Source organism: Eleginops maclovinus, chromosome 24 (assembly GCF_036324505.1).
Source record: "Eleginops maclovinus isolate JMC-PN-2008 ecotype Puerto Natales chromosome 24, JC_Emac_rtc_rv5, whole genome shotgun sequence".
Classification (NCBI taxonomy): domain Eukaryota; kingdom Metazoa; phylum Chordata; class Actinopteri; order Perciformes; family Eleginopidae; genus Eleginops; species Eleginops maclovinus.
Window position 1 is genome coordinate 5,114,099 of NC_086372.1, and position 134,414 is coordinate 5,248,512.

General features: G+C 42.1%; 4 protein-coding genes and 2 long non-coding RNA genes across 10 annotated transcripts; 3 read left to right on the forward strand and 3 right to left on the reverse strand.

The window, feature by feature from the left end:
- The first annotated feature begins 26,159 nt into the window (after positions 1-26,159).
- Positions 26,160-27,919, forward strand: LOC134860793 (uncharacterized). The gene is made up of 3 exons (XR_010165317.1): positions 26,160-26,264; positions 27,600-27,656; positions 27,857-27,919. It is a non-coding gene; the product is annotated as an uncharacterized LOC134860793 (long non-coding RNA).
- A 1,828-nt stretch (positions 27,920-29,747) lies between these two features.
- Positions 29,748-34,896, forward strand: LOC134860722 (uncharacterized). Its single transcript, XR_010165298.1, has 4 exons — positions 29,748-29,842; positions 30,195-30,303; positions 32,558-32,625; positions 34,827-34,896. It is a non-coding gene; the product is annotated as an uncharacterized LOC134860722 (long non-coding RNA).
- Positions 34,897-37,675: 2,779 nt separating this feature from the next.
- pudp (pseudouridine 5'-phosphatase) lies at positions 37,676-103,823 on the reverse strand. Of its 4 annotated transcripts, XR_010165310.1 has the most exons (10): positions 102,221-103,823; positions 100,995-101,142; positions 96,276-96,348; positions 95,258-95,396; positions 89,470-89,563; positions 83,086-83,194; positions 71,693-71,911; positions 69,703-69,932; positions 40,604-40,918; positions 37,676-37,896 (listed from the first exon to the last, which is right to left on the reverse strand). XR_010165310.1 is itself a non-coding variant. In XM_063877556.1 (9 exons), exons 5-9 carry the CDS (start codon positions 89,482-89,484, stop codon positions 57,718-57,720), a joined length of 750 nt encoding a protein of 249 aa, XP_063733626.1. In that variant the 5' UTR covers positions 89,485-89,563; positions 95,258-95,396; positions 96,276-96,348; positions 100,995-101,142; positions 102,221-103,823; the 3' UTR covers positions 53,277-57,717. The 4 variants fall into 4 exon arrangements, 3 of the variants coding, with proteins under 3 accessions (XP_063733626.1, XP_063733627.1, XP_063733628.1); XM_063877556.1 differs by lacking the exons at positions 37,676-37,896; positions 40,604-40,918 and adding an exon at positions 53,277-57,894; XM_063877557.1 differs by lacking the exons at positions 37,676-37,896; positions 40,604-40,918; positions 95,258-95,396; positions 96,276-96,348 and adding an exon at positions 53,277-57,894.
- Positions 101,590-104,045, forward strand: pnpla4 (patatin-like phospholipase domain containing 4). Its single transcript, XM_063877555.1, has 7 exons — positions 101,590-101,731; positions 102,257-102,445; positions 102,565-102,659; positions 102,799-102,934; positions 103,292-103,357; positions 103,464-103,616; positions 103,783-104,045. Exons 2-7 carry the CDS (start codon positions 102,266-102,268, stop codon positions 103,912-103,914), a joined length of 762 nt encoding a protein of 253 aa, XP_063733625.1. The 5' UTR covers positions 101,590-101,731; positions 102,257-102,265; the 3' UTR covers positions 103,915-104,045.
- On the reverse strand, positions 103,968-110,095 carry sts (steroid sulfatase (microsomal), isozyme S). Its single transcript, XM_063877554.1, has 10 exons — positions 109,956-110,095; positions 109,420-109,592; positions 109,129-109,250; positions 108,837-108,959; positions 108,291-108,702; positions 107,889-108,025; positions 107,273-107,410; positions 106,684-106,843; positions 106,388-106,509; positions 103,968-106,300 (listed from the first exon to the last, which is right to left on the reverse strand). The coding sequence occupies exons 2-10, from the start codon at positions 109,572-109,574 to the stop codon at positions 105,948-105,950; spliced, it is 1,722 nt and encodes a 573-aa protein (XP_063733624.1). The 5' UTR covers positions 109,575-109,592; positions 109,956-110,095; the 3' UTR covers positions 103,968-105,947.
- Positions 110,096-110,652: 557 nt separating this feature from the next.
- anos1a (anosmin 1a) lies at positions 110,653-117,218 on the reverse strand. 2 transcript variants are annotated; one of them, XM_063877937.1, is made up of 14 exons: positions 116,988-117,218; positions 115,826-115,873; positions 114,280-114,345; positions 113,920-114,142; positions 113,658-113,842; positions 113,432-113,561; positions 113,095-113,300; positions 112,805-112,931; positions 112,549-112,656; positions 112,317-112,405; positions 111,975-112,146; positions 111,561-111,784; positions 111,331-111,472; positions 110,653-111,243 (listed from the first exon to the last, which is right to left on the reverse strand). In XM_063877937.1, the coding sequence occupies exons 1-14, from the start codon at positions 117,165-117,167 to the stop codon at positions 111,191-111,193; spliced, it is 1,953 nt and encodes a 650-aa protein (XP_063734007.1). In that variant the 5' UTR covers positions 117,168-117,218; the 3' UTR covers positions 110,653-111,190. The 2 variants fall into 2 exon arrangements, with proteins under 2 accessions (XP_063734007.1, XP_063734006.1); XM_063877936.1 differs by having other exon boundaries at positions 111,561-111,787.
- Positions 117,219-134,414: the final 17,196 nt, after the last annotated feature.

Here is a 134,414-nt window from a genome sequence, read left to right on the forward strand (position 1 = left end):
CGCTGACCCAATTTTGGACTCAACCAGTAGTTGAGGACTGGCTGATTGGAAGCGACTGCTGTACATGGTGCCTTGTCTGTTCCATTCCCCTGTCTTCAGCACCCTCCGTAGAGTCTTGTCGCCCCACAGTGACGCTCCCTATTCTCCCGCTCCTCTCCTCCCCGTCTTGCCCGGTGGCTACAAACAGAGACGCAGCTCTATTTCAGTCTGGGCACATGCAAAAGGGAGCGAGCGAGGCTAAAACCGAGTGAGTATGAGCGATGTGACATGGGGAGCTCGGCGAACAAAGCTGACTGGTGACGGAGACGTGCCTTGAAGGGAAGCACATGCCGCTGCTGCTTGAGGTAAAGTGCTGAGTGATGATGCATTTGAAAAGTATCCACAGTAGCAGCAACAGTGCAGTCACACAGTTGGAGTTGAGACACTGCCTGGAATGTATTCTCTGAGAGAGATTGAGCCCCCTCAGCAGGACAAAAACACACCCATGTCCACTGTCTTCTCAGTGAGTCAAAATTAATATGGCAATAAATGATTGATGACGGAAGCTAAAAGTAGCTGCCTCAAATGTCCTTGACTTTTGGAATAGCGTGAGTCCTGGCATGGGTTCACAGATCGGAGCTGGGTCCAGGAAGTTGAGACAGGGACAGGAGAGCCTCCTCTGGGCTAAAAGGTTTTGGAAATGAGCCATCTCTCTTTAGTGCATTTGAAGGAAAGCAATATGCAAATGTCTTAGCGCTAATGTGCTCCGAGGCCGGGCATTACTGGGTCTTAATTTTCACATTTCTCCAACTCCCTCATGCCTTTGCCCTAGCCATCCACCCACTGGGCAAGTGGCAATTCTCACTTATTTGTGGGCCTCCAAACCACCCAGTGGACCATGAAATGAGTTCATTTCTCCACAGTGAGATGCAAATGACTGACGCTACAATAATAACACAGGCTGTCATAATCACTTATGCATTTTCAAAAGGGAGGATGTGCGTCGCTGGGTTTCCTTTCTTGGGGTTGTCTCCCGTTTGAAAGGGCTGTCTTAATGAATGCATGAAAAGGTTCGGAGGCATAAACATATATTGTCCTAAGTTCTTCCTCACTGACTTTACAAGGATTTACATTTAGCTATTATGTGCTCTTGTGTAATGGCTACCCAGCGCATGTGACTCTAATTTCCTCTGTTCTCGGCTGTTCCATTTGACCGGCTCTTAAATTCATTTGTATGAAATCCTCATTGACCCTCAGTCAGACAGCCCATCATGTTAAAATCAGTCAGTGTTTACTGGGCCTGTTAATCAGGAAATAACGCTTACAGATTTCCATATGCCAATAAAAGATCCACTCATTACAGGCTGGAACTGTGCGCTCTGCAGGGACGCTACAGCATTAAGGTGTGTGTGAATTCTACCATGTGTTTGGACTCTGTGTTTCCTGTTTAATTTTGAAAAGCGTTTCACCCCCTGTGTTGTGTCTGTTGTAACTTCCTGTCTTTGTGTTCTCCTCCCAGATTCCCCTCACCTTGTGCCCTGCCTTAAAACCTTAAATAAAGGTAAGCCTTTTTATATTCTGCATTTGGGTCAACCCTGCTCTGCTTTCCTTAAAAAGGTATATATGTAAAACCCCGTTGAGGGCTCGTAAATACTGAAAAGGCACCATTTGTATTACCTTCAAATTGAGGTTATATACATTATAGAGTATTTTGCTCGCTGACCGGCACCAGGGGAGGAATTTAGAGTAACCTACCAAAGAGAAACAACTTAACTTCAATGAATTAACCACAATCATTATTTCTTTTTGCATAATTGAACTTGTGGTGATTCATGGAATGGTGCCACTTACCAACTTAGTAAATGACGACTCCGAGGGGCAAAGTAAAAAGAGGATTGTTCTGCCAGTAAACCTAAAAATACAGCATAAGACCATGTGGTGAAATGCATCCAAATAGCACAGCCAAGCAAAAAGTGCCTTGTACTCGTGTAACTGTATTCAAATGAGGTGATTTGCTTCCCTTATGCAAATGACCCTTTCTGCAAAAACAATCTAATTAAGAGAGATTAGTGCTAATGGCCGCACGCAGCTACAGTGAAGTTATTAGCGTCTTCAGGGAGTTAAAAGTAACTTAAGCAGGTTAAAAAGGTGGGTCCTGTGTGTTGAAAAATAAACATACACAATTATTACACCATTTCTTTCCAATCAGGGTTTAAATTTCCCCCTTCCCGACCTCTTGATTAGCCTCAGGAGGTTTGGATAAAAGTGGCACTCCAGTTAAGGCAGTGAGTCACATGTATCATTGCAATCAGACACCAACAATTCTGCATCAACATGTGCCTGCCTCTTCATCTAATTAGTTACTCTGCTTGTTTTTATGAATGTGTTGCAAGCAGGACTTTGGCACGATATGACACGAGTTGTAAAATATTAACTAAGCACGGTAACTCTAATCATCCGGCTCTTATCATGGCTGCCACTTCTTCTGGGTCATGTAAAAAATGACCTATATATTCAACCACAACCTGAATGATCCTCGGAGAAGTCCTGTGTCAGCACAGTTGAATCACTTCTGTTGGAAACACAAGTTATTAGGCCGCCTGCCTATAAATAGAAGATGGCACATTTTCACCGCCTGCATTATCATTCGCCAACAGATGCACCGGGGAGAGGGGAAACGCACTATAACAGTCCATTTAGCGGCGAGGAATAAAACTCTATTTGTTTGAATCACTAAACAAGGGGCGAGTTATTGAATATGTGCGGCGCTATAACGTGATGCTCAATAGCTCGGCTGCACTGTGATGGATTTTCAAACAGCCAGAGGTCACACAGAGGCCAGTAACAACGGATGTGTAGCTATGCATGGAAATGTGCGGGGGTGGAAATGAACGCACGCTCATTATAGCTCCTTGTTTTCTGCATTTTCATCTCCGCAATCGAGGGAGAAAAGCAGACACACATTACAGTAGAGCAGAGGGAGCAGCCCTGTGATTGGCTGCTCAGACGGGGTGAAGAAACTTTAGCAGAAGGTGGTATCATATTCCAAAGCTACTGTTGTGCAGCTGTGTTATCCTTACAAAGCCCCCCCACCACCACCACCCGTCGCCTCAGGTCTGCTGACGCTAACCCACTGCAGCCCATCAGAACCAAGCTCCGGACCTGGGGCGACAGGGCCTCCCCCCCCTCCCTCTGTAACTCCCTCCCCGGTGACATCCAATCTGCCAACACTCTCACGTCACTCGAAAAAGCCCTCAAAACTCACCTTTTCACTCTTGCCTTCAACTCCTAATCCTCTAACTTGAAAATGTGCCTGAAACCCCTCAATTGAACTCCTTTGTTTACTTTTGGAACATAGTGACATCACCATGCAACACTTCTAACTTGTTCAATCACAAACTCATTGAACAAGGTAAGTTAAAATCCCCCCTTGGTTTTCATACAGATAAACACATACATTTAATTGCGATATGATGTCAGTTATATGCTGATGTACAATATCTGCTTTTTAAAACCTTTATCCGCAGCTTTCATATTTTACAAAACATGTGACTGAAGCTTTTCGTCAAAGTGAAATATTGTAGACTATTACTGTTGGTCTTCCAGTTTTGACTTGCTTTTTAAATCAGATTGCAGATTAAAAAGGCCATTGGATGTTACTGCATGAATGTACATAAAGTTATTCAGCAGCAAACGGCTCCCCCCCCCCCTCCCCTGATAATAATGTGCGTCTCCTGTGAGGAGCGGGATTAAAGAGAGTGAGGATATCAAGGCGTCCGCAAATGACTCACCGCTTCATTTCCTGACCAGAATCAATCTTTATGCTAAGTTTTCCCTGTACTGATCCTGAAAATGACAGCCATTATCCAGATTTACATTTGATCTGCTGCTAAAATAATGACAATAAATCATCATCGGGGGTGTCGCGCTGTCGATAATTACACGGGCAGCGGACGGAGAGGAGTTAGTCTGTGAGGAAGGAGCGGAGGGTGACAGTGAAAAATGAGTCTGCTTGGTGTACATGGATGAGCAAACGGACCATGCATCATAAAAAAGTGATTTTTGTTTGCACTTATGTTGCCTCTGTGTCCTCACTCCCGGCGGATTTGCGTTTTAGTGCATACAAACCTGCTTCTCCCTGGGTACGGCAGGCTGCAGGAGAGAAATACTCCTCAAACTGAGCCTTTATTTACTCTTTATGTGACCATTTGTGGTGGCGTTTCAATAAAATGTAATTTCCCTAGTTGCTCTAGGGTCAGGGTTGGGGTTAGGGCACTGAACTTGATCCACGTTCCTCCATCCTGACACACATTCATAACAGGAAGTGCATCTGTCCCGGAGCCGCTCTCTAGTAACTGCATTAAGCACATTTATTGAAGTGCTATCCTTAGGCTGCACTTTGGAGGAGAATGGATGCTCACTTATAAGCCTATACAATATAAGTATTTTTGGTTTAACAGTAAAAGAAATGCCAATAAAATGGCCCCAAATGTCCTTGCATGTTGCAGATGCACCTCAGCTATGAAGTGTGTGTGTGTCACAGTCTATGACTCTGGGAGGCAGTGTTCATCTGGCTCATTCTGGAGCTCATCACACACATTTACACAGGCTGCTGTTTAAAAGAGTGACTGATTCTCAGGAGAGCAGCTGCCAAGGTCAAACGCCGTCCAGCCAGCTCATTCTATTTCTGCTCCCGCACACACTAAACACACTCCCCACACCCCCTACCCTCCTTTGCTCCCAGGTGAGTGTCAGACTCGGCTAGCATGTCATGAGAAGCGACATAAATCAGCCCGGCCTCATAGCTCATCAGTCCTTGGTCTATATTAGCAGGGGCAGCCAGGCAAGCAGTTTCGGCTCTGGGATGTGAATAGAAAAGGCTAAAACTAGGACAGTGTTTAACTCCATTTACCTGGTTGAGTTTACAAAGCAAATCTTAAAAGCAGCAGCTTAACAATCATGGCAGCAGAAGCAGGATCATAGTACAGCCTGATTTCAGGACCACGGACAGCGCTCCTGTGTAAAAGCTGCGTGAGATGAAGAACTGAAACAAAGGCCATTGATGCACACTTTCTGGTGTGTGCACTCGGTTACACTAAGCCTAATGGTTACATTTAGTCATTTTATTTCACTTAAAATGATCATTGCCTCAAAACTACCCAATTTTCATTCACACGTACAATGCATAGGCCCCCAACGTCCATCATTTGTCTTGAAATAATGCATTCTGGCCTTCTGTGCTCTGGTTTATTAGGCATGCAGTTGACAAAGCAGTCTTAAAACTCATATAAAACAGTTGTAGTTTTAGCAGAATTCTGTTATAGGAATATCATTTCCCATTTAAACTGTACTCCACACATTTTGGCTCAGTGTCAACATCCTCCTTCCCCCACTGCCTGCAGTCAGGTTCAAGCTCATGCCATGAGGTGTTGTGTTATTTATGTGGCCTCTAGTGAACCTGGTCTGCAGGAGGCCTCTTTCTCCGTCAGTGAAACCTTGGCTCAAAGATCACTGTACTAATGATCTGGAGCTCGCCACATAAAGAAGGCTACAGGGGGAGGACTGACTGCAAACAGGAAGAGTTCAGGAACAAATAAACAACACGAGAAATAGGAAAGCGTTCCGGCATGTGCAGCCAGTCCAGATGTAACGAAGAATCCATGTGGGAATGTGGGCTGATGATAGCTACGGGCCTGCGGTGCATTGTTTGTCATTGGTACTGTTTCAGGACCACGGACGCGCTCCTGTTAAGGCTGCATGTGTGCATCAATAAGGGCCATATACGGACCGGTTCTGGTGTGACCACCCCCGCAAAGTTTTTCACAGCCTAAAAACTCAATTGTCATACCTCAGTACCAAAGGCTTTTGTCTTTTCCGAAGCATAGGCCCCCAAATCACCATTGTTTGTCTTAAAATGATGCATTCTGGCCTGCTGTGCTGGCATGCAGTTGACACACCAGTGGCCAGTTGTTTCTTTTATTCAAGGAACTAGGGCATTTGCTCCTGGAGTTCTTTACCGCTGTTTTGGAAAAAGGAAACACCAGGAGTAACAAGCCAACGCGCTTTGAACATGGCGTGTTTTCTTTTGAAATAAGTGCTGCTCTTTCTATCTATGTCTGCAGGAAAGGCCTCTATATTTAATCATCTACTTATTTGTCTCACAAGCAGCCCAAGAATAATTCATGTAATCATATCTTTCATGTATCAGGAAGTGAGAAGATGAAAAACCCTTTATTTTGAAGTTTGTAGAAGTAGCAGCAAAGAGCTTTGGTTTAGCATCTGGAGAATTAAAAGCAAACGGCATACTCGCTCTGCTTTTGATTTGATGTCCTTGTTTGCTGGTCATGCAGGTGCAGTTAAAACCTGGCATAGCATTAATGGTGAAAGTAGGAGCAGGCTGCGGGTGAGTGCTCGAGGCAAATTGCAGGATAATACAGCAAAACACCATAAGTGATTAAACTGAGTGAGGCACTTCAATCCGCACCCATTCATGACATCTCACATTTTCAGCTTCCAGTAACCAGCAGTGCATGCCTCCTCTTCACCTCCAACACCACTTCCCAAAGGTGTCCGTCATACAGAGAGGCTTTCCAAGAGCTACATCCCACAGATCTGCTCATTAACAAACCCAGGAACCCGTCACGCGTTGTTCAGGGTGCCGAAACACAACCATCTGCACCCTCTGAAACCAAATGGTGAATTTTTGATTTGAGCTTTTTCTCTTACACGGCTGTTTCGGAAGGAGGAAAGTTGATGTTTGTTTGAGAGACGCTGAGGCGGCAAGATGGCCGCCTCGTCAGCAGTTTGCCAAGATTTAAAAAGAAAAGGAAATTGTTCTTACTATCTTCTCACAATGGCAGAGCTTGGGATTCATTGAAACGCTATAAGAATTTAAGGAGCTTAGCGAGGCAGATGCTAAATAATTGTGGAATTCTAATTGCTGTTTTTCTCCAACACAGTTTTACACGCTGTCCTAAGATATGCACTGCTGCTGTTCAATGTTTATTAATGATACACAGGTATTGATCGAAGAACTCCCACAGTTAGGCAGGATGAATAATGTTCTAGGAGTCAGAAATGAGATTACAACCAGGGTAAACTGAAAAATCCAAAATGTCTTACTCAGAAAAATATACAGTGATGTATGAAAGGCTGCTTTGTTATCAGGACCTCAATATTCCATGTCTAAGCAACCAAAGACAGGGCGGATGTGCACAGCTTTGGGGCCACAGGCATTACCAAGCTGTCAGTCCCTATTGACCCCGTTCTTCTTCAGGGTCAGTTTCAGATTGCATAATGTAAAGTCTGGAGTGACAATCTAAGAGAGTGGAGTTAGGGCTTCTTTCTGCGTCAGGCGCGAGACCCTGGGACAAGTTTATCCCGAAATCTCTGCCATGGAAGTGTGAAGTTAGCCATGATAGCGATATTTATGGGACATGTTGGAATAAATTAGGTTAGATAGTTCGCTTCGGATAGGAAGACCACTTTGACCTGGTCAACCCACGTGGCCTCGTTTGTTTCCAATTTGTTGACCAATCCCTCTTATCCCTCCCATTGATCCAACCCTCCCTACATTTCTCCCTTCCTTTGTTTCTCCATCCATAACTTCCTCCATCACTACAGCCCTGAAGCCGTTCAGGATGTTAACATTGGAACCAAACCCCCAAACCAATCCCAATCTAGGTTCACTGTCGCCTCTCTCTTTCACATCCATCCCTTCCGCTTCTCTGGCTGGACCAGTGTTCTGTGGCTGTGAATTGTTTACCAATGGACCAGATGGAGTCTAGACCAAGTTTCCTGTCGGTGATTATTGTATGTTAGTTTCAGCACCACGGACAGCTCTCTGTGTGTGTGTGTGTGTGTGTGTGTGTGTGTGTGTGTGTGTGTGTGTGTGTGTGTGTGTGTGTGTGTGTGTGTGTGTGTGTGTGTGTGTGTGTGTGTGTGTGTGTGTGTGTGTGTGTGTGTGTGTGTGTGTGTGTGTGTGTGTGTGTGTGTGTGTGTGATGTAGCGCTCCAATATTCTTTGATTGAGTTGTTTTACCGACACATCTTCTTCCACGTGGCCATGCATGTGACACTAATACCAGGGTTGTGTTTAAATCATAGGAGTCATAACACATATATCTTCATCTTTTCAACTGAAACTTTAATCTCCTGTTTAGACAAACCGCTGATTGCTCTCGGGACAGCATTAATCATGCATTAATGTCATTTACTGTCTAGCCCCATCAGGTGCCTCAGGACTAAAGCCTCTTCCATGTTCAACCGCATCCATAATCAACGACTCATGAATACTCATGGAGCATTCTGATTATACCTCTGAAGATGTAAACAAGTATAATTAACGCTGTGATTATCAACTTTAAAGGAATTAATCACTTTTGATGTGTGAACATCTCAAGGAGCTCCCCTCGGTTTAAGAGTGTGTGAAGGAACGGAATGAAGCTGTGTGTCACATCTCTGTGCAGCTTCCTGTTACACTGGAGGACGCTCTGCTGGCACCAAACGCAACAATAGATACTGGCTTTAATTATCGGAGTGGGTGTTTGCCAATAATGGCTTTCATTAAAAATCAGATCAGTCTGTCACCGTTATTGATCCGTACTAAGCTACTTGTCTGGAGGAATGCAACACTTTGTCTAAAAGACTGCAAGTTTCAATCTTTGTTTAGAGGCATTTCTAGCCTCACTCTGTATAGATTATTTATTGTGGACTGTTATGGGCACTATTGGACGATATAGCAACGTGTTTTTAAGGTAACAGATTGTGTAAAACGCATCATAAATCAGTCCACAGTGTGAATAAAGCCCTATTGTAATGATTGGATAACACAGCTAGCTGGCTAACAGCGGGGATTGTCACAATGTGCAAGTGTCCCTGTGAACAACATGGCATTGCACTGGGAATACTCCGAAATGAGACACAGCATTAGCTTTAAAAGAACTGTATCTGTATTCAGAGATCTGTACATGTAGGAGTTCAATCCCTGGTCATGGTTCTTGAGTTGCTTAGAAGAAGTTTTATTAAACCTGGCAATACAAATAAGAGATATTTGTCCATACCATTTCTCTTTGCAATAACTCTCGAACAGTACCATCCACAGGTGAGCCGCTCCTCCCTCACATCAGGACTAAGTTGAAACTCTGAAGGCCTTCACCGCTGAGGATAAACTTCTTTGCAGTTTTGAGACGTTCAATCACTTGAGCGCGAGGACTCGTTCGAGGCAAACAAAGCTGATTTCGTGGTAAAACCTCAAGTGGCTCCTTGAAGGTTACTGCTAATTGGGACTATTTATCAACACACTCCAGCCAGTAGTGACAAGTACATGCTCTTTTCCCTGTTTCTCATTACCACTATCTGTAATGAGGGGAGAATGTATCTTTGAATTTACATACAAGGGCAGTCTGGGAGAGAGGAAACTTGGAGTTTGGGGAGTTGTCAGTAATGGAAAGAATAATTTGCAACTCTTTGTCGAATTTCTCCACGCAGGACTTAAGGTGGATTAAGGTGATAGAGAGTCCTGCCAAACAAATTGCTGCTGTCAATAGGCCAATCCTCCCTGCTGTCCACAAAATAAAGTGTTTGCTTCCTTTCTTTAAATATTACAACCACCATGTTGAAGGTGTGGAATAATTGCTTTTAGACCAAATGATCAATATCACATAAATAGATGACATTTGAATAAATAGGCTGTGGTGTTACATTACTTCCTCTACTGGCTTTAGAATAGAATAGAATATATCTAAATTGTCATCGCACAAAGTATAACAACATTTCTTTGGCATCTCTCACTGCAATCATAGGAATAGACATACATTAATAAATAAAAGCAGTAGTAAAAGCAGAGGTAGCAGCGATGCAATAAAATCCATGTCAATGTCTGTGATAGAGAGCATGTTTTGTAAAAAAATAAAGGGTGCATTATGAAGTAAAAAAGTGTTTGTAATTAACAAAAATCTGCTCTAGTGAAATTAAAGTTAGCTTCTATTCATGCAAACAAGATGACACAATATTCCCTGTTGATATTGTTCGTTTTTTCTCAAAATATTTCCGTCATTTATTCAACATTGAACAGTTTTGCTCTCCAAACAAATGTGTTATAAATAATTGTGAATTATTTAGAGCTGAGCCAGGGGTGTAACCCATCAAACTACGAATTTAAAATACTTTCTTATCTATTTAAAACATGGGACTTTCTAATTTTAATTAAAGTATATTTGTATTTTGAATATATTTCATGAATTATAGCAACTATGTATTTCAATTGACTTCATAGGGCATGAGAGATCCTCTGTAAATGTTCATACGTTTTTACAAAAGTAAATATGTTAGCTGCTATAAAAACAGTACATTGAGATGACTACAAATAAGAGCCTTTATAAAACAATTCCCAAGCAAACGTTCACTGTGATATTACAATCGACACCGCAGCGGTTTTTACTTCGCATTAATATTTGGATTGCCGTTTTACAAGAACCTCAAAGCAATATCGTAAACTTTGAATGAAATCTTCTCACTACAGATGTGTTTTTGTACCGACAGCTTGTGCAGGTCTGTCTATGATAGGGTTTTGAGTGTGTTGACCTTGCGTTGCTCTACAATAACGGTCCTTTGTCAGTGATAGCGAAGGATTTATGCAGAAAACAGAGCTTCTTATCTGGTAATTATGGCTGGAATACTGTCACATTTCATCCCATTTGCTACCTGCTATCAGAGCCGCGGCAAATAAGAGCTGAATCTTGTCTTGAATCCAAATGTGACATACAGTATGCATCACAGAAGAAAAGTGTGTGTGTGTGTGTGTGTGTGTGTGTGTGTGTGTGTGTTGGGGGGGGGGGTCTCTGCTCAGGAGTATTCCAGCTTTCTCTTTGCTCGGAGATTACTGGGTGCCAGGTAGATTTAATCACCCACATTAACGGGAACTAATTAAAATGTATGCGCCCATTTTGCCGGAAAAGGCCTTCACAATAGAATTACCTTGATTCTCTGTTTGTCCCCCCCCCCCTCCCCCTCCCCCCCCCCGCCTCAGGACATTGGTATGCAGGGACCGTGCTGCTTCTCAGAGCCTGACAAGCCTTATCTCCAGCGGTCGTCCACAGGTGTTATCTGTCACCGGAGTGTGATCAAAATGCTGTGCAGGGACTGGGCCGCAGCCAAACGCTGTGTACCCAGCCGCTTACAGGCAGGTGGCTGCGTCCCTGCAAGTAGAGCATCTCCACATGCATCTTCACTCTTAATAATGGTAAGAGCCAACAGCAGCTACAACCCGCAAAACAAGCTATTTCCATTGTAACAGCTTTAAGACTCGGCAGTACAACAATTTACTTTGGAAAGAACATGGGCAAATTGGATGGCTCTAAAAATCCAGAGGGTGTGTAGTAGTGATGAGTGGGGTATAGCAACTTTATGTCACATTATCCAGAGCCCTTAAAGGCTCCCTCGACAAGAAGCAATGGATATTTTTCATTAGGTTTTGGACTTTCGTAATTGTTGAAACATTAAAGCAATCGACAGAAGTAAAAAAAACGTCACCACCGCTAAAGCTAATGGTGGCTAATGTTCGTCGTTGAGCAGTCTAAATCTCTTCAGCTTGCCTTAACCACAGATCCTATTTCAGGCCTCAAACCAAAAACACATAACAAAAACTATTGACGTTGAGCCGAAGGAGCCTAATGCTGCTAAAATGCAAACTCATTCAGGGTTTAGAAATCCTCCCTGGAAATATAAAGGCTGTAGATTTAATAGGAAAGTGCTTTTTGGTTGATCTGCTTCCTGTTTTATTTTGAAAAATACTCCCAGCTTGTGTGTTTTACTTTTTTTTTTGCCTGTTCAGCTTTTGCCCATCAATGCAACTGCTCTGCAACAGCCTCAGTGGTCTTCCCAGCCAATCAGCTCTTGCCCTGTTCCCGCCTCTTTTGGATTGTCTGTCCTGGCCTGATAAGTCTCACCTGTTCCTCGTTAGCCGTCCCCTCATCAGATCCGTTTGCATTTAAGTCCTGATTGTCTGTTCAGTCCTTGTTTGATCCCTGCTTGTGCTGCTATATGAAGTTTTGCTTTGTGTAGTTTTTTAATAGTTCCTGTTGCCTCCTGAATTTGGGTCCACCCAGCTCCAGTAAAAACTCCCAGTTCCACAGCAGAAGTTGCATATTAAAGCAAATGCATCACCATGTTTCTAATTCCCTCCAAGCACTTTGCAAAGGAAGTTATTTCCTCCACCTCTCGATGTGAAGCATTTCCAGAAATTCTAGCTGAAGAAGTTGCTCTTTCCGCATCAGTGGCGTGCTTTGGCAGATTGACGTGGCTCTTCTCTGGATGTCTCTGCTCTGCTAAATGTGACTTGACAGAGGAAATCTGCTTTTGGGGACTGTTCTGTTGTTTGAGACTGCAATGCAATGTCAGTATCTCAGCGTTCAGATTCCATATCAAACTCTAAAGGAAATCACAGTTTGACAAATGAAGCTTTGATGTTGTATTCCAAACTACATTGTCCGGATACTGAGAGGACTGCGGGACAATAAACGATGTTGACATGCTACCATTTTCATATTTTACCAACCACTTTTCCAAGCCAGTTTTTTAAATGCTGGTATCTCAATAAATTCTAAAATAGCCCTCTTTCTATAAAGCAGAGCATTTCTCACAGAGTAATAAAGCCCTGTGAATTAAATATCCTCTTTATTGTTGAAATGATTTGAAAAACCACACAAGAAAAAGAAGTGAAAAATGAATTTGCCTTCAATGATTCAAGACTTCCCTCAGTGTTTTAGACGTCTCACCACGGGATGCTTTTCTCAGAATGGTGCAGTGATTCATGCTCTCTCAAACCATAGATACCATTCACACCCTGCAACTGCTTTAGGGCAAATGTTTTTCGGCTGGGTTGAGTTTGAAGTTTGAGAAGAATGAGTGTTGTTTTTCTAAAACAACTTTAAGTTATTCCGCTTGTCGGGCGTTCGGCTGAGTGCTGGAGAAAGCTGTCGTGATCCGGCAGCCAGCTGGTAGACACTGACAAAGCGCTGATGGAGCTGATTACCTTCACGTCTGAATCAGAGAGAATATATTTTTTTTAAGCTAAGTCAGAATTAGCTGAAGATTTGTTTACGGAGTGAGAAACCAACTTTGAGCTCAGCTGTGTTTATCTGTGAAGTTGACAGATTAGCAGCTTTTTTTTTCTTCAATCAAAGGCATATGGCCCCTGAGGTCCTTGGGAGATTTTTGTATTATCTCTGATTAAGGTGTGATATGCTTCCGGCTGACTGTGTGCCAGAGATAGAAAATAAAACAGAAAAAAGGTTTAACAGGCAATTTTTCATTGCTTTCTTGATGTGTCCTTGTAAAGAGACTATTAAGTTGTCTTCAGAGACAAATTACAATGCTGATAAACCGAGCCGGTTTGTGGAGCTCGCTGATCTCCCTGAGCAATAGAGGAAGCCAGAAGGCATACAGTTTCTCTGTAATAGCCAAACAAGCGTTAGATAACATCACACAACGACAGGAAGGTAGACAGATCCATCAGTGGGTGCATTCTGTTCCACATTAGCAGCGTGCCTCGCCGTCACCGAGTCTGCTAGTGATGGTAGGCCTGTTTCGGATACGGTCTGCCATAGAAAAACAGAAAGAAATAAGAGCTTCAGAACAAATGTACTTATGGGGACAACTAAGTATATCATATATAAAGAAACCCCATCAACTTAAACAGTTCTGAAAGCTGCATTAGAATACATACACTTAGATACTGGGCTGAATACAGGAAACAATTGCTTTTCATAAACACTCCTCAGCTGGGTGCCACTCAAAGCAACGTGTGACACGAAACCACTCACACAAGAGCTGTCAACATGTCACCATCCCAGGGTTAGGGAAGGAACTGTGGGTTACTGTATCATTACTTCAGAATACATGCTGTACCCATGATATCTCAATGCCACTGCGGGCCTGCATGCAGAGAAAGCGAGAGAGGGAAAAGTGATATTTCACACGCCCTGTCTCGGGAGTGTATTTGATGTGAGGATGTATGCCTTCAGTGGAATATCCATCTGTAAGCTAATTTGTAATTCAGCGTGCTTGTGTTTAATGTAAGGACCGTCGGTGGTGACGGAGCCCCGAGGCAGCCGGCCATGAGAGGGCATCAGATTGTGGGATTACTTCTGACATTTTGAGGCTATTGTTTTCACAGCTCATAAGGTACCTAAATCAAGTTTCGACATTTCGCACCTGTAGCAGGAGTCTTATGCGTGCCCTCGTTGCAATTTGTTTGCGAGTACAAGTCACCGAGGAGAGCGTGTGTGTACCGGAGCAAAGAGAAGACAGAGAGGCAGAGATTAAACACGGTATATAAAGTGAATTTTCCCTTAAAACGCTGGATCAGGAAGGAATGATAATGTGTTTAGGAGCGGTTTACAGTGCTGCTGATTCAGAGGTCAGCGTGAGGAAAAGTTCTGCATAGTTATCCAAACTGCACACCATGAAATGTGAGCGGACAGTCTGCTGGAATAGGCAAATCATCTATTGGCAATTCAGCTATAAGTGTGATTTCCAATTGTTTTGAATAGAACACTTTGGTTTTGTAGCTCCATTATAAATGAATAGGTGGGAGTCCATTGGACGTAACAGCTGAGAGGCAGATGAAAGCCTTAAGTCTGTAAGTACAGTAAATATATCTCAGGGACACTGAAATAGAAGCAAATATCTCATCTGCAAAGACATGTGTTCAAGACAGAGGAGGGGGAACCAGCCCTTAGCTATTCCTTTAATTGGTCGCAATGCTGCTCTGTTGATCACAAGACAGATTGCAAAGACATGACCGTTATTGCTTCCTAATGATGATTCGGGGGATCCTGATGTCTTGACCTTTCATTTAGCACCCATTCATTTCAGAACGTATCATGAAGTTAATTATTAATCATCAGGCCTCTAAGGAATCATGGCCTGATTTCCGTGGCATTTGCTCTAAATGCATGATCTTATGGATCCTGATCAGACGATGAATGCCTTTTTCTCAGATCACCCCTACATGCTCTCCATAAAGGCAGGCATTGTTCTTAACGAATAGGAGCCATGATTTACATTCTGTCATGTTTTTGTTGTGACATTTCTTCACCAACATGTAGACGTTTGTTAAATGATGTATCACTGGCTTTTAATCCGGTCCTGATGGGAAAAAAAAAGAGGCTGTAATCATTTGTTGTAAAAGCGATGATTAAATGAGCTAACTGAAACCAGGAGTAATGAACTGGATCCCATTTGGAAACACCTTAAAAAGATTAAAGTTACAAACTAGCTAATCCATGTGGTACAAATGATACATCTAGTCCTGCAGCCTGCAAATGTTGCTTCTACGTACCCTTCATTCATTCAGCAACACAAATACTCTCACATCGCTTTGAAGTTATTGCTTCAAACTGAATATTTGTTTGACTGTGTAAATAAAGGGATTGGATTACATTCAATTACTTTGAATCAACATGATCATGCATCTAGCTAGACATCAACTCATTGTGTGTCTTCTCCTGGCTCTGTAATGTCACAATTTCTTTCCAAAAACATCGTACGCTTGTTTTATGAAGACAGCTGTGATATCAGCGTCCTGCCTTTGAATATGTAACTTGTACTTTGCCCGTCGCAGAGTGTAAAGCTACCGGTTGAGACTCACCTGCGACAAAGATAGGGATGTCTACCACCAGCCAAAGAGAAATCACACACAACACATTCAACTGCCAAACGCTGACGCCTGGAGGGACGTCCCTGACATGAATGCATCATTTAAATTCACTTATTAAAGAAAGCACCAGAGCACCTGCAGTCATTATCAGTCCGCCTCAATCTTGTGCTACAATCAGGTCCTGTCCTTGGTGGCCGTCCGCAGAAACAGGTTCTTCATGTGACAGGAAAACACAATGTGGACGTGGCATTAAGTGGCGTTAGCAGCAGTGCATTACGCAGTGCCCGTCTCTGGGAACAACCGAGAGGCTGTAGTTGAACATGTGTTGTTGTGGTACGTGAACTACCTTCTGCGGCATTCATACCAGCCACTTACTGAGAGCTCATATGTTCCTGTGGAGCAGTAAAAGTACTTTTCTTGAGTATTTCCTTGTAGCAGAGTATTCCAAAACTGGTAACGATACACAGTTAGAAACAGAGACATGCAGTTTGACTTTCAGATCAAACATCATAGACCTGAAGTCAGTGGGTGGTCTGAGAAAGATCAATGTCACACACACAGTAGACTAGTCGTCTTACTGCTCTTTACTTAACCAACACATGTCACTGCAAAGGAAACATGTCTTATAATCTAAAAGATAGCCAAATCTTTATCAATTAAATACCTGAAATTTTCTTCATGACACGTGTTGACAGAAAGAGAGATGTTTCCGGCCTTGATGTTTAAGTGATGCAGATGAAATCTTTAATGTTACCAACAGCACTTCAGTCTCAGGCAGCAGAATGTGAAGCGGCTAAACTGCCCCCCATAGCAACGCAATTAGATGTGACCGCTGTCAACCAGCATGGATGGCTGTCGGCCAAAGAGGCTCAATAGCCTCTCAGCACCTTGACTTCTGTCCATGCTCATGATAGCATAACTGAGCAGCCTTTTATTTACGCATCATGTGACCCGTGAGGTCCCCGCCCGGAGGCCCTGCTAGTGAAGGCGGCTCCAGCACATCCAGACGGAACTTGGCACGACAGCACGGCACATCTCGTTCTGTAGAAAAACAACAATCTGCATCAGGGACGGGCGCCTGGAGGCCTGGGGTATTGTCATAATGATGAAGCAAAAAGCAAATGAAAAATGAAATGCACCTTCCTCTGTATTTCTTCGCTCACACAGGCCGACACACGAATGGCTCACCGGGGTGAATGATCCGCTCAGACACTGAAACGCCACACGTTTTGCATTTGTATTGCGTCGCTACACACTGCTTGAGAGGTGTATTTTCTCGTCCTGAAATAGAAGAGATGAAGACCGGCAGTGTTTGCCGTCCTGGAAATGCATTCCCCTCGGAAATCCCCGACATGAGAGAAACAAACATCCTCCCCGCGATACATTAGCTATTCATTCACATTTGCATGGTTATGTCGGATGCTGCCAAGACTCACTCTCTGTGCAATGCTAATCAATTCCTGCAGCGGCTGGATAAGACCAGTGCACCCTCCCTTTGAGCGCGAGCCACACTAATATGAATGACTCATTTGCAATGTAAAACAAGATCAATTAGTAATCCAGCATGGAGGGTGCATGCAAACCACCCCTTAACCTAAAATATAAAAAAAACTGTTTCTTGAAATGGCAGGCTGTCGTGGTGTTTTGTGTGTAACAGGATTACACAGTTCTGCATGGGCTACAGTGAACTGTGGTGCTGTAAAGGAATCTGTTTCCTCATAGCTAAAGAAATGTAGCACAATTTTGAAACCCGTGCAAACCTGGACCCTTTATTGAGGGTGCTGCGATTGTGTTCGATTAACATGAATGCACCTCCAATGGAAACGAGACATCAACCTGCCCTTCTGTATCTCCTTCCTCTCCACTCTCTATTTCGAGCAGCGCCACCAAACAAGCAGCAGAAGATTACCGTACAATTTAAGATGAAGGGGTTGAGGACCTCATTTGGGGGATATTGCATCTCTTATCCCATACCGCAGCTGAGCACGGAGCCTTCTCCTTTACCCCCTGCTGTGGCGCTTACCGGAAAGAAAACACTGTTCCCACTCTTGAGTGTCAGCACCATTTGTTAAGGCACAAAAAGGATTTTGGTGTCCCAGGATCAAAGAGTATCATTGGTGGGATTCGGAGTCATATCTGTAAGCTCTGCAGATGCTCCGAAGCGGGGGCCGGACTAAGACTTTAATGGGAGTGCTGCTAAGCAGAGGGTGACATGGGGGTGACTCTTCCTGATTCAATTCCTCCGATTCCCACCTGGCCCACTAGCTTTAACAGTCTTTCACTTTTGATCTTGTTTCAATCCTGATGAATTATTTCCTGGAGTGAAACAGCTGCAGCACACACTGATGTAAGTTAGTCAGGGGGAATCTGTACCATTGCCATGTATAATACAATAACATAGGGTACCATTTTAAACAATGCTCATCATTTTAAGCCACTAATAATCAAATAAATGCCTTCTGAATTCAGGTCCTGGTTTTGTTAGGATGCCTCACGCTGACACTGTTGTGGGTGACAGGGACAGTTTGTAACAGAGCCTCTTTTTCTCAAGATTTTGTTTTTTATTTCCTCTTTTATTTTGTAAAACAATGCCCTGGGTCATGTCTGCTTTTACTTCCTGTCTGTTCCAACCACCTAGCCCTAATAACCCTAACCCATATTAGTGTTGCTTGTATTTAAGTCCTGGTATTTAGTTAGTCTTGGTTGGTTTCTTGTTTGTCATGCATCTTTTTTGCCTTGCCATGCCGTGACACCTTTAGGGTTAATATTACCACCTGGGAGAAAACAGTCAAATACATCCGGATTGTTCTGTCCGCCCAACTGGTCATTCACAAAAGCAGCAAATCATCACCGACTACAACACTTTTCTGCATTTCTGTAAAAATGGAATGACTCGTGATTCCTCAAAGTAGTCGCAGAGTAATTTCTAGAGTCACCGATGGAGGGATGAGGGCAGCTCGGGGGATTATCTTTCAATCAGGAAAGACAACACACAAGATAATGAGAACGCAGAGGCTTTATTAGCTCAAGAGTTTGATGTTCATAAGATAGACCTATAGAGATAAAGCCCTGGGAACACAGTGATCCTGTGTCATCTCAGAAAATCTGTCTTGTGTTAGTCCACACTAAATAACGTCATGATTGTGTTGTTGTGTTACAGTACATGTTTGTTAGCACAGAAATGTTATTGGGTTGTGTTCATCACGGCTACAATGCTTACTGATGCACAATGGAAAAGGGATGTCTATTTGCGTCTTCAAGGCTCATCTGCTTTCTTATTATCTCATGGTTTAGTCTGCTAACGAATCCATTAGCCTGCCTGTATCAAATGGTAGTTATGCAGAAAATGTACCATATGCCAATTCTAATTTATTCCAAGTTTTGCTCAGTTTATACCCAAAAAGGCACAAGAACATTTCACACTGACTTTATATTTGCATCTCCGGTTCTTCTTGTCATAACTGGATTATGGCGCCACTCGCCTCCCAGGAGCTCTCTTTAGGAAAGCTGACTCGGCATGTGTCTGCCGAACACAAAAAAGGAGGAAGCCCTGCTTGTCTGCTTACCGGCTAACCAAACGCTGCTTCCTACGAAATCCTCCAGGACATGCATTGTTGAGAAGCATGAGCTCTCGATATGCACCAGTCTCTTTATAAGGTGCTCCAGCAGTGAAAAGCTTAGTTTTAACCTCCCCAGTTTGTTGTAATGCATACATTCCTTTGTGTGCAGCAAAAAAGGCACAGTCATTGTACCGGTGCCATGTGGGCGAGTTTCTGTTGCAAAGAAAGACAACCGAACAATGACACTGGAGATGATACATGAAGGGTTATACAGATGTGCTGAGGGACATTAATTCATAGTGACTGCTTTCCTCGTGGGATGCATCCATATGTTTGCACAGCAACGGAGATGTGTGAGGACCCTGCTAAAGACTAAAGCTGCAGTATATCCGAGGTGTGAAGCTGTGCGTCCTAACATGCTCCGGTGAGCGTGTGATAGAGCGGTAACCCTCCGTGAAGACTCTCACCGCCGCTCTGTTGAACAAGAAATGAAAATGCAGTGCCATGCGGCCGAGGTGCATTGGAAGGGAAGGCAGTGCAATCTTTGCATCAGCACTGTATCACATTATGGATTTCAAAGCACCGCGGGCAGCGTTTTGTTCCCAGCACGGCAATGACTATGGATTTGGGTCCATCTTCTTTTATTGAGCTATTTGCGCTGGAAGCTCATCGCTGAAAGCACTTGATCATGTCTGGTTGATACGTTTTCGGAATAAAGAGATCGTTTTGCATGGCTGTTTGCATTCCGGGAAATCATAAGCTCACTTTAGTCTGAGAGAGCAGTGTTGTGATGGTGGACCTGAAGAGATGATGTGAAGAGTGACAGTTTGTATGTGTCTCTATAACTTTTAGGGTTAGGGTGACGCTCACACATCACCATTTCTATCATTTTAAGTGCATTGGAAGTAGGGCAAAATGCACTTTGAGCATTAAATAAGGTTATTTTCTGGCAAGTGTAGCCATTTTGGAGTAATCGGGTCATTTTTGTATATTAGATCAATTTATTTTTAAATAAGGTGATGTTAAATGTGGTTGTTTTCGACTAAGTCACCTTTAATAAATGAGTTGATTTCTCTTGTTATGTTCAATCACTAATCCCAGATTGTTATTTGTGGACACCTTACATGGAGCAGGCCTTCAAGTGAGAGAGGGGCATCAGGGATGAAGAGAAACAGGGGAATCAGCCATCAAAGGCTCACCGTGGCCCCTCACTTCCCTTTGAGGAACAGCTTCTGAGCTCTTCCCCATTGATGCGGAGCGAAACCCAGCTGCGGAGCTATCACACAGGTGTCACAGACACCAACACGGACGGATCAGCCGCACCTCGGCACAATGAAGAGAGGTTCAAAAGCTGCTTCACATCCCCGGCAACTCGGAGGCACTGAACCTATCTATCCCCCTTTCAAGGAAGGCAAATATGATAAGTGCTGTTTGATCTTTTCCTCTCAAAAGCCAGCCGAGCACATGTGGCAGGAAGTGGAGGATATGCTACAATCAGAGGTGTTCATATATGGAAATGTGCTCGCGGGACGCACATTTTTCTACATTTGTTTTCTAAAGCTGAGTAAATTAAGTAGATTGTTATTATTACCGGATGGAAATGTACATTTAATCTAAATTTGAACAAAATGTAATAAAAAAGAATAAATATTGTTCTGAACATATTTTATTCTTTTTATTATATTTGTTTGAAAAAGTCAGACCCTCTCTCACAGGCACTTAGTCAGTATTAAGCTGATTCAGTGTTCTGAAGGTTAGGAAATATATTTAAATTATAGAGTAAATGACTAAATCATTAAGTATAACGTGAGTTTCTCTTCGTGTAAACGCTCTCCCCGTGCCACAGCTAAACAGAGATCCCGTGATGTAACATGACTCTGTGTTTTAATTGTTCAGCTGCAGATATACCCCCCCCCTCCCCCTCGCCCCCCTCATGGCTCATCTATAATTCAGTGTGAGTGCGCTCCTTGACACACCGCAATTAATTAGTCTTTTTGTTCATTAAAGCCACGGCTTTTAGAAGACCGTCATGTTTTATTTTTATTTTAATTACTTGGTGCTTTGGCAGGCTTCTCTTTCCAAGATGTATTGAAGGCAGTCCCCCCCCCACCCCACCACCACCGTCCAATCAGAAGCAGACCTGGCTGTTTACACTGCTTTCAAAGCACGTCAGAAATGTGAGATGTGACGTGGTTGAGATTTGCATGCCTTTTGAAATGATCCTCAGTTCCTCCGGTTCAATCGATTTGCCATTCAGTTTTAATTCACCAAGAGACCCATAATGCATCAGTGTCAGAGCGCAGTGCCAGGACATAATCAGAAGAAACATGAAAACACACATTATGTTCACTGGGATGAATTAACCAACAAATTACAATCCGCTGTGAACACATCTTCATGCTTTAATCACCAGTTTCAAAAGGCCCACACAAATATACATCGGTAATTAAATAACTGAGTAATTCTTTCGCCCTCAGCTTTATATCGGCCAGTATCAGTATCAATGTTTTAAAGTCCAGAATCTGAGAATGGAGTCAAATTGTCTTTATTCACATTTGGCCCTTCAGCAGGAAAGAGCGAACACTTTATTTTTGCAGCAGAAAAGAAGAGAAGGAAGCACAATTTGTTGTTGAAGTTAAAAGTAGTTTGAAGAGCATGTCATGATTTCAATCAGCAGATGGAGTTTACGCAGTTGTCATGGCGATGTACTGAACCCAACAACGATGGAGACCAAGGTGAAAGCTGTTGGTGAACTGCTAAGCTTTTTTTTTCAAGGAGAATTTCTCACACACCATGGAGGGCTATATTACCGCCATGTTCAAGCCAGGGTACGCTATCATGAGCGTGTGTGATGCCAAAAGAGTAGCACTGAGAATTAAGCGTTTGAAAGCTAGTCACTGCCGCTGAATATACACATTAATATCTGCGTTGCTGATAAGTCAGACATAAAGCAGAAGCAGAGTCCCGCAGCTAAACGAGCAGAGCTCTCCAGCTGTGAGGCGATGCAGCAGCAGATGTGACATGCTTCCGTCCAAAGCTCCTTTTTGACATCAAACATCCCAACATCCCCTTTGTTCCTGTGCACTTTTATCTATCCCTGGGCAGCGCTTGGTGTGAAGTGCAGCGTAAACTCAGGCTCTGCCGCCTCACCACCTCTCACCCTCATTAATTGGACCTTAAGTGACATTAAACGCCACGCTGAGGCTGCTCAGCAACTCCTCACTTTTAATTATTCGTGCAGTCATTAACTGTTGATGAACTTCCAGAACAATCTTGACTGAACATCTGCGGTTCTGCTACATGGAGACCCGGCAGCCATGTTTGCCATGTCCCTGTGGACAAAACACATATGATCTCTCCTGCAGTGGGATAACATCTGGCTTCATATTATATATATATATATATATATGAAACCCAGAGTCTAATTTTATGAAATGCATAAGCCTTGTGGGCTCAGGGTATCTCAGGTCCTGTACTTATTATTTGAGACCCTAAATTGCTCATTTTCAGATTCATTACAGTATTTTGTGCCTCTGCCGTGACGTGTCTCCATGCTTTAATGTTCAAAAAGCCCTTTATTTTTCTCATACTGTCTGAGCTGCAGCACCAGTTTTCACCCTTTTATAAAGCCAGAGCCCAGTCTGCTCTGATTGGTTAGTTGGCCAGCCCTGTTGTGATCGGTCAACCATGTAGAGATGTCCCACCCCTTAGCCTATCATGTACAATATGTTGTGTGCTGTGGAAGCTCCCTTCATATCGAAATTATATAAATGGTTACAGAACATACCTGAAACGGCGGCAGGGGTCTAGTCTGTAGGGACCTCGACTTTGTACTGAAGGGTCGCAGGTTCACGTCCCGATCAGAACAAGGAGGACGGAGCGTGGACTGATACTGGAGAGGAGCCAGATCACCTCCTGGGCCACTGACGAGGTACCCTTGAGCAAGGCTACCGAACCCCCAACTGCTCCCTGGCGCCCGGCTAGACTGGCTCTGGATCCTCCCATTGCATGTGCATGTGTCCATATAAGTGTCTGTGAATTGCAGGTGAATATACAACGGTGTATATTCGGGGGATTAATAATGGTCCATCTTCTTCTTAATAACTTTTAAGGAAAACTGAAGAATGGGGCTCTTATCATACTGACATGACACCAGATTTAAAACATGTATAGACTTTGCACGGGAGAAACCAAATGTGTGTAAGGCAAGTTGGTTAGCACAGCATCTCTCCGGCTGCTGTCTTCCTGTTATTATTTGCACAGCAGTTACAGGGCTGTGTTAACTAAAAGCCAAAAACCCAAGTTTCTCCCACTCAAAGAGAACATGTCGATATGGAGTTAAACCCAGAGGAAGATCAAAGCAGCTCCACCAATCATGGCTCTTTTGAAGCCATGAGAGACAGAAATAAAACTGAGCAAAGTTTAAGCTTTAATGGTGACTTTGTGTGCTTTTTTGTTTCGTCTCCGTCCTGTGTCACTCGGTGTCGTGCCTCAGATCTGCTGCTTTCACAGTGAGGCAATACACGGTCCACTACAAGAGACAGGGATGAAAGCAGACGACGCATATGGTCAACTGCACAGTTACTCCTCCCTCAGGACCTCCTTCAAGTGTCTCCACTGCTACTAGCGGTACTCCTTTTCACTTTTAATTAGACAGGTAGCCGAGAGAGGCCTCATTTGCAGGCATTTCCAGAAATTGTTTGATCCTTAATGGCCTCCAATCTCCAGATACAGCAGTCCGGCATCGCCATGCAGAACAGGTAGAAACTGGAAGTCTTGCCTATTAATTTTGACTTGCTGGGGTATGGGCCGTGTCAGAGGGGACTGTTAAATTCATCCCTGAATATGAATCAGACTGGCTCCAATACACACAGCTTTTTCTCACATGTCATTCCACAGATATCTGTTTGTCAGATAAAGCAAAGCAGCACGTTAGAATGGATTGAATTTATGCTTATTAGTATGCCGTGTAATCACCAACACAACCACCTTGACACAAGGCCGCAGACAGGCGGAATAACAATCAGAGAGGGGCTTTAATGCAAAGAGAAATGTAAACACATATTCAGTCTCATTGGGTTCACACACTTGACAATTACAGCCAGTTAAGTTAACACTAATCATGCCCATGAAATTGACCAGACTTCTTTCTGATGATTGCTCCTTGATCATAGTGTCCTTAGCAATGGTCTGCGAGCATGAGTGCATAGCTGTATTTAATTGTAATTGTCTGAACCAAACAGAGAGACCTCACTGGCCCTAACATTAAAATACAGCTCAGATAAACATGAAGAAATAGCCCACGTCTCCAAATGCATCCAAAGTGCTTCCTGTAACCTTTCTCCATGCAGCTATTAATCAGCGTCAGGCCCGCGCTCTGCTCCCCGTCAGCACTGCTTCACCTTCACAAGATAAAAGATGCGTGTTTTCTCTGTCATTGTCTAGCAGCGCACTCCCTCAATGTGGCGACCTTGGCCCGCTGTGGCCCGCCTGAGGTCAGTCTATCAACACACAGTTGGATTGTTTAGTCACACAGCAGCCAGAGGGGGGGGACCACAGATAACAGCGTCTTCTACTTAAATCACCGCACTGCATTGTGCCGAAAAGGTCTAGAGATAACACGGTAAAAGAGCAAATGAGCTGGATTTCTTCCTGGAGACGTGTCCCTAACTTAAACTCAATCAATCGGTGGCGTCTGGGACTCTAAGCTCCTGCGACTGCAGTTATATCACTAATCCGGAGCTACAAGGGCTGCTACATTAAGATGAATCCGGGGCAAATTGGATGTAGCAGGGGAACAATGGTGTCCCCGCTCCCGGGTTAGATTGCTTCTCAACTGTTCCTCATTAGAGGACAATCGCTCTGCGCTTCACACCGGACAGGCAGGCAATACAAGTCTGTTAAGACTCGAGGACGGGGCAGAAATTAGAGGCCGTTCAGGAACTAACTGTCTTCAATTGCATCAGCAGCAGCAAGCCTGCAAGACCAGCTGAGGGGCAAAAAAACCCAAACATATAATGTGTGGATTTATTTATTTTGTATTATTTTGATCCATTTTATTTACTTTCTGAATTCCATGTTTCAGATTGGGACCAATGTCCAAACATTTTCAGCAGCACAGTGTAGACTTCCTGCTCCCCCCCCCCTCCTCTTACAGTGTTGGATTATTTTGCCGCCGCATACAGAGGACAGTGACATGAGAAATGGGATGGGAAGAGAAAGGGATGACATCCAGTAAAGATCATGAATCACATCCCAATCTCTAACAGGATTACACGCTGTGCACTGGAGCTCCAGAGGCAGCGGAGAGGCACTCGCTGCCATGGCACCGAAACCCAATGTGCTCTTTCAACCACTGGCGTAAAGTATACCCCCGCAGCCCCCGCGAGGCGGGGGGGCCCCGGCCCCCCTCATATGAGAACGGGCCCCCTACCTCTATACCCCAAAGCGGCCGCCGACAGCATGTTAGATTTCTACTAGAGCGGCCGCGGCCGGCCGCAATTTTGAAAGACACTACATGAAATAATACTGCGCCAGTGGATACATGAACAACTTACTTTTATTTTGAAACATTATTTTGAGTAGGCTAGTAGTAAGGAGGCCGTGGCAGGTGGCGGTGGGGGGCCCCAGTCTAAGTACCTGCAGGGGGGCCCCAAGTGCTTGTGTTACGCCAGTGCTTTCAACTGATGCTGAGTCAGCTGCTTTAGGAAGCAAATTGGAGCTAGGGTAATAATTATTGTTGTTGACATTATTTAAAGTGTTGCTGTGTTATTCTTTTCTTTCTTTATAACTTGGTTAACATGGTTACTCCTATTACCAACCAATGCAGTGGGTAATGCTCTCAAAAACACCGCAGTGCTCTTGAATGCAGCTCAAGGCCTGACTCCTCCCCCGACCACTCCCCTCATTAGGGCTGCTATAAAAGCCACCTGTTGGCCTCGTGTCCTTCCTTTGTCCTCTTTTTGTTTCAGCTGTTTCCTTTTGAGTTTTGTCCTGTCATTGGAGGAGCTGGCGAAGAGCACTGCGGCGCACGAGTGAGTTTCCTGTTTGCTGTGACTGCACCTGGTGAGTCTTGTAGCACCCTGGTTCCACTTAAAGTAGCCAGCCACCCCATGTAATGGTCTCAGCCCCCTTAGAATTGTAATATTAGAATTTAAGTGCATATTCTAAACTCATTTGTGTGATAAAGATAGCATTTTCTGAATTTCCGGCATAAATCATCTCCTCCGGATTAATGTTTTATGCATGGTCTTTTTTTAATAAAGGCAAATCAATAATACAAAATTAGTCCAAGGGGTAACAGATAATAGAAACTCAGATTAACATACTATATATAGAGATGCCTATCATTATAGAATTATGATTAAACGTATTGTTAAAGCTGACCTTTATCCAAAGGCTGAAGGGATCCACTGAAATGAAAAATGAGAATACGAACGCAGGTCCTATTTTAGAAACATTTCAGCACCCTCAGTGTTACTTTGTATCTTGGGTTGTTAACAGGAAACCTATTCTGACTCGACATAATGCAGGCTGAAGTGCTCCCATCGCTATGCTCAAGTTAAAAACTGAATTATCTCCACGGTGCGCTGTGACTGTGGTATTAAATTGGAGCGAATTTTCCGAATGTTCAATCTGGTATTACACACGATATCTAACCTAACAAGGAAATGTGCTGCGAAATCAAACGAGTAGATAGGGTGTAGAGGGACAGGAGCGGTGGAACAAGTGTTTGTGCTCTTCACCTCTCTGCAGCTTATCTGACGCCCGTGTAGTGGAAGGCTTCGGGAAGTTTTGGAAGAAAGTGGAGCAGGTACACTTACAAAGGCCCATCACTTTCTTTATATAGTACACGTCCTGTCCAGAATATAGATCAGGTTGCGGCACAGTATCTGCTCCTCGCTGTTCCGCCCTTGACGGGAAGGGCGGAGAAGTATGTCTTCCAGTGGACTCGTGGAGAAGTCATTCCATCTACAGAACTGGAAACATCTTTGGTAGCATTGATTGGACGGGAAACCGAATAGCACTTGGCAAGAAGCTCCTCGGGCTGCAAAATCATGCCCTTGAAATATTATTTTCAACACCATTTGCCCAACAGTGGCCTAGGACAGATGGACAGAGACTCAAGAAATGTACAACTGATCACTTTAGACATTCAGATGCCTTTGAAATATTGCATCGGCACCAAAGTTTTTCTTTGAATGCATCTCAAGGCCTGACTCCTCCCCTAACCACTCCTCATTAGGGCTGCTTTAAAAGCCACCTGTTGTTCCTTTGCTTCCTTCCTTTGGCCCTGTCTGTCATGGTCATTGGTACAGGTAGGCTGTCTGTCTTTAAACTATGGATAAATTGGTCTCAGTTTCTGCTCGTATGTTAAGCTCACTTTCTGTTTCCTTACAGTTTGCCTGGTTCCCATCGTCCTGCACATCCGTGGTGTCCCAAAACCTCCTTCCGCTGGTGAGTAAGGCCACAACCGGACATAGTTTTTGACTAGAATAGCTTTTTCATTTGTCTTTATAATATAGTTTTAGCTTCTGTAAAATGCTGCCTTTTTTGTTTGTATTTATTTAGCTTGTGTGCTTTATATGTTGCCCCTGTTAGTATAGTGTCTAACCAAGTGAGATCCTTCTGTTGACTTGGTTTTCTTTTGATTTTAGTTGGAGCTGAGTGCCGGTCATTTGGGGGGGCTAGTCCCCTCACTGTTTGCTAAGAGCACCAGAATCAAAGTGAGTTATACACAAAGACGTTTTCTATTTGATAGTATATTTCCTTTTTGTTTTTAACCAATGATTTTATCTTGCAGCAACATTTCCTGAGGCCTTTTTATGTGATTACATGTAATAAAAATAACTTTGTGTTGAAATGCGTCTCAGTTTACAAACCTGTGTCCTGATTACTTGCTTTTCCTTTTTGTGTCCATTTCCAAGCCCGCTGGTGGCGTTTGTTGATCCTTTTATCTCCTTTGAAAGATCGAATCTAAGATAAGTAATTAAACACACCACCCTGCCACACAATCTTCTGTAAAAACCTTTGCTGTTTTTGAGTATGCTAATGCGAGGTATGACTAAAATGCACTATGGGTAACTCGAAGGGGCACTGTGGGATGCTGGAGCCCGAAAAACAGGTTGTTGTTCACTGAGTGGTACCTGGTGCTGCAGTCCACCGCTACCTGCTGCGACACACAGACATTCAGGAGCACTCAAAAGCTCTACTCGCAGCTGTTGAAAATGCCATCACAGATATTGTCCACTGAGCAGATTTTGCCAGCTATTTGCTAAACACAGCATGTCCAACACATAGAAAGCAATTTACAGGATGCATCTGTCGTAGGGGCAGCACAGCATCCCTAGCAAAGATGCTTTAAACTAAATATGATGCAAATATTACATCTGGAGCAAGACCTGTGATAGGTTAAGGGATGGGACATTTCCTAACACCTGTAAGAATTTGACAACTCACAACAGACCTTTTTAAAACAAAGTGTTTCAACATGTCACGTTAGAGGCACAATATACGAGAGGAACCACGGAAATGACCAGCATAGGGCCTTAAGCCTTTCTTTGGGCTGCTCTCTTTCAGTGTCACAAGGTCAGTTTTCTCTGGGACGGAGATAAGCCTTCCCCGTCAGCGCTAGCAGAGGTCTCTGAGAGCGCTGATAACGGCACACCTGCGTTATCTCTCGTGTTAAAATCCCTCGCCTTGTTAGCATGTTTAATGATGGATCGTCCTCTTGGATATAAGAGGTGTCCAAAGCTCGGAAACCCCAGCGCCCTGCAGGCCGATTACCCCGCCTTTTATCTCCAGCGGCTGATTATTCCCCCTCTATCATGAAAGCGGAGCGCGGATCGCCTTGTAATGTGGCCTGAAATAACTTCATTAGTTTTTTCCTTGTTATCAGGCTGGATTACACACTTAAGCAGCAGTGTATCTCCACTTCCTGTTTGAAAGATGCACCTTCATCGCACTGCGTTACTGTAACAGCTGTCACATAGTTGTGTTGCGTCCTGCAGATATTTGAATTTAATCAACAGTGAGCATGACGGGAATTAAATGTCTTCCTCATTGGTATCCATAGCCCCATCGGTGAGAATGACCTATTTAAACCGTCTATGAAAGGAGTATTAAGCCACAATCAATCACACAGTGTGATGCTTATTAAGAGACGTAGTTTAAAGGGGAGAGGGGCGTTTTTCAGCACTGCCTATTATTACTGTCATTATTAGTAATCCCAGCTGGACTGTATTAAAATCGCAGGCTGCCTATAATTCAGCGTGATGCCTGACCTTCGCGTGGGGATGACAGCTGAGATAATGTGATGTCACGCTTCCTGTTGATCAGATTGAATTCCTTTTTTACGCCAGTATTACATTGTGTCTTATGCCTCCAATGCATGAACCTATTTTATTTTCAAATTAAGAGGTTTAGCAAACCCAGAATCCTCCAAAAATGTACAACACAAGATATGAGACAAAACAATGGTGTAGAAATATGTAAACCATGTTAAATTAAATAAGATCAAATGTAATGGGTTGATTTGATAAATAAAACCTACTGTATGTTCTTGTTTTGTAACTTAATGTCATTTATATTTCAGATGTGACAGTGAAGGCGCCTCCCAGAGTTGTAAGCTTATCAGAGAGCAGGTAAGACAGGAATAACATGCTGTGCACATTTCCCAAGCTAGATGGAAAGTGTGAGACGGAGAAAATAAAACCCCATCCCTTCACACAGTTTCCATTTATTTTTTTCACACACACGCACACACACACACACACGGACGGTACAATGAGAAAACAGCAATGTACATGCAATCTGAGCGCAGGTCGAGCCACATGGGATAAATACGGGCATAGCTGGGAGAAAATGACTCTGTTATTGACTCCTGAATGATATTGGTGCCCTGTGGGGGGCTGATGACAGCGTCTGAGTGTGTGTGTGTGTGGTGTCCCAACATCTGTGTTAACAGAACTTTACATGGCGCTCATGTCTCCGCAGACAGTGACGAGCAGCAACCCGCTGTGTGGAGGCAAAGACCTGGGTGGAGTGCGTGTAAAAAGGGGTGAAATGTAAATCCACGGCTCTAAATCACGCGAGATAAAAACAAGTAAGGGGAAAATCTATAGAATTATTCATGGCTTATTCTTTTTTTCATCCAACAGAAGGATGACAGTGTGAGGCGAGGCCCCATGGTACATTTCTGAGATGAGAAAATAAACTGAATCAATATCCCCACTGTTGGTGCCATACTTGATACTCTGCTAGCGCCAATAAGATATGCATGCCTTTCTAAATTCAAGAATATTGTTGTTGTGGAACCAACCGGTTAGTCCGTGGCAAACTTTTGGATTGTGTTACAGGCGGCTAAGAATACACACGCCTGCAACCTTCTTACTGAATCTGAAACCCGGGCTAATGTCAGCCAATCATTAGCTCACATCGCCAAGCGAGAAACTACCAAAATATCACAAGCCAGGGAACATTGTTCTTGCATGTTTGTCTCTCAGGATAGCACACACCGAGCCGGCTGTGTACCTGATGTACAGTAGCACTAGTTTGTTCATATCATCAAGTGTGTGGCTCCACAACTCCAACTGTGCAGCCAAGATTGGATATGAACAGTGAAATGATTAGGACTAATGAGTTAAAGATTGGTTGAACTATTCTGCTTGTGTGTTTGTCGATCTGCCGGTATGACTGCTTCTAATTTAGTCACTGGATAGTCATTTGTTTTGGTTTGGTTTATTCACATGTATGCGCATGTCTGATACGAGTTTGTATGTGCGACGGCTTTGACCCCGATTGACCATGAGAGTTTATTAAATTGTCTAGAAAACTGGGTTGTTTTGAAAGACAATTTCATGTTGGTATTTGAGAACATGTGTCCAAAATACTATCTTCAGGTGTTGCACAAGGAAGCTGTCTTGGTCCCTGCCTTTTCTCACTATACATCAGTCATAGGGTCCTCGTGCTGAAATAAATGACAGGAAATAAATACAATTAACATAGCAGTCAGGTCTGTAGCCGAACGGCACACCTAGATTCGATTGATGTACAATTATCAATTTAAATCTCGTTGAGTGGAGAGTTAATGATGTGTATAATGCTGAATTAATGGTGTGGTAGCTTTCAAATGAGATTCTTCAACAGTTTTTTCTGTTAAACGAATTACATATCTAATGATAATGGACTGTCGAAGTTGATTCAGTCATTGTCAATAATAGCAATAGTCATTATGAATGTGTACGTGCAACTACCCTTAATTTCCCCGATATGGGTCAGTAATTTATAGCACTGTTGGCAGGATTCATGTCGAAAGGTGGCATTAGGACGACATACAGAATATTCTGATTTACAACACAGTGTGTGCACCTTTACGAGCTTCATGTAACGCCCACAACGGCCTATAAACAGTCAGTGAAACCCCCCCTGATTATTATTCACTCACAGTGACTACATGAGGAAAAGCGTGGCAGACCTGACAGAGGAGCCAATAAACACAATTTCACACAATGTGAAATTGAAGTTCCTCCTCGGGAGGTTGAGGGGGGGGGGAAATGATGTTTGGTGGACACAGTGAGGCATTACAAATGCAAAAAGAGGCATCAGAGTGGCAGCATGAGGCAGAGGCTGTGAACGCTGCTGCTTCAGAAGGTCTTAAGGCTCTGAAATTTAAAAAAAGGGGTCCGATATCACCAAAAGAGGATAGCCTTGGACAGGCAGAGTGTGTCCAGGTGCCAAAGGAGGTGGGAAAAGCTCACCTTTATAGACAGAAACTGGCCAGTATAATCCCTCCTGAGGTGTCTATTCACACAGGTGGACAGAGGTGTTCAAGGCGAACCAAACCAAGTTTTTAGTTGTGCTTACATTTTTAGGGTGTGTGTATAAAGAGCATTTTCCGTCTATAGTTCCAGCATTGGAGGTGCTATAATAATAACAATAGTAAATGGCACTTGCAGAGGATAAGAGGGTGAAAGCAAGAGTGGAAAGGTGAGATCTAAGTTGTTTTTTTCAAGTCTAAGTGTTGGCCTTGAGATGTCGAGGGTGTCGCCCCAGGTCCAGAGCTTAGTCCTGATTGGCGGCAGTATGTTAGCAACACCTGAGGTGACGGGTAAGGGTGTGTTGTTGGAGGTCACAAAGGTTGATGTATTCGGAGCTGTATTTGAGAAGCTGATCCTAGGGTGTGAGCACCTACTGGAATCCAAATGATTGCCAGTATTTTTTTTTACTGATGAATTGTTACGAGTGGATGTTCTACATGTATCTTTTAGCATCACGTGATTTGGACATTTATGGAACCAAAATGCTTTTGATTCATTAATCAGATTTAATCATTCACTTTCTCTGGCTTGTGTCTATAGGACTTCACCGAGACGTGTGTGAATGAAAGTCCAACACCTGACCCTCTGGACACACACCCCGAACCAAGGTTAGCAAGACTTTCTTTGTGATGTACACTGATCCCTAGTTACAGATGTTTCCAAATGTTTACCTCTTAGAGTCCAATTTTCAATCTGACCCATACTTCTAATCCAAAAGGTTTTAGGTGCATTCATTGTTTGCACCTTAGAAAAAGCTTCATAATTAATTTAACAGCAACAGTGTGAACACATCCGCTCTCATTTTACACCTCAAAGATCATTACTTTATCTTTACTTCTGTATGTTCATGTCATCAGCATTGACAATCATGCAATAGAACACGGGGTTACGTTAAGGTTAATTCGATATCAGGTTTAACGTGTTCAGTCGTGTCGGCTTTGACTGTATAGAACACGCGTTTCCTGAGTAATATGCTTCCTCTGTGCAGTCTGTCACCATGACAGTAATTGCATTAACAGAGTACAAGTAGGAGTAAGAAAGAGTGAGAAAACAAGTGATTAAAAGAGATATTTCACTCCTCTAGGATCAGACTCCATTGTATTCATGTGTTAACACATGCAAGGAATTTGCTTTGGTGTTCATCCCCTTCATAAATACAAAATGAAAGGCAAATGAAATGCTTAGCATCACTGAGGTGTTTTATGAGGAACCTGAGGTACTGTCTGTTAGCTTGAGTTAGCAGGCAGGCTGGTTATTGAATGTGAGCCAGTTGTAAGACTTAAATAAAAGCGTCAGAGAACTGGCTGGATTACTACATCAAACTGCTCCAGAGGGTCTAGGATTGTGGGCCCCTAGTGACCCCTAGTGTCTCCCATTCTCTGTCTATTGAGTAATTGAAGGCAACAGAATTATTAAACACATTCCAACCATGCTATTCCAGGGTTGGAAACCCAGCCACACAGGTATAGGTCTGCTGAATGTTAGCTAATGTGTTGGGCTTTGATTAGAAAAGTCATTATTGACCACAAGATAACCACCTTTTATTCTGCATATATTTAAGCAGCTTTGTGGCCTTGCTGTGGAACAACTATTGAAATCTCCAAAGAACTCTTTAATACAAAATGTAAATCAACTTATAAATGATGATGTTTGGGAATAACACACGTGGGATCCCTCATTTTGAAGGGGCATGCAGTTTCATATGGATCGTCAGTAAATGACTCTTTACTTCCTAATTTACTGCTTTTGGGGATTTTCCCTTTCCTGTAGTGTTTATATAGGTTTTTGTGTACGTAAATGGTCTCCAAATTCAGCCTTCATTTCCTCTCCAAAACACTTCTGTGTCTGTGCCCCTTCAAGTGGTATATGCACTCACCCTTACCTCTAAATGGGAATAATTGGCAGTAAGCAGCCCGTGAACAGTATAAAGCTCGATTGAGAAATACTTAGCATGACTTTGAAAGAAAATGAGCAGCTCATTTATATTTCTTTGACTTTGCTATCTGGGGAAGCATAACACAGGAGACTGTAAATGTTGCATGCACGGAGAAATGCATTAAAAAAACCCAGCATTTTGAACTAAATGTGGCTATATGAAATAGGTTGATCGGGATAATGGTTGTGTGGCTGTGTACTTTTCTTTCCCATGATTACACCTGATTGTGTAATGATTGAAGGACCGCTGCCAGCCAGTTTATACTCTTTGGTTGTACATCATGCAAATCAGGCAATCATTTTATTTTGAAGCCTCTTCCTGATTGTTTGAAGGGAAACTCTTTGGACTGCTCTGTTTGTAGCGACGATGAATCTCCATTACATAAGAGCCAATTCTACAATGTTCTACTGCCAACTATTGTGAAAACCTCTTCAAGTCTGCAGATGCATCCCACAGTCCCCCCCCCCCCCCCTCCCTCAGCGGATCTTGTTTTAGATGTAACACAGATCCCGACAATGTGTCAGCCGTCTCTTTGCTGGATTTAAATGCCGTGTTTGATACAGCAGGTCATCACACTTTAATGCAGAGTGCCGCTTTCTCAGGACATGGTTTGGATTGGTTTAAATCTTTTAAGTCAGTTTTAGTCTGGAGACTGAGTGTCTTGCTCACACTATTAATAACATATGAGTGATGCCAACAGGTCCTCTCTGGGTCCTTTCCATATATTCACTTCCTTCAGGGAAACAATGGTAATTTAGAGCGTGTCAGTATTGGTTGTGTGACTTATCAGGATGGATTAACACATCAATAACCACTTAAGGTTTAGGAAAATATCATGCTTATCTAACTTTGTTCAATTTTTACCTACCTTAGAACTTTCTTCACTGAGTGGATCGACGTCTACTTGAGAAGAACATAAAGTCACCCTCCCTCTGAGAGCACGTGAGTCTCTCTGTGTGTGTGTGTGTGTGTGTGTGTGTGTGTGTGTGTGTGTGTGCCCTGGCTGGCTAATGGAAAAGAGCCACTCTCTGGTTCCACCCTCAGATAAACACTGAGTAAATAACCTCTGGATTCATCAAGATAAAGATGGACGGTCATGAGCCGCCAAACAAAGCAGAGCAGCTTGAATTTTTGCTCCATGAGGCGTAAAGTCAGCCAGCAGCTCTGAGACACACTGCTGGAGGGGAGGGTAAGCTGTGACTGTAAATAAGAGTAATTCCACAAAATATTAACCTTTAACTCTCTAGTTAGCTCATTTGGAATGAATATTAACTTGTCTTACATTATTTATGGTCTGTAGGCATTGCAAAGTTTTTACTATTTTGGCCAGCGTTTAATTTCTAAAAATAATTCTCTAAATCACAATAAAACAAGTTTAAAACAACTTAAAATAAATATATATAGCATGTAATAAATATAGAAAATAACTTTTACTTTCTGAATTTTTTGGTTACAGTATTTAAATGTGGTTTAAAAAAACATAGACATTTATATACGCAGACACATGTTTAACTGTGTGGAAAGTCTTTTTGAACATTCTCTAGTTTCTTTGCAAATGAGTTGCTGCCGCTCCATTATTATCCACTGCCAAGAAGCCTTTATAGTGGCTGCCGGCTCTTTATGGAAATCAAGTCATTAAAAGGTCTGAAAAGCCGCCAAGTGTAGACAAAATAGTTGGCAGCAGCTTTTTCCCATCATCAAACACAGATATATCAGGATAGTGATGCAAAAAACTGCTATCTGTTCAGTTTTAAAACCATCAAATACACATTTCCAAAGGTGTTGTGCTACCTTTGTGTAATTGGAAACGCAACGTATTATCTCACAGAGTAACTCTGACAGGTTTAATTTTCTTGTCTTTTTGTTTTACTTACCTTTGTCTGCTTCTCCCCTTTGTGATTGTCTGCTTAGCCCTGATTTTTTGTCAGTCATTGCTCCTTTTTCAGGGCATCATGACTCTTTTTAAAGAAGTGTTCAACCCGTGTTCTCAAGTTGGTTCGAGGACTTCTAGACTTCTTACCAGGGTAGTGACGCGAGAGCTGCCGTCGTCGACAGACTCTGTTAAGTACACGTATAGATATTCAAAGCCAAGCCAGGATTGTGCACATACCAACCTCAACAGCTCATCAGACTTTTGGAGAGACTGGATAGATTCATGGTGGTGGCACCATTAAAATGCATGCAGTCAAAGAAAATTCAATATTTATTATGGAATATTTTGTGTTTGAGGAGCGGGACCTTTCATTCATCCATTTGTATTTTGTGAGCTGAACTATTTACCCTTAAGCCTGTCTATCCAGAATAATGGCGTTCCTGCTGGCTGATGATCAACTAATGGATGTTAGGATTCCTAATATTAGAATGTAACAGTGGTGGGCTGCAAATAATGATGTAGAAATCTGAGCGCCCTTTACAGACCTGTCACTAAGTGTCATACCCCCCTCATGAGAAGTCATGCTGAGAAATGATTTTCCAGCTTTATCTGTAGTCATGCAGTGAGGGGAAAAAACCATCTGAATACTAATATGAAGCAGAGGCATCCCAGTCTCAGAGTTACATTAAAAAGTCAAGTGTAAAATCTCACAGCCATTTGCATTTTGTTTAATCAACTCTCTGTTCTCCTGCTTCTGAGCTCCTGTAAAGTGTGTGTGTGTGTGTGTGTGTGTGATATATAACATCCTCTGCAGCTCTTTCTCAGAATGATCAGCCTTGGTTTTTTAATCTGTGATTCAGGAGAGGAATCTAAAGTGTGCACTTAGTCTAACATACAGTATATTTAATGTTTCAGCTGAATTTAAATGAAATGTATCTCAAAGAGTAGACGCTGTAATGGTTCCTGTGACAGATAATTTTACTTTTTAAAGCTCTCTCAATACATAATCAGGTTTGTACGAAGGACTCCATTAGCGAGGCACACGGACTGAATGCGGTGCATCCGTCTGGTTTCACCCTCAGGGCAATATACATGGTGCAAAGTAAGAGAGTTGTAATCAGTAACAACCTTCCTATTCTAAGACAAGTGTCCTACCAAGAGTTCTGATCACAGAGTGCCGCCAAAGTTTTGCAATTTGTCTCGTTACTTTGTTGGTGGTCACAGTAACATGATGCCCTTTGGGGCTTTAGGGTTGTGTTGCTTGTTTTAACATCCCTAAGCATTACCCCTTCTTACATTTTCTCCCCCCTCACACCCCTGTTGTATGCTCAGATCTGCACACCAGCTGTTCCTATTGGTCCCCGGAGCCAGGTTTGAGGCAAAGGGTAGCAGGGAATAGTCGTAAGGGCTCAAGAATTGTCAAACAACCTGCCATTGGGACAAGACAAGCTACCTCGGTGTCCTCTCTTAAAAACTATTTATAGAAGGGCTTGTAATTAGTTATTTTGTCGCACCTTGAGTGAACAGCATCACAAGCGGTTATTTGAAGCAGACTGTTGTTTAAAGGTGCTAATCCATCAGCAGACAGGTGTTGGCTGCACCCTGGGGCTCCATCTGTAAAGCCTTGGAAAACAAAGGCATCCTGCTTTTCCATGGCCCGTCTGGAGCCTGTTTATCCCATGTTGATTTCAGAACCAACCCACTTGAGCTTTAGTAATGGCTGTCATCAATAACTGGTGTTTCTGTCAGTGTGAAAGTCCCCACGCACCCAACATGACTCCACCGCTGGAATTTATACAGCCTGCTACATAGGAAGTCTGAGAAAAATGCATGAATCACACCCCAGAGATCTAATATATTTTTCCATCTTTATTGTAGCTATGTGTCCTCAGACGAAAGAAAGTGTCTTGTAGGTTCCAGTGACTTTTAGGGTGTCTTCCTCTTAAGGAAGAAGTCAAATACAAGTAAAAGCAGAGAGCTGTCTTCTGGTTCCATAGCTCATGGAGGTAGAACGGTGCTTCGTAGAACAGAAGAATGTTGGCTCAAGTCTTGTGCTGTCGTTGATTACCTCTGAAAATAACAGTAGGACAACAAATACTAAATCCATAAAACAGTAATCAAACGCTATGTTCTTTCCCCACTGATCTCTACTGTTTAAATGTTTGATGTATTTCCTCTGAATGTACCGCTAGAAGGTACCCATGATGAGCCAGCTGTTCCTAAATTGTGGTATGTTGATGTTTTCAATATACTATACTGACTTCATGGTGTCTCTTTCCTCTCTTCTCCCCACAGGAGGGCTAGGACATCTGACATCAATGAAGACGGAGGCTTCTTGAGTTTCTGAAAAACTTAAGGTGCTGTACTCTGACTTTTTTCTGATGTCTTCAACATACTATACTATGTCGTTGATTCTGACATTTTCAATAGACTGTACTGACGTTATGGTGCCTTTTTGTTCTTTACTCCCCACCTGAGTCCAAGGACATCTGCTGGAGGAGTCCAAGGACATCTGCTGGAGGAGTCCGAGGACATCTGCTGGAGGAGTCCGAGGACATCTGCTGGAGGAGTTCAAGGACATCTGCTGGAGGAGTCCAAGGACATCTGCTGGAGGAGTCCAAGGACATCTGCTGGAGGAGTCCAAGGACATCTGCTGGAGGAGTCCAAAGACATCTGCTGGAGGAGTCTAAGGACATCAATGGAGACGTCGTCTTCTTGAGTTTCTGGAAAACTTAAGGTACTACACTATGTATTTTTTCCGACATACTATACTGACTTTTAGTCATTAGTACTCAGTCATCAAGTTCCCAAATTCATGGTGTCTTTGTCTTCTATTCTCTCCTCAGCAGTGCAGCGAGCCCCCCCCCCCACGCCAGCCACGGCATCAATGAAGACCATGGCGTCCTAAGCTTCTGACAAACATGAGGACATTTCTGATTTTATGTAAATATATGTATATTGTATGTATTAGTACTAGTATTTATATTAGTAGTATTAGTATTATTTAGCAGACTGTCCCCCCCGCCCCGCCGCCGGGCCAGGCCCCCCGCCCCGCCCCGCCCCGCCCCGCCCCGCCCCGCCCCGCCGCCGGGCCAGCCTCTCTCCCCTATACATGCTAAGTATAGGGGACTTTGCTGCATTGAATAAAATGTTTGTATGAAACTTAAAGTATTTGTCTGCTTTCTTTTGAAATGTTAGTATTACATGATTAATACTTCCATTATTTACCGTGTTCTCAGTATAAGGCCAGCTGATTCTGGCTTTAATCTCTATAACCCCCTGCATGTATTGTTCTGAAACACCGGGGGCATATGCCAGGTCTCCAACCGCACCACCGGCCTTCTAACTGCTGCCTCCACTGGCTCTGACTGGTGCCCTCCCTGAGAGCACTCGAGAAATCACCTGCCTTCTAACGGGTTCGATCCCAGTGCCACCCATCGCTCTCCCCTTAGTACCGAAGCACTAACCTCCACACTACTGGTGACACTGGCCCTCAGTGCTGAACCTTTGGTGTATTTGACTTCTTCATTTTTAAAAACACACCTTAAACTAACAACGCATAAGACCAACCATCCTCTATCTCCATGAGCCCTGATTACAGCTCTCTGCTTTCACACCTTTAAACTCACTGTATGGCTCAAGACTTGAACCAACAACCTTCTGTTCTACCAAGCACTGTTCTACCTCCATAAGCTATGGAATCAGATGACAGCTCCCTGCTTTTACTTGTATTTGACTTTTTATTATAATATTTACTGTGCTGTACTATACTTTTTTATATACTATACACCTGTACATATATAAATACATATATGTATTTATATATGTAGATATGTAGATCAGCATTTGAAGGTTAAAAGTCAAATACAAGTAAAAGCAGGGAGCTTTCATCTGATTCCATAGCTTATGGAGGTAGAACGGTGCCTGGTAGAACAGAAGGTTGTTGGTTCAAGTCTTGAGCCATACAGTGAGTTTAAAGGTGTGTTTTTAAAAATGAAGAAGTGAAAGCAGAGAGCTGTAATCAGGGCTCATAGCTCATGGAGATAGAGGATGGTTGGTCTTATGCGTTGTTAGTTTAAGGTGTGTTTTTAAAAATGAAGAAGTCAAATACACCAAAGGTTCAGCACTGAGGGCCAGTGTCACCAGTAGTGTGGAGGTTAGTGCTTCGGTACTAAGGGGAGAGCGATGGGTGGCACTGGGATCGAACCCGTTAGAAGGCAGGTGGAGGCAGTCGGAGCCAGTGGAAGCAGTGGTTGGAGATGGCCGGTGGTGCGGTTGGAGACCTGGGGGCATATGCCCCCGGTGTTTCAGAACAATACATGCAGGGGGTTATGGAGATTAAAGCCAGAATCAGCTGGCCTTATACTGGGAACACGGTAAGTAATGGAAGTATTAATCATGTTAATACTAACACTTCAAAAGAAAGCAGACAAATACTTTGAGTTTCATACAAACATTTTATTCAATGCAGCAAAGTATACTTAGCATACTTAGATGTGAGGGCTAAGTATGCTAACTGTGGGGCGGGTGGCTAGCCAGGGGAGAGAGGCTAGCCAGGGGAGAGAGGCCGGCCGGGCCGGGTGGGGGAGCCGGGCGGCAGCGGGGGAGCCCAGTCTGCTAAATAATACTAATACATACAATTTACATAAAATCAGAAATGTCCCAAGTTTGTCAGAAGCTTAGGACTCCATGGTCTTCATTTATGCTGTGGCTGGTGGGGGGTACTAATGACTAAAAGTCAGTATAGTATGTTGAAAAAAAAAATGTAGTATAGTACCTTAAGTTTTCCAGAAACTCAAGAAGACGACGTCTTCACTGATGTCCGATGTCCTTGCATGCACTCCTCCAGCAGATGTCCTCGGACTCCTCCAGCAAATGTCCTTGGACTCCTCCAGCAGATGTCCTTGCACTCAGGTGGGGAGTAAAGAACAAAAAGGCACCATAACGTCAGTACAGTCTATTGGAAATGTCAGAAACAACGACATAGTATAGTATGTTGAAGACATCAGAAAAAAGTCAGAGTACAGCACCTTAAGTTTTTCAGAAACTCAAGAAGCCTCCGTCTTCATTGATGTCAGATGTCCTAGCCCTCCTGTGGGGAGAAGAGAGGAAAGAGACACCATGAAGTCAGTATAGTATGTTGAAAACATCAACATACCACAATTTAGGCACAGCTGGCTCATCATGGGTACCTTCATTTATTGTTTATGTCTACCAAACATGGCATGTTGTTGGTCAATCAACACATCCACACGTCTTTAAATCAGAGTAATCTGTTATACCATCACTGGAATATAAATATGAATATGAATATAAATATAAATATAAATAAGTATCAAGGTATATATACATAATATGGCCTTCTAACAACGGCAACATGGACATATTTAGGCATCTAGCCTATTAATATGAGCAGTGGTGTACAGTAATTAAGTAGATTTAGTCAGGAACTAAATACTATCATTTATTTAATACCTTTAGTTTCTTCAGATGTGGATGAATGATGATTAAATATCATCAACCTCTGAATGTGAGGCATGAAGAAAATAGGAGCATCATGAATTAAATGCACCTGCACAACAAATACAACTACAGCTAAATATATAACACACACATCTGTAATACCTCTAGAAGCAGGTTAAAGGAGGAGAAAACTAATGGAGGATCATAGTGTGTACATCATCAGAGCTGTAACCAGAAGTGCTCACCCACAGCTGTTGTTGATTACCTCTGACAATAACAGTAGGACAACAAATACTAAATCCATAAAACAGTAATCAAACGCTATGTTCTTTCCCCACTGATCTCTACTGTTTAAATGTTTGATGTATCTCTCCTGAATGTACCGCTGGGTTGTTGGTTTATTAGCCTTGACCGCAGCAATTATACGGGCATTAGCATAGCAGCTAGCTGCTAGCACACAGCGGCCACGTGTGTTGGATTGTTTGCTTATTTGTTTCTTTGCTTCTTAGTTTATTTTACTTTGTTTGTTTGAGTGTGGGTTCAGCTTCTGGCTAACCTTTTAAATTACAGGAAACTCCACTTATCGCTGTTTCTTCCCTCCAGTCTCTCTTCTGTTGCATCTCGTCAGCTGCTGAAGTTGCTGTGAGCTGATGCGCATGTGTCATCCGATCAGACAGCTGACTCTCCATTAAGTAGCGTCTCTGACCAGCAGAGGGGGCTATGATAACTATCCGTTGCAATAGTTATCATAGTCTTCTTTAATGGTCTTATTCTTAATTAGTTCTATGTATATTTATTCTAAACATTTCTTTATATTACATGTATGATGATTTTAATAATAGCTAAATAATTGATAAACCTTTTTTACAATGTAATTCAATTGACTGATTGGACTAAAGGGGTAACACTGAAGCGACATTATCAACAGACTAGTTCTGTTTTATTTGTAAGTTTGTTGACATACTATACAATGCCGGGTTTTCCTGCATTTTTTTGACATAGTATACAGGGCCGGACTGGGACAATAAGTCAGGCCGGGAGTTATGCACCCAGCCAGGCCATGTTAAGAATATTCTTTGTTTGAAGACAAAGTTGGTCTTAAATGGACCCGGAAGCTTTGTTGTTTAAGCTTAACAGTATTTATTAATGCAATAGTATGATAGGTCTACAAAGGAAACCCAGCTGCGGTCCCCCACGCTACTAATCCACAGTCCACATTGAAGCAGTTATCTGTCTCTTTGCAGCACGGAGAAAAGGCCCCGCTCTTGTGTTCACATCAGGCACTCTCTGGCTCTTCCGGTCTCCTCTTCTCCCATTGGTTGGCGGCGGGGGCTGGATCCTATTGGCCAGAAGTACAAGGTCTGGTCCGTCCGGAAACAGTGAATTTAGTCCTTTAGAGTTCCGTTTCAATATATTGATTATCCTTACAGCCACTACCAGTTGTTTTGGGGCATTTTGCTGGTTGCATTGTCAGTAAGTACAGCGTTGCTGACCATAGTGACAGCCCTATAGTTTAAATCTCCCTGACATCAAACATGTCCTCCTGTGGACTGCTGGCCCTGTACCTGCCAGCTCCTCTGTGCTGGTGGTTCTACTACCCAAATAGAAACATATGGACAGAGGTTACTATTTTAAAAAGTGTGCAATTATATTTGGTAACCTATCTAATTTGATCTATTTAACATTGTTCTTTTATTCATGCATATTTAACTAATCCCTCCCCTTTCACCCTGTATTTTGTTCTGCTGTCCTATAGCATTAATTGGAATGATTTCATTCCTGTTTGATTTATTCTGTCATTTTGTAAAACTATATTAATCATATCAATATAAGTGTCTTGGACATATGTTTACATAAATGGTGAGCAAACAGTTTGAGACCCACTGAGATAACTTAGACTAAAGTTAACTCTCTAAACTCTGGGAGAGTCCTTTACCTCACTGAGCTGTAGTTATCTGAGCCTCTCAGTCTGACAGGAGAGGACTCTCCTCGACCTTGTTCTAGAGACAGATCCTTATATCCGTTAGCGCAGCTAGCTCCAGATGCTAACAACAACAATTCAATTCATTCATGAGGTATGACGCTCTGCTGTCCGTACGCTTCTCCATGTTTGGGATTGCAAGAATATATCATACATTGACTTTATCCAGTTTGAAGACACATTTTGCTGCAGAGTTTGATTAACTGATGGTTTACTCACATGCTGTCTGCAGAGCACACGTGATGCATTCAGCCTCTGCAGCCTCTCTGCAGGACACACCCCGGAAGTATCATCGTGCAACACCTGGCAGAGAAGCAGCGTGATGGCGCCGGTGTGGATACACTTGTTGGCGTTTTACCTTCACTGCTAACAGCCTGCACATTGTGCTATCCCGTCAGCGTTGGTGAGTAAATACTGTTAGTAGACAGTGCTGTTGGTGAGCGCGAGAGTCAGGTTAGCTCCCAGTAAAGCACACAGTAAAAGTCCTGCAGTGAAAAGGTGACTTGATGTAGAATGGCTGGATTTAGAGTCATATTAAGTCATAGTTTAGAATCGTGTGACAAATATAATATTGTAGTTTATCATGAACAATCATGTTGATGTTTCCTGAGAAAAGATATGTTTAATTATAGATGGATAGAAGTACTTTATTGATCCCAATTTGGGAAATGTTTTCTTTGCAGCAGCATAAAAATCACATTTTTAATATTTGTTGTAATTACAATAAGATAAAATAGCTTTTAGAAAGAAAGTCAAACATATACTGATAAATAAATCCCTGAAAAAGTTTAAGATGTCTTAAACCAGAATAATCCTAATGCTGTCCCTCTCTTCATTTCTCCCCAGGTGAGTGCAGAGTTTCTGGACCAAACCTGAGGACAGCCGGGTTTCTTCACATCATCCTCGTCCTCTTCTTCCTCCACTCGTGGTAAAGTATGATATTTAAAAGTCTTAGTAAGCGCACACTTTTAAATGTCAGCAGAAAGTCCTAGGATAGTAAAAGCTTTAGAAATACCATAATAGTTTACCATGCCATTAGTAATCTGATATAGTGTCGGAAAAAGTCATAAATATAGCAAATAGAAAACCATCATAAAAAGTCATTAAAGGTCACAATTATTTCATTGAAGTGTAAAAAAAAAAGATTTAATTTTTGGTAAAAAGTCAGAGCTAATGATATAATATATAAAATCATAAATAATTTGAAAGAAATGTCTTAAAAATGTGAAATTTCTTTATAAAATCATAAAAAGTGTCAAATAAATCAAAGTTTATTTTAGAAGTCATTAATTAATGACTTCTAAAATAAACTTTGATTTATTTGACACTTTTTATTTTTTTAAAGGTGATATTGACTTATTATGTTAAATAAAACTTCAACCTATTACTCTTTGTATTACCCGGTGGCTCACCTGGTAGAGCAGGTGCACAGTGAGCCAAAAAAGAATCCTGGCAGCCAGGGTTCGAATCCCCCCTGCGGCTGCACTGCTGCTTTCAGGAACCAAAAAAACAAAAAAATTACAAAAAAAAAAAAGTTTTCTCTTTTTCTGTACTTCCTTATCCTGACCCCTACTTTACTCTGTCTGAGTCCTGCCTCTCCTTGTCTGCCTGCCTTCCTACTGTGTCTGCCTACGTCTGCCTGCCTTCCTACTGTGTCTGCCTACGTCTGCCTGCCTGCCTACTGTGTCTGCCTGCATCTGAGTGCCTGCCTCTCTTGTCTGCCTGCCTGCCTCCTAATGTGTCTGCCTCTCCTTCTCTGCCTGCCTTCCTACTCTGCCTCACTGATCTACCTCTGACCTATTGTAACTATCTGCCTTGTTCGGTATTCGAACCCCGTACACTTAAGTGGTGGATCTGAACTCGACACGGGCGCCTACGTGCCGCGAACAAACCCCTGAGGCCACATACATGTACATGAAGCTCTGTTCTCCGGGCACATTTAGCTTCTTCATTGAGTAAAGCACTTTAAAAATCACTACAGCTCACAAAGGATTCGAACACACAACCTCAGGTCTACTGACCTGTCGCTTAACCCTCTGAGCTATTTGTCCTGAGAGACAGAACCTTCATTTGGTAAACTCATTCTCCACTTTGGGTGTTAGACTTGAAAATGCCTGGATGTCCCGGGATTCGAACCTAAGACTTCAGCTCACCAGAGAAGTGTTGTATCACAGCGAGCTATTTCACTTGAGGCAGTTATCAGTTGTTTGGTAGGATTTGTGACAAAGAAAATGTAAAATAGGAAATAGAACAAGTCATAGTTTAGTCCATCCAATAAAACTGTCAGTGAAGTATTTCATTAAACTGTGCCTCCAACATTTGTAAATGAGAAACTCTTCTCTGTTCGTTCTTCCATCATTGTGGATGTTCTACCTGAAAATCTGTGCAAATAAAGAGGATCGAACCCAGAACCTCCAGTCTTCAAGGCAGTGTTTTATCCCAGTGAGCCATATGACTTCAATGAAGGCTGTTTCATTTGGTAATCTTATTCTACACTTTGGGTTTTGAACATCCAAAACCTTTGCACCTTATGGGGATTGAACCTGAAACCTCAGTTCTTCAGAACAAAAGTGCATCTCACTGAGCCGTTTGACCTGAGAGTTTGGCATGGTATTCAGTAGCCTGTCATACAAAGTATATCTCAAATAGTCATAGTGTAGTCTGTCTGAGAAAGCAGTAATAGTTTAGTATGTCAAACAATTGAGGCACAAACACATGTGAATGAAACTCTCTTCTCTTTCTTATTTCAGTTCATCATGTTTGATGTTTTAGCTGAAAAATCAGTGCAAATAATAAGGATTGAACCCAGAACCTCCAGTCTTTAAGGCAGTGTTTTATCTCAGTGAGCCATTTGACTTGTGCAAATTCATGTTTGGTTTGGTGATCTTATTCTGTACTTTGGGTTAGTGCTGGGCGGTATGGCCAAAAATGTATATCACGGTATTTTTCAAAATTTTAACGGTTTCACGGTATATGGCGGTATTTTCTACTGGTTGAGAACGAATTACTGCAGTAGATAGACTTAGGATGTTTCTTATGTTCTGTCATGAATACTGTAGAATAACTCCACACTAGTAAAGGTTCGCATGGCCCCAGAAAATGATGCTGTTTACAAAGAAGAGCTACTCATGATTCTATTGAAGTAGGGAATTGGAATGCAAAGACAATTGCAGTCAAAATAGAGAACTTTTACTGTGCAAATTTCAAACATCTTTATAAAAAATCAATACAAAACAATTGTGCAACTTAAAATAATTATACTTCTGTATTATGTTTGAGGTATATTCACATTCAAATAAATAGTAAAACAAAGTGAACTGAACAGCGTGCAAAGGTAACTGGCATAATAAATACAAAAAGGTGTGCAACTTGCATTGGTTCCCAGGTACTGTATTCAAGTAAATTAGAAAAGAATTGACTTGAATTGCTTTGAGGACGTCAAACAAATAAAATAGTCAAATAAAATGATGCAACTTGCATAAGTTATAACTTCCTTCAAAAGTATTGCTTCAAAACCAGTATTGAACATATAAAATAAATATATAGTACAACTTAGCTCACAGGATTATCCTGTATAATGCAAACAATAATCACACATTTCAGCATTTACAAATTTTGAGCCAGGAAAACCAGACGGTCCACAGCATCTGGTTTGAGTGCAGCCCTGTGGCAAGTGACAATATTGCCACCAGTGCTAAACACTCTCTCAGATGGAGCACTGGTGGCAGGGATGCATAAATACTGCCGAGCAAGCTTGGCAATCCGAGGGAAATTTGTTAAGTTGGGGATAGCTACTTGGCTAAAATATTTTCTGCTCGGTATTTCATACCTAGGATCCAGCGTGTGGATCATCTTCGTGAAGCCTTCCTTTTCGACAGTACTCAGCGGAACCATGTCTTTGGCTATGTGGATATTGATCGAATTTGTGATCTCGACCCACCGTTTGCTCTTTTTATCGTAGGCAGTCCCTCTAGCAAACGCGTCTCGAAGTGTCATTTGGCTCGACTTATTTAGCTTTCCCCGTGTTACCTGCTGATGTGGAGGGTGCTGACCTTAGCTTCATGCATTCTTGATATTCCACGACATGCTTGCGGCTTAGGTGGTGGAGCAAATTGCTCGTGTTGCCGCCTCCGGCGACAACTTTAGCCCGACAACACTTGCATAAAATGGATGTTTGGTCGACGTCGGATTTTTTAAAACCAAAAAACTTCCAAACAACAGACACGGCTCCTTTTTTTGGCACAAGTTCTTCTGTGTCAGCATGTTCTGCAGCGTCGATTCCCGAACTTTCCATGGTTATCCTATCCATTCACAGTTACGTTACTCCACTCCACGTTACACCACTCCAGTCACTGTTTACCTCCCCTCGCAGTCGCACCATGCGTGATTAGATGCGCAACAGTGAAAAGGGTCCTGACTGAAACAGTGTCGATCGGCACAGCGTTCCGAACGTTGTGTAATCAAATGCACCGGTATGGCGGTTTATTACAAATTCATATCATAACGAAAATATAAACCGGTATTCGGTGCGAACCGGTATACCGCCCAGCACTACTTTGGGTGTTGGACCTGGACTGAAATCGCTACCTCATGCACACCCCCCTCCCCCCAACTTTGCGTGCACACCTATGCTATACAACCCTTATAAAGCTACATTATAGTTTGATAAAAGGTACTTGAGTTCTTCCTTAAAACTCACTGGAACTCACAAGACTCAAACCAAGAACCTTCTGGTCTACCAACCAGTGTTCTATCTCCATGAGCTATGGGTCCAGATGACAGCTCTTTGCTTTTACTTGTATTTGACTCCTTCCTTTAGAGGCAGACACCTTAAAAGTCACTGGAACGCAGAAGGTTTGAACCCACAACCTCCGAACATCGAGGCAGCTTCTTATCACGTTAGTCATTTGACCTGACAGAGTTGGATGTTCCTTTGCATATTTGACATTTTCATCTCAGGGTTGGACCTCAAAAGACACAGTACAAGCACTTCCTGGTGAATGAGACTTCATGGTCGGACTTGAACCACTGACCTTCAGGTTCCCAAGCAAAGTCCCTACAGACTTCGCCACCAAGGATCCATCAAAGGTGTTCTTTGTTATTAGTATAAGTCCTCATTCAAAATCTAACGCAAGTAAAAGTAGAACATCAGAATATACTGAAAGTACCAAAAGTAAAAGCAGTACTCAGGGAAAGCACAAGTATCTCCAAATTGTACAGAGGTACAGTACTTGAGTAAATGTACTTTGAAACCATCCTCCACTGGCTATAACTCAGCTTACAGTTACAGTGTTTCAGTCATTTCATGTAGTTTTATTGTTGTTGTTATAAAGTGACATAAATAACTGTAGAAAAGGAATTCTATCCCCCCTGACTGAGCTCAATGTTTACACTCATCTATCGGATCCTAGACCTTCGACTACTCTGTCTCATACCTCTATTATGGACCTATTTTATTTAGCTACCTTGTCCGATAATCAAAACCCGCACATGCTAATCATTCTAACGAGGATTCGAACACACAACCTCAGGTGTTCCGACCGGTCACATATCCTCTGAGCTATTTGTCCTGATACGTTATTGTTCCGTAGAGCTTATGACTCCTTCATTTGGGTTTTTGGACCTTAAAGATGAGTGCACCTGAAAAGCCTCGAACCTACAACCTGCAGTCTCACAGTATGTCTTCTATCCCTCTGAGCTATTTCACCTGACAGCTATTCCTCGAATAACACCTGCAGCCTGTGAATTATATTTTTATATGCCTTCATATCATCTTGGTTCAATTAAAAAGTCAGTTGTTATTTCAGCATTGTATTATTTAGTTCACCTGGAGTAAATCTAGCAGCTACCCTGCAGTATACAAAGCCATTCAAACTAGCTGCACCTTTACCAGCTCTGAGAACACTTTAATGATCAATCATTATAAAACAGATCAGAGATATTATTCTGAAATGGACCAATCAGACAATGACTACTTTTACTGTCGCTACTTTAAGTACATTTAGATGAGAGTACTTTCTACTTTCACTGGAGGAACATTTAGAATACTTTTACTGTGACAGAGTATTCCTACACTCTGGTACTTCACTTAAGTAGAAGTCCCAGAGTTCTTCTTCCACTGTTCGTATGTCTGTAATAATCACAGTACCTGACACGCCAACTCTCCGTGATGTCCGAACAACTCCGAAGCACAAATGTGAACCCCACATTGCTCCTGATGGCGATGAGTGTGTGGGAATGTTAGTCTCCCACTCATCAAGAATATACAAAGAAGAATGAATCCTTAATTGTCCCGCAGATCGTCCTACATTCTGCATTTTACCCAATCTAGTGTTGCAAGCAGTGGGATGCCAGACGCCAGAGGAGCAGCGTAGGGAACAGTGCCTTGCTCAGGGACACCTTGCAAGATGCAGCCCAAAGTGCTTAACAGCATAGGATAAGATACAAAATAAGGCGTGAGGAACATAATTAAAACATGTTATAAACAAACCTTTAAGAGTTTTATCACAGAAACCATAAAACATGAACAGTGATACCACTAAAGTAACCCAAAATGAAAAGGCAATTAAAAAGATAGGTCTTTAATTGACTTGAAATACACAGATATACTATTTTACTTTACTCAATTTGTAAGATGTAGCCCTAGATGTTATGCTTTTTGAATGTTATGGTCACTTTTAGGCCCTTACACCATATAACAATCTTGGTTTTTGTTCAAGAAAAGAAATACTATATTAATCCAACAAGGGTTTCTTCAAAATTCAAAAAGGTAGGTATCTGCTAACAGCCTCCCCCCCTCTGTAAACGCAGTCTGGCTGGCCTTTCCAAATTAATTAGCTGAAGGTTGATTTAGAATTCATGAGTAAAGGCTGGCAGCATCCGTCAGGAGCAACAGCAGCCTCCTCTCTGCCAGCCCACAGCTCTACTTCCTCCAACAACTCCTACAGCTGCATCACAAGTTTGTTTGGCTGTGTGGACTTTCCCCGCACTCAGCGACGCTTTGAGCCTCTCACTGAAGGAATAATGTGCACAAATGAGCAGCAGTCTGTACACGCTGACAGTCCGTCTGGCTAAACGATGCACGGTGATGATGCTGTGAAGGGAGAAATAAGCAGAATGGAAGATTCTAAATTCTCCTCGTGTACAGGATGAGGAGCCGGCGCATTTTGCTTGAATTCATCCCCTTCGAACTTGTCCTGCTCCCTAATTGAAACCCCACTCCTCGGGTAGGCATTACATTAATTCTTCCAGACAGAGGCTCTTATCAAAATGCAGCAGGCCTACTCGGGTAAATAAAGGTCTGGCAAGGGGAAGGCTGCGGCGCGTTACAGCTCAGCCGTGGGCGCATATAAAAAAGATATTAGATCCATTCTAATTATGCTCCGCGAAACATGGCGGCTCGGCCATCGGCGCGTACAGTAGAGGTCAGAGGGAGAGGTACGGCAGTGATTATGAAATCGATAGCTCTCCACGTAGGGGCCAACGGATTGTAAAAGGCCAATTACCACGACAGCTGCCTCAGCAAACGCAGGGGGATTTTTTTACTGCGAGAGTGGGAATAAGAAGTGTTACCCATGCTGGAGGAAACCTCACTGCTGCATTCCCCACAATGTGCGCTACACTAACCCATTTTCTCCTAGGTCAATATTGTCCTGAGGCTAGAACGCCCTGGAAGCAGCTCCTCTCTTCTCAGGCCAACTTCACGCGAGGATCCCTTTGATGAGCACACATTCTGTCTAATTAATGAGGGGATTTTCACCAGCCCTAATTCTTCCGATCTCATTAAAATCCACTCTTCAAATGTCTTGTCCTAGAACTACGCCTGCCTGGTGTAAAGGGGAGCATCGGCTCCATGTTTAGCTCCGACTCCCGCAGGCCCTGGTTCTGATGCGGTCAGAGGGTCTCTGGGTAAGCCAGGGGATCCCCACAGGAGACACCAATCGGCAAAAAATGTGAGCATGTTGGGGCCTTGACTTCCATTCCATTTAACTATGTGTGCCAGGAAATTCTGAATCAAACCTCAAATGACAACAAGGTTGCTTTCCATTCTGGATTTAATTCACTAACCAAGACAGAGAACAACATGTAGCTGAACAACATGAAGGAAAAAGTTTCAACTTGCAAAGATTCTACCTAAAACTTAAATCTACTACAAGCACTTCACGCTATGACTCATCAGATCTACAACTGTATTCCCTAATGTGACATCTCTGTCGCAGTTTCCGCCTCCGTTCCCCATCCCATAATCAATGCGTTAACTGCACAGCACCAGGAGACTCGAGTAATTCATCATTCAAAATGTTGCTGCAGCACTGATGCAAGCAGAGCTCTCACCACGACCACACTGTCATCGCTCTTCAGGGGATTTGTCATGAGCGTTGTGCTGAGTCATGTCTTCTGTGACAAACACACACTGTTCACACCACTACAGGTAAGGGAGTGCTCCTAAAAATACAATGCTCCAGGTATTCTGGCTGCGCTCGCCCTCTGCAAATGTCACCGCTAATGTGCAAACTGTTTTGGCTTGAAATTAATTCACATCAATGCAGCTGTTTTCTGTGACAAAGCTCTGAGAAGTCTACCTTTAACATCCTCCTCAGCAGCGTCAGTGACAGGCTGGAGAACATTTAGCATCCATGCGTCGGTGGAGAGCTAAAAGGGAGAGAGAGCATTGGACTTACACGAGCCTCACGCTGACATTCTGGCCAGGAAACATTTGTACATTTTAAACTGAAAGGCGAGCTAGCTTTACACATTTCACTCAAGTAAAATCACTGTATGAAAAATAGATGATGTGATTCCACCCTCGTTCAAACTGTTGGGCCATTATGGAAAGGTTGTACAATCCCACTGTTGCTTCTCGAAAGGAGAATTTTTCTCCATGGAAAGATCAGTATTTGTATATCATTATTCGCCCAAGTAGAGCTCAAATAGAAAAATGAAGAACAGTTGTGGTTGAGAAGAAAGATTGGTATTCTTCTCTGCCGCGCAGTCAGTATTTTTCCACCTCAAAGTCAGTCTGTCTACCAATAAGTCCTAACATTGTTCAGGCTTTTATTGCAGCACAGACCCCGGAGAATTGATTACATTTCTGTCTTTCTTTTATTTGTCACGAAACAAAGCAAACCTCGTATAATTCGGAGTGCTCGCCATCAGTGGTGAATCTCTCTCCTGCTCCTCTGGGATCATCCAATCGTATTCAAAATGAACAGCAGTGTTTTTAGGCCATAGCTGTCTGCCGCTGTCATGCTGGGCCTCCTGCACCTGCTGACATACATACTGTATACATTCACAGGTTAGATAGCAGCAGGGCTCCTCACTGCACATCTTATAAATATTCAATAGACAATTCATTTGATATACGCATCGGAGTGACTCTAACAATAATGCTGCCTACACATGACACGCAATAATGGGAGCAATTTAGACGGCGCGCAAGTTAAAGTTAGCTAGCGCTTTCATAGACGCTATGAATTTGAATAACACCCCAATAATTCAAAGTAAGCAGTGATGTCTTGCGGAGAATGACGGGAGCATCAACCTTTATGTGTGTGGCAATAACAGGGAAGACATTCTTATTCTAACATTTGAAAATATGAAAACTGTTCAGATTTGAAGGAAAAATAAGGGTTAAACTTCCGGGTTTAGGATAAAGAATTTAACACCAAGCCTGACTTTGAACTCAACTGCTTTCTTGTTTTTGAGCATGATGTTAGTATGCAAAAAAACACAAATAACTTGCTTATTTTATTACGATGATACAAGAAATGTTCTCTAGAGAAAGTGATTCTGAGAACCAGCTTTTGGCACTTATTTCCCTTTCCTTAGCTTCATTTCACAGTCCCTTCTTCACTGTGCAGTGTGTGACAGCTGGAGGCCACCGTACACTGAAGAGCTATAGTGTTGTCATCTTTTGCTCGCCTCTCTCCTGCCCAACTGTCCGATAAAAATCTATGGGAGAAATGGATGAAATGAAACTGCATTTTCAAAAAGAGCTCACAGGACAAACAGCTGGAGTTGTTTAATGCGGCGTGTTGTCATGGTTTGAGTGCTATTGACAACCTGGCAGGTGCCGGCTGGCAAGAGAAACACTTTCATCGATCGGGCCGGCCCTCGGGGCAACGACGTGCCCCATCACAGCAGCAGTCAGAGGGGGCCATCCTGACCACTCAGCACAGCGCTGAAACCACCATTTAAATGGGAGGACAAGGGGCATCCCTCACTGTCCATTAACATCCCGAGGGGCCCCGGAGTGCGGGTCATTAAAGGCAGCTTTACAACCAGGGCTTGTAAACGGAGGTTCTCCTGCTGGAGGAGAATTAGTCATGTGTCAAATGATTTGGTATTAATCGTGCTGCAAATACGAGGGCGTTTTTAAGCCATTAGCATGCTGCAGTGAATGTGAGTTTACTCTTCTGACGGACCTGGCCCTGTCTTTATCAATACTGGGAGTTATATGATAGTTAAGGGAATTAAACTTAATTTAATGCATGACTTTCGAACAAATGCTAAAGCAAGTGCCTTAGGATCGAAAAACCCACATTTAGAGAACCTAGCTGACTTCTTACCTGTTATAAGTGTTACAATATCGTGCTAATAGTGATAATAATAAGGCAGCATAGTGCCGTGGGTTCAGCCTTCAACTCCTCTTTCCAAGTGTAAGTTTGTTAACTGGGGGAATACCACTAACCCAGTTTCTCTGAGCTCATTTAAACACCACATCCCCTAACTGGGATAAGCAGCTCATTTATGTCCATGTCAACAAAGTGTATATGTGAGAGTCACAAACTGGGGCAACGATTAGCCAATGAGCTTCTCCTTTTTTTGATTTAGTTTAGCACCAGTCATGGAGGGGGGTGGGGGCAGCACAACAAAAGTTTAAACTATCATTGATTGGATAGGGTGAGAGAAATCAGGTGAAGCAAACACAAAATAACAGAATGCAAAACAGAGCAATCAAATACAGAGCTGATGCTAATGCTAATATGAGCTAGCTAAGTGTGAGCCGCTAAACACTAAACATAGTTTTTGATGCTTTTCTTCAACTGTTCTTTATTAATTTACGGAAACGGAAAATTGAGCATTAACTTAACTTGCCCCATTCAACTGTCAAGGAAGGCATTTATGTATGGATAGTTATTATTTTAATCACCTGTTCTTTGGTAACCTACAAAATGAGTTTGTGCAAAAAAGTTTGAATGTGTTCTTGAATCACAAAAACAACAAAACAATTTCTACTGAATTTCAATCACCACTTTCTTTCGTTTGGCTTTCAGGGCTTCCATAACTTGCGACTAGATAATAATGAAACAAAAATAATCGAGTTTATAAACTCCAAGGACAGATACAGAGTGACATTAGGAGATACATCAGTGCTGTGGGCTGAGGTACTCTGTGACATTTTGTGTATTTTGGTGTGCTGTAAGATGGAAATGTTGCTCCCAGCACCTCACACTGATGCGGCATACATTATTCAGAAAATCAAGGGCGACCAGCTCTCCTGACGTGTAGCCAGAGGCACTTTATCGAACCGAGGCGACCCTTTGCAGCATCATTTGCCTTCCTTTAAATGTCTGTATTCTACCAACTGTATATTTGTGTTGCAATTTGTATTCCATTTCCCATTATTGCTGCTGGAACGGAGGCGTCTCTGTACCGGTCGTCCTCTTGGCACTGATGTACGGCGATGGAAGAGGCGTTTTGTGGAACACTTGTTCACACACATTCTCCTGGCTTCAATGGAAGCTCTAAGCCACACAGTGTACGCCTCAAAAGAGAAGATTAACAGTGGGAGATAAAAAGATCCGGAGAGAGTGTGCAGACCGTGGAAATGAGATGCTGATGCTGTTAGCTCATTTGTCACTGTTGTCCTTCGCAGGAAAGTCGCTGTAAAGTATTCATGGGCTCCTTTTACTTTACATTCTCCTCTCTGCATTAGATCACTATTGACTCGCACACAGAACAGAGTCTTTGAGAGAGCAGCGATGATGTGCCAGCGTGATATTCCAGCTGAGGCAGAACGTCTGCTAAGGCATACCAAAACCAGAAAGACAATTCCCCCGCCAGTTTACCCACTGGCTGCCGCATACGGGTGGAGAGCAAGGTGGAATAAATATAGACTTGATTAAAAATTAAGCCAGGAATCAATTCCCACAATAAATTATTCACCAAACCAGCAGTGGAGGCGCAAATTAAATGCAGACAAAATAATCAGAGAAAGGATAGGATTGAGGCTGTCAAAAGGATCCTTCTTCGTATGGCTACAGAGGACTCGTAGAATGGGACAAGGAAAGCATCAAGAATGTCTAAATGTGTCCACAGCAGTTTGGGAAACCAGGTGTGAGGAAGTTAAACATTCAGAAAACTGTTGGGGCGGTGTGATTGGCTGTCTTCCACCGAAATGCCTTGGGTAAACCAGCATTGACATACAGTACGAGATGCCGATTCATGTTGCTCACCTTCAACCAAAGCCGTCTACATAGATGGACACATCTGAAACAAAAATGATGAATGCTATTAATTCCATTGTTTCAACTCCAAACACAACAAAGGGGTTGCTGTTTAATTCCACAAAGCAGTTCAACCAAACATGCTTGTTTGATATTGTCTGGCCTTAATTGTGCATCAAACACGCTCCCCAGCATCGTCCTCCCTATCACCTGCTCCTGTAATCAAATTTATTCTCTCATCGCTCCGAGCTGAATAAAACATGAGGGCTATTTGCATCCCTGAAGAAGCACGGAGAGTGCAGAGAGCTCACAGTCTGCTTGCTGTCTCACAACAGACAAAGTGCTTCTCATGGTCAGCGGCGGCCATATCTTCATCTCCACAAAACCCTTTTGGTTCAAGTGGAGGTTGCACACACTGGTAGTGGAATACAGAATCATCCAGCGACTACTCCCATCCCCTCTTGGCTTTCTTCTGTGCTCCACCCTTCTTGGCACTTCAGCCATCGCCTGTGCTTTGGAGATATGCAGGCTTGAGATGTGCCTTTGCTTTGTGTCAAGAATATATCTCACCTTGCACATGGAGGAGTTATTTGTTTTGGCTGTTTAAGGAAAGGCGGATTTTCTTAAGGTTATAAATACGAGGAAATGCTCTGTGGAGTATTTAGATGCAAATCTTTAGATTGTCACAGACAAATCAATTAAAATAGTGGAATCAGAGAGGATTTCCTGACTGCAAGATGCTTATTTAATCCCTTATCTCCTTCAGGAAGGTGATGACTTCTCTTCCTAAATCCCTGGAAGAAAAATAGAAACTGCTTCCTCAGAGATATGACAGTCAGTATCTGTAAAGAGCACTCCTCTGAGACAAGATTGAAGGAAGTGTTCCGAGGGAGGCCCGCCTGCTTTATCAGATGCGCATCCCTGCTATGTCCATGTGGACGGCCCCTTAAGACGGAAGAAATGTTTAAAATTAGGTCATCCATACGATATCCTTCTCTGACGTCCAGTGTTTTCCACTCTGCCTGTAGATGAGCTGCTTGTCTGATAACATCCGGGTAGAAACGCTGAAGATGAATGTGTCCCACAGCCACTCTGCCTATCAGTGGTGAGCACCGACCAAAAAAAAGCGCCCGGAAAACTATCTCTTCACCCCTCCTCAGTCACGGACAGCTGCTGGGAGGATAAAAGAGAAAGGTAAAGGATAAAGGGCACAGGGTGCAGCTTTATGGATTTTTTAACATGTATGTTTGGGGAGCTGTGGGGGCTTTTCAATGGCTAACCCACCGTACAATCGTGGAGCCAAGAAAAAGCCTAAAGATAGTCGATTTAAGAATGACAAAAAGCCCGGGTGCCAAACGATTTTCGCCCCCAGCTGAAAACCATTATCTGGAAATGGGTCAGAGCAGGCACAAATGAGAGGGAAGATGCCAAGCTCTTCACAAGGCGGATTTCAATTTCAAAGAAGAAGTACACGCGGAAAGACTTTGGAGTGCGTGCGCTTCCACATGCCCTCGATGGAAACACGCACAGATCCTGGTAAACATGTGCCGGCAACACAACTGCCGTGCGTGTTAAAATCACTCGAAGGCTGTCTGAAAGCTTAACCTTGAAGTCGAGTGAAGCGGCACAAGATTAAAAGGTGCTTTATGTTGTGTTCCAGTGGCTATTTAAACGTTTCGCAGCAACATCCCCACTGTTCTCTCGCTATACGAAAGAACTCTGGAGCATAAAGGGAAGGAGAGCTACGCTTTGTAAATTAGGTGTTTAATCCTCAGGTTTCCATGGAGGAAAAGTGGACTCAGAAGAGGGAGAAGCTTTTGGCATTACAAAAATGACAGCAAAAGGACAGACAGTATTCACACTGTGCTTTCAACTTAGTATACAAGTGCTTTTCCATTTTCTAAGCACTTAAATCATCACTTTAGACAGAAATCGTCACTTATGTTAAGGCTTTCATTGTTTTCTCACTGAATCATACTCCTTTGATTTGTCTGCGTCTCATTCATATGCCGGCAGGCCGAAGAGCTGCGGCTCAAACTCCTCCATGCTCCCGAGTCGCAGCGTGGCCTCCTGGGTAAGGCTGGGGTCCATGTTGTCGTCTGGAATCATCACCACCTGCATCCCAGCCGCCAGCGCCGCCTTCACACCGTTTGGAGCGTCTTCAAACACCAGGCACTGAGCGAAGGAGAAACAGAGTGATATCATCCTATAAGCCTATTAGGCGGACAGGATTTCACCCTGAGCGCTGACACCAAAAACAATCCCTTTTCATTTCCAGCGTGATTAGCTTGATATTCCTCAAAGGACTGTTTACCTCTGACAGGTGGAATATCCATTTCAGATACAATGAATGCCTCCTACAATTTCCTGGGCTGTGTTTATGTTTTCGGTCGTTGCACTGAAGATGTGAGACATTGCATATCAAGAAGATGCATGCCAGATCATCCAGGTTGATGTTCTAATAACACTCAGGCTGCTGCTGTTGTTTCAGAGGGATTATTCCAAGAGCATGGCAGCTGCAGAGATGAGACCAGGGTTTTTTTAGATGTGAAATTGGAACACTTGAATGAAAAACTAATCAGGCAGTGTTTGTCTGGTTAACTTTCCAACCTCTGATATTAAAAAGCAACTTTATTTCAAGAACAGTGAGGCCTTCGCTCTGTATTTCGCAACATTTGCTGTTAAAAATAAACCCATACCGACATACCAACTAAATCCATGACAAACTATACCACACTTCCTGTTGCTGCGGGATTAATGCCATGTGCCAGAGGCTAAATAACTCTGTCTATAAAGCCAGCATTTATTTTGTCTAGAGATGCCAATACTAAATCAGTGCCTAAATATGGAGCCTTTATTTCATATAACCATCATTAAATGCTGCAAATTGCCCTTTAGCTTGCATTTGAAATGCTTCTTTGTTCCCTCTTTCATCAACATCTGTGAATTTATTATTTGGTTTTAAAGCCCAGCCTTGACTTTGTGGTTGGAACAGCACTTGTGTGAATAAAGGAAACAGCGGTACAATGAGACTGAATCTCACCAAGCCTCAGAAAAATCCTGAGGACCTTAGTTCGCCTCCATTCTAATACTCAGGTAGAACCAAGAGGCCGAGGAGAGCCTCTTTAAACCCTAATCGACTTCTATGATGTCACTAAGCCTGAAACTGGAGGATGTGGAACAATGATGGTGGGAGTGCACAACGGAGGGCTCTCGCTAATTCCCTTGATTGGGAGCAATTAAAACTGGTAATTACCCAACGAGCTGGTGAAATGACCCTTTAATCTGCTACCAATCCGTGTATCGGATAGATGAAAACAGACCAATGGTTCACCAGTTTCAAAATTGGGGAAATTATCTTTAAAAGCAGAATGGACAACCCCACATGCCTGTAACTCGACTGAAGAAACACAGTACAGTACCCTTTACCTCTTTATGTGCCATTAGCATAACCAGCAATAAATACCTCCAAGAAGATGGTGTTGGAGACGAGCTAGTGCATCCATCTCTGTGATTTCAGCTGGAGCCCTGGAGCGTCAGTACGGCTATCGAAATACATGAAGGACCTCTGTTTATTCTCTGCACGCAATTACTCCTCCAAAGACGTCGATAAGCGTTCTGAAGTAGCCACTTGTACCCCTGCAGGAAGTCAACAACCTGATACCTGCCGGAGCTGGTGCAGGCCAGATGGGGCTCCAAAGCAGGGTCAAGTGCATTAAAGCACTGGGAGGTTTTCTCCACTCTATGCATATTTTGAGTTGGTTCCCAGAAGCAGCTGCTACCTGAATCGGATGTTGTGTTTACTGTCATCCTCCTGGTATTGATGCGATGTCGCATATGCTAAACCAGTCACGATCAACAGCCCTGCCAGCAACCCCTTGAAAGAATCACCTCATGAGCTCGGAATCAAAGCAGTACAATACCTGTGACAGCATCTCCTTTTATGTGTTGTTTGTTTCTCTAGCAACAGGAAGGAAGTGGGGCACACTACAACACATGAGGTCATTCAGAAGTGGTTTCAAGGATTCAAAGAATGGATGGACATAAACGTTCTCATTTCAAATCTCAAGTGCTAGGCTCATCAAACAATGCAGCGTCTCGTTAGCAACAGTTGTTCATGACGCAGAAGCTTCAGACACTCAGCAGTGGGGCCTTTTCTTACCACATATCTTATATTTCTAGCGTCTAACCCCAAAAATCTTTAAAGAAATTATCTGGGAGACCCAAAGTGCTAAAGAGCTGACTCATTCCTGCACTTTTCTATATATTTAAGACATAAGGTAAAGTCAAATATCCCATTTCAAGGTAATCTTTTGGTTTTGCAGTTTTCAAACTACAATTACTACTATTAACTTACCCCCCTCTGAACTGTAGTAGTGCTTCCCGTAATTGCCATCTGTGGTTACAATCTTTTATGTGGCGAAATGTATCCACCTGTTATTGTCACTAAGTGCCGTTAAGTGTACACATTTCTACCTGAAGTGAAGGCAGGAGGAAGCACAGCAGCATCACTATCCGAGCACTGTGGCCCAGATCCATCTCCCCACAGCGACAGAGGTGTGCTGCTTGTTCCATCCAGGAGCAGAGCAGCAAAAGCGTACAAAAAATGTAACAAGGTAAATCCAGTGGAACTCTCTTTGCCAACCTCTTCGGGGGAGATGTTTTCATGCCAACATACACCCTGGTAACTTGAATTCAGAGCTGGTACTATGACTGACTTAAACAGCAAGAAAGAGTAAAAAATACCATCGACTAAAAAAGCAGATGATCCATCGACATCTAGCAATTTGGTTTGCTCTTTGGAAAGAAATTCTATCTGCAATCAAAGAAATGACTGCATTCTGCATTGGCGTCATGGAAGCAAAAACAACCTTTGAATACCGCTTTTCTCTCAAAGGAGAGCACATTACTTGCCATTCACGCAGCAGATCTCAAGCAGATAGGAAATGCAATTCAAGCTTCTTTAATACACTAGTTCTTTGCAGGGATTGAGGAGGAACAGACACATTGGTAGTTACTGTACAGAATGTCAGTGTCACCGAACAAAGTTTCACATGGTTGGACCTCCTGACTTCCCTTCCCTCTGGGTGGAACTGTGAGGAGTCGCAGCCCCCCCCCCACCTTCAAAAGATGCCATCGAAGATTTACTACTTGTCCTCAGGCCTACACCCAAACACATGCAAAATTCATCAGAGCCAACCGAGTCTGCACAACGGGACAAGACAAAAGGGGATGTGGGTTGAGGCCAGAGCTGTGGGCACACACACCATCCCATTGTCGCAAACACAATTGGCCCAATAACACAAAACACAGAGCCACCTCTCAGAGGAGTGTGTGTGATTTGGAGAAAACCCAGGCCTTGTTCGCTGGCACACTTCAATAAGAACATGCCCTGAGTCCTGCTTTAGCTAAGCTCACAGGGGCTGATGTTCCCCAAGATCATTCCTTCATAGACAAGGATCAGATATGGGGTTTCATATTTTTGGATATGTGCATTCACTCTGTACTGTTTAAAGTATAGAGAAAAGGCAAGGATCTAATGAAAGAAGAGAATGATAGTAGAACTGTCCTGGGGAAATCTCACATCAACTCAATTAAATGTTCTCAATACTTTAGCATAGCGCTGTGTCATAATCATGTCATCTGCTGTGTTGAGAAACGGGAAGTGGGAAATTAAGATGAATGGAAAAACTGAGCAGAGAGAAGTGATTCATCGACATTAGGTTCAAAATGAGCTTTGAAATATCTTGTTTTTGAGCGGTAAAGAATGCTAGAGCACTCTTGCTAACTATTTCTGACGCCTGGCCCCTGAACACTGTGTGATTCTGTGTGATCGTAATCTACAGTGGTGAGAGAAACGTGGTAGAATATTTGGTCATTAATCAAAAATGAGTGTGCTTGGATCTCACTGTGAAGCATGTTGACTTTGATGACAAAGAGCCTGCAGCAAATTCACAGAGAAGTAGAAAATGAAGAAACCAACCTACAATCCATGAGTCGGCGCCATTTTTAAACGATGTTCAGGAAGACAAAAAACGTATAGACATAAAATCTAAATCTTGTAAATAAAGAATACCTTTACAGGTCTCTGGCCAACAGTGACATGGGATGAATTTACACCCATTTATGTCACAAGCTTCAACTAGCCACACATTTACCGGCATTAAAGTCTTAAAAACGCTAACGTAGCATCATAAACCTAGCCCGAAATTACATAAAATGCAGGTTCTAACAAAGGCCTCATCACTTTTAGCTCACCTGCAGTTCGACAACCTTAAGCCCCATTAGGACAGGATTAACATTACAGGGAGGGTGTACTCATCTGTAATTTCACTCACCGTTCAGGACAGTATTAAGCACGGGAAATGATAGCATACGGTCCATAATAGAGAGGGACAAGCAGTGGGACAAAGTCAAAAGAGAAAGACAAAAGCCTCTCCGGGGAGCAGGGGCGCTGAGATGGGAGGTGCAGAGGGAAGGCAAAGATACTGTGTGAGGTGAATTTAAGTCAAAAGTTGTACTCTGTCTGAGTTATAACTCATTCGAGTCATAACTCACAGCCACAAAACAGAGACATCATTCAGTGTGGCTCACACTGTCGGGGGATATCATTTTATTGAACTCCCATAAATCTGCTGCGAAATCATGCACTACAGCACACGCTTAGGGATCAAAAGTAAAATCAAAAGTGAACCAGGGATGGCTGTCAGCATTTCCATAGTTAAACAACAAGAAAGGAAGTAATGGCTCCTTTAATGGTGACATTTTAGCATCTGGAGTTGGGTGAGTTGGATATTTTGGTGCTCGCGTTGTTTTCCTGTCAGACAGTTTTCTAGTTTCATATTTGGCTCCTGGCTTCAGAAAGTTTAGGGCGACTGGGATTCAGTTCAAGACGAGGTGTACCGTTTGAAGCCATCTTTTCATCTTCCTGACGACGCATGAACACCCAGCGGAGGTGGCTTTGGAGTTGCAGCTTAACAGATAAGCTTGGTGCAAGTATTGATGAAGTGCTGAATTGAAAAAGTATAGTGACTGATTGTATTCTAGCTGTTACGTTCCCTATGTCCGCCAGTGTGGCGTGTAACACTTTCTTTGTTTCAGTCCCATTTTCCCCCATGTTACTGCTGCACCAGGTTGTGTATTCTTCTCAAATAAAGGGACATCCCATGCCTCCTTGGAACACGCTGCACAGAATACATCCACTATAAGTCTCTTATGATTGACTCGCTCACAGTGTGTATGAGGATCATGTGCTTTACTCAGGCTGTGGCTGCTTTGGTTTCCAGGAAAGCTTCGAGAGAGTAGCAATAAAAGACATCTGTTATTACATGGCTGATGCATGATGTGAAGCTATAACAAGCTGATGTGTTCATGTGTCTGTCAAACACACATGACATATGGGATGAGGGGGAGTCGGACGTGCATGATGCATGTTAGCGTCCTGCGTGCAGTGGCCAGTGAGTAAGTGACAGTGACAGATCGCCCACTGCATCTTCTAAATGATCCCGCAGCCCGGGGCAGCGAGGGATGGGTAACGTTTCCTCCTCTCTGATGTACGGAGCAGCTATAATGCCAGTGCTGATGATGGACAGACTGTGTGCATGTGTTAGCATGTCAAAGGTCACAAAGGCCTAAACGGTTCGACGTTTCTTCTGAGGCCTCTCCTTACCCAAGGCCAAGACGCATATAAGGAGTCAGATCGATGTTGGCAAGAAAATGCCAAAACATTTCTTGCATTCTAATTAAATTACTCATACACTAATAGCTTGACAAATCAAGCAGCTCACAAGGACCTAGATTGAACCCACACCAGCGTTGACATTAGAAAAAAAGATTTCAATTCAATATCCCGAGGGAAATTTGCGAAATCCCAAGAAAACTGACAGGAAGGCTAACACGGAAACACCGACCCACACGTCAGCAGTACACAATGTATTCCTGGCTGACCAAACACCAATTTTGGGGGGGGAATCAGAATCAAATGTAATATACTGTTTTATATTTATTTGACTTGATTCCCTTTTTTCTTTCTACATTCTGATTTATTGTATTGGACATTTTGCTTCCATGTGTTATGTTTGTATTGATAATTGCTTTTTATTTAATTGCACACTCTTGCTAACTTCTTTTTTCTTGAAAGGTATTTTAGTTTCACTTTTCATGTTAATATAAATATGTTTATTTCATATTTTGTGGGTTTTTATCGCACACTCATACTTACCTTCTTATGTATATATTGATGTCATTTTATGTTATTCTCAAATAGAGCAGCTGTCCCAGAACCCAATTGCCCCCAGTATAAATGAAGTATTCTGACGGCAATAATAGAACTGTTTGATAGGACTACAGCGCACGTCTTTGTTGAATTCAAAATGAATCAATGAAAGGAATTATCTGAACTTAAATCGGTGCGTTGTTTGGAATCGACGGCTATGACTCGCGGTTCAAAAGGCTCTTTGTGAGGAGAGACTCACAGCTTGACATGTTTACTGACTGACACAATGCAGTCACACGAGAGGCCGCTATTACCGAGCACATTTTCATCAGGAGATAACTTACCGCTGTCTGAGTGTAAAGAGATTGCAATTGGCTCAAAGAAAAGCTGGTGGACAGCCCAAGGACTTAATCAAAAAACACCATTGAGCTAAACTGAGACAAAAATGCCTCCCTTTGCTTTGCTTGTGATCCGAGGAGGACCCTGCAGCAGGCTTAACACACACATTTGAAGTCTGATGATAAAGCATCGAGCTGGGAAATCGAAACAGGAGGAGGGCCGGCTGTGATCCGTATGCATGTTGCGCTGGTCATGTGCTGCAGTTAGATAGGAGGAACACTTTTAAAATCAACTTGAAACCATTCACTGACCCGTTATATTTATCAGAGTTTATTCCTAAAGCTAAACATCTTGAGTATTTTAAAGGGTGGGGATGAAACACTGAGTGAGCCTCTCAAACGGAGTATTCCTACACCATGGTATTACTAATGTTTGAGAGCCATCTATGGACACCTTTTCCATCATTTGCATTTTGAATATCACAGCAGATGCATCCGTTCTGAGCGACTCTGGTCATGTGTCAGCATCAAAGTGGAGAAAAATAAAAGGATAAAGTGATAAATGATCGACTAAGGTCAACAAAGTGCACTTTCCCTCTTATTGGATCATCCGATCGATGATTCCATATTATGTGAATCCTTGTAAGCCCCTGATTTATGAGGGAAGAAAGAGAATACAAAAATGGGTGTGGGGGGGATGTCCTGGATCATAGTTGCCGTATTGTTGCAGCATCATTATCTGCACATCCAAAGCTCCTGTAGCCGAAAGGGAATTCACTGACTATCCACCCTGTGTGAGAACTTCTTAGTTCACTTTCCATCTACCAAACTGTGGGGGTTGAAAATGGTTCGTAATTAAAAAGGGGTGTAATATTTACAAAAGCCTGGTGCAAAAGCTGTTGATTTAGCATTATATTATTGTAAAATTAAGTGTAATCATTTTGTTTTTTAAGCTCTAGTGGTCACGATAGTGTCTATACTGTAATCCCTTCAAACTGATACTCAACCAGGCAAATCCAGCACCACATTCTCTAAATCCATCCATCCATCCATCTTCTCCCGCTTTTCCGTCAGGGTCGCGGAGGTAACAGCTCATTCTCTAAATATCTTCCAAATTTATAATGAAAATGTTTCTTTAAAACCACAACCCTCTTGTTTCCAAGCTGCTGATTGGCTATAACAATCCATCCGTTATTTCTGAGCAGAGTAATAAGTACTAAAAGGCACTTTTCTTCTTCCCAATACACGGCCTCACTACCAATAGACGCCTATATGGCAAAAACCAAAGCTGTGTTCTACTTTCAAACAGATTAAGTTAACTTTAAACAATCAAAGTGTCTACAGGTGCCCCCTAATGGCCATAGAAAAAGTGCCATTAAAATCACAACCATGGAGGAAACGCATTTAGACGACTTCATGGCCGAGTAGACTCAGCACAATAATGACCGTATGCAGCAAAGGTGATCTGTGGGAGGTGCCGTGTAGAAACGATCAATGCGCCCTTAGCATTGAAAGTGACCTCAACCACTTAACATTTACTTACATTTAACACTTCCACATAAAAACTTTAATTCAAAGAAAGGCATTTGGAAATTGATGGGCTGGTGTGTGTTTGATAAAGGTAAAGAGGTGAATATGGCGAGCTTTGTCAGAGCGGTAATGGTCCTATTTAATGTTCCGATAGAAAAGTTCATGTCTTAATTGTACCTGATTTGAATATCTGGATTATAGAGCCACCCCCAGGTGTAAGGCTTTGTATGATTAATGGCGGGGGAAGAACTAGTTATCTCTGCCTTTCTCCCTCCCTATCGGTGTGTGTGTGTGTGTGTGTGTGTGTGTGTGTGTGTGTGTGAACTCGCTCACTCTCAGCTTTCATTAATCTTATTCAGGCTGCCGAGCACACCTCTGGTAGAAGCTCCTGTTTCATCAACGGTGTTACCTTGGAGTTGTGAAACACGTCTTTGGCTCTGCGTGGAAAAGGGAGCAGAGGTGTTTCTTTCGCTGTCGGTCAGCTCAGACAGCAGCGTGGACACATTACCGAGCTGTGAGGACGCTGGAGTGCTCAGTGAGGGACGGGCTGCCTCGGCTCTGCCTCTGGCTCTCTGAATATCACATTTAATCACATCTTGTTATTCATTTGCTCTGCTGCCAGGGGCATTTACATAAAAGCATGGGAAACTGTTCAGTTCTGTACTTCTTACTATGTTTCATCACGCTAGGAATATTCACCAACAAATCTAATAATGTATACAAGTGATATAATTAGAGTACTAGAGTTTTCTTTTTTACGTGCTGTGATCACACTCTGTATAATGTGTGCTACACAGGCAGTATACAAATAAACATAAGCAGGCAGGGCTTGGTGATTCATTAAAATAATATAATTCTTTCATGTAATTAATTATGCAAAATGTGTAAAATGTTGTAGCTACCAGCTTGATAGGTGGTTGTGGCTCAGGGGGGGGACATCTACCAATCAGAGGGTTCAGAAGTTACCCAGTCTCTGCAGTGGACATGTTGAAGTGCCAATGGGCAACACACTGAACTGATTTGATCCTGTGTATATAACAGATCAGGCAGAAATATTGGATGTCAGCACTACACTTAACTGAAGCGTGTGCTGGATATATCCCATATCTGTAACCTGTAATCTTTGAAAACACGAAATAATGATAGGCATTTTATTATTCTTGCAAAACTGTCAATATGTTTTGGTTGCCATAAAGCAATTATACTCCGGAATATTCCAGAAGATCTTCTTATTACCATGTCTCGGCCTGTCTGTGTGACATGCCTCTCAGTGTGTCTCTTAGCTGCTTTTTTTCATCAGGGTTGAGATTAGGGCAGGGAGAGCTGACAATTGGATGTGTGCTATTACCATATGGCTGTTTCTTCTGTTTACCCCCCTCCCTTAGCTCTGCCTCTGTCTGCTCTGCTTCTTTCCTCCCTCTGTCTTGCGTTGAGGTCGCTCTCCCCTCCTCCTGTCACGGAGAGTGGGAGCAGGGCAGAGTGACGCATCATCATTCGTTATTCCACTGAACACTCTGTCGATTCCCGCTCTGAGCCTCAGTTTCATATCTCATCAAGAAAAATGCCAGCTCTGGCGGTGGCTGGCTCCAGATTTGAAAAAAATCAGGTGCGGCGTTCCACAGGCAGACGGAACGTAAGCCGAGGACATAAGTAAAATACACCGATTCAATTGGATGCCTCAGATTTCCCAGTTAAACAAGGCTGTCAATATCTAAATACAGTATGCGCACTTTTTGAATGACTTCCTTTTGTTGCGCCAGAAGCCATTTGTAAATGCTGGGTTTGATCGTTTATCTGTGATTGATGGTGCCTATATTCTTTTTTATACTGGTGACTGAAAGTGTATTCGGAAAGGAGGGAGCTTTGAACACACTAAAACCAGACAATAAACGTCTTGTGAAGCGAAATGCCTCATACAGACATGTTTGCAGTAAAGTGAATCACGAGTAAGCGCCTACCATTTAGTGCTGGTCACCACTTAACGCATTGCTTACTTCACAAACGTACAATTCAGCTACAGAATATTCAAGTACGCCTTTAAGAGAGCTCACAGCACTTGCCAACGAAAACCACTGTGCAAATGACATTAGAGAATATGCAACATAAAACGGCAAGGTCTCTTGAAAATCGTTTTGTCGCCAGCTATCCCTAACAACCCTTTAATCAAGAAAGGGAGAACGCACATCTACTTTACAGCACATGGATCGGGGGGACGTTACGCATTTATTAAAGACAAATTGTTGGATAAAAGCTGAAAAAGCACGGCTCGGTATTCATGGCGATCCATATTTCCTGGCTGTGATGATAAGAAGCCTCTCGGGTCGCATTTCAAACCGCAAACCCCCTTCATTGATTGGAAAGACTCGTTCTGTCCCCCCTCACATACACGCATTTGTTGGAAGGGGTGACCTTTGTCATCTCCAGGCTGCTGCTCAACTAGCTTCTGAGGTGATTGGTCTTTCTGTAGAAGTCAAGCTTGTAGTCCTGCTCTTCAGATTCCAAGATAAATGGGAGCTGAATGTATTTATGAGCATCCAGAAACTACAGTCCTTTCTCAAATCATAACAAAAACTGAAGAGAAAAACAGAATTCGGGTTTCATAACACCTGGAAGAAGATGTTCCAGTTCTCCTCTCCACAATCATTTATCATATAAATACATAATGAATAGCCAAGTATGTCATTAAATGACATTCTCATTAGAGAGCCGTGCACTGAGCACTGATCAACAGCAGATGTGTTGGTATTAGCATAATACTTCCATTTGTTACATGTGATCTAGTTTTCATGGAAGTGGGTCAGGGCTCACGCGGTTCCTCGGTGCCTTTCTGAGAGATATTTGGCAGCCTTTTTTGCACACTGACTCAACACAGTGAAAGGCTTCCAGACTGTCTGGAAATCTATCTTAAAGAGCCACTGAACCCTGAAAGCTCTCCACTTGTGATCAAAGCGCCACAGTCAGAGTGTGTGTCTGTCGCTGACATCCTGCCCTGCCTGCATGCTGCCAATGGAAGACATCATGAAAAGCCAATATCTGACAAACAGGCAGATAAACACAACCAGATATAGGACATGTGTTGATATTTTCTTCGCTTAAAGCTCTCCTCTACGTGCTGCTGCATCAGTATGATCTGTATTCAATGTGCGGATCAGAGGGATCAGAGATACCTGCATTAAAAATAAAGCAGAAACCGAGAGTCCACTTTATCAGGTTACACATCTAATGCAATTCAATTCAGCAGCTAATACAAGGATAATGAGGAGGTGGTTGTTGTGATATGTCAAACGTATTGAATCAAATGTTCTATTGTATGCATGAGAAAAATAAAGCCCTTTTTGAACATTAAAGCATGGAAACATGTCACAGTGGAGGCACAAAACACTGATATGAACCTGAAAATGAGCGTAAGACGGCCCCTTTCATAAATCATTAGTAAATAAACCAAATTTCATGTTTAATATTCCAATTTCCAATGTTATCTTATTGCCGGAAAATCAAGCGCTCAAGACAATATATATACAGGAACCAATGGTCACTGTAGCCTGACCAATAGCGTCTCCCTTTTTACACAGAGGTGTGAAAACTCCTCTATAGTACATTTCCTTCCCTCCGAATGTTCCTTTATAATGGATTTCATTATAAATGTAGCAGGACAATGTTTTCCTCTCAAGTAGCGGTACACAGTAGGTAGTGGGGAATTCTTTTTTTGGAGCACTCACTGGAAACAAGATGAAGAATTGGAACACTGGAACGGATGTCTAACAACGCTGGAGGTTTAATTAAAAAGCCTGTGAGTCATTTCAATCTCCACAAAACCAAGCCACAACAAACGTGTATCTATCTCCTTGACCCAGCAGAACCTAGCTTCAGATGACAGGAAGTGTAATGTGCAGCACTCACGTTCTCTGCAGCAGCGGGTGGGAGGAACCTGGAGGCGCACACCAGGAAGGAGTCGGGTGCAGGTTTGCTGTCCTTCACGTCGGGGTCGTCCCCCAGAACGATGTGGTCGAACTGACTGAAGAAGTGCTTGTGCTGGAGCGTCTTCAGCTGGAAGGTGGCCCCCGCCGAGCTGGTGGCCACCGCGGTGGGGATGTTGTGCTTCTGCAGGTGGAGCACCAGCTTCTCCACACCTGGCGGGACACATATTGCAAAATGTTGGACTTTTAAATGTAGATTTTGGGGGAAATGTGTCATGTTTTGAAAATTAACCTGGAAATGAGCTAGCATTTTAGCACCTGCTGCTCCCTCGTCTCAAAGTCAACTGTTTTTTGAATGTGTTTTTGGTTACCGGTAGATACATCAAATAAGGTCTCAACACAAGCTTCCATTTACATGTATTTTCGCACATTTGTGTTTTTATATTTGCATCATTCCTTAAGCTGCAGCCTGTGTCTCCTAATAGAAGTGTTTGGAGCGCGTTTGCACCAGTTGGCCACCGTAGCACCACGTGACACAAAAGCAAACTCTTGGTATTTGTAAACCCTCTTGGCGATAAACGTGATCCTGATATACAAGGTCTTGAAAAGAAACCCTGTTCATATGGAACTCTTTGCACAGCTAGTGAATGTGTTTCCATTCTCCTTTTGTATTTCAACACTGAGCCAAGAGCAGAGCTGTGGGAGGATTTTAATCTACAGCTTCAAGGGGGACACTATCAAATGTAATAAAAAGTCCTTCTGTTAGTTAAAGAGACCGTGAACACATCTTTTAACAGGTAGTAAACACGCTGCTACACTTACACAAATTTGTCACAAAGGGATGGCCAATTCCAAAGACTCCAACACATTTTAAAAGGGGAATCTGTCCTCAGTTAGGGGTTGTGTATCATTGAAACTAGACCACACAAAGCCTCTGCAAGGTGTAGGCAAAAATATTAAATCCAAGCAATAACTCCTGTTGTTATTGCTCTTCCTCTGTGCCATCACTTTGTAAAAGGCCTTACATAGGGGAAGCAGAAGGGTGTGAATTAAAAAGGTAAGGAGAATCTGAAATAGGGCTGCACAATTAACCACATTTATGTATAGAAATAGCAATTTGGAAAACAAATAGAGCGTCTACACTTTCTGAGGTTTATATGAAATTTCAGCAATAGAGCATATGGTATCGCAATGTTTGGTCCTGAATAATTTCCCAAAATCTGAAGTCAACAAGAAAGATATAGTGGTGTCATCAGGGAACGATAGTCTCATCTGCGCCTTTACCATTTTAATCGCCTTTTTGGAAGCATTGTTAAAAAGCACAAGTGCGCTCTTAAAGCCTGAAAATACTCTTAATAATGGGGAATTTAAGAAAAGAAACACGTTGCCGTTAACTGTTTGCCTTTTGTCCTCCAGAATTTGACAAAAAGCAAACCATTATTGTAGCTCTTTAATGCTACACAGTTTTCCCAAGGTGTTTACCTTGCCAGAAAAAAATAAATAGAAAGGTATCACAAATTAATGCAACACTTTAAATAACTGGAGAGTAAAAGTCTATTCTACTGTGTATAACCCATTCAAGATAAAAAAAAAAACACTTCCTCTGTTTAATAGAAGTTATAACACAAAGAAAATGCTCTCCATTATAATTCAAAGTTACAACATGAGGTGATGAATTGTAAGATGAGAGGCTTCTGTACCTGCTGAGTCATCGTCTTATGTAACACTTTTATTGGTTCCTTTCCAAAACTAGTATTAATGTTAGTATTCCCAGAAAAAACACTACTCTTTAGGATAATAAGCCTCAGTAAGTGGATTATAAAACCCCTAACTCACTGTGCACTCACTCACTCTCCCGCCTTAACTGCCCAAATCAAGGCGTCACAGCAGAAACCTTCTAGAGATTTTTGGACCTTTGACAGAAAATGATTGCTATTATTTTGTCGAAAGTATGGCAGTGAAGGTGAATGAACCTGGCATGAGTTTGGAGGTGGGAAAGATCCTCTCTTGGATCTGTCTGCTTTCGGTGAGCAGTTCCTCAGCGGACATGGGGAGATCCAGAGCATCACGGATCATCTGTGCAGCATCCAGAGCCCTCCTTCCCATCACAGAGGACTTCACCTCCCAGGTGTACTGCTTCCCATAGCGGTCACAGATCTCCTGGAAGGACACGGTGTACAATCGCTCTGTGTCTAAAATGAGAATAAAATACAAAAACAATGCCATTAAGCAATGCCACACATCTGGAAATAACCTCAAATGGTAATGCAGCAGTGTATTATAAAGACCTGTTGTAAAAGCACTTTAATCAACATTATTTTCTAAACAAGCAAAATAAATACCTCCTTCAGGAATAACACAGCCCTAAACTGAGCTTTAGTATCAACACATTGAAAGGTAAACTGTATAAAAACAACTTTTCAAAGCTGGTCACTGTTGTCCTTGTAAACTATGGGGGTAACATACAATCATGTCAACCTGGAATACCAAACGCTCAATTTCTGAGGTTTCTAGAACACATTTATATTGGAAATGTGTGCCGAATTAGCCAGAAGGTTGTTAGCAACGAAACATAATTTAACGTTTGAGTTGATCGTGCAGTTTATGTTGACTGTGTGCAAATAAATCCAGAATTGATAGTTTTCTCCATGCGGTGCGGCATGCCAAGTGAATAGCTGCATGAGTTTCTGTATACACGTGGCTTTAGTACAGGTGCAATCTCCCAGTATGAATAGAAAAAGAAAGCTACATGACATAACAAACAGAATGCGTTTCAACACCTAATAGTAGTCCATCCATGTCAAAAAGTACATGGCTCACGGGTTTGAAAGTGCTCTTGACGCAGACATGTTTCACTCATGAGCAGCCTAGTTCCGCGTTGACTGTCAGGGAACGTGGTCAAACAAAAAGTAACCCCGGTATGTGTGATTGCATAAAGAAAAGCAGCTAATCCCTGTAGGGCTCCGACTTCACACTTAAAGAAGGTTTATACACATTCTTTAGAAAAATCAGTATAGAAAAAACAACAAATAAAATACTTGATTCTAAAATGTACTTACAGCCCTGCGCAGGGATACTTTTTAGTCGTCCCAGCGTAAGAGCCAGGTGCGACATTGATTCTACACTGAAAACCATTACATTTTTACCATACCTTTAAATTTAAACTATTAAATTGCTTTTTTTTAAAAGATTTATAACTTTTTATAATTATTTGTAAAACAATGTTATTTGTTGGTTTATTTCCTGAAATATCCTTGGAGTTTTCAATCTCATAATCATAACTGATGATTAATAATGATAATGAACAATGCTGTTTTAAATTCCACTCCTTATTTTAATGATGAAATCAGCGTTGATGACATCACTATGACATTATGAGTGTTTTTTGATAAATCTCCTACAGCCACAGAAGATATTCAACATGTTTATTGAACTAACAATGACAAGTGAGCTGACTTTATGGTTAAAGTCAGGATAGTGCCCATTAAAGTGAACATAACATTTGAATGCCCTCACTTATATAAGACACACACGTCCTCAGAACAAGTATAGATGTTGCTTTTGTACACTGTTTTCTTTCAGTGTCTTACATTTCCATTCTGCGCAGCGTGTCACAGAGATGGGCCGCAGCAAATTGCAGACAAAAGGCTGCTCACTGCATTGTAAGCAGAATTGCCACATTTTTGTGAATAATTGGAAGCTCCGTGTTAACAGAGTTTGTCTTGTTAGTGTGAAAGAGACGTCAGGGGAACAAGAGAACCCCGTAACCTGGACAATCTAATGAGCTTATGGATTTCAGGCCTAATTGGGGAACGACGGTGAGAGTGAAATGGAGACTTTGAGTCCCGTGGAGTGTGCTTTGTGCCAAATTCTGTAGTTTAGGGAATTGCTCAGACTGACGGTGAGCTGGGAACACTAAGCAGGAACAAGAACCATGTGTCTTTTCTGGAGGAAGGAACAATTTCCTGATGAATCCCACAGATCAAGACAAAAAGATGACGGTGTGGGAGAAGCAGCAGGAGATGGCGAGGAAGCTAGCCCGGAGCGACACTTTGCTGTCTGACGGAAACAGTGTGTGTAGATATAAATAGTGGAGAGGGAAAATTACAGCGGAAACACACTTAGTTAGTTCTCAAATCTCCCTCTGGAGTGCAGAGACACCGCTACATTACACACAGTGATGTATTCAAAGCTTTATGTCTGCTGCCTCATTATTACACTGAGATCCATATATAAACTTTGTTCCAGCATGTCATTACCATTCAGTCAACAGTCAACGTGATTCTCGTTGATATGATGGATTATACACAGATCACTTGATATTATGAAGAATTCATTTCACTCTAACCCCCTTTTCAAATTAGCTATACATCCAAAATCATTGTGGACATATATTCTGTACAAAATCTTGTTGTTTCCTTGCTGACCCTTTGTTCCTGCTAAAATAGTGCTTGTACCTAGATTTGTTGGAATTAAACAAGTCATAAAAACTAGACTTTTAATCAAAATCCCCTCTTCGAGATCAGATTAAGCATAAACCTTAAGAATAATTCCATTTTATATCAACCCTGGCGTTATTCCAGTCTTTGTACCCAATGTCCTAACTAAGCCCGATGCAATGGTAGATTCTCCTACAACCGCACTTCGGATGCAGACTCAGAAAATAGATCAGTCCACAGTCATCTCATCAGTGTAACTCCAACGTCTTCTTGTCGCAGCTAAATACAAAGCACAACGAACTAAAGCCAAATGCTCTAACCAATCTTTTAGTCCCAGGATTCTAGACAACCAATAATGGTGGCCATCACAGTAATTATATCCATTTATGAAACTCCTGTTAGACTCATTGACCAGCTTGGTGAATGAATTCTCTTTGATTTGGAAGACAGGGATCAATACATGTTTTCTGAGTTCTGACTACAGCCGCAGTTGATGAACACAGTCTTCTTTCAGTGTGACACACTGCCAACGGTGACCACGCTTTACAGATGACACTGTCAACCCCAGATGATACAGTCATTTGTAATTCTCCTCCAGTTTATCCTTTGATTACTAACCGTGACAATTCCACAGGAGGAACAGGCCCTAAAGCAATCAACACACACACACACACACACACACACACACACACACACACACACACACACACACACACACACACACACACACACACACACACACACACACACACACACACACACACACACACACACACACACACACACACACACACACACACACACACACACACACACACACACACACACACACACACACACACACACACACACACACACACACACACACACACAGCTATTTACATTGTGATGATAAGCTTGTTAACTCTATGTGGCTGATCGGTATCGCCCTCAGCTGCAATTCCCCAGCCGGCCATTTGTCCTGGGTGAGATATCAGCAATCACCATTTTAAATGAGGAAAGGTGGTATGAAATGCTAATTCAGCAACTACGATCAATACCGTTCGCCCAGGGGGAAAGAAAGTCAAGCGGAGGGACCTTCTACTGACTGCTGTCCTTGAGCTCTCGGTGAAAGACATGCTTCCACCACAAGCCAACTTCTTTCGTCTGGATGAACAGATCGGCTGATTCCAGAGGCTTCAAACCTGTTTTAGTAAACCTCTTAAGCAGTATGTGACCTCTTTTGGAGCCGCTGTAGCCGAGGATGTTTGATTGACATGTGATGTGAACTGTTGTTTTTGTTCCAATCAGACTAAAATGAGGAATTCTAATTATTTGGATTGGCAGAATTAAGCCTGATTAAACTGATAAAGCTGATCAAAGTGCAGAAGATGGAAGTCCTGATGATGGTCATCATTTAATATATCCTGATGAGTGAAATCCCCCCCCCACACCCACCCTCATTTTGCTGTGTTGGAGTAAATGACTCTTTAAGAAGGGCTGTGAGCACTCGAGACTGAAGTGTTTATGAAGTGGCTTCCCTTCACTAATGATAATGTTAATTATGGTGCTTATATGGAGGCATCTCCATTTTCAATTAGGAGGTTGATTACAGGAAGAGTGAGTTCATCTGGAGCAGCTGAGTATTTTGATCTTCATAAGTAAGTAGGTGTACAGGACTATCATGAATACTAATTAGATCAGATTTTAAGAAAGCCATGTTGAAGAGACATTTACATTTGGTGTTTTTGCCAACGCTTATCTTTTGGAAACACTATGCTTTAGTGATTCATTCATGAGTTCAGAAAAACATGATAATCTATTCTCTGTCATAGTAAACCAAAAAATAGAATTGTAGGACTCTCTTATTCAGTATTTTATGGTCTATCCTTCAAGTTCATGTTTGAGGTCTTTCATATGTGCGCTTATTTGAAAGGAACTACAGCACATTCTGTCCAAAGATGGAAGCAATGTGACAAAAAGTAGGCTCTAAAAAAGCGTTTCAATCCACAGTTCATCAAAATTGCCTCACTGTGTGTCCATGTTTCTTCGTGTACTTCAATCAGCTCAAAGCTTTAGAATCACTGAAGACCTTTTGGAACAGAACAAGGCGTCCAACAAAAGCGTGCGATCTCTCTGAACAAATATGATCTGGTCTCACCCTGATTTATCTCAGATTCAAGCACCAGTACAAAGGCAGTCGACTTTTTCATATTAACGCAACATGCTATGCGTCTACAAACCCGGTTGGTGTACCATCAAACATCTCCTGCTGCACTTTCAACCATTTCCAATGTACATAAGAACCAGCAACATTGACACCATCGTAGCACTCAATATCAAGGTTTTTTCTTAAACTCCAACCTGTGCTTCTCAAAATCTTCTCCGACTTCTGCTTCCGCAATCTCCACGAAGCTCTCATGAACTGTTGCAGTATCTTGAAAAAAGATGTTCTCTATTAGAGTGCAACGAGTTTGCTTTTCTGACACTTTGTCTATATATATTTTTTTTCTTCAGTGCTTTGTCAAGACATTGCTTAGGGAGGTCTGCTGTGCACGTGGCAGGTGCAGCAACGGCTTCAATGTCTTTCCCAGGAAAAACGAGAAGTGCCAATAAGGTATCCATGCAGACTGTATTTAATAATGTGTTCTGTTGACCTTTCAAAAACAGCGCTGATGCTTTTTCTGTTTTGTTACACTAGAATGCCAGCTCTAACTCTGACTATCTATCACCAGGAACAACTGTAATGGTGAAGTCAATATAGGAAAGAAAAGCCACTGATTTAAGGCGCAGCTTATAGAACAATAAGCATCAACATTCCTTTAACAGAGCTGGGAAGAGAGCCAACACATATACAAACCATCAACAATCGTTGTGTTTCGCAGTGGTAACAAAAAAGGAGCCAGAACAAGTACTATTGAAATGTGACTTCCTACAAGGAGATTTCTGGGTGAACAGAAAGCATCACTAACTGTGTCAGTATACACATTGTTCTGTCTTTTCTGAACAGTATAGTATTTTCTTTCTCCTTAGAACCAACAACCAACCTTGGTAGCATACTTGCAGTTGAGGAAAATCTATAAAAGAACAAAAAGAACAAAAAGACTGTCAACATCTTTTGATATGACTATTTTAAAACTTGTGAGCTCTTTCAAAAAGTACAAACCAACACGAGAGATGTGTCTGTTTCAAAGGTATGTGTTTTATTTGATTCTTTTTTATGTTGAAGTCTTAAATCTTATTTAACATTAGACTATAGAGGGGTTCGACTACCTTTGTTAGCAAGTGCTAATAAATGAGTATTGGCGTCACTAACTTAGACCCCTTATTGTACCGGTGCTACAATACTACAGAAGTTAACTGGGCGTTAGAGTTGGTCATTGTTTTCACTGTTGCTATATGTAAATTGCTGACTCCTGCTTAGAGGTATGGCTCGACTTATTTTGTACACTTTCTTCCTTGTGAAGTTTGCTGTGAACCTCAGACACTGAACTGCACACACACACACACACGAATCACTGCAGTACATAGTCCGAATTTAGATCATTTTTTAGTGTTCCCAACTTCATATGAGCAGCTCTCCTTCACCTGTATTTGCACTAGACTGTTCCTAATTAGTGTATGACATTGTCTGGAATTAATTGATATTGTGGTTGTGTTCAAGTGCTAAGCAAAGGTAACCTGAGGTGACTTGCCTTGAGTTTGGATGCAGGGAACCACCCGGAGACATACAGTATGCACAAAGGCCCGGCGTGTTTACTGACGGCGCTTTGAAGCTGAGCCTTGACAGGTTTGTTGTTCCACTGCTGAGAAGTTAAAAGGAAAACTATATCAGTGCCGTTGCCTCACTTCAACACGACTTGTGTCTTTATGTTGTTGATGCCCTGCTTTCAGGCAGCAGTAATTATTATTTTCTGTTAACCTGTTCTTTCAGATTAAAATACCAAAACACACACACACTTAATCGCACATTAGCCATGGCGTGTTTAAGAGTAAACTAATGAGTGTCATATATATGTAGGTCGATGCTGGTTGTCATAGTTTGTGTGTTCAAATGAAGTGCTGTGCTTACACTTGCATATGTGCTACTTAGCTAGCGAGCTAACAGTGGTGTGTACACGTTGCAGGTGGCTGATGGGGAACAGGTGAAACTAATCCCATTCTCATACATGACTGTATGAAATGGTTGTCAAAGCTGTGTGAGAATTTAACTCGTCACGTGGCTCAAAGTCACGTCATGGCTCCCAGATGGAGTTGCGTTGGTGCTTTGGCTCATCTATTTCATGCAGGAATACCCACACCCAAATGTGTTGATAGGAGCATCCAATTATCTGCATTCCTGTTGTGTGTTTGCAGGAGAAAGGGTCACAGTGGCCCTGCATTAACAGTCTGCTGCACCTCAGGAACATCTTCCCGTTTGATACGCCGCTTGATTTATGTGGCTGTCATGTCTGACGTGCAGTGACCCCCAAGCAGTGCAATAAAATATTCATATCTGCGCAGGACACTCTGCAGCGCTCCACTTCCTCCCTGCTATTAACAGAAAACACAGGCCTTCAGCACGGCTTCAAAAAACAAATATAAGTGGCGTCCTGGAAAGCGCTACACACAAGTGTGTTTGGAAATCACTACAGCCTCAGGGTTCTGACCAAACTATAATCATTTGTGTAAATTGAACCCTGTGGAAAGCTGTGTGCCTAATTGGGTGTGAGTAATAACGCCTCAAAGCAGCAATGTGCATTGTGTATACAGCAAGGAAATGTGAGGTACCCTTTTATAAACCAAGGGACTCCAGCGGGGAGCTAGAGAAAAGAACGTGTTGCATATTTTATTGACAACCCTGTTGTCATTGGAAACAATTAAAGACCTGTCGATCGGAAAAAGGGAGAAAGAGGACATGGGGTTAAAGGGTTTTTAACATGCCTTTAGCAACTTTGGAAGAACTGTTTTATAATTGGAATATTATTGTTGCATCAACAATACAGTTGAAGTGGAAGTTCGACACCTAACTGTCCCTTAAACTACACATTATTCAGTTTCATATTTCTGTGTATAATGGATAAAACGGATGGGATCTAACATGTTAATACGTGAACTTCTGAGGGTGTTATTTTGAAGTGACCCTTAGCAGTTCAATACTAAGATACGCTACCTACGTCCCGACTCCATACTCGACACACATGACATTGATATCCACCCAACATCTTTCACTCTATAAAACAAAGAGATGTTTCAAAACTGTTGGATTTTTTTTTTTGTTGCCATTTTTCTACCAAGAGCTCGGGGTTCTCGGCTCTGCTGAAACTAATTGGGGTTTCATTCTGCAATCTGGAGTATTAGTCTAGGTTATCACATCCAAATGAGCTTCGTTTCATTACAGTTGGTGGTTGTTAGGCAGATAATGTGCAAATATCCAACAAAATCACCTTGGATACAGTGTGTGCCAGCTCATTCATTGGCCATGGAGCAGCTCTAGGAAGTGTTGCTTGGTGGCAGAGCTCAGTCTTGGCTCCCTTGTTTTTTGCCTTGGAGGAGACTTGTTGATATTGGTAAATTACATTTTCCTGCGTGTGAATTCCATTTGAATGATAACAGAGTGTTATGTAAAGCAGTCTATTCACTCGCTGCCAGACAAAGAGAACATTTTGGGCTGAGTATTCTCCGGCTGCCAGTTTCCTGATCAGTAAAGGATACTGTTTATCTGCAGGCGTGTTGATGAGGGTCTGATGTCATTGTGTCTGATTCCCACAGCTTACCGGGATACTGTAGAGTGATTAACAGTCAAAGTCAGCCTGATGTACATCTGCCTCATTAGGCTTCCCGGAGAGAAATGGATCAGTGCTGTAAAATTACTTCACATATTTACACTTCAGTAATTAGAAATTACAAAGTGAGATCGTCATCGCCGCTTCTTTTATCAGGGAGATTAATTGTCTTGTCACATGCGTATCGTTTTACTGGCAAAATGGGTAGGACCACGAAATAAAAGAGGGAGAACAAGCAATTCAATTGCATCACTGAAGTCACAGAGCATTTGAATCCACATTTTAGAGGTCAAGATGGGTGAGTGGGACTACCTAAGAAATGTAGTCTGGTTACATAGAGCTACTAAGGACTACTTGTCCAAAAAATACAATATGAAAGTAAAATCCAAGTATCACAGCCACAGTTTAGTTTCCTTTGGCCTCTGTGGTTTTTAAGTGTCTCTTTGTGGTCATTTTGAGTCTCTTTGTGGTCTGTGGCGTCTTGTGTTCTCCTTGCAACCATGACTTATTTTTAAATGGTTGTTTGTGTCTTTTTGTGGTCATTTGTATTTCCTTAGGGGTTATTCTAGTTAATGTTTTTGAATAGAATATGAACTAAATACACATTGTTGCTTTATATTTCATTGGATCAGGACCACAACTTGAATCAGTAACTTGTGTTCTTTGAAATAAGGGGAAGTGAGTGTCACAGATGGATTGGCGCTCTTATCTAAAAGTCTCATGTTCAGAAACTTCCAGCTGGCGACTGTTCTGAACAAAATTAGCTGCAGCACTCAGAGCCGTAGAACAGACAAAACCATCCGTAGAGCAGTACAAAAACTCCATTTCTTTTTCCTACACTCTGGAGCCTGGACACATATCAAATCTGTCTTGGGGAAAATGGAAAGCACAACAAGCCATTGAGAGTACATGCTTTTAGTTGAACGCAATTTAAAAAAAGGATTAAAGCATAAAAGCTGTCGAGACAAAGTAGCGCCTTATTCTTTTGAAACCGCTCTCTCCTATAGAATGATCTTATAATGAATCCTTAATGCTCTGTCCAAATGTGACCCTGGACAGTCAGGTATGGTCTAAGGTCATTAAATGTAAAGCATTAGCGCTGCCGTAATGATACTCTGGTGCGAGTTAAAGTGCTCTGCAGTGACGTGTTGATGAGTTGTCAGCACAAAGGACTAACACAGAGATATAATATTAGATTAGTGGTGCGGCTGCAGACCTCATCGAAGCCCACTGTACTGCTGTATACATACACAACTCCTTTATTTGTAATCATTAGGAAATTACTTTTGGTAATGCCAGCGTGTGTGTGTGTGTGTCTGTGTGTCTGTGTGTGTGTGTGTGTGTGTGTGTGTGTGTGTGTGTGAATAGAAAACAATGAGAGCAGGGAAACAATGATTAAACCATTAAATTACACAAATGAACAGTGGGGGGTTGCTTTTTCATTGTCTGCGTTTTGACGTTAAAATTCCATCTTATCTATTATTACTCGTCATTTCATAAACCCTTTCTAAAAGATAAGACACAGTTAATAATACTTCATTTATTCATTTATTAATGGTGGGAATAATTCAAAGCAGAAAGAGCTTTTAAACCATGCATGTATGACGGCATGGAGAGAAAATGTGCTGCTAGAACAAATGACAAAAAGCAGGAGCTTCTGTTCACTCTCAGTAACGATACTCTGTACGTTCATGGTTTACCAGTATTATAAATAAGTTTGTAAAATGTCTAAAAGTCACAAAAGTTCTTTTACCCAAGTGTCAAAATATGACGGGTAGGGATGACTTCATTTTGGCCATATTGGTTGTTTTAACTTTAGACAGCTGGATCTTAACTTATCAGTGACACAAGCTAAGCTAACGGTAGCATCAGCTGAGAAACACTGTTTTTAAAACTGCTTTTTTCACCGTTTCTTATTGCTATTAGTCACAGGAGAGGAGGAGATGGCTCAATAAACCGAGAGAAACTGGCGTCAATGACGGCATTGACGTTGAAGACAACAATTCCCACTATCCTACGCTAATAGACAAGCAGAAAAGGGTTTTACTCTTAGGAGTGTCTCTGTACTGCCCTCACTATATCACACAGTGCAGCACATTACAGTGCAGTGTAGAGCATTCAAATATAGCACGCATTAATATACAGAAGCAAATTTGCTCTTGAGTCATAAACTCTCTCAGGCTTCATCAGGCACCGTAACACCTGTGATACGGAGAGTCTCTCTGCCATTAGAGACATTAGTCAGCTGCAGGAACACACACTCAGTGCACCGAACACTGAATACTGCTGCCATGGGAACAAAGTCTTGAGCACCTTTTAACAGTTTTTGTCATGTCATGTCCCAGTGCAGATACAAGCTCAATAACGCTCGCAATGTCTCACTTGTAATTATTTTCATAACGTTGAGTTTTAGGGCCATTGGAGAGATTTGATTCCTCCATTTTCTCAAGCTTTCTTCAACTCTAACTGTGTACCGGCTCTAAACTTCGGCTGCTGACCACGCAGTAAGCAGAAGAAAAGTGTGAATAAAATGCTTTTAGTTTGTGTATCACATCATATCTGACATGAACACCCTCGTGAGAATACAGATATTCTTAGTTGAGCTGCATCCGAGCACTCTAAGGTCATGTCCTCTGGGATGTTTCTGGCAAGTGTGTTTATTTGTTGGCCTGGAGGATCTGAGTAGGAATCAACTTTTCTGAAACCGCTGCTCTGACAGCAGCCAATTTGTCAAAAATAAATGGTGTAATGTTTAGAGCCTTCAGTCCGTGGAATGTAAGCACAAATATCATGCAATCATGTGACACTAAGAGGCTTTTCCCACCAAAATAAGAGCTTATATACAGGTTTTTTGAGACATGCAATATATACTTTCATTATTATCCCATAGATAGTTGTACAGTATAATACTTTTCAATTTTAAATACAAAAGCGGGTGGATTGTTGGTGAATAGTGGACAAGCTAACAAAGACGGAGTGTGTTTTGGGATGAGGTAAAATCTCGTGGACATATTTCTATGAATATTCTAGAAAACGGCCGTTTCCAAATGTCAAAATGAAACATTCGGGCTCAAATGTTCGGATCTGATGTACCTCTATATTAAGACTTCGAAATGTCTAGAGTTCAGCATCATTCAGGGACGTTTCTGGACAATAAAACACATTTTAGTGCTGCGGTCTTACCGTTCTTAATGCAGTTGCTTGTGGACAGGAAAATGTGTGTGATTAGCTCCGTCAGAGTCTGATTCTGCTGCTGGAGGATCAAAGAAGCACTGGGGGGAGCAGTCAGAACCTATGAATCACAGAAAAGACGAGTAGAGTCAGGAAGGCCTCAGTGGTGGGGAGGACTGCAGGCGAGCCACGGCCTCATCACACCCCCCCTTCCGCTCTTCCATTAACTTTTAATCTGGAGTGGTGTGAAAATTCATCGCACTGTAATGCCGCATGTTCCGTGCTCTGCTTCTCCTGTGATCTCCTCATAAAAATGTATAATTCCCACTGTCACCGAGGGAGAACTAGAGGACAATATTAATGTATTCTGGAGGAATTGGAATGCATGAAGTGCTCTGAGCGTTGCCCACTGGACCAAGTACCACAAGCACTGTGATTACAGTGTGTATCCCTCCAGGAATAACTCAGCACAATGCACGCTTTCTGTGCTGCATTTACTTCTGATAAATCATATTTTCAACAAGCCGCGTGCTCCTTCATATACAATCTATCAGCGCTCAGAGGAGTCTACTGGGAGCGGCGCTAACGGAGCGTCATCTGGGTAAATAATGGTGCATTTAAATCAGGCTGAAAGCAATGTCACGAGGAACCAACATCAGGAACTGTGATTGCAGCACCGCTGAAGTCTGAAGGCTTTCGCTGCCCATAATCATGTGTTGGAGGGTTTTTGATACCAGGGTACGAAGGGCTGCTCAGGCTTCATGCATACATGTTAGCACTCAACAGACATGTGTCAGCCATCTTTCCTGATTCGGAGGAGTGGCTCATTGGGAAATTGGTCTTGAGGCCATCACACCTCCCTCCTTAAGAGTGAGGTCAGACCCTGAATAAATATGAAGAAACATTTACAAAATAGACCTATACCAACATCCAGCACGACCACCTCCTGTTTATCAAAACCCTCAATTCACCCAACACCTCAAAATACCTCTCCTAATCTTCAAGGTCCAGCACCTGTGGATCCGTGGAAGTCTATTTTGAGTACAGCAAGACTGAGATGATTAGGCTGCAAAAATAAAGCCCATCATGTCAATCTATGGTTTACATTGTAAAGGAAAGACTGGAAATGGTCAATTGGCTATGGCTAAATTGGATGAACCTCAACTTCACCTTCATCGTCAACCACTTCCCTTTCAACCTGGAGACATAATCCCTCCACCTGGTGCTGGGTCTGCCTCTCGATATCCTCTCAGCTGGACGAGCCTGGAACACCGCTCTAGGGAGGCGACCAGGTTGCATCCCTACTGCCATAACAACCGCATCTGGCTCCTTCTATCAGCAGCTCTACTCCAAGCCCCTCCCAGATGAATAAACTTCTTGCAATCTGATGTCAAAGAAGTACCTCAATATATTGACTTACTTGACTGAAAATGGGATTTCACAGCAAAACCTAAAGCCTTCAAATCGAGCCCCAAAGCCTTCTTTGTTTTACGATATTAGGAGCAGAATTCTGATATAAAGTAGTGATAGTCACAAGAGTTGACAACGTGAGTTCCTATTTTCATGCCCTCCAAGTATTAAATGACTACATTGAAAACGTTAGCTAATGAAATAATAACTCCTACCTCACAAGTAAGTCATTGCCCTTGAATTAATACTTTATGTGTGCTAACAAGTAATAAATTCTCCCTGTAATTACGACATTTCAAGCAGAATGCATTCAATTAATAAATGATGACAGAACAATGTCGTCTCGAGGTTCATTTGGTAGCCACTTTATCATTTCACATGGTCTCATTATATAAATTGGAAAAAACCCTTATATTACATTATAAATTATAGAGTGAGAAACCATGGGAACAGTTAAACTGGCTTCCATTTAGTAGATATTTCATAGCTTTTTGTCAACAGATTGAGGTACTTCAGATTTGAGCATTTGTAGCTTTGTTTACTGGATGGATTGACGAATTTCTAATCAGTTCACCCCACTAATATCGAGACAACTCTCCCTCCAATGGTGCGTTTGATGGTATTAGACAGACAGCTCGGGGTTAAATGTTGGAAAGAGTAAAATGAGGGCAGAATCTCCTTCTCGCTCTTCCTCTCTGAACATACCAAGTACCCAGTCTGTGCTTATCTGGAGCTCTCGCCAAATATTTCTGCAGGCTCTCACAGAGTTTCTCGCAGTGTGTTTTATCAGAAATCCACTTCCTGTTATGTAATATATGAAAGCTATACAGCATGCAGCAGAAATGCTTTGTTCCACTGTCGGATTGGACCAAAAAGTACTTAATTTAAACGACAGTGAAGAGATTAATTTTATAATAAAAAGCCTTTGTAATAGTGTAAGCTATTGTGATTCCTTATTAATTAATAAATACACTTCACATAACGTGGAATATTCCCCCTGCTTTCTGTATCTAAACGTTCCATGAAAATGAGAATTCTGCAGATATGGAATCCATAATTCAGCTCCTGCTGTTAATTATAATGTGTGTAATGACTTCCTGCTGCCTCTGTCTCTTCTGGCTGACATTTGCACAGAGAGTGTCCGACAGGCTTTGTCCTACATTCAGCACGTCCGACTGTAACGATGGTGGGAACACTATGGGTGAGTTATGACCTCATCACTGACTCTAAGGAACACCGCGATGACAATGATCAGAAACATTTAGCACAAAAGGGACTTTACAGAGCTAATATTATAAAGCCAAACTCAACACTTTGAAGTATTTGGGTTGTAAAATGCTCATCTGTTGGCCTGCCTCTTGGAGTAGGACCTGAAAAAACTGAAACCTTGACTTTAATTAAATGTATTATGTTAACAGATCTCACATAGGTTGGTTGAAAAATACAAAAATAGCAGGTTCAACTAACACAGGTCCAATTTGTCAGTCAGCGTGTCAGTTTTTTCAGCCTATGTAAATATGACACTATAATAACTGGATGGTTACACAACTAAGGCTGCGATAGCGTCCTTTGTTTTGTCTTGTTTTTCCTCTGTGATTCTGCTTTTGGTCCATGGTGGGAATTTAACTCAATAAATCAATCAAATTGTGTTTATTTAATAAGGGGAAATATTATAAGCCTAGGGGAGAGAGACAGAGAAAGACGGACAGGTGTGCAACAGAGTTTCTGTGCATAGATCAATACTTTACTTACAACAAAAAAACACCTCAACTAACATCCAAACTTAAGGCAACAACTTCAGATGGATGTGTTAGTGAGACGTGAATGATGGGGAGAGAGGCTCACAGTGAAGGAGCACTTCTCCGCGGTGCACATGAGAGTAGTTTGGTCAGTGTTAACCATCACAAAGCTGCAGCCGCTAATTCCCACAGCTGCCGTGCAGATTGCTGTGCCATTCCATCTGAAGTGCTTTATCATTCAAAGTGCTTCAGTGGAGGGAGAGGCATTTGAGAAAAGAGCTCGAATGAAACGAGAACCCGGTGTCAAGTTTAAGTGGGCGAGTTTAGAGTTAAGGTCGATGCAGCAGAATTACCTCCTCTGTGCACGGACGGCACACGCTGCTCTGTCATTTAGAAGTTAGCGGGAGGAGAAGCGGTTGGAGGATCTCCTCGGTGCGGGTAATAAAGGATCGTGACATTCAGCACTTCCAAGGCCAGGAGCACCTGAGAGATCTTTCTTTCTGCCTGGACAGACAGCAAGGGATCGAGGCGAGTCATTCAGAGAGGACTCCTGGGAGAGAAGATTCTATTGATTTCATTTTCCCTCCCACATGACTGCAAAAAAAGCACTTCTGTATGTCAGCAATACCGGCACAGAGTGCGACTTCAGACAGGCCGAGGTCACTTACGGTCTAAAAACACAAATTGGTACAATAAAAATACTTATTTCGAAAGTTTAAATGGTGATATACACAGTGATGGATGTGTAGGCCTAACAAGTTATTCATGTAATGCCACTGACCGTCCGATTGGTAGATGCCACTTTAACGTCGCCACAGCCAAATATTGTCACCTAATCGTGACCTCTATAGTGAAGAGACTATAAAAGACTCCATTTCCCACCAGGCCATCCCTTTAAGAGACACAGAAATGGGACAACCTGTGTAAAAGACACAGGCGTATTTTTTTCAACGCCTATTTTCTCTGATGTGTGTGAAGAGATGTTTATTTTGATTTTGATTAAGCATGAGTCGCTCAACATCATCGGAAGCCAAAGAAAATGTCATCGCAAATGTGCAAATCAAGTGGCTTGATGGAAACAAAGGGAGGAAGCCCCTGCAATGAGCATGTCTTCTGTCGCTGGAACGCCACTTACTGGACGGGAACGGGTCAAATTCAGTCCGCTGTTAATGGGGTTACTAAGGAGTTTGTATAAGTTTGCTCTCTGGGTTTTGTTTGTGTTTATCGGGAGGGATGAAAAAAGAGTTTTTTCGACAAGGCCCTGAAATCAAAGCCCGCCAATTATTACTAAAACATCAATACTAGTTAAAAGAGCACATTGGCTCTCTAATTAGCATGTCGGTGTCCCCTTTACTCCAACTCGATAACATGACGCTGTGCATACAGATCATGCGTGGGTGTGAAGCGCTCGGCTAATGAAAGCATTAGGCGACGCTATTAAAAACCCAAGATCTGTTCTGGGGCCCCATCCATACATAATTGTATATCATGAGAGCAGCGCGGCTGATTAAATCTGTGACCGTGGCGCTCAAAGTGTCATTACAGAGCGCACAGATGAACCATATGCTGTGACCCTGTTGGCCAGTGAGGAAGAAAGTTAGCGTGGAGTTAATTAAATAAGGCTAATGGGTTAATATGTATATTCAGGCACTGGACCAAAGCTCAGAGACGTTTACTGTCACACATTTAGAGCTGAAGAGAGGTGATTACACTTATTTTCACACCTACATCGATCTATATGCTTCTGTTTTTCATATGTCTATCATCACTAGGCTAGTTCATCAGTATTCCTGGTAGAATCACTTCATTCAATGATTAATTATTATTATTATATATATATATATAGGTTAACTATACATTAACACTACTTTCTGATAAGGAAGCTAAAGTAAAGAGCTAAGGTGAGGCTGTAAACAAACTACAGCGCGGTCAAATAGCTGCTAAGCTAACGGTGACATGGTTTAGTGGTCTGATTTAGCCACTTGTTAGCAACAGCTGTTTTTATGATACATAGAAGCTGCAGCCATTCACTAGTGGGGTGTGTACTGACGTAGAACAAAACTCGAGGAACTCTTCAGTTTGAGTCAGCCCTATGTCAGGCGTCAACCACAAACAAGTACGACATTCCGCCGACTTCGGCCTGAGCTAACCGGAAGTAGTAAAATGCTCACTCTTTCTGGGTTGAGGACTCAATCCTGCACTATTCTTTTGAGGAGCGAGTCCCTTCAAGTGGCCATGGTGAGGAAACAAAGCTAGGGAAGAGTTAGGAAATCATGAAGTCAACACGATTCTGTGCAACATGTCTCTGCAAACTTTTTTGCTTTTCAGCCACGACAACCATCTTTCCCTAAGCTTGACCAAGTGCTTTTAGCTGATAGACATAACCATAAAAGATTGACTCATAACTTAACTAAAAAGACCTGTTTCAGACACTTGAAAACACTCGTCATGGAATAATGATTCTCTTCAGATAAACACACAATGCCTTTTACCTTAAGTGCAATAAAACACAGTGCGTGTGAATCCTTGACACCGTACGAAAACCTTAAATGCACTCCCTTTCATACACAGACGCCGGCACTTGGCAATAAAGGGTGAAGATAACGACACAAAACAGCGAGACTCCCGCCATGACATTACCTTCAAATTAGCCAAACCATTGTAAGTGCATTTTGAAAAAAGCATTCTGGGAATCAACATTGAATTTGCAGGATTGGTCTGCAGAAGTCATCTTACTTCATTAGATATTAAAGAGGAGTGTCCTCACCCGACACACACATCTCTAATTCAGAGAGCCTGAGGTTTTATCTCTCATCTGAGATCGGCACCCCAACACTCCTCAAAGAGATAGGAATCTAAAACGCTCCTGTTTTATCTGCCGCCGCCGTTAATGTGGCTCATTACGCCCACAGACCGACTTGTAGCCGGGGGTAACAAGATGGAGGACACCTTCAGATCCTCCCCACCTCACACTCACTCGTCAGCAGAGGTGTGTGTTTATCCACTGAGAGCTGCTGCTGTGTTCCACATATTTCCTGCTCTCCTCACCCACTGTGCTTCAGAGGTGGGAAAAGTACTCAGATCTTGTACTTGAGTAAAAGTAGAGTGTACAAATACTCTGTAACAAGTTAAAGCATAGTAAAAGTACACAATTTAACTCTGAATTGAGTGGAGTAGAAGTATAAAGTAGCAAATCATGTAAATACTCAAGTAGAGTCCCTCAAAATACTAGCACTTGAGTACTTACCCCACTGCTGTGCATCAACACTCAGGAGCGTGAGGATGGAGCTGCTGAAAGACGCTTCTCCACCCACATGTTGCTCAATGTATCTCTGAGTGACCTTCAGAGGAAACAAAGCACAGGTTAACAAAGAAGAAGAAAAGAGCAACGCACTTGGGGGTAAACCGTCGGCAAACAGGAAGGCTCGCAAACTCATGATAATTCAACTATTGATTTATGAATCAGATTAATGGAGTATTTTGAGTTTTGAGAAAGATATGCAGTGGCAGTTCTAGACTAACATGGGCTAGTCAACAATACGTGTTTCAGTAACTTAGTTTAAATGTATTACATTACATGACTGTCCAAGCCCAGTGTTAGAGGGCTACTGGCCCTTGTTGGTCCTAGAACGGCCCATGCACATCTGAGGGCCTGCTATGATTGGTGCTGGGTCAAAATGGTGAGGAAGAGTTTGGTGAAATTAACAAAGCTGCAGTCTGGTGAATCAGTGTGATCTGATGGAAACATTTTGAATATCAAACCTTCCCCCTCTACATCTCCAACTCAGTTCCAGGGGGGGCGTTTGAAACGAAGAGGGGCATTACTCCTGAAGGTGTAAAAGCTTGTTTCACAGCACACTGCACAACAAATAGGCACTCTGGCAGTGTTGAGTTGTGCGCCTGGAGTGATTGCTAACCAGAACGCTCGCCTCTCCATCCCAGCGGCAAGCGGCTGGAGTTCACATTTGATGATGTGGCGCAGGGCTTCCCATCTTTACACTGCATTATGGTTCAGGACTCATAATGGAGACCTCTGGGAGTTTAAACAGCCCCCAAAAATGGGTTGCTTTGCCCCGGGAAGGAAGTGTTATTACTTCTGCTGAGTCATGAATAATGGATAAAGTTGCTGTATAATCGCTGGTGATAACTAGTCTGATCAGTGTGGCGGGCAATAGAGCGGGAAAACAGAAAAGAAAGATGACCTCCTTTACAGGATCATAAGCACGATGCAGCAGCAGCATTTTCTTCCCGATAACCCCCAACCTTTCCTCCAACTGCTCCGACAAAACAGCCTTTTTACTCTCACAACATCCATTTTTTTTTCTTCAAATCTATCCACCTTGACAAAGTGTGCTCTGGCAGCAAGCAGGGGTCCGGCTAGAGGAGGATCGCTATAGCAACAGGGAGATGTGGGCTACAAAATCAGCCACTGCATAGATGGATATCGCTAACATCTCTTAGGTAAGTGATTGTATTACCGAGGCTGACGGGACTAAAGCACGTCTATTTCAGAGCAAGGTTCTTTGGATTGTGTTAGAGAGCGGAATAGAGGAGCAGATCCAGGAGCAGCAGCAGCAGCAGCAGAGCAACTGCCCCCCCAAATGGCAGCAGGCGGCACTGCACATCCAAGTTCTCTCAGAGGATACACCTACGCATCAGATGTTAAAAAAAACAGCTAACCTGCACAAACACCCCCCACTCTACTGTCTGGCCTTCTCTTTCAGTAAACCGAGGCTGGCTGAATAGATGTTGACACCATGGCCTGCAGCCGAGCAGCTTTATATCCAAATAAAGGAAACAGGTTGTCTTGTTATTGTGTCCTACAGTCAGGGTTTTTTTAGAAGCAGCCAGAGGGGAGAGAATTTTTAGAATCAGGGGTCATTTTTTCCCCTTTAGCTCTCCCTTTGTCTTATGCCTTACAATCACCTTAAGAGGATGGTGGAGAAAAAGTAGTAAAACAGTAATTACATTTTAAAGCTTGGGTGTGCAACTGTTACTGGAAAAAACCTGATGGGAAGAGAAGCCTGGAGTATCGATACATTACCGACTTCCCCAAGCTAGTTTGTCTGATATCTGGTTAAAGTGCTGTCTGCAACGTGACGTCTATCTATAGTAATTACCAAGTACAAACTACAGCAGACTGCTAGATCAGGCTGCTCTTACATAACGACAACACTACCACTTTTACATCTGCACAGCTCTTCCACTTTTAATTCGCTACATCTTAAATGAACAGAGGCCAGAAAAGGAAATAGAGGGAAACAAATCAAAAAGTGGAAAAAAGCAGAGAAGCACTTTTGCTTAAAGTTTGCAAACCTGCAGCGGGGCAGTCGAGCCGTTGGGATAACAACACTTTGGGTAGCTGCTGTTTTGGAGTTGCTACAGCTGCTAAAAGAAGGTCTCTCTCTGATAGAACGGTGGGGAAAGAGGCGCAGGGACCATGGCCTGCACTAAATGAGTATTCCTTGTGCCCCATAAGGCTTTTTTGCAAACTCCTGTAGCTGCCTAAACGCAAACGTTTTGTTAGTTTACTTTTCCCTCCTTATCGTCCCCTCCGGGCCTCCATATAAAGTGCTTAGCATTCCATCTGAAGAGGTTTTTTGCTGCACTGTGACAAGTTAATGCTTCTTACACCTGCTTCCCAAAAAGGTCAATCATTCGTTAAACCAAACAGGAAATAGGAATTACTTCTTCATGCTGAGAAAACAAACAGTCCCATATGGTTCTGCAGTCATTGCTAGGGCCCTAACAGAACAATAATGTCCTACAATAAACTAATGCAACTATACTTGGTGTGGATGCAGCAGCACGTAACCTCGGTTGTATTATTTCTAGTGAATAAACAGTTTAAAACTATTTATTTATAATGCTTTACAAGTGTATATAATACTATCGGAGCCGGGAAAGTAACACTGGTTTAACGCAATGACAGCTAACTCCAGTCCACACTAGTCTTCAGTTCAGAGTGGAAGAAAAACTTTGATTTACATTGTTCTAAACCCCACAGCGAACAACACAAAGACACCGTTTCTGCGGTGTAGAAATGGTAGGATATAAACTGCCAGAAATCACGTCAGACCAAATGTCATTTTTTAAAGAAAACTACAATTCTGAGCTGCAGCTTGACTTTTACGGAAGAGTGGCCTAACCTTTCCAGGTCAGATCCACCCGGGAATAGAAATAAGTGAATGAAAGGGCAGCAGCGTTCTGCTCTGACTGAGCAACGGCAAAACCTCACCGGAAAATATACTCATTAGATAAATCTTAGGCGAAACGAGAACTCTCTACGGTCACACAGATTATTTAGAGAAGATTACCTTGCACTATTTTGTATAGACAGTGAGATAAGACACTTTCAAAAAAAGTGTCCGCTTATTCAGGATTGAAAGCAGCGTTTCATTTAAGTCGAGTGTAAAGTGTTTCCCACGGAGGGAAAGAAAACTGCTATTCGATGCACCGACTTTCCACAGCATAATACAAATCTTGAAGGCTGATTTTGATTAAATGTTTTCAGAGTGACACTTCTGAAGATGCTGGGAGAATAGCAAGCAACAGTGAGGGTCTCCAACCTGTTTATTGAGGAAAGGCATTAATTTTTCAATGTCCTATATGCTATTAAAGGCCAATATGAGACGGCAGTCTGATACAGTCTATAACCACCATTTATTTCCCAGTGGAGACACCGATGCATAAACTGTCTCGTAGAACAAAGTTTCTGCAGCACACCAAAGGGCATTAACACTATAAGAGTAAGATGATGATTGAATTTAGGCACTGAAATCCTAACTTTGCAACCAGATTAGTTAAGTTTCTTAGGCTTACACAGGAAGTGGTTCAGGTCCATTACACCCATTGAGGATCCTGGGAAATTGAGAATACTCACTGGCCGTAATTCAAGTTACAGACATTGTTTTGCTATGAAGAATAATCTGCTTTAATCCAAGTCTTCTTAAAATTTAGATACATGATTTACCTATTTACATCTCCAAAAGGGGGGGGGTTTACATTTGACAGCAGTACAAGAAGCAGTTTGAAAGGTTGGAAACAGATAAAGAGTTATAGAAACTAAGTGTGTTATTGTATAACTATCGAAGGTTACATTACGAAAGCTTCCTCTTGTGTTCAGCACAATTGATGACAACAAAATGACTTTGCTTTAGTCCACAAACAATATACTGTAACATCAGCTAGACCTATTATCTAGGTTTTGCGGCGCACCCCCTTCTACGTTCTACGCACCACACTTTGGGAATCCCTGATCTAAGGTAGAAGAGAGCTGCTTTTGTTAAACATTTACTTTCAATTCCAAGGTTAAGGGATGGAAAAATCAGCTGCTCTAACAAATGAATAAACGTGTTTAAAAGAATTAATGAGAGGGGGTAGAAATGTATCAGGAATAGAAGACGTAAAAGCGAAATAACTCAAATATATTTATGACAGAGCAGCATGTCCATGAACCTTGGACTCCATACTGCAGCTGGGCCAATGACTGAACTTCTGAAGGAATACAGAGAGTGAGACTCTGGACAGTGAGTCACTCTGACACTGTGGCAGAGGGCTGAACACAGCACTGCTTTCACACTGTTCCTCTGCAGGACTGAAACATAAAGCCGATTGTGTAACCCAGAGAGGAGAGTGAGAGGAAATCACATCATAGCCACGTGTTGTAAGGGGATGTATGGTCTGTACGCATCATTTTGGAGTGATGAAATCAATCCGGAGGTATCCACTACACCAGGGGGGTCAAACTCATTTTAGTTTAGGGGCCACAAACAGCCACATTTGGTTTTAAGAGGGCCGGATCAGTAAAATCATAGCGTAATAACCTTGAAATAACGACAACTCCCTTTGTTTTAGTGCAATAAAGAACATTCTGAGATACACTGCCCGGCCAAAAAGAAGGTCACAAGCCTGGGGGGGGGGGGGCAGTGCTATGATCTGGGGTTGCTGCAGTTGGTCTGGTCTAGGTTCAGCAATGTGGTCAGCTGACTACCTGAATATACTGAAGGACCAGGTTATTCCATCAATGGATTTCTTCTTCCCTGATGGCACGGGCATGTTCCAAGATGACAATGCCAGGATCCATCGGGCTCAGATTGTGAAAGAGTGGTTCAGGGAGCATGAGACATCATTTTCACACATGGATAGGCCACCACAGAGTCCAGACCTGAAACCCGATTGAGAATCTTTGGGATGTGCCGGAGAAGACAGAAATAAATGTTGTGACGTCGCAGAAGCTTGTGGAAACGATGCCACAGCGAATGCGTGCCGTGATCAAAGCTAAAGGCGGTCCAACGAATATTAGAGTGTGACCTTTTTTTTGGCCAGGCGGTGTAGGTTTAAGTACAAAACATTATGAAACACTTGAAAGATAACATACAGAATACATGAAAGTTGTGATGTTAATGTCTTGTCATTTTTACATTATGCAGAGTCACCAGACGGTATGTTTGACCCCCCTAGACAAAACACATGAACATGAGAAGCTCTACATGCTCTGGGTTTTTGTAATGTGCTCTTTGTGCTTAAGCTAACACTAATGGCTAATTACCCAGACTGCCCTGCTCAGCATTTCCAGGCCGGCTGCATCAATGAAACGATCGGAGCGTCTTCCACTAACCAGGGGCCCAAAGCAAACACTGGATGGGCTAATGTCAGTGTGTGCATCCCTCTCGGTATTGATCATTCTGCACACGGCGCTCTGAGGCGACTCGCGACTCGCTCTCACGCTGTGATGGAGCATTGAAATTGAAAACAAAGAATGCCCCGCGGCCTCCTGTTTATAATCAGTTTGTATGTTGTTCAAATTAGTCAGGACATGGCAGCTGTCTCCTTAGAGACTTGCCTGCCCTGCAGCATACAAGCATGAAACATTGTTATGTGTGCTGAGCGTAATGCAGGGGAAAAGGATTCCCAGGGAAAATTACACACAGCAGAGCAATGTGACAGCAGCTGTCTGACTTCTCTGGCTTGTTTTATTTAAAACATTGTGTTGAGAGAAAACAAATACTGTGCAATTGTATAAAAAATCTCACCTATAGCGAGGCAATCTTCAAAATGACAACGCGGGGAGATTTCCAGGAGATAACGCTCTCATCCCTGAAATGACTATTGGATTTCAGGGATCAACGTGTCCGTTTGAATCAGCGCAGCAGCACATTCGTAAGGCGAAACCTAAACATAATATATGAAAACAGAAACAATATTGATCCTATGATCTGCTCTCAAAGGATGCTGCCATATAGTTTGTGGTTAAAGAACCAAATCCCCTTAAAGTTAGTCAACTAGTGAATTATCTCACAAAGATCATATTTAGTTTTACTTGCTTAAGCCAGTTTGTGTTCATATTAGCTCATTTTGAACTGAAAACTAATATCAAATTCACTTTTCTTCCATGAACCTGGGAAACCATCTTCAATAGGTCAACAAAACCCCAGTTTAGCTAGTTAGCCAGTCGTGCTAATTGGCTAGCATAGCCTAACTTGTGTATAAAACTCTGAATGTATCACTGGGAATTGAGTTTTGTTGATACAGACAGATACAAAGTAAAGATAGGTTAATATTACAGCTGAAATGTTCAGTAATCCTAGTCAGGGTTCGTTCAAATCAGCCAATTGTATTTTGTCTTGTATGGCAAGATGGAGAAAATAACCCTAATGATGTCACAGTGATGTCATCAGCGTTATCTCAGGTGTAACACATTTAACATGCGTATAACAGATCGCAATTTAACAGAGGGAACACCTTTTGTTTAGTTTAATTATGGGAAATCTCTTTTTTGGACTAAACGACAGCCTCTGCTAGTTTAGCTCTGACCCATATTGATATAAATTGATAGAATGTCCAAGCAGAAATCCACCTAATGCTATATAGACTATGGGGATCTATATTTAATAAGCTTTTCTCCAAGAATCTGAGATTGGTTTTCCTGTTTATAAGAGTGATTTTTACACAAAACCAACAAGAGCCTTTTTCCCGTGTTACACTAATGCTTTTCCTGATGCCAACAGTGTGTATTGGTTAAAGACGAGGTGTGAAACAGAAATAGCTCACATGTATCTCGAGTCAAGTCATTGATCGGGTTTGTAAGAGGAGTCTGAAAGCCGTGCTGTAGTGGAATGTAGCGCTGCGGATCAAAGACAAGATGAAAATATGTTAATAATGATACAAAAGCCCGGGTGTCTCTTTCTGGAGATTCAGAGATGGATTTACAGCCTTATTTTTGGATCGGATGATAAATATTTAATCCGTCTGAAAACCCATAGTGTGAGGACACAGCCAGCTTTAAGGCAACGAGCAATAATTCATGACCGTTTCGGTTTGATGTTTGTCACGTTATCACTGAGAGAAGAAAGGAGATTATACGTCTGTTATGCAGAGAACGTTATAATGAAGTATTAGTATTCCCTGATGATGCACTCTTAAGGAAACTATGTTTTACTTTTGGTTTCAACAGAGACGGTTATCCAAATGTTCAGTTACGCTTCTTTTCTATCTGGTACTTATTTATTGAGGACGCCTTTGGGTTCTCCAATCATTAGTGTCTATTTGACCAAGACGCGTTTGCTTTGCAGGAGCAAAATCTGACCGGATAAGCAAATCTGCAATGCTTCATAAGTAGAAACTATCATATGTTGTAAAATACATGTTATATATTTTAGTATGTTCATATGTTTATATAAATACTCAATTTAAAGGACATTTACTTAACTCATTTTTACTTTAAATTCTTATGTACACACTAATATTTGTACTTCATTTGACATTTTACTGCCTTTAATATTTGTATTTCATTACAATTTTGTTTATTTTACCATTATCATTTACATTCCTACATTACTTTAACCTTGTATTTATTTTATAAATGTCCCAAAAGCCTATTTCCCTAGTAAAAATAAGTAATATTTGTTTGTTTTTTCAGATTTTGGTTCTGATTTATTCTGAAATACTATAGGGCTGAGCACTAGGATAACAACAACAGCTATATGATATGTTTAAATGCTTTATTATCAGATGCCATCATTCAGAAAGGGTATCTTTATCTATACAAGTATACAGTAGTTATAGTCTCTCAAGTATAGAGTGAATGGAGCCCACTTTGACACAAACAACCCCCCACCTGTATTGCCTTCCCTTCAAATGGAACAGATTCTGGATGCTGCACTTCTCTAGTTGGTTTCGAAATTGTCCAATTACTGCAAGGTCCCGAAACTTTTAGCCCTTTCCTTTCAAGTAAACTGCAGAAAGCGATTGAGTTTCGCCTGGGCCTAAATGTGATACAGAACACCGTTTCTCTTTTTTTTTTTTCCCCTGCCTGAGCGTCCGTTCCAAGAATCACAATTACACTCTTTTCCTCCTTCGTCCTCCTGAAGGATATCCAATTTTCCCTTCCTCAAATAGTTTGTCCTCTATTTTCCTCCGGAGACACTGTAAGATTTCAGAAATTGCCCGAGACGATCTGCTTCCTGTGATCGATGCCTCTGAATGTCCTCAATGGCTGAATGTGTGCCGTCACTTCACCCTGAACTCCGTCTGCGCTCAGATGTAATTCAATCATGTTGTTGTGTGTTTGTGAAGCAGAGCGGCTCTCTTTGTTGTCTGTCAGTAACTGATTTTTAATTAGTCTCCCAGGATCGGGGCTTTGCATTGAAATGCCTGGAACACTGAGCCGCCGTTATGATGATTCATGTTCTGATGAGGTGACTAATCCTGGCCTGCTGCAGATCTGCAGCGCTGTGACAGGTACAGCTTTACCCTGCGCTGATGTGATTGCCCTAATGGCCTCCCATCCAGTCTCTCTTTGGCTCTTTCTGTACTCTCTCAGCTTTCAATTCCTCTTTGATTCCTCCCCTCTGCACAGCCTCAACACAGCATTTTATTTTCGATCTACAGAAACCATTTGATCTTTCAACAGATTACTTTATCTGTTTGACCTTGACATGTCTCCAGCTTGGGTTAAGGGGGGTGCATTCCCCCCAATCTGCCCGTTAAAAAGCCCTTCTCCAGGCAAACACTCCTCACAGCGGATGTCTCTGATGATGTTCCCTTCAGCGATTTTATGAAAGTGCCTCTTAATTATAACTTTGCTCGGGATAATGAGTCTGATATCTGAAATTGGACTTTTCCATTTCTTTTATCCTTGAGTTTCATGGATGCTGTGCTGTTCTGCACATGTGCTCTCTTGCCGCTAAGCTCCACTGCCGCAGGCTTTCCACTCCATAACCAGCAGCTCCTTTATCTAAAGGGGAATAATTAAATCACAGCCCGGCGCTGAAGCATCATGAGTCTGACCTCTGCTGGTGCTTGAAAAATGTTTGAAGGAGTTCGCTTAATGCTGCTCTCTGCAATGTGTGTTTAATTTGTGCGACTGTTTCAAGGGTGTTATAGTCTTTTGTACGTTTCATTGAGCTGTGGTGTGTTACCCATAGTAATATCGGGCCTGTTATTGGGAACGGAATGTTAATGACCTGAAACTTGTTCTGTACAAGCACATTAGCATTTTTCTGGATTTAATTAACCTGGAGTTATTTGGCAACCAGGGTGGTCGTCTGTCCGTCTGGTTTTAGGTCAAATAGTCTGGGTTTGAAGTTCAGTGACGGTCTTCAGAGAGCTGCCTTGAGATATTGAGATCCTCCTGATTTATACTTATGTACAAAGGTCAAATTGGGCACAATTGTACGGTGGACAACAGGTGGAAACGCAGTACAACGGCCTGAAGAACTTACATTAGGAGAAAAGGGCTGCAGCTTCAGAAATGATGCTAATTAAAAACACAAACAAGGGGACACTCAGTATATATGAGATGACAAGGTTAGCTAGTTAGCTTACAGCAGATCTGCAATAATATCAGACGGAATCATGTGATCACATTCTTAAAATAGAAACTTAAAATTAGTGACATGTTTGTAACACACACCCTCACTGAACTCCACACACATGCTGCCAAAGATACTCACTTGAGCATCGCGTAGAAAAAGTCCCCAACAATAAAACAACAACTAAATGTATCCCTTGTTGTTAATGCCAATGACTGAAGCGGTCTGAATTCATTATTTCTATTTATTGGATATAAGCCTCTGCTCTAATTGGTTTTTCATAACCCTCTTAATGAAAAGGATGATGTGACGGTGTAAATATCTGTTCTGACATACACAATCAAAACACTTTAATGACAGTTGCTCTATTTCAGTCTGAAAAAAGGTATGTTTTAATAAACAAATTAAAAGTAAGAATGTGGCATAAAAAAATACATTATTTATATAAACATAATACATTTAATTAAAATATAAATGAAAAACTAAAATTGAATAAAAATATGTATAAATATAAGAAAAATGTGCAACAAAAAGATGAAGTTAAGTAAAAGTATTTATATAAACATAAGAAGTTAGAGAATGCAAAAAGAAATGAAGATAATTTTGAAAAAAATAAGATTTAAAGTAAAAATGTTCAATAAAAGAGGAAATAAAAAATGTATAAATTATATTAAATGTTTACATTAACATGTGAACTTATCAGTCGTGAAGAAAGATGATACAGTATATGGTTTGCAGCTGCCAATAATTAGTGTATTGCAGTATTAATAGTAGTAATCTCCTCTCACACGATACTGCGGCGCTCTCTGCTCAAAGCATGGCAGCAGAAAAGTAACAGCACACTGACCAGAGGACTGACAGAACCTCAGTACGAATTCAAATTAAAGTTCAGTCCTAGATCATCCTGAATAATGGGAGCTGATCATTTTGTAACTCGTTCCACACTCTGAAATCTCTGCTGCGTTCAATTGTCACTGGCATCTGTGTTAATCCTTGACCAAACAAAATGTATTATCCCCTTTCCATGATACAGGAGTTCAGCTCCACCTAATCCTTTGGAGTCCATACATAATCAAAAGCCACCCTAAAGGGCCGAGACATTTTTGCTGATGTTCCAGCATAACAGGGCGAGAGGAAGCGCGGAGAATACTGATGCAAACGGTCCATGGGAAATAAACGCTGACTGAAGAGGTAGCAAAGAAAAGATTGCACTCCAGGGACTCTGCTTTAGGTGGGAAAGCGACAATGCAGGGCAAATAATAAAATACACTCTGGTTTATTATATGACAAACTACCAAGCATCCTGTGGGAGAGTTTTAAAGTTTTTGAAATGAAAATATAGCTTTGTTTACTTCTGTGACATCCCCAGGGAACACTGGTGCTTCTATTGGCTAACGCTGACACGTTGACTTGAAAGGCTAAGGGGCTGGACATCCCTAAGAGGTTGACCAATCACAACAGAGCTGGCTAGCTAACCAATCAGAGCAGACTGGGCTCTGGTTTCAGACAGAGGGTGAAAAGAGGTGCTGCGGCACAGGCAGTATGAGAAAAATGAAGAGCTTTTTGAACATTAAAGAATGGAGCAACAGTCGGCACACAAAATATAAATACGACCTGGCACCCAGAGCTTCCACCCCCAAACTAAAAATAAAGAGTATGTAATAAACTCGAGAAAACTGCAAAAGACTGGACAAAAATGTACTCAATACTCAATAGAACAAAAACAACCAAGGACAAACAAAGTGCAACACAAACTAAACCAAGGTCTACAGAGGACTGCTCAGTCAGGCAACAACAACAACAACAACAACAACAAGAGAGAGCTTCTTTCTACCCACTCTTCCTTATAAATGGGAGATTACTGCAGATTTGGAACTTAAGAAACTACACGCATAGCAAACAGGCAGTTCAATAAACAGTAGCGTCACAGACGGAAGGGGGTGTGCATTTCACTCACCCCGTTTGTAGAGGAAGGCCATTCTCCTGTTTTACGTGATAGTGAAGTGGTCAATATCCATGTCGTAGAATTTCCCAGCAGCCTTCAGGTCCTCCAAAATGTCAATAGATGTGTTGGCTAGCAAACTAGCTGCTTAAGCTGGCCACTCCTGCAGACAGGATTGACATAATTAAAAGTCTGAATCCCTCTTTTTTCCTCTCTATACAAAGCTCTAGTTCGTCTGGGAGTTGGCCTGCCATACCATTTAATTTTCTATTGTAGTGGTGATTTAGTAAAAGGAATTGTTCCTAAAAACTCAAAATCTCCATAACTGCACTTGAATGTTGTTACTTGCTGACGTCAGTACAGCGTTGATGCGATTTGATTGGTCGAAAGGCACGACTAGTCTGAGCATAATACCATGTTTCAACACACATTCACCATACCATTTAGAGAGGCGCTGTGGCATCACAGAATAAGTAACCATACTGAAAGTGCAAGTTGTTTTTTCTTAAATTACAACTACAGTGTGAGAAGAAAAACGGCATTTAAATTCATTTGCTGTTTTATTTTGAAAATCATAAGCGGATATACTGTTGTTTCTGTTTCCGGTCCACAGGAAGTGTAGTTTTTTTAGTAACAAGCTAACGTGTTACATGTTTACAACGAGCAGCAACGACTTATTTTAGCCTGTGTAGCTACCTGTGAATGAAACGAAGGAACATGAGTTCAAGCCAAAGCTGTGGAGTGTTAACACGGTAAGTCTTCTCCTTCTCTTCAGCCTGACAGAGGACAAATCACTCGTTAGCTAGCCTTCATTTCTCGGTTCACGTTGCACTAAGTACCTTCCGTCATTCATTAAAAAAAAAAAACCTTACGTAATTTATTTTAAAAAGTATGTCATTAATAACTCCTAAATATAAACCAACCTGAACTTAATAACAAAGTTGGCTCCATAACAAAAATGTGTTTAAATAATTCATAATTAAATATCATTATTACTGCTATTCATATTAATAATGTATATTAATATAAGTGGAGTTTTAGGCAAAAGAATAAGAGACCTTAAATCTGTAATTCTCTATACATTCGTAATGTGTATTTGTTAGAGCCTCGTCAAAATTACACCTTTTTCTATTTAGAAATTGCACTCAATATTACCTTCAAATTGTAATTTAAATGATCCTTAATTCTGGTGTCCTCTGTAAAACTAAAAACCTTATTTATTTTATTGCAATAGTTATTACCTTGTTATTTTGTCCTGATCATTGGTGTCTCTGCAGGTTCTGAGGATGACAGTCCTGAACCTGTCCTTCGCTGCCTGTGGCTTCTTGGGGATCTACCACCTGGGTGCCGTCAGGGCCTTTCTCCGCCACGGGGACAGGCTGCTGGGCTCTCTGAGGGCCTGCGCAGGGGCCTCTGCCGGGGCCCTGGTGGCTGCTGTAATGATCACAGCTCCTGACAAGTTAGAGGTATGGTGGCCCTGCTAAGTGGGTTGGAGAATTTTCAAAACTGAATGAACAGCAAGGTGTGATTTGAGTGGCAGTATAACTGAATGAAGTGTGATGTGATTTGCTTCCTTCTCTTGCAGAACTGTAAAGAGTTCACCTACAGGTTTGCTGACAGCGTGAGGAGGCAGCGGTTTGGGGCCGTCACACCAGGATACGACTTCATGCTTGAACTGCGGTAAATACGTTTACACTGAGACAAAATGACAATTTCCCTCCCATGCGACTGAAAATATAACAGCATTTCACACAATTTTTCCTCATCTCCTCTGATAATGGGTCTATCAATGAATCATCTGATTGTGTATTCACCGCAGGGACGGGATAGAAGACATTCTGCCCAGTGAGGCTCACAGTCTGGCCTCGGAGCGACTCCACATCTCCATAACACACTCCAGAAGTGGCAAGAACCACATCGTGTCCAGGTTTAGCTCCAGAGATGAGCTCATAATGGTACACCCCCTCCTCCTCTCACACATGACGCTGATTCTTTAAAAGGCCGCCATAAATCTTTATGAATAATTTAACATCCCCGTTTTTATTCATTCTACAAGATTTGTTTTACTACTTTGACCAGAAAGTGACACCAACAAAGTCAGTCATTGTGTAATGAAGGTCTACATGCAGGATTTAAGGGGCCCAACTGTTACATTTCCTCCTCTTTATGTGACTTTTACTGAAAGTATTGCTCTTGTAAGTTGCAGACGAGGCCAAAATGTCCAGCTTTTCTTCCTGCTGATGAATCAATGTTTGAACTGGCTGCAAGACGAAGACTTTTCTGATTTAATAACTCTTTTGTAACGTTCCCAGGCGCTACTGGCCAGCAGCTTTGTGCCTGTTTATGCTGGACTCAAACCAGTGGAATTGAGAGGACAGGTAAAGGTCTTGCAGTTTAGGAAAAGAGAACAAATAACACACATCTATTTTCTACCTAATTTGGAGTCACACTATGACTGTATCCACACTGTGTTTTTCTTTTTAGAAATGGATTGATGGAGGCTTCACTGACAGCCTGCCCATTCTGCCTGTGGGACGGACCATCACTGTGTCTCCCTTTGCTGGACTGCAGGACGTGTGCCCTGTCCACAGGGGTCGCCTCAACACTCAACTCAAGCTGGCCAACATGAACGTAGCAGTGAGTACTCGATCAGACTGGTCTAAAAATGGGAAACTAAACGAAGCGGGGTCTTGTGGGTCTTCAACATATGTCATAAATACTGCAGGTTACTTGTGGTTACTGTTCATTTTCTGTCTGTGATGTTCTTGTAATCTAACATGCTATGTTTCTTTGGCTTCCTCAGCTCTCCATGGAGAACATCAAACGCCTGAACCAGGCTCTGTTCCCCCCCCCTAGCGGAGGAATGCATGCTCTCTGTGAGGAAGGCTTCAGTGACGCTGTGAGGTTCCTGAAGAGAGAGGCCTTGATGAGCTGACGGCCCCATGAGATGATGAAGAAACAAGAAACATAGTGCCATTTACAGAGATATGAATTTTATGGATTTTAATATATTTATTCCCCTTGTGATTTCAGTTGTTTTTAAGAAAATAAAAGTTTTAAAATATTGTTTTTTGTTCTTGTTCGTTAGGATCCAGAGTGGTGCAGTGATGATGTCTTTTTGTAGGCTAAAAGTTAGCATCGGGAGGGCTCCTTTAGCAAAAAGCCAACAGGATTTTCCATCACATTGTGGGCCCTTTCTTCTGCAGCTCGACATGATAAAAAAGCCCTCATGTGAGCTCCTCATCAATTTTCCAAGGAGGCATTTAACTCACCTAGCTCGAAGCACTGAGGGGAAACACATTGGATATTGCAGCAGGAAGTCCACTCCGCCATCATGGATGTTGGGAGCTCCCTCAGGATGCCGGGGATGGAGCTTCGTCTTTGAAGTGCCGGACATTTCGTCTGGGTGTCTGTGCGTGAGCGGGTTCTCTATCAGACGGGTGCTCCACCCTCAGGACGGACGGAGACGCTGCTTCAATGAAGAGAGATTTACAAGGAACGAGGCAAATTGATTATGTTGTACTATCTATGCCCCAAAGGAGCCAAGTGGAACATTACATAGGACCTTTCTTTAATTTACTACAACATATCAGAACAGCAGGAAGACCCGGGCTTGGTATCGGACATCAATAGAGTAGAGTCCTGCAGCGTGTACTGTATTTCAAAGAGACAAAAGCAACTACATGAGGATCCTGACTCTATACTCCGCTGTGGGAAAGTTCTCCCATGGTAAGGAGTGCTTTCCCTTTGGCACAAAACTACCATATGCTTTTTTCAAACTATAAAACCCTACAGTAAAATACAGCTTTATAGGCGATACTTCACTTAACTTCCTATTCTAATATCAATCCATTTAAATCACTGATTTAAAAGAACATATGAGCCGTTTTGTAGCAAGAAATCATGAATCACTGCAGAATTAAAAAACTGTCCTTTTTTAACATTAAAGCATGTGAACATGTCACAGAAAATACCATCATGAACCTGAAAAGGAGCCCGATATGGCCCCTTAACACATTTAACAATCCTTGTTATTATTGTCAAATAGAAAAAAGTTTGTGACTTTATGTTACTGAAACTCAAGTTAGGGTACCAACACTGGTAATCTGAACATTTCAAATACACAGCGCTAATTGACTCATAACTGATGCTGAGGCACCGTAAAAATACATAATTACCATATAAAAAGAAACATCAACACCTTAAATAGCTTTCATATGTAAGCCATGACACACAGATGTACCCAGTAGTGTTTCCACTCGAGCGTTATGCAAGCCCACCTGCTGGCTCCATTAATGAGGCTCAATTAAAGCTTCCCTTAATTTACAGATTCCCCCCGGGGGGAAAAGATTCCCCGGCTTGTGTTCTTTATACTTTTTGTTTTGGCTATTCTTGTAGGAAAATTCCTCCTCAGTAATGAAACACTGAAGTATGGAAAACAGGACAGCTTCATTAGTCTGACTTCACATTACAGCCATGCAAAGCCACACCTGCAACATGAACCGGAAAGAGCAGAACCAGTCTGTTACACACATAGCTTGAACACCAACAACAACAAAGTATCATTTTCCACAGAGGAAGGGAAATCCTCGCAGGTATGCAACTTGCAAACACTCATGCGTTGTGCTTCTGCTCACGTCTAAAGTCATTCGGGAAATGTGATTGCCGCAGTAACCACATTACCACAGCAGACGTTCTTTCTCAGTCAGGGGGCTGCTGGGAGATCCATCCTGAAAGGGAAACTAATAAACAAAAGCTCAACAAGCTCCCAGACAAAACAAACGTTTGCTTCCTGAGGGCCGGGCCAGAAAATTCTACGTTTACTTTGAAATAAAAAAACACAATAGAATCATAGCTCTGGAGGGTTTCCACATCAGTGCTGATGCCAATCATTCACGTCAACCAATCAGACTTGTTGCTGTGAAAGTGTTTGCAGGTATAAACCCTGAAATCCCCCTCTCTTAATACCTATTGGTCCTGCTGGCACTCGCAGAGCTGTGTGAGTGTGGAGCAGCACGGCTGCAGCCAGGGCTTCCAGATCAGGTTCATCACCGACATCTGGCTCTCCACCGGCTCCACGGAGCTCCGGTGCTTCTCAGCGGCCTCCTCCATCGCAGCCAGGACCGGGTAAAAGGCGGGCTCGGTGCTGGGAGTGAGCGGCGTGCTCTCTGATGGGTCCCTGGAGAGGTCGAAGAGCAGCGGAGGATCGTGGTAGGTCACGAAGCCCGGCGTGCAGAAGCAGGCTTGTGTGTGGAAGCAGGCTGTCCCGTTCTCTGGGTAGAAGTTCGGGGTGAAGTAAAAGGCTTTCCACACGGAGCTACCTGAAGAAAAAAAACACAAAATAAAAGTCTCAGAAAGAAAGAAGAGTTCATATTTTATACACCATGCAACGTGTTGGGAGGGCTTACTGTTTTGGGGATGCCATCTGACTGCGTTCAGGAAGGCGTTGCAGTAATGGAACAGAAACTCGTGGTTGGAGCGGTCCACCCTGCCCTGAAGGAGATCCATGAGGTCGTGACCGTCTATCACCCTGCACAGAAGAGGACAGGAAGTCGTCTCTACACATCGTACTACTCATTACTGTGAATCACAATGGCTGGGACAGATCTGTAGTTTTCTGCCACTGAGGGTCACTCGATTAAAACGATATGAAAAGATGGAGCTTGGTACCGCCATCGATGGATCACGTGCAATTCTGCCTCACCGGTCCTGTGGGGCAGAGGCTCCGCTCAGCTTCACCACCGTGGGGAACAGGTCCATGTTGCTGGTGGGCTCGTCAACCTCTCTGCCGGCGGGGATGTTCCCCGGCCACCGCAGAATTCCCGGGACTCGGATTCCTCCCTCCCAGTTTGTGGACTTCCCTGCTGCTCAGTGGGAAGACAACAACACAGAGGGGGGGGGGGGGGGTGTTATCCCGCTGCTGGAACACTGCTCTCGGAATAACTGTGCTTTGTAAAGTAAGGGAACATCACGCTGATGGTTCTCGCAGAGATAAAAGACAGCAGACTGTGTTACAATCCCAACTGCTGAGTCCAACACAAAGATGACATCAATCTGCTCTGAGAACCTTTGTCCAGCAGCCATTGATTGTTCATCATTGACCAGAGCCTGCTGCTGACTGGGGACAAACCACCAGCCTGGAAAATAAATATTCCCAGTGTGTTATTTCCTGTTCCTAGGGATTCTACTAATTGGTCTTCTCTCAAGCTGTGGGATTCAAATTAGTACAGCTACTATAAATCATTTTCCACTTTTAAATCCCAAAGAAATGTGTGTTTGTCATCACGCTGTACCTTTATACATTCCATTGGACCCTCTGTGCACTTCCCCACCGACAGAGATCTCCTCCAGATGCGCCCCCTGGTCTGAGGTCAGGTAAACCAGAGTGTTTTCTCTCAGGTTCAGTGTGTCCAGAGTCTGCATGATCTGACCTGAGAACACACCACAAATACTTTACATTGCAGTCTGCAACGGCAAGGTCTTGCTTGATTTGATAAACAAGCTCTATTTTGATGTCTTGATGGTAATTTAAGTATACAGTACATCTAATGATAATCGGTTTTTCTATAGTCGAAAATTAAAGTATCCAATTATGTGTGTAATGACTCTTCTGTGCCATGGAGCTGCATTGTTTTCCAAAAAACATTGAAAATACCATTATACTTAAGCAGATTTAGATTAAATCCCGCTTCTACCGTAAGAAACTCACTAGATCACAAAGTGGGGATTGATCCGCTGCTGAAAGTAGTCCCAAACAAATGTACTTTTACTGCCTGTCTGGGTAACATCTGAAAAAAACAAGCTGATTCATCAAATCTGAAAGTACTGAGAGAAGGAATGAGACGTTGCTCAACTTATGAAGAATACAAAATACGGGATAATAACACACTTATCCTTTTAATGACTGACCTACACTCCAGTCCACTTCGTGCACAGCGTCTCCGTAGATGCCGTGCCTGCTCGTTCCCCTGAATTCTGCCGAAGCAAACATGGCTGTGTGCACCTGGATGAAAGAGAAAAACAGCAGGAACGGTCTCGCAGAGTTCCTGCAGAAACAGAAAATACAATTTAGTTATCAGCAGGAGAAAATGTCCTTTGGAGCTACAGTTCAGGTCAGATTTGCTTAATCATGTAAGATGAAAATAAAGATTTTGTGGTGGTTCTAAAAGTGCTTTCTTTATGATGCTTGCTTTCTCCTAAAACCAGGAAATAAGTCAGCATGTAACCCCTTCTGGCTCCACAGTCATTAGCCGAATTGATGATTCAACAGGAGCATTGGACCTTTGGGATACACACGGATCAGGAAAGTACCTCTCCAAGAAGTCCACGGCCTCATGAGTCATCCTCTGGGTCAGGTTTTCAGATGTGAACGGCTGCTCCACAACCCTGTGGTCCCTCATGAGGACACAGTTGAGGTACGGGATCATCATGATGAATCCCACAGTCAGACAAGTGGCGGCAGCCGACAGAGAGAGCAGGATCCGGAGCAGCCCTCTGCTGACCGTGATCACTCCTCTGTAGTGAAGGAAGGCTGCAGTGAGCAGGACGATGCCCACTGTCTCGTACGGTAAATATTTATAGATCCGGAACACGGTGCCGTGTCCGGGCTGGCAGTCCCGCAGGTTGGTTAAAGGGATCCCGAAGAAGTAGTCAAAGCCGTGGTTGCTCGGGTGGTGGCAGTGATCGTCACTGCTCTCACAGTTGAGTCCTAGGTGCCATTTTCCTGGTAACAGGAGGCATTTTAAAAGAAGGGAATGAGCAATTGAGAAAAAATGGTTTCCTATTTCCTAAACACTGCTGTTCTAAGTACACAAGTGTATAAATGCAAGGTAAACCACTTAGTCATTTAAAATGTACCGATGAGAGCGGTCTCGTAGCCCTGCTGTTTGGCAATCTTAGCAAACGTCACCTCTTGGCTGGGAAGTCCTCCAGACGCTGCGTTAAATATAAAAACTCCAGGTCTGATATCACCAGCTACACCTGTTAGAGATGGAATATAAAATCAGTTATAATGTGTGATCTGATAGTGTTTTTTGTGTACTCAAACACTCATTCATAATTTAGACTTTTAATTGGCCTCCTGCAGGGAGTGGTTCATTTAGCATGGTCAGTCACTAAAGGTATTCTGTGTTAGTGTCTTTGAACTGGCCTGATCGTATCGGGTATCTGCCGGTGAGAAACGCCGCCCTGCTGGGGGTGCAGAGGCTCGCTGCAGCGATGTGCTGAGTCAGCTTCACCCCTTCCTGGGCCAACCGGTCAATGTTGGGGGTCCTGCAAATCACAAAGTCACACATTTCAGTCAGAATTTTGAGAACAAATCTGAATCCCGTGTTTTAAGAAGTGAAATACAGGTATAATACTTTAAAACAAGCAGCCGGTAGGATTACAGTGCCAAAGCTTTATTTAGGCCGTCCATCCCCAGAGAGCAACATGTCCGTACCTCAGTGTTGTGTTGCCATAGCAGCCCAGGTCTCCAATCCCCAGGTCGTCCACCATCATCAGGACGAAGTTGGTCTTGCTGCTCTGAACGGACACACAGCTCCACGACAAGAGAATCAGCAGCGGCAGAGGAGAAGGCCGCCATGTTGCCATCATGTCTTCAGAACAGAGAGGCTGGATGAGATATCACAGAAAAGCTGTTACTTCAGATATGTATATATTTGCTTTTTGTGTTTATTTTATTATACCTATACTTTATCCCACCTTTTAACTGAAGGGGTTATTATATTTTTTTACTTTGAAAAGGTACATTTAACTGACCTTTTGTAAGCAGTACATGCACGAATTATTTATTGATATTTGAGAAAAGTAGGTAAAGGCTCATAATACTGCAGCCCCTCTCAACACCGAGTCATTGACACATGAACAGACATTCCCGCCACTTAAATTACAGTTAAATAGTCTCTTTTTTAACGTAAATGGCTGAACTGCCCCTGTGTTACGTTAATTTAAAAAGTTCGAGGTGATTACACTCACCTGCTCTCCTTCTGCAAACTAGTTACACTTTCCGGAAGAGTAAGGCTGTGAGTGATTGGGAAATAACACAGAGCTTCCGGTAGTGAGTTTCAAAATAAAAGTCGAGGGACATTGTACAAAAACAAATTATATAGAAAGGTACGGTGGTTGAAATGTGAAATTAAACTAACTGATGAGAATACTTAGCAAGGTTTGTTTGCCTAATAAGACAGCATACAATGTAAATTAACAAGGAACAAATGTGTCCAATAAAGTAAAATAAGCTTTTTTTAAAAATGAAGCGTATCCTACTGATTCTTAAATGGCCCAGAATACCCCTACAATGCATATTTCTAATCACACTATTATTTCCTACCCCTGATTAAGACCACAAGTTGAAGACTCTTTTAAAATATATTTTATGTCCTTACCATCACAAAGTGGTATATATATTAAACATTACAAGCAACACAATTTAGTAGAATTCAATGTTTGCCTATTTTAAAGACATTTTTGTTCAAATCCGGAGAGATCTAACAGATTGATATATTTACTAAGCTTTCAACACTAAAACCACTTTCTTGATGATGCTTTCTTCCCTGCACACATTTCTGATGAATACAGAAAGCAGTGGATGTAAGGAGTAATACTGCCATCTTTTGTTCAGGCTCAAAACTGCAGAATATATATATGTAGAGTGACTCAAGGAACACATACAGTATTGACATGGGATTTATCTTCAGTTTAAAAACAACTTTGTACAGGAATACTGAGCACACATACAACTGTATTATGCTTACAGCTGATACTCATCCACACACAATATATATATATACCACAAATAATAAATACAGACAGTATATACAGCATTTACAGTACAATGGGACTACATGGCATTCATTCTCTTCAATGAATCAGTTGCAGGAATAAATATATTGAAGAAATCACTGGACAACAACATTTACATTTGTTAACATGCAAGGGAGTTATTGCTGGGTATCAACCCTACATACTTCTTTAATATAGAGCAAATTGTGAATGCAGAATATCGAATTACATGGCACTTGGCACCAAATGATGGTCCTACTCATAGTTTACCAGTAGTTGAGTTTGACACACTGCAGGGAGGGATAAAAACGGTTGAAATGAAGAATTCACCCCGCTCCTGAAGCTGGGGAAGATGCACTGATCAGTGTTCTGTGGATTCTCCTGAGTTTCAGGTACTCGGTTCTTGCCGGCTGATTGGCGTTCGGGGGTCAGTGCCTCTCTATGATCGGCTGTTCCTGGTGATGCTTCCTCAGCCTGGGTCCTGAACGAGGGAAACAAGATATACTTAATATAAGTTCGGCTTTAGTTGATAAAGTTTGACCTCTCAAGGCCAGTTTTAATTCCTTACTGTGCCTCCGTGTGCTTTGCAGTCCGGGAGTCTGGAAGGTTCTGCTGGTTGCGCGTCCTTCCCCCTCTGCTGTGATGGTCTGGACCTCCAGCCGGTACACACTGGCCGGATGCAGACCTGACACCACCAGAACATTACCGTCCTGAAGGACAGAAGGGATGACATGAATGAAGTGTCCTCAACCTTATCTGAACTCAAAATATAAGCATGTAAGGTTGATCAGCACTGACCGGAGGCAGGATCTGAGACTGAGAGATGAGGCTGTGAGGCAGCTGGTTGTAATTGTGTCCGGTGGGGGGGAAGACCTCCGCCCATGTGACCTGGTACCCAGTGAGCTGCTGGTGGGGCTCTGCTGTCGACACCTCCCAGCTGAAGGCGGCCGTCACGTTTCCCACCCGCACATCGAAGGAGGCGGTGAGGTTGGCTGCCTTCAGCAGGACTCTGTGACGGGACACTGCTGGAGGAGGAAGAGGAGAGGGGTAAAATAAAACTGTAATATGATTCAGATTCTGGTACACTGTCTAAACAGCACCATATTTTTTAAGATTATCCATTAATAATTGTGAATAGATTCCTTGGATTGGATCCATGTGGTGACCTGAATCTTTTTTCCAAGCTGAAATCAGCATCATGTATGACCTCACCTGTATCTCCGGGACAGCTGATGGGTTTTTGGCTCTTGGCCTGGATGGAGGCACAGGACGGGGTGAAGAAGCTGATGCTCTCTGACATGAGGTGACGCTTCTGGCCGACTGGCTGCAGGATGACTTTGTACTTACAGGAGAAGAGAAGACCCTGCAGGCTGACAAAGCTCTCCTACAGCAGACAAAAACACAACCATAAGATTACTACATGCGTTACATCCTCTTCATTCTTTATTTCCAACCTGACACCAACTAACAAGATCTGTTTTGTCCATAAAGTTCTTGGAAGTAGGATTTACGTCATTTACTCAGTACATCAGTGTTTATAGTGACGGGGGTTACCTGTGTGCTGGTCTTCTCTGAAGGTCCTGTCTGGTTCTGCACACAGTACTCTGGTTCCCACTGGATACCGTAGTATTCAACAGAGGCATCTATACCAACAAAGAGCAATACAGGAGGAGAGTTTCACAATGATACCCAAAGATGGTCAATTCAATTTGATATTAGCAAGTGTGTTTGAGGAAGACTAACTATTTGCCTCTCTTATCCATCTGCAGACTACATGTGTACATACCCGTGCTGCTCTGCCAATACACATGAACCCGGAGCTGTCCTTCCTGGTAGAATGGCGTCCCCACATCCAGAGTGCCACCTCCAGGGATTCTGGGAGCAGAACCTTTGGCTATAAGAGCACCATAAATTAGTAATCAGATCAGAGAAATGTTTCTTTTAAACTGAGGAAGCACTTAAAGAACGCTAAACACTTCATCAAGCTGTTTTAAGGAGAAAAAAACCTAAGAAAGAAGTATAGGAAAAGGTATAATACGTACAGCGCTGTGTGCTGAAGTGGAGGACGGCTCGGGGGCCTTTGAGCTGACTTTGTCCCCAGTAGGAAACAGCCTGGACCTCCACACTGTAGCTCCTGTTAGCCCGCAGGCTGTCCAGCTCCACCTGGGTCTGCACACACAAACACACACAGTATGAGAAAGTCCAATTGAATATCTGCTGTTAAATTCTTTAACTCTTTGCCTCGTAAATGAATAGACAGGAGCGGATTCTGATTCTGAAGGCAGTTGGAATGATATCAAGACGCTGGAATAAGATGAGAAACAGTCATCACCTCTTTGACTGTCTTCCTCCTCTTGGTCAGGAATAAGGGGGAGGGCTGTCCCGCAGTTGTCCAGCTCCAGCTGACCCTGTAGCTGTGGACGGGAACATCCAGGTCATTGGGCATGCTCCACTGTAGCCGGGTCGACACAGCCCTGCTGCCGCCGAAGATCATATTGGATACTCTGAGCTCAGAGGGAGCCGGGGGGCTGGAGGGGTCTGAGGAGGAAAGGGTGATGTTAATATTCATCCAGCGGCAAGGATACTGTTTTTTTTTTTTGTATAGTGACTCTAGAATAAACAAACACTTGATCTCACACACAAGCACACACACAGAGGATTTGTCTGACCTCTGCTGGAGTGGATGTGTCTGCTGGGCGTGGTGAACCCTCTAGTCCCGTGGGTGTTCACGGCTGCCACTCTGAACTGATACCAGCGTCCCGGTCGGATGTCGGAGAGCCTGGCACCCTGCTCTGTGGTCTGTGATCAATCAGAGGGAGTGTTGGTTTACAGAGTTACACAGAGAACTACCTGAACTTTGGCTACCACCTGAACTACAGGGTGCAGTGTACTGACCTGTGCAACCACCTGCCAGGAAGTGGCAGTGTCCTCGCTGGGCTGGATGCCGAAGTTCCACCTCCTCTGCAGGATGTAGACCACCGGCTCAGCGGAGATGTTGAAGCGGGAGGACCAACGGACCTGCAGCTGACCAGACGGGAGCTCCTCAAAGCCCAGCTCCTTCCTCGGCTTCAGAGGAACACCTGGGAGACAAACGGTAGTAAGTAATGCAGTAATGGCTTTATTCTGCTTTGGGGCCCATTATTATGACTCTCCTCACCCTTATAGAGGTCTTTCGGGGACTGGCAGGTATGTCCGCAGCCGTTGGAGCAGCATTTCTTCTGAGCGGAGCATTCCCTGTCGTTATCACAACTCTCAACGCAGGCCGCTGCGAAGCCGCTGGCTCTATCTGGAGGAGGACACGTGCCCTGCTTCACTGCCAGCACCGACTGAAGGAACTCACAGCTGGTCACACACTCCCAGTGCTTCTTGGGAAATACTCGCTAGAAGGGTTGGAGGGTGACCAGTTAGCATCAGAGGCTGGGTATCTTGCCAATGTTAATGTGGACCTCATAACGTTTTTATTATTATGTTATCCCTTGCTCCTAGTAAACATAAAGTATATTGCGTTGCAGTTTACCTCACACATTTCTCTGCAGTCGCTTTTCTTCTTCATCTCCCAGGAATCTTTGCAGGGCTCTAGACACTGTGGAGGGAAAAGCAACGAGAGTAAGCAATGATACACATTACATTCTGATATGAAAATGGAGATTCTTTAAAGGACATTTTTTGAGGTGAATCTATGCTGTTTATTTTTATCAACAGTAAAATGTTTGTGTATATGTAATCTGAAATAGCTGGTGCTACCATATGTTTAGCCACGCACTAAAAAGTAACCTACAGCTAATAAATGTTGTTCTCGGTCTGTTTCTGGAGCATGTCACCAATTACCAGCATCGCCCTCTATACCATAAAGCTGACTCCTGCACCAGTAAGCAGCGGCCGCCCAGGGGAGCGGGTGTACACTGATGTAATTTCATGCTGAAGTGAGAAACAGTGGGAGGGGGGGGGGGGGCAATGTACAGTAGCATCACAAGGACGCAAGTTGTCAGAAAGTTAGAGAAGTGCAGCAAACTCTGAACTAAGTCCAAGGAGTTTGGATATGGGATTGTGTTGTTTTGTAGAGAAGCGAGGTCGTAAAAACTGTAAACGCAATAAATGCATCCATAATATTAATAACATTTCTTAATCCAAAACAGAGTCAATGGCGACTAATAAAGGTCCACTTTAGGTGGCTAAATGTCTGGTTTTCCATTAAATGTATTCACAAATCCTCCTGCTATCCGAAGGAGAGTCCTTGAAGCATGACTGATAGGCCGTGCCAGTCCTGCCATTGCCGCCCCGGGTCTCCAGGAGAACTCGTCCACTGATCCAGACTGATGTTCGGTTATATTGTCCGCCCCATTTCAAGCTTAAATCAAGCATACCATTCCACTATGCGGAAGAGAAAGCTGTCTCGTGGGCAACTTGGTGATGTCTTTGAAAGAAATGTCCCAATCGGTAGCAAAGACAGCAGAGATATTTTGACTCGGCTGCAGGATTTGTAATCAAATTGGTTTGGGTTCGCAGTTGTTCTTTTAAACATGACTTGCATTTATGTGGCTGTAGTGGAATATTTTGTCACTCCTCCATGACCAACCAGAGATAATGGAGCGAAAAACTCCACTTAATTTGTTGCGTATACAAACTCCTGGGAGACGAAGCAGGCCCTGTGTTTGGCTTCATTATTCAACACTTTCTTTGAAAGAGATCCAGATCTGTAAACATCCACAAACAAGGCATCGACTTTCCCCAAGGAATAAACCACAAGCATATTATTCCAAGTACTTTTATACGTTTGGAAATGTGAGTTGTGAGGAGTAGAAGAAAAAACAGGACTGGCTCTCAGTCAAACACCACAACAGGGCTGTAGGGAGTACTGAACTCCACTAATGGCTGCCAAGTGATGCTCGCTACGTCACGCTCGATGCTAATTTTTCTAAGGTTTAAGCTATGCACAATGTCCCTCCGAGGCGCCAATGCCACAGTATAGTGCCATCTTAAGCTCTTCTAAAGCGATCAATGAAAAATACAGTCTGAATAACTTTTGAACCTGTAGGAGTGCTGTGTTCAAAACCGTTACTTACCTTTGCACAGTGTTTGTGTTTGTGACACCAGCCCAAGGAACCATTACTCTGAAAAAGACAATGAAAAGAAGAAGAGACACCCAAAAGTTAATGAGAATAAGTGTACAATAATACATCTGTAATGCTTTGGTATAGTACCTTAGTAGTACTATTCCAGTTTGTCAAGAGAACTGCAGAGTCTACATTTTATGTTTTCTGTAAAAAACACAAACGACTGTTTTTCCTCCCCAGTTTGTGGGACATGGCGTCCTTCATGGCTCCCTGCTGAGAGCCTGAGGCTGAAATTGTAATGAATGCACATCAAGGGTCACTGGTCAAGTGAAAGGAGACAACAGCACACTAGATAGCAGAGGCTAACTTTGGGGGTACCGTAGATAGATAACTTGATGCTTCAGAGGTTGAATGTTTTAGGAGCAGTTTTTAGGACCAAATCCAGGAGGAATAATGCTTCACTTCTTGGTTTAGAGGCAGTAAAAGGAAGAGGGAAATCACGACAGCACTGTAAGCATTCATGATTGAATCTGATTTCTCCGTTCCCTGGACTGAACCATCACTCTGTGCACTTCACATCGCCCTAAGTGAGTATACAGGAACGCTGTCCCCATCACTCTGAAGCCCGGAGCAAAAGAAAAGGCGCACTGCTCAACTGTGTGTGTGTGCGTGTGTGTGTGTGTGTGTGTGTGTGTGTGTGTGTGTGTGTGTGTGTGGTTGTGTGTGTTAAAAGAAATAGTTACTGACATCGGAAGGGTCTGTATTAATAACTAACCCTAATGCCTTAAAGTATTTTGCATTTCCTATTATAGAATGTAACAGGTTAAATGTGTTTACTATAGAATATAATGTATTAAGTAAATCATTACACATGGTGAACTGTATATTTATTGTTTAAAGATAGAATAACCATCATTATTTGTGTGTGGTGTGGTGAAGGATTTGAAATAACAGTAAGGCCTTCGTTTGAAATGACACTTTACAGAAAATGTTTTACCAAGGGAATATTCCGGTGCTTTTGTTTGTCTTATTTGAAATGTACAATGGTTTACACAAACCCTACACATCATAGGAGTGATTGTGTCTGCTTTTATTAACTGACGGTGCCATTGTACTACGATAAAGCCACTTGTTTTTCCTAATTGAAACTACGTGACGTCAGCGTGCTTACCTGCAGCGGTGTGTTCAGACTGAGACAGCGCGAGGAGCACGTCGCCCTGGAAACGCTCTCCAACCAGAACTCCTCGTCATCAGGACGAAACTGCGACTTCCTGCAGACCACTGCGGAGGAGCATAGCAAAATAATCCACAGGGTCAGGCTCGTGACGATAAGGCTGCTCGTGGCCAGCATCCTGTTCCTCGCGTGCAGCAGTGGGAGTGTGAAACAGGAGTTGGGAGTGAGGAGAAGTCGCGTGGAAGTCTAGATATAGTGGAAGTACACAGCCGAGGGAGGAGCTACTACATCCGGGCGTGCATATTAAGGTCAGGTTGTTGAGAGGCTTCAGTGAACACAGCCTGAAGTACATTTACCCAACATTACAATTTTGAGATGCTTTACTTGAGTATTTAAGTGTTGTGCTATTCTATCCCACTACAATTCAGAGGGTAATTGTGTACTCCACTACATTCATTTTATACCTTTAGTTCCTTTGCAGATTGAGATGAATGATATGAAATGTAATCAGCACTTAAATGAGTTACACCTGGAGTAAATCCACAAGCTACCCTGCAATGTACAAAGCAATTCAAATTATTAAAATATATCATATATATTATGATAAAATGGGCCAATCTACATTATGAATACTCTTTACTTTCGGTACTTTATGTGTATCTTTGTGTATTAACAGAGTATTCCTACACTGTGGTACTTCTATTTTCACTGAAGTACAAGATATGAGTACTTCTTCAGCCTTTGCTGACAACCATATTAGCTCAGTTTCATAAAAGACATGTAGGAGTATTAAAACTGACAGGAACAGGAAGTATTATTAGATTAAAGTCAGCTTTATCGTCTTTGAGTACAAGAACTGAGACAACATACTCCAACTATGACACTTGATTTGTCCTTTAGGGGTACATTGGATCCCATACTGGAGGTAAAACCCATCCTCAAACGACTACTGTATACGGAGATCGACATTAGAAGGCATGTACAATATTAGCAATACTTGTTGTAATAGTTCAGAAGCTTTATGGCGTGTTTCCATGTTTGCAGTAAGGCCAGATGTTGGGGCAAACCTCCTCACACCTCTTGCTGTTCCATTCATGCAGCGGAAACATTAATGTGAGGGAATCTGTGATTTTTACGCATCCTCATGGAATACTTCCAGGAGAGTGAGAGTGTTTCCTCAGTGCAACCAATCTCAGGTGGACACAGGCGATGTATTTTTCAGGGAACCCCGGCTGTAACGTGCAGAGGTAGCTGCAAAACAACACTTTTATTGGACTCTATTAAAGTAACCACAAACATATATCTCATGGACTGCCGGTTTCCTTGCCCAAGGCGAGGAGAAAAACATGACGTGTCGGAAACTCTGAAGAGATCCTCCTTGGGTTGTAGGTACCCTGGCACACGGGGCTTTGCTGCTGGAGCATCCTGCAGTGTTAACGAGGTGACTATTTTTCCAACCACATTGCATACAACACGCACTGATACTGTGGTGCTCATTGTCCGATTCCATAGTACTCTCTCTGGCCTTATGGGATGGGGAGTATTTACCTGAGAGAGACAGGTTCTGTACACCTCCATACACTCTAAAAGATGCAGACGCAAATAGTAGTTTGACCAAACGGAGTGGATTCCTCTCAGTGTACCCATAACCGAATGCCTTTCGTTCGCCCGGGGCATTCCTAAAATAAGATGTTTATGAAGTGAGCGTCACCAGATCTGCGTGGAGCTGATGCTCTGGTGGTCCACCCACAACAGGAAACAGAAAATCCCTGAGAGCTCCCTGCTGATGGCTCGACTTACCGTTGCAACAAATAAAAACGACGCACTATGGCTGAGGGTAATTGACTCATTGTGTGCTGTAGTATTTGCCAGTTTGCTGGGGCTCATGCTGACCTTTTTTTTTCACAATGTCAAACACAGTTCAATCTGGAAAGGCAACTCGATTGAACTTAGATACAGGCTTCATCTGATAACGAGCTTGACCCCATTAACTAGAAAAAACGGTTAGGGATAGGGGTCGATAGATAGAGCCTTATTAATAGATCCAATTGCCCTTGGGAGCCACGTGCGGCGGCATTGCATTGGTCTCAAAGAAAGACAGGTAAGGTGTTCAAATACTCTTAACCTAACAACCTTAGTGTGAATGGTATCCCACGAACAGATCCGAGGGAAATCCCTGGATAATAGTTCAGATTCAGAACCTTAGCTCTGTTTTCATATTGCATGAAGTCAAGCAATATCTGTGATCAGAATTTAAAGGCATCAAACTCTGCTGCGGGTTTCCCCTCATGTGTTGCCCATTGCTTCTGTCGATGATGTGAGTGTGCGATGATGTGAGTGTGCGTGTCTTCCTCTCTGCTGGTGATCTGGTGGAAACCCTCAGTGTGGGGTTCCCCAGGCTGCACATGGACAGCTATATGGTATTTCCACTGTGCTCGAGGCACTTGTCAGACAAGGGAAGCCCCACTTAATGGGGTACACCTCATAAAGGGCCATGTTGGTCATCTCCCATGGTTTTACTGTAGCGTGGTAAGAAGGAGGAAGTCCACATTCTCTCCCTCAACACTCCTCATGGAAGCTTGTTTGTCTACTGTAAAATCACAGGATTAGGCCTATCTGTTATGGTTACACAGGAATAAATAGCTTCTGGTTGTCTTGTCCAAGAATCATTGGTTGCTTTGCTCCAACAGCAGTTTACCTTACAGCCCTGTACCATTTATCAATGGAATCGGAGTCCACTCCTGTCTGGTTTTATTGTTTAAAGAAAGGAAAGGCCTGGGGTTGAAACAAATTAATGTAAGAATCTACTCCAGCATGCTTGCTACGAATCCAAGCCTGAGGAAATCTCATTTGCAAAAGGTGTGGCGCACTTCTCAGATTTGTGAAAAGTTGTGTAGAGAGGTCCTAAGTGAAGGTTCTGGGATGTAGTTTCAGGTGCTGTTGAAGTGTATTGAACCATGCTGGGAGGGGTTTCTATCTACAGTTTTTACAGTGTATTGTGGGATACAGTATAGTGTGGTGCTGGTATGGCAGAACAAAGTGCCTAGTTGTTACTTAATCTTTGGTAGATGCTCCATGTTCCGCTCTGCTGCCATCTAGTGTCATTTAGCAGTTGTGATCCTCACTGCTTTCAATTTAAACCGGACACAAAAAGTACAAAGGGATCTTTTCAAATACCATTCATCTTTTTAATTGCATTCTAAGGATGCAACAGAGTTAATGTGCATGGAAGTGGTGTAACAGTAATATAAATCCAGCAGAGGAAAGTGTCAGACAGCTCGGGGGTCAGTTACAGAGGTCGGTGCTGCAGCATATGGCGTACACCCCGGGGGTCGAGATGAAGCCCTGACACACCCCCATGTTCATGCACTGACGGAAAGAAGCGCCTGTCATGATAAAACAAAACGGATGGCATTCAAATCTTTACAGGACATCTATAATGAAGCAAAAAATGTAAGAACTAAAGCAAGGTAAAGGTCACCACTGCAGACTTACTGGCTGGGCCGGTCACGATGACGGCACCGCAGGCATTGTCTGCCCCGGAGCAGGTCTGGGTGCTGGTGGGGGTGCAGAGGTCACTCTCCATTGAGAAGCAGTAGTTACACTTCAGGGCCTCGCCTGGGAACAACACACACATCCTGTCATCCTGTAGATTCATTACTCCACTACATATTTGGCACATCAGATATGAGATGAGACTTTATTTATCCTGAAGGAAACTCTTTTCTTTAATTCGCTGCTGTATCGCTTCTCGTTGAGATTAATGATGTACTTTATATTTGCTTGAAACACCTGAAGAAATAGTTGAAACAAACATACCTTGATATATGATCAGCAAGAGAATGGCAAATACTGCAGCCCTCATTTTCCAGTCTAATTCAAATAAAAACTGAAAGTAATTTCATAAAAAACGAGAAGTAAAACTCTTCAGTCAGCAGTACATAGAGACATATCACACAGCTCATGCAGGAGTGTTCCTGTAGTTTTAAACATTGATTTATCTTTAAGAAGGTGAATTTTGGCGAGAGGATCACTGGACAGGTTACACATTCAAAGAAAGACGACCATTCATGCTCATTTTAACGCCTACGGAAGACAGTATACTGATCAAACGGTTCACAACATTGGAAAAACTGTCCTAAAACTTTTACACTAATAGGAGGAAGCATGAATATCACCATGTACGCAGATGATGCATCAATCTATACTTACCAGTCTGAAGTGTGTGACAGTGTTCAGTAGAGCGAAAAGTGCTTTAACTAAACCCTTTGTTCTTCTTTCTATAGTCTTTAAGTTATGCAATCAGCCACAACAATCTGGGCTCCGTCAGCTGTTGTCAGCTGCAGACACAGGAGCACACGGCAGGCTTTTGCAGCAGAATTAACAGTAAGAGCAGAAAAACACTTCTCTGTTAAACACTGGCTCACATACATCAGACAGAATGTTCAGCTTTCTTTCATTGATGTGGGGTCTGCAGATCTCAATCAATAGCTTTATCCGACAGGCAATAAGACTTTTTAACGCCTGAGCTTGCACTATTTTGATCGTTGAGGAACCTGTGACCCAGGCTTCTCATTCCTCACATGGCCCCATCGTCGTTGTGCATATGAAATGACATTAAACCTTTGAATTGAATAGAACTGTTGCAAGGAGCATTCCTGAGTGAGTCCGATTCATTTTCCCTGCAGTATTTAGTCAATTTTGGGTGGGAACAATGTCAGTAAATCTTAGTTTTAGTCACTGATTTTAATCTCATAACTGTAAAAACAGAACGGTGGTTTCTCTTCCTATGTACAGCTCAAGCTTCAGTAAATATGAACTCTAAAATGATGCCAGACAAAAGGCAACAGTGGATTCATTTTTTTTTTCATTTTTAGACGTTTTGTCTTTAGTTTAGTTTGTGTGCATCTCAACTAAGCTCTCAGGTATACAGGTGTGCACCTCGTCAGCATGATGACACTCACCTGTGTGAACACAAGAAACACTAAGAGACTAAGAGCCTGTTAAAGGGGCCCTCCTCTGCTCATTTCAGGTGCAGGATTTGTGTTTTGTGCCTCTACTGGGACGTGTCTCCATGCTTGAATGTGCGCGCGCAGGGATGATGTAAGAGGCGTTGTCAGCTGCACAGACATCTGCAGGCGGTGCAGCATCACAGAGGAGGAGTCAGTCTCGCGATTGGCCGGAGGGGAAACAGACCCCGACTCTAGGGACTGACACCACACCCATCTGTGTGTGTGTGTGTGTGTGTGTGTGTGTGTGTGTGTGTGTGTGTGTGTGTGTGTGTGTGTGTGTGTGTGTGTGTGTGTGTGTGTGTGTGTGTGTTACTCAGCATACTCTCTCTTGTGTTGCTTCCTCTGCTTCTTCTTCTCCTCAGATTTGGTGAGTTTTGGGGGTATTTGTTGTGTTTTAAATCAGTTTGAAGTTGTTTTTAATTCGCTTTGAGATACTTTACTCTTTGCATTGTGACTTTAGCTTGCAAAACAATCTGCTGCTCAAACTTTAACCTAGTACTCAGTCAATAATCTTTAAAACAATGCTTGCGTAGTCCAGCTTGCATAGTCCAGCTTGTACATTCTCCAAACTCCAACATTTTCTTGCATTTTTACTGAATCTTAAAGCTATTTCTTCACTTTCTATCTTTTTAACCGGCATTAATGTTGACTGTTGTATTGTTGCATCATTTGCATGAGTTTTTTTTTTATTCCCAAGAGAATTTTTTAAGAACATGCTGCTAAAGTATGCCTTTTTTGTGCAGGAAATATAAAAGAATGACTGAACCAGGGATAACGATTGACCGGTGGTCAAGGTCTTCCACGGCGATGCCTGTAACAACGATGCTTGTAACGGCGATGCCTGTAACAACGATGCCTGTAACAACGATGCCTGTACAGGTGATGCCTGTAACAACGATGCCTGTACAGGTGATGCCTGTAACGGCGATGCCTGTAACGGCGATGCCTGTACCGGCGATGAATGTAACGGCGATGCCTGTACCGGGTCAAGGCTTTAGTACATTCTTTGAGGTCCCGACCCAGATAATGGTAGACGGTACGTACATGTACATAAATGTGGCTTTAACTGTTAACTGTTCAAGGCCAGAAGATGTCAAATGATCCCATAATTCACAAACGAATGCCTGAAAAATGACCATAATTAACCGAGATCCAGTGTTTTAGCATCTTTGAAATGAGCTGTACTGCTTTTTAAATATACTTTATTGCAAATAAAAGTCTTCCATATGTACCAAAATATTAAAGTGCTTTTTGGGCAGATATTCTTTTACAGTAAAGGATATTTTTGGGCCTAGTTATTGATGCTTTAACACCTTAATTGAAAAGTAAGGCCAGGTGTTAGATAAATGATACGAGGTAGAATAATAGCATTATTATTTTAAAGGTTTAGTGTGAAGGATTTCGCAGAAATGAACATGAAAAGCTGCTTAATTAATAAATAAAATACAATAAAGGATAAAACATTTTCAAAAAAAGGTGAATAAGACTTCACTGAAAAAGTGAATACATTTATTGTGTGTGTGGGTGTGTGTGTGTGTGTAGCAGAGAGTGTCTTATCACCAGTGGGGTGTGACAACCTCCAGGGTCTGTCACCACGGAGATAAGAGCAGTTGCTCTGGTACTGGCTCCTGTCTCTACAGCAACACATGTGCATACGTGTTGATACAAAAACCTTCAGTTTAATTTATTTGAGTAGATTTTACAATAAATGTGAGCTATGAAATGGTCAAATGTATATTAACAGCTTCATAACATATCAAACATCATTTGGATGGTATTTTAGTGTCATTTCTGGACAAAAACACTTAAATGCAACATCTTCACAAATGTCTTAATAGTCTAAAGTTGAATCTGCGTTTTAGTTTAGGGTCTATAATCTCACAAATGTCTCCTTTTATTATCTCTGTATTCCAAGAATGTGCACTTAATTCATTTGTATGACCTTTGTAGGTCAACCAGATGTCTTTTCGTCGCCTTTTCTGCAGCTTTTTTGAGAAAAATGGATATGTTTGCAGGATATTATAAGACAGTGTGTGAGAATGTGCTGTGTGAAGAGGTAGAGCTGAGTGGTGTGTGTCTGTCATCGCTGTACACACTGAGGCTTTAAAATAGACTTTTGAATACCATGCATGGTTAGATTCTGCAGACATGTGTCCTACAGCAGCTTTACGGTAACTCTGCAGGGGGGGGGGGTGTTGCAGGAAATCATGTACAAAGATCTGAAAGGAAGGACGCCCAATTTAACCCTGAAAAAAATGCTTCTTTTAACACCTTTTATAAAGACACACGATGCCTTATAAAAGAAGCTAAAGGTTAATGCATGGATAAATTCCAGTTTCATCTCTGTCTTTTACAGGATTACCCAACGACAATGAATTGTCTTTGACCTTAATTGGAGGTGAGAGCTTGGCTTTTATCTCCTAATTTTATATAATTATGCTTTATGTTTTATGTCCTGTACAGTGCATATCTGACTTAAGGCAGAATGTTACCAATTAAGACTCATTTCTTTACAACATGCATCCTTAAAATGGAATATCCTGTATTATTTGTTTTATGGCAGTTGCTGTTTGCTCCTGGGTGAGTGAAAAATGTTGTTTCACTCCCCGTTTCTACTCCACCTTTAGGGACCGTGTGCTCCGTGCTGCTGCTGATGGTCTGCATCGTGGCGGTGCTCTTGTGGATTTTATACCGACAAAAAGGCTCCTATGTCACCAACGAGTTGGATGAGGAAGGCACGTATCAAGACGAAGAGTATGTTGATATCGAAATGCAGCAACAAAGCCAGATACCACTGGCGGCTGAAGAGGATGAATAGGGACAAGAAAAGTTTTAAAAACAGATTAAATAGCCTTCTTTACATTGGATCACTTTCCAAAAGAAGCCAAATTTGCACTTTGCTGCAACCAAATATCTGCAAGTTATGATGGTGACATGTGGCGTGTCATTTCCCCACCATTTTCTCTAACATTTTTGTACGCTCAAACTATTTTTATGGTGATTTTCCTCCTTAATCAATTATAAAGTGTTGGCTTTTTACTTTTTTTGTCATACATTTAGGACTTAGAGAAAGTATCTGGTATATTATATTGTATTTTTCCATTTGTTTTTATTCATTTGAAATTTTAATCTCTCATATATACCATTTTGGGGTATTCTTTTAGGGAAGTTAACATCACTAATCTCAAAGAACATTTCTTTTTTTGGACTGACAATAGCCCTGCGACAATGTTATAGATTTTTATATCTTAATCTATTTTTTAAATTAGCATTTCACATTTTATGGGGTACTTTTTGGGCTTTTTTATTACCCAGCTTTGTATTTTTAATCATTATTTTTGTTTAACTATGATCAATATTTGTGTACATACAACGACCACTCTGAGACATTCACTATACGACTTACGTGATCGGCACTTTCACATTTTTATTGTCAGTTTTCTACGTGTAACAATTTTATAATGTTGGTTTTCAAATGTTTCTTCTAAAGGGACTTTATTTCATGAGTTTGTGATTTTTTTAATCTACACTTTAGCATTGAAACTTTAATCTCTGAATCTAAACCCTGTATAATTTCCTTTTACCCACAATGCTCCAAATATTGGAGTCTAAAAATTATATATTGAGGCCAAAACTACTGCACTTTGTATGAAAATGTCAGTATGACTCCTTTAGCTCTTATTAAATTCATCACTATTTTTCAGCACAGCAGTTTTTCAGGGATTGGAGATTTTTAGATGTCTAGAACTTTAAAAAGTTTGCCAAATGAGGAACTTGAAATTTAATTTTGTATTTTTACATTTTTTGTACTTTGTTGATTCAGATGAATAAATTGTTCACTTTTTGAGACAATGTATTTTTGTTGTTGTGACGTTTAAGGCCCTTTACCATATTGAGTGTTGTGCTGTCTCCATCTGGCGGTCAGGTATTGTTACTGCATCCATCCAAAAAAATCTGAAGAGAAGGGCTAATTTAGAGGGGATATTTTTATTAAAACAGTATTATATCAAATCTATACATTAAATGCAAGGAAACAGATTCATAATTCAAAGAGAAAAAGTGGAAACTAAATGAAATACATTACACAGCGTGTCATTTTAAATAATCAATTTACTTCTAATCTGTAAAAAGGGGTCATATTAAATTAAACTATTTTTTTAATGTAAAATGTACTTTTGATAATAAATAAATGAAGTGCAGTCAAACGTAACAATTTAAAATATAGTAAAGTAGAAGTATGATGTACAATAACATCAAAAATAATGTAATAAAATAATACATTTAAGTAAATAAATGTAATAAATATACTGCAGGGAAGTCGTAAACATGTCTTGAGACTTAAATCACTTTAATTTGTTCAGTTTCTTAAAGTTTGATAGCAAGAAAACCGGCACCATGTTGAAGCTGGTTTTTCTAGGTGTAGTACCACCATTAGTCAGCAGGGAGCGCCAAAACCGGTTTCAGCACAAACTGCTCTAAACTGCTGTAAAAAAATGAATTCAATACCCAATGATATTAAGATCAATACCAATAAAAGAGGACACATAAATAGTCAATTAATCAAAGGGTCAAGTAATTAGATATTGTTTGCAGTATTTAATCCCGTTAGTTACAGGAAGAGGTGTCATGTTACTTCATTAAATATTTAAACACACATTCACAGCCTGGGTGAACACAATGTGTCCGTGTGAGAGAGTGTGTGTGTGTTTATCGGCTAATAAAAACTGCAAATTAAAACCGTATGACGCTTGTTAATGAACTGCAAATGAACTTAACACACACACACACACACACACACACACACCACACACACACACACACACACACAAACACACACAACTTTCAAAGAGCAGCTGTAATATTGCTACAAATAATAATGAAAATACAAATGTTTATTTTTTCTGTAAAGAATATAAAGTGGTTTCTTCTAAAAATATATATATAATAATAATATTACAAATAAAAGTATTAATTATCAAATTAATTATAAACACCTGCATTTCCTTTCCAGGGATCAACAAAGGACAATTTGATTTTATTTATTTTACTTGTTTTATTTTTTGTCCAAGAGTTTAAAATATATATTTAAGTATTTAAATATTTGTTTTTTTAAACAACCAAATGAGTTTGGGCTATTTTATACTGATTATTAATTTACATTTGTATGTAAAACCGACATAAATTGGTAAATATCTGTGTTTCTAATACATATTTGGATTTATAGTTGAGAAAAAAGTATAAAAATCCCTTCCAGTACAAAGTGACTTAAAATGGAAATACTCATGTTAAGTAGAAGTACCTTAAAATGCACAAAGAGGGATTCTGTTTTCCTGACTTTGACGCTGAGCAGCTGCAGAAATGCTGATGTTGGTTTGACCTACAGATGACTCAGCGTGTGCAGCTTTGAACTGAAAGTGATGCTTGATTAACTTTAGTTTTTAATGAGGCTGCGTGTGTGACAGCATCCCAACAGGTGAGCACATAAAAGTAAAAAAACTTCAGAGAAAAAGTTTACTGTGTTACGGCCATGACTGAGCACTAAAACCTAGGAACACTGAAAAACAGAGTAGGAAATTTCCTCTGTGACTCACATTTTCACTGTTTGTCAAATCAATTTACAGTCAGTAAACAATGCTTTCAATAACAGCTCTGCGGTGGCCGCGGAAAATGAGAGGAAATTGTTTTAAGGAAAGGAAAATCATACTAAATTTTTCCCAGAATTCTGAGTAATTCTTTGTATTTTTCCAGAGAAGTAGAGGAGGTTCAGACGAACTCTTATCCCAAAAGAGTATTACTGGGACGTGGACATATATTCTATAAAGTGATGCATTAAGCTAGAGGATAAAAAAGTGGACTCTTAGCTGTGCTCACTTCCTGTTTTCACTAAGAACCTAAGTAACTAAGTACATTAACCTGGAAAGTACTGTACACATTTCAGATACTTTTACTTGAGTACTTCATACTTCTACTCCCCTACTTCTCAAAAGGAAATATTGAACTTAAATCTATTTGAGAGCAAAGAAAGAAAACATCTTATTTTTGCGGGGTGACTGAGTTCATAAACTGTCAGATTGCTCATCTCATAAGTGTGTGTGTGTGTGTGTGTGTGTGTGTGTGTGTGTGTGTGTGTGTGTGTGTGTGTGTGTGTGTGTGTGTGTGTGTGTGTGTGTGTGTGTGTGTGTGTGTGTGTGTAGGGAAGTGGTGATTTAAATCAACCCCAGATGGGCAAAGAGGCCAAACAAGTCAAGTCACAGTGTGTGTGTGTGTGTGTGTGTGTGTGTGTGTGTGTGTGTGTGTGTGTGTGTGTGTGTGTGTGTGTGTGTGTGTGTGTGTGTGTGTGTGTGTGCGTGCGTGCATGCGTGTGTGTGTGTGTGTGTGTGTGTGTGTGTGTGTGTGTGTAGCTGCAACAATAACAGTCTGAGGCTGGCGGGGTTCGATCCAAGGGCCGGTCTTCCAAAAAACACACACACACACACACACACACACACACACACACACACACACTGTGAGGTCACCACCAGAGAATGTGGGAACAAAGAGGGAGAGAGCGGCACCTTTGCGTGCGAATGGAGCTCTCCCAGTGCGATGTGTGTGTGTGTGTGTGTGTGTGAAGTGTTTGTTATTCTATCTGATTAATTCAAATGATTTTTTTTGTACATTTTCTCTTTTTACTTGTACCTATATCTATACATGGAGGAAAAAAACAGAGTTCCAGGGATCAATAAAATAAATACAATAAAAGATATATTTGAAATGTTATTTTATTGTATCATATACAACCTTTTAATTTAATTTGATTTTATTTAATCAAATTTGATCCTATCGCATTTAGTTTATGATACTTTAGATTATTGTATTTTATTTTATTTAATCAGATATTATTTAAATGTTGTTCTATTCTATGTTACCTTATTGTTTCTCAGTTTAATGTGTAATTAGGATGACTAATACTTGACTTTAAATTGTAAATGCTATTGAATTAACTCATATTTGTATGGTACATTAGTATGGATAAAAAACAAAGCCATTGAGTTCATTCATTTAATGTAAAACAAGGGAAAAGATGTTAACCAAGATGCTTTCTGACCTACCAAAAAGTGTTACCAGGATATGATACAACATGTCTATTAAAGCAAATATCGGTTATTAAGATTTGTGCACAATAAATGATCAAAACCAAAAGGAATGATGATAAAAACAAGACAAATAACAAAGTGTTGCACGAGGTGGACGACCACAAACAGTACATTAGTACAGACAGTAAAACGTTTAGTCTCCACACTTTTATTTTTAACGTTTTTATTGTCTTTGACTTTGTCGTTGACTTTTCTGTAAATTAGTTTTGGACTAACATGTTTTCTGTGCCCTGAAAGCTGCTCAGCACCTCAAATTGACTTCCATTTCATCGCCTCTTAAAAAACAGTTTCATTTTCCAGAACTGTTTAGTTTTTTCTCCAAGTGATTCATCAAAAAAACGTTTGGAAAGCATCGCAGCTGACGAAAACATTTCCCAGCATGCTCGGTTAGTCACACAGCAAGATGATGGATTAAACGCTCGTCCAAATAAATACGCGAAAACAAATCTGTGCTTCCAGGTCGGGATGAGGTTTCTGTTATTTATTCAGAGGGGGTTTGTGTTTCTCAACAACGCCTTGACACACACACACACACACACACACACACACACACACACACACACAACCACAATGAGAGATATGGATGTTAATTTTCCTGTTTAAAGAGGCCTTATTGTGCTTTTTGGGCTCTCTCTGTCCTGTAGTGTGTTGAATAGGTGCATGTAAATGGTCTGCAGAGGCTAAAATCCCTGTGTTCCCTTCAAATAACCAATCAGAGCAGACTGGGCTTTGGTTTCTGGCAGATGGTGGTAGAATACTTTCTGTTTTCTATGTGTTTTGGTCCTCCAGTCGTCTCCTTGTCATTAAGGTGTCTGGAATTCTGACCTCACAGCCTCCTGCCCAGTACTTAATCCGAGCAGCCTCTCAAATACCTCTAAAGACCTCTGAGAAACCTCTTAAAAACCCTCTAAATAAGGTTTGCAGATCGACTCCTTGTTCCCGTCTCACAGCTGAACATTATAGCTCGTTAAAGCTGCTCCTGTGGCTTGTTAGCAATTTGTCTGGGGGAAATGCTATCAGCTGCAAGTGGATGCTACCTTCATCTTCTGTGCACGCAAATCATAACCTCTAACTTTTCAAATACATGTAAGAAATCCCATATAATAAAAAGTCCAGGGTTGAAGAGAGAGATATGATGAAGATGAATCCCAGTTTCACACACTCACAATGTTAACCATGTGTTTTAAACCCCATAGAAGACAGGGTAGCAGCATGCTAACATCAGCCAACTAGCTGCATGCTAACACTAGCTTATTAACTGTAAACACGCGGTGCAGCTGAGGCTGATTACCAGATGCTAACAAATCAAAGTATTGGGTAAATGTTGACCTGATTTTGGTGCTAAATTAAAGTAAAGAGAGCACTATTTCATTTTATTTTGAAATGAGTGTTTGTAGATAGTTTCATGTGATTTCCTCCAATAGTTCTTTAGATATTTCACACGGGTAGTTTTATATCCCCTTCCTGAAAAATCATGTTAGAGCCTTTGAGAACAACTTTATCCAAACCAAGAAACACACAGGCATGACATTTAGATGCAGCTGTTTGAGGCTATAATATAAAACATGACGTCTAATACCACAGGTATTCTTCAAGGATTATTGCACCGTCTTTCATAAAGCTGTCAACTTCTGCGGCCTAATTATGTAAACACGGACTTAGCTAAAGGTCATGAGAACATGATATATGACACAGGGTGGTGAAAACCATTATTGGAGTTTTTACTTTAAAAAAGTATTAAAAAGACACTTTGTTTTTTCAAAATGGCTGAATAAGGTGATTTACTGCACTGATGACGTGGAAGATGTAGAATCATTACATTTTACACAACAACAATGGGATTATCTCATTTTATCAGGCTTTCTTTACCTTATTTTGACAGTTCACCTAGCAATGGCTGTAACTAACTATTATTTGCACAAAAATTGAGTAAAACATCAGTACAAATTATGGATTTTTTACACAAAGAGCTTCCAAATCCATGCTCCTAGCCTGTCTCAGTTAAGTTAGATTTTCCCAAGAGTGAAACTGGGTTAGCAGGCAGCCGTTTCCCGTGGCAAACACATGGTGAAAGCATCTTGTAAAAAATAAATAAAACCACAGTAAATAAACTATAAAGGCACAATAAAACAGGCCACAAACTGCCACAAGACACAGATACAACTTATACAGGAGAGGGCGGGACAAAACCCAGATTTCCAGCACAAACGCCTCGTAAAGGTGTGAGAATCCATCCTTAACCTGCAAATTAATCTAAATGATTGTTATAAATTAAGGAAAGGAGAGTTTGATTGACATGATTTAAGGTCACACCGGGGCAAGAAAGAGCAGATTTAGACTTGCTTTTTGGAGCAAAACTAAAATATTGTTTCTTCATTTCTGCACATATTGAACCTGTTAAACCCTCTGTTTCTTTGAAAACCTTCGGATCGAACAATAATGTGCCTCAAGCCAACTCTTTAATACATTATAAGACGCTATGGACAACACGTGGTGCCTAATTGAGTCAAATAAACTCACCACAAACAAACAGCCCATTATGGCGCTCACAGCTTTTAAACGTATTCTTGATTAAGCTTTTTTGAGATTCTCCCTTTGCTGTCGTGTTTTTGTGCACGTAAAGGGTCTGCAGAGCCTAAAATCCCTGTGTTCCCTCCAGCAGCACAGGCAGTATGAAAGATTAAAGGCCTTTTTGAACATTGAAGCATGGAAACATATGTCTTCTTTGAAGGGTCAGCTCAGATAAAATCACAGAAAAACAATCTCTTCCTTGGTATTGGTCTTTAAAAAAGGGAGAACTAAAATGAAAGCATGTAGAACTAGTAATGGAAAGCATTTTTTTTATTCCTATCCACATTTTGGTACAAACTAACCACTAAAAATCCCCGTTTTATACCAACATCTGCCACCGATTTACCAGAACACGCCTGTCCCGGATGCAATATTAACCGGAGCTGCAGCCTGCTGTGTGTGCTCCGTCTGCTCTCACCACTAACCAGAGCTGCAGGATGAGCCGTGGGTTCGAGCCCCGCCTGACCCGGGGGACCTGACATGGAAAATAACAAGACTGCAGCAGGCCTGTAATTTTGAGTGGCTTCGACCTTTTAATCATATCTTGATCTACATCCTTTATCCCTGCGACGGATGCTAATTTGAGACCTTGTACGTCTGAGAGTCCTCGACCTGGTCGCTGTACCGTTTCATATTTTGAAGAAGAGGACAAGCAGGCAGAAACTTCCCGTCTGAGAGACTGAAAAATGTTGTTTTTATGATACATTCTGCATGAAATGTTCCAACAAGCAGCTGATGTGGACTTGATGATCAATAGTATGCAGCTTTAACAGCCTCCTCTCTTTTTGCTTCCACATTGTTTAACCTGCTGCACAGATTTGCTCCTTCACAGACACAAGAGCATCAGTAATATGCAAAAGAGAAGCTGCAAAAGAAGGTCCAGCTCTTGATTTGTGTTCAAATGTATACATAAGGTGTTGCATGGCATGGTAAGACAAGTTCTTACACAATGTCCATGCTCTTCCCCATACTGCTGCCACAAAGCTGGATGAAGACAAACTAATGTCTCAAATGACAAAGACACATGTTTGAGAGGAGAAAACCTGGTGGTCCAAACAAAAACCTGTCATTTTGGAGATTCTACCAGTACAAAAACATGTTGACTGCAAAAACGGTTACTTTGTCCCTCTCACTACACCTTATCTCCAGGTGAGGGTTCAGTTTGTGTCCCCTGTTGCTTCCCTCTGTATTTACTGGCAGAATTTTGCAAATGAAACGGCCAAGGTGCATGTACATATTTATCCAAAGCTCGGGTCATTTGGCAGTCAGTCCCCGTGTCCTCCTACGCTCTGTCAGGGAGAGGAGAACCAGCTTTAGCAGGGTCATAAGTTTGAAATATTCCTGTATTGTTTAGTGTATTCTTTGTAATGTCGCATGATACATGACCATGTTTTCATTCTTGGTGAGCAACCTGCTGCAGCACGCCAGGAACCAAACCTATAAAACTGAAAGGCACACAACTTCAACGTCAGGGAGAAATGGGAAAAAGCTCCAAATCGATATTTGTCATCCAACATCTGACAGTTGTAAAGTAAACTGGAGTTCTTTAATTTGTGACTTCTCTTCATGAGGGTTGTGTAATGCGCTGCCGACTTCCAAAATCCCTGTTGTAAATAATATGAAGTGTCACGTATCAGGATTCTTCTGCATGGAAATCATGACGAGGCGTTGTTATTTGGAGTTTGAAGTTCAGAACAAGAGGTTCATGGCTCCTTTTCCCTTAATATTTCACCTAAAAAGAAGCAGAATTAGCAAACTACACCAAAGACTTTTGCAAGTATGATGAAGACACTCTTTAAATGAGTAACACATTAAAGGGGCCCTATTCTGCTTATTTTCAGGTTCATATGAGCTTTTAGTGGCTCTACTGGGACATGTCTTCATGCTTTGATGTTCAAAAAGCTCTTTATTTTTCTCAAACTGCCTATGCTGCAACACCTCTTTTCACCCTCTGTCTAAAACCAGAGCCCAGTCTGCTCTGTGATTGGTGAACCCCTTAACCTATCACTTACAATTTGTTGGAGCGCTATCTAAACTGAATCTGATATTAAGCCATTTCTTTATTCTTCCTTTGTAATTAAATATACTTCTCATTTGTGCATGCTTTGCGTATAAAACAGTGCAGAGGGGGAACTGTTGGCTGCATGTTGCCATGGCAGGACGTTTTGTTTAACACTAAACACGGCAGTTAAATCAACATCTATCTGCAACGTGGCCTTATTAAAATGCAACCTTTGTTTAAATGCTCTCTGATTTGATACACCGGCTTTCCTTCCTTTTCTTTACGAGGCTTTTCACAGAGCTCTTTCTGTCTGCAGCTTTCTCGGGGCTGCATGATTGTGAGGAGGATGACAGTTTGATTTGTGCCTGCGAAGCTTTAATTTAATATCTCTATGATCTGGTGATTGCTAATGGAGCCGAGCAGTGGTTGCTCTTAATTGAGACGTACACAGAATGATTTACAGCAGGCAGTTTAAAACAAATGATAGTGAATTCTGACAGCAGGGTTATGAATGTGTTGCTGGGACAAACAGAGGGGCGTAAGAAGCCAGTTGTTCCTCATCATTAGCAAGCCATGACTAAACTGCACCGCTGTATAATCTCTGGCAGTGCTGGAAACATGCTGCAGAGCTGTGGTGACTTTCCACTGCGCCACCGCAGGCCGCGCTGCGTTTTACTGCGACATGCAGAGGTGGCATTTACAC

Excerpts from the sequence above, each read along its gene's own strand:
- pnpla4 (XM_063877555.1), top strand. The coding sequence starts at position 102,266 with ATGACAGTCCTGAACCTGTCCTTCGCTGCCTGTGGCTTCTTGGGGATC. Across the intron at positions 102,935-103,291 it reads CCAGAGATGAGCTCATAATG|GCGCTACTGGCCAGCAGCTT; the intron begins GTACACCCCCTC and ends TAACGTTCCCAG. Across the intron at positions 103,358-103,463 it reads CAGTGGAATTGAGAGGACAG|AAATGGATTGATGGAGGCTT; the intron begins GTAAAGGTCTTG and ends TTTTCTTTTTAG.
- sts (XM_063877554.1), bottom strand. The coding sequence starts at position 109,574 with ATGATGGCAACATGGCGGCCTTCTCCTCTGCCGCTGCTGATTCTCTTG. Across the intron at positions 109,251-109,419 it reads TATGGCAACACAACACTGAG|GACCCCCAACATTGACCGGT; the intron begins GTACGGACATGT and ends TGTGATTTGCAG. Across the intron at positions 108,026-108,290 it reads GCCGTGGACTTCTTGGAGAG|GAACTCTGCGAGACCGTTCC; the intron begins GTACTTTCCTGA and ends CTGTTTCTGCAG.
- anos1a (XM_063877936.1), bottom strand. The coding sequence starts at position 117,167 with ATGCTGGCCACGAGCAGCCTTATCGTCACGAGCCTGACCCTGTGGATT. Across the intron at positions 112,147-112,316 it reads CAGAGAAGACCAGCACACAG|GAGAGCTTTGTCAGCCTGCA; the intron begins GTAACCCCCGTC and ends TGTCTGCTGTAG. Across the intron at positions 111,473-111,560 it reads AGTCTCAGATCCTGCCTCCG|GACGGTAATGTTCTGGTGGT; the intron begins GTCAGTGCTGAT and ends TCTGTCCTTCAG.
- pudp (XM_063877557.1), bottom strand. Across the intron at positions 71,912-83,085 it reads AAGCAACTGCATTAAGAACG|ACACAGAGCGATTGTACACC; the intron begins GTAAGACCGCAG and ends TTCTCATTTTAG. Across the intron at positions 57,895-69,702 it reads CACCCGCTGCTGCAGAGAAC|TGCCTGGTGTTTGAAGACGC; the intron begins GTGAGTGCTGCA and ends TCCTTCGCTCAG.